Source organism: Bidens hawaiensis, unplaced genomic scaffold, assembly GCF_021521415.1.
Source record: "Bidens hawaiensis isolate Kalapana, Puna unplaced genomic scaffold, B.hawaiensis_p1.1 tig00033272_1, whole genome shotgun sequence".
Lineage (NCBI taxonomy): Eukaryota > Viridiplantae > Streptophyta > Magnoliopsida > Asterales > Asteraceae > Bidens > Bidens hawaiensis.
The window spans coordinates 84226-212843 of record NW_027495707.1 but is presented as its reverse complement, the minus strand read 5'-3'; the positions used below and the strand labels follow the sequence as shown (position 1 = coordinate 212843).

Genomic DNA, 128618 nt, shown 5'->3' with positions numbered 1-128618 from the left:
TATGATTATTTATCACTTTTACCTTCTTCTTCTTCTTATTATTATTATTATTATTATTATTAATAAGAGTCATTAATATTATCTCTATCTCTACTATATATAAAACAAGAGTTACGGACCTCTTAATTTTTAAGAGGTACCAAACTCATTGCTTTATATACAAGTTATAATGCATACGATTTTAAAAATTTAGGGGTACAATTGTCTATTTACTTCACCAATGTGAACGCAAACTTTCGTTCTCACAAAATAGATGCAACATTGGTCCTCCAACTTAACTCATTTTTTGTAAATTTAAAAAAAAGTTGCACATATACTCCTTCATCTTTATCCAATATTTGACAATTTTAATTTAAAATTCTGATTTCTTCCATATCTCTAAATATATTTTGTTTTAAAAAAAACAAGCTTACCATTATGATGTGCTTATTTTTGTCGATGTTACGATATAAAACTTATTCAATTCCGAGATACAGATTGTAATGTACAAGTTCATTAATTATAGTTTTTAAAGTTTACAGTTAACAAGTTGCCGGTTGACAAACCGTTCCCTCTGGTTGTTCAATTTACTATTTCGGAAAACGAATCCCCTGCACTACTACTGCCAATAGCAAGAGAGCGCCTCCTGTCACGCTCCTATCCTCACCACCACCGGAGATCGATTTGCACTGGATTTATCGGCATCTTCTATCTTCCTTAATTCTGGTAAGTGATTAAACCAAATTACTGTAAATGCTTTCATGTAATGTTGCGATGATAATAATCCAATTATTTTGCAGATTATTCGTTCGTTAACGACGTAATTCTTAGGTATTTGACTGAATAAACAATGATATTGTGATTCTCATGAGGAACCGAATATATGTGTGTCAATCATTCAATAGACCAGGTCGATCTGGCAACCCTAATTTTTCAAGGAACTTTTTCGGTAACACCGCCCCTCAGTCCTTTGCGTTTTATTCTGATAAATGGTAAAAGAAATTCAGTGTTTGTGTGAATTAGAGATTGTTTTGATTATTGTTTGATGTAATTTGGGATTGTTTTCTTAGCTACAAGAAAGTGTTAGTTATGTTTGTATTGGACCAGGAGCACAGGCTAGGGTAACTGGTCTGGTTACTAACCCGAACCTGAGTTCGGGCTCTTCAAATAGATATCCGCAAAATAGATCCCATATTCAACCTGCATCAAAAGGTATGGTTAAGGGTAGCGAGTTTGTTATTTTCAGAATTTAAAGTTAATTTTTCAGTCTTGAATTAAGTTTAAAACTTGTTTGATGATGCTTTTGTTTGTGATTAGGTCCAGCTAATGCTTCTAAGGCGTTTCCCTTTCAATTCAGGTCAATTAGTCCTGGAATTATTAGTGGAATGCAAGTCTATATTTGTTACTAAATTGAAACAACATTTATTTGAATCATGATAATAGCTGTGAGCTTCATAAGTATACAGCCAAGATACATTCACTGTCATAGTTTTTAGAATGCTTAATAGTTGTGATTTTCAACTTCTATGTAGTTTATTTAATTTTTACCTTATATTATATGTAGAATAAAACTTATTGGCTCAACTTTGGTCTAGGCACTTCATTATATATATGATCCAATAAGTGCAAGTAATGAAGTAAATGATGGCTGTAAATTTTGACTTCATGGTTGCATATAATTGTACTTTTTTAGGTTGCGACTTGTCTTTGATATAACATGATTTTTCTTGCCAGGTTGTTGTAGGATCGAAGGATTTAGCTACCAACCATGATGCCATGCAGATCACCGAGGTACAATGATACGCTATTTGTTACTATTTCACTTTTATAAGCCCATTCTAGACCTTTGTTGGAGACCATTTTTGAGTTTTAATACATAAAGAATATGATTTCTTGCTCTTAAAAGCAGGTGTTGGAAGATCGAGCATGTGATGAACGTTTAGCTACATTGCTAGAGTAAGTCCATTAGCCAAGAAGGTTTTCTTTCCTACTATCACCTATATTTATGATTTTTTCTATCTTTCTTGATGCTTTCACATGAGAACCTTGAAGTCAATTTGATAATATACTTTTTTCTAATATTTTTGTATAAGTTACTGATTTTGGGGCATGATTCTTTCTGGAACAGAGTTGTGGTATTTTTTTTGTACAAGAAGCTGTTGTTTTCACAACTCTAATCTCTTTGCTTCACAGGCATAAAGTGTATATCATCCATGAAAATATGAGAGGGCTAAAGTTGTTTCAATCTCTCATTGTGTATCAAAAATTGGTTTTCAAAATGCCAAAATCACCTTCTTTTGGTTAATTCTTGTGTCATTATGATGAAATGACTAACTTACCCTTGGTTACCAATGTGAATCAATCCGTTGACTTTTTTGGTCAAAAATCTTAGAAATACAAAACCAATTAACCAATCAATAATGCCAAAATGAAGTTGAAATGGGTTATTGTATACCGGGTCTTTTTAAAAAAGTGTCCATTTTGTTTGAGTCTTTTTAATACTTGATGAAGATGTATTCAATGCTTGGATGGTACTTTTTACAAACAACGGAGCAACCAGTTTTGTTTGAGGGTCAACCCATTTACCCAGAGTTATGCAAGTCTTGTGATGGAAGGTTGAAAACTTCAGCAACTCATATATTAAAACGTCTCTATACTCGGTGAGTTTTTTATAAACATTTTTAAAAGTTTTGACTTTTTGACTATGTAAATTTGACTTTTCTTTTCTACAGATGTTGGGATATAAAATTGCAAAATCTAGAAAGAAAAGCTTTTGCACAACACTTACAAGAAAAACTATGCTGGGAAAATTTTGGAATGCCATTTGAATTTATATTAATTGCGGTTCATGTTGGTTACTTACTTGGCAGGCACGTTGACTGCTTGTAATTATTAAATTATATTACATGCTAAAGTTGACATATATCTTAATAAAGTTATTTTGTCTTAGCTTTGATCTTGATCAACATAGTATTGAGATGAACTACAAAAATGTGTTACAAAAAAAAGGCAATAAAGATATATGGGAAAGGAAGAGAACTGGTAGCAGGTTCAGATTTTGGCCAAAAGAATTATGTTACTAGGATCAATAATAGAGATGATTGATATGTTATGGATCAGTTGTGTTATACATGATCTTAAGGGCGTGAAAGCTATTAACACCGTTTGCCTGCCAGTGCCGAGATCGAGACATGAACACCCCACTATGTTAACTTGGTATTATGATGTATAGGGCTGTTCACGAGCCGAGCCGAACCGAGCGAAGGCTTGCTCGTTCCTTGGCTCGTTTACAACCAAACCGAACGACTGAAAATCGAACCGAGCGAAAAACGAAACGAGCCAAAATCGAACCGAGCATTTTTCGATCGAACACCGAGTGATTTCGATCATTTTTTGTGAATTTACGAAATGTTCTGGTCTTGTGTAAATGTTAGAGAAGTCAACTATCAGTTTTTTGAAAAACAATTAATTTGTTGTAATGTATTGATTTCCCATTATGATTGGTCAAACTTGCAGCTATTGTCTTGTGTGGTTTGATTGTATCGTCATTGTGATGCAATAAATTTTTTGGTCTAATGTTAAGTAATGCTGGCTCAGATTATGCAACACTATAAAACTGATTTGAATAGATATCTTACATGTTAAATTTCTTGTAGCCGTGGATCTATGTAAATTTTGAAAACCAAACATCTCAAAAGCTTATGTTATAAACTATATGTACTTTTTTGAAGCTTCTGTTGAAGTTGTAAGTCAAACTTCTTTGAAATACCTTAAACAGACAAATTATAATTTGTTAGTAAACTCCTATAAAGATTTATTAAATCTAAAAATTTATTATAAATCAATTTTAGAAGAATAAAATAATAAGACAAAAAAATTAGTAATTTGAAGAAACACTAATCGACCCCGGGCAGATTACGGATAACCTGGGGGTTAAATAGATGTTTCCCACGAGGGGTTAGATCCGGCAAAGATGGTTCTTCTGATAACCTGCAAAACAGATACCGTAAGCTCGTCACTGAGAAGGGGGGGTTCCTCCTTGTGACCACCCTCCGGCGTGAGAATCAGACTAGATTGCTCTTGAATATAATTGTATATTAAGAGATTGCTAGAGCAGATATCAGGTATATAATGTAAGATACAAGATAAGATGAGATGATCATACCATTTGGGGTATTTATAGCCGAATGTAGGTTTCCAAGAGGGTATAGCCGGCTGAATAGTATTCCTGTTCTACCAACTGTGTCCTACGCAAGTGCCATGCTGGTAGTTGGTGGGTAGGCAGCGGCTGACAGTGACCAGGCCTGTTGTGTACTATTCCTTTTCTACCAACTGCCGGCTATGCACGTGGTATGACAGGAGTTGGTGAGTAGGCAGCGGCTAATTGTGACATACAGTACAAGAGCATGCTGCTCGCCATACTGTTGTCAATGAGCTGTCGTATCTTTGGTCAGATCTTTTGCCCATACCTCGTCAGGTACAGTACAGAAGATCTTCCCGTATCGTACGGACTGGCTTATTTGGGCGGGAGTATTCCCCCTCCCGCCTTTGTGCGGGATTGTTCCCGGCTTTGCTAATTCCTTCAGGTGACGACTGAATTATTGAGAGCTAAGTGCTTTGTGCGTGTAGCCTTGCTGCGCTGGTGGCCTTCCCTGATGGCTTGTATCCGCAGCTGCGGGAACAGGCGGAGTACTTCACCACTGGGAGGCATTTCCTGCGGGAACAGCTTGCGTACTGCGCGTAAGGACGTCACGTCTCTGAGCATGGTGGGTCCTGCGGATCCAGTTGGTTTCTGCGCAGACGTCTCTCTTCAATGTGAGTCCTGCGGGTCCAACTGGGCTCTGCTGGGACCTACCTTTTCAAGTGCCCACAGTCCAATGTTCTTCTCATGAATGTTTAATAAAGTGAGGTGAACTTTTGGACTTAAGCAAAGGGTTTTGAAAAGGGTTTAGTTTTAAGGTTTTCCATGGGGATTCTTCCCGCGGAAGTCCTTGTCACTTGCAGAAATTCCCGACTTTCATGCTTGATCTTTGGGTATGATGCGGGTAGGTCTGTAACCTCCTCGCAAGTCAGGAGCGTTGAGTCCCACTTGTGTGGATTCTCCATGAGGTTTTGGTAGTTTTGAACATAGTGATCAATTATGTTAAAACCACCAATTCCATCCTGGAGCTTCAAACAATGTAGTTCTCTACGTTCCCGCTATGCGGGGATGTTATTCCCGTTTCCGCAAGCATTGCCCAGAAGATCCTTCTTGGTTTCAATTCCCTGCGGAGCGCTAGGTATGTGAAGGGTTTTGCCTTGACACTGTACCCGCACTCGCCTTACGGTTACTTTACTTCCAAGGTATTCCTGGCGTCAATTCCCTGCGGGTGCTAAGTATGTGAAGGGTTTTGCCTTAACACTGTACCCGCACCCGTCTTATAGTTACTTGGTTGCCAAGGTATTCTTGGCTTCAATTCCCTGCAGGTGCTAAGTATGTGAAGGGTTTTGCCTTAACACTGTACCCGCACCTGTCTTACAGTTACTTGGTTGCCAAGGTAAGGGGTATTTTCCCGCTTACTTTTGAATCTTTTTGATTTTTTTTTTTTTTTTGAAATTCGAAGAGTTGGTGAAAGGAAAAGAACAGTCCAAACTGTTGAAACGTCGTGCGACGGTTTCTTCTGACTGTGTCAGGACGTGCAGGAAGTTATGGTGACGTGACAGTACCTGGTCATTCCAGACGCTTTTTCAGGCGCGTGGGCGCGATTTTTTCGGGCGCGTGGCCGCGAAATTAATGGTACGCGTCCTTTCAACAGCTGTTGCCAGCTTGCATATTGCCACGTGTCATAGTTTCATTGCACCTGCGATTTCTCTCTCTTCCGCATTAAATTCATCGCATTAATTGCGATTAGTATATAAAGGGGGAGAGGGTTCTTTGTAATCCACACTTTCACTTTTCTCTTCATCTTCAAAACGATTTCCGGCGAATACTCATCTTTTCAGTCGAGCATTCTCTTGAAATCGTTCTCTTTTTCATACCTGCAAGACGTCTTCTCACGATCTTGAGGCTACAGCCCAGGAGGCTGGGGTGTACGCCGATGACAAGAGTACTGCTGGCGAGTGCCAGTGTGCTCTGCCTGTCGATCTATATCAGTACATCGTCAGGAAGTTCGTGCTCGAGTCTCTCGAGCCTGAGTTTCCTGAACCTCATCAGACGGTGTATGATGCCCCCAGAGGCAAGATCGGGGTATATGCTGCATTCTTTGTCTATGGGAATCTTAGGTTCCCGTTGACAAAGTTTGTGTACCGTGTCCTAGAGAGGCACGGTGTACACCTGACCGAGGTGCACCCGATGGCGATCGCGAAGATTCGCCACTACGAGTGGGTGTGCCGGATTCTGGGCATTGAGCCCTTCGTCGACCGCCTGATGACCTTCTACTCTTGGAGGTGCATCCAGGGGTGGTATACCCTGATAACCCGGATCAAGGGTTTGAAGATTTGCGCAACCGAGCGCAGTCTTCGTTCATGGAAGCGGGAGTTCTTTTTTATCTCCGCTCGCGCCATCCCCCTTGCCATGAAGTTCAAGAATGGGCAAGCACTTCCCAGCCTTCACGCCTCCAACTACCAGGAGGCGGAATGGTTCTCAAAGATATCCCGAGTCCAATCTCCGGTTTACCGCTTTGCGGAGTCCGGGATGGTGATGCTCGGGATGAGCCGGGTATGGAAGGATGTGGATGCGCAAAAGATCCCGATCGTCCTCGAATACGGTTTGAACTCTGTTCCTTACGGTATGCTCTGTTTACTTTGTTTATATATGTTTGTCTTCTAACTGTTTTGTCTTATTTCAGAGGGGAACGACTTGCAGTCACTCCTGTATCCGCGGGAGGCTGATGGTTCCTCCCGGATGGGTACTCGTGCTCTAGATGAGAACGAGTTGCCCATCCTTGAACAGATGGCGGATCGGTTCGTGGAGGTCTACCCGCCAGGCCACGAGATCCTGAGCGCCAGGCGGCCAGGTAAGGCGTTATTCAACCCTCGACCCCTCAATGCTGAAACCTCTGCTGGAATTCCTCTAATCTTATGTTCTGATGAGGAATCCGCAGATGGTCCTCCGTTGGTGCGGAAGAAGAAGGCCGCCGGCGGGAAGGGGAAGGCGAAGGTGGCCTCCACTGCCGATCCGGTGCCTCGGTCTGACTCAGAGACCGAGAGCGAGGAGGTGGCGGGGAACCCTGGTGGTGATAAGACCACTGCTCCGGAGGCTGCGACTGTCACCTCCGGAGAGCCCGGGATGACGACGGTGAGCGGCGCAAAGAGGCCGGCTCCATCGGGTTCGTCCCCGCCTATCCGCACTTTTAGGCTCAAGAAAACCCGTAAGTACAAACTTCCTTTATTTTTAACTTCATAGCTTTCCATCATTAATACTTATCTTCCTTGTGCAGGCGTGGATACTACCGCATTCCAGGGTGGAGCGGGGAGGAGTACCTCCCCGCCCATGAAGGTAGGCTTGGTCAGCCTACCTGAGGCGACGACCCAGGCGGCTGCGCCTGCGCCTGCTTCCGCTGGTTCAGTTGCTCACTCCGTTGACCCAACTATTCCAGCTGTGATGACATCACCGCCGGCTGTCAGTGCCATATTTACCGCATCTTTCACTGAGCCGGCGGTTACTTTTGCTGCTGACACCGCAGTGGCGACCGCGGCGGCCTTTACCATGTCTCCTCCGTCATCGGCAACGACGGCCGATCCTTCAGGTATGCATGGGGCTTCTCGCCAACCTCTGCCTCCTTCCCATCTGTCTGACCTCTTGGACGGATTTCCCTTGGGTTCAGGTGATGGGTTTGGCGGCTATCGGCCTGTTATTGACCCTACAGGTGCGTAGGGTTCTTTTGGCCTATTTTTTTTTATGTATATCATCTTTTCCTAACTGCTTCTTGTTTTTTGCAGTGTCGGATTCCAATGAAGTGTATGTTCCACGATGGAACATCCGCCGAGGAACAACCCGTCGCACACCTGTGGAATGCGTGGAGTGGGCTCGTCACGCAGCTCCCAGTGGTGCGTTGGGGGAAGCCATGGCTAGCTACCAGGAGGGTAGGCTAACCAATGAGCTTCGGGTTCTCCTGGCCCGGATGCAGCCGCGCGTCGAGCTGCTTTGTCGTGAAAACGACAAGTTAAAAGCAGCTCGCATTCAAGAAGTAGCTCAGGCGCGGGCTGTCCGGGAGGAGAATAGGAGGCTCTCCGCCGCGGCTGCGGAGAAGGAGAAGGCGTTCAAGGCCCTTGAAGTTGAAGTTCAGGCCCGTCTCGAGGCCCGTTCCAAGGCCGCCCAAGCTGTTAACGAACAGCTTCGGCTGGCTAAGGAAACTGCTAGGAACGCAACTGAAAGGGCCACCAAGGCTGAAGCTGTTGCTGAGCCTCTACGCCTCGAGAATGAGGAACTTAAAGCTAAATTAGAGGCGCTCCAACAGGCTCATGATGCCTTGGCGATGGAAGACGCGAAGAAGCTCCAAGAGATCCTGGACCAGAGGGGGGGTGCTTGACCAGACTGAGCGGAAGCTAAAGGGCGTTGAAGAGGCTGCGGCTAAAGAAGTGTTGCTTGCCAACCTCAACCAAAGTGAAGCCGAACGCGCCCGTAACCAAGCTCAAGCTGCCCTCCAAGAAGCTCTGGTTGCCAAGGAATGGCTTCTACGAGAAGCGTTGTCTCAGGTAAGCTTAACTTCAGAAATGTCTTTACGCTTCTTTGTGAATAGAAAAGGTTTTGATACTTGTATTTTTTCTTCTTTGTAGGTTGTGCATCGGGTCTTCACGGAGACGTCTTATGACGATGCTATGAGCGCAGCCCTCAACGCTTCTCATGAGGATGGGGAAAAGGCCGGCTTCCTGCTTGGTCTAGGGTTCGTTGAGAAAGGCATCCCGCCTTCCAACTTCCCTTTATTTGATGTGGATACTGAAGCTGTATACGACCAAGCAGTGAATCAGTATTCCGCCTTCCCGCATCCGGTGGTGGAGAAGGTAAACGAAGTTGCCGCTGCTGATGATGGGCTAGCTATCCTTAAAGCTTTCCTTGATCCGCCACACTCTACGGATGGTGCGGGTCCAAGTGGTAGTGGTCCTGAGGCTTGATCTTGAAGATCCCTTTCCACCATTAGAGTAGATTTTTACTTTTGTACAGCTTCTTTTGTATGCGGGTATGTACCCAGCAATCTTTGTAATAATTGAATTTCGATGGAATAAAGATTATTTGCCAATCCTTTGCCTTGTTTATTTCACGCATATTCTGATTTAACTTAGCAATTTCTTTAGTACTTAGATAATTTAACTTTTCAACGTGGTAGATAATAAGTTAAAGTTTTGCGTCCTCTTTCATGATTGTGCGGATAAGACCGTCACTTGCACTTAGTAGGATGGCTAAACTTTACCTATATCTGACCTGCGTGGAAGTTTTCCTCATCTTTTCCTTTGAAATTTTCTATGTGTTTAGAATAAGTTAACATTTGAACGTGGTAGATAATAGGTTGAAGTTTTGCTTCCTCGTTCGTGTTTGTGCGGGTAAGACCGTCACTTGCACTTAGTAGGATGGCTAAACTTTACCTATATCTGACCTGCGTGGAAGTTTTCCTCATCCTTTTAGAAATTTCTTTTGAATAAGTTAACCGTTCGACGCGCGGTTGTTAATAGGTTCGGTTTCCTCTCATGATTTGTGCGGTTAGGACCGGCACTTTCATTTAGTTGGATGACCAAAGTTTACCTATGACTGACCTGCGTGAAGGTTTATCGTCTTTTGGGTTTATGCGGGTTTTGCCGCCTTCCCCACGCAACGACTTTCTCCGTAAGACGCGCGGTTGTTAATAGGTTAGTGTTCAATTTCCTCTATCATGATTCGTGCAGATATACCGGCACTTTCATTTAGTGGGATGACTGAACTTTACCTTTAACTGACCTGCGTGAAGGTTTGCCGTTTTTTGGGTTTATGCGGGTTTTGCCGCCTTCCCCACGCAACGACTCACACTTATGTATGCGGCGAAGACCGGCATATCCGTGTGGAAAGTTCATAAGTATAAATGTAAAATCATCAGCGTCGATGTTCTAATGAGAATCATTTCCATTAGATGTGGCTCTGGGCCTTTTCTTTACAAATTTGGAATTGATCTACATGCAAACTGTGTAATTGAGCTCCCTTCCATGTTGTTGGGATGGGAGTGCCATCGAGCCGATATGCACCTGGTTCGGGATCTCGTTGTTTACGCAGTATGTAGTCTCCAACATTGAAGCTGCAATTTTATTCATGTTTTCCCCAGCTGGGGTTCTACACGCATCAGCCTGCTCAGCGTTTATTGCGCCACGAGGTGCGCGAGCGTCCCATCTCTGACAAATGCTTCGACCATGTCCTTTACGTCTGTGCATTCTTCAGTGTTGTGGCCTTTTGTCCTGTGAAAGTCGCAGTATTTGCTCCGATCAGCATTGTGACGATGTCGGATTATTGGAGCCTTTGGCCATGGGAGCTCAGTGGCGAATATCTCGGTGACGCTTTTGGTGAGTGGCGTCCATCTGGAGTTCTGGTTCGACTGTACGTTATCCCTTCCGCCTAACCGATGTTGCAAGCCGGATGAGGTGTCAAAGTTTACCCTTGACTGCCAAATGCCTAGCTTCCGCTTCTTGTTTAGTCGGGCGGTAAGGACGTTGTCTTCTCTTGTTTTCTGGGTGTAGAGGTTTGTGTTCTGGGGGAGATCTCTACCCAGTTGCTTCTCCGTTTCCGCAAAGCGTTTAGCTGCTGTCATGATGGCATCCCATGTGGATGGCATGCCATCTTTACCCGTTAATGTGCGGATGAGCTCTGGGTCGTTTGCGCTCTGGATGAAAGCAGCGCGAACAAGATCTTCGCTAATATTACCCAGACTTAGCTTCTTTGAGTTGAAGCGAGTGATGAAGTCTGGCAAAGATTCATCTTCCTCTCGAATGCATTTGAGGATTGTCCATTGCTCTTCGGTATACTTTCTTTGTTGGCTAAAGTGTTGGCTAAATTTTTGCTGGAAGTCTTCCCAATCGTAGATGTGGTGGACCGGTAGACGATCGAACCACGCTCTAGCTGCCCCAACAAGCGTCATTTGGAACATGTAACACCACGTAGGTTCCGTCCAACTACTGACGGTTGCCCCCGCTATGAACCTATTCAAATGATCGTCTGGATCAGATATACCATCGTAAGTGCCGATGTTGGACATCTGTTTGGCACTTTTCGGGACGATTGCTTCCGCAATGTCCCTTGCAAATTTGGACGTTCCCGCCTTTGCAGCAGTTGGTGTAAATGTTTTGGAGAAGTCACGTGGGTTTCCCCCTGCATTTTTTGGTTTGAAGGTTTCTCCAAAACGCCTTCTCGGTTGGTAGTCTGTTTCCTTACGCTTCCTTTTCGCCTTATGGCGAGGGTTTACGTCGGTGTCGGATTCCTCCGAATCATCGTCCAAGTACTCTCCGAATTCCTGAGGCTGTTGGATTGAACGTAAGCGTTCATCCAACTAGGCTTGGAATTCTTTTTGACGTGCTTCCGCCCACGCTTTAACTTCATCGAGTGTTTGGCGGGGGAGCCTCGTTCGTTGTCTCTCTAACTGGGTATCGGTGAATCCCAGTGAGCGATTATTTACTGCACTTGCCCCAGCTTGGGTAACTGGGGTAGTGTTCGTAAAATTTGTGTAGTCGCCGGTATTCCCCTTAGTAGCTGGGGTTGTGGTTACCGGCGTTTCTTTAACCATCTTTCCAGAAGTTTGAAAAAAATGAAAAGAAATGAAGTTCTAGCTTTTATGCACGGATGGCGCCAATGAAGAAACACTAATCGACCCCGGGCAGATTACGGATAATCTGGGGGTTAAATAGATGTTTCCCACGAGGGGTTAGATCCGGCAAAGATGGTTCTTCTGATAACCTGCAAAACAGACACCGTAAGCTCGTCACTGAGAAGGGGGGGGGGGGGGTTCCTCCTTATGACCACCCTCCGGCGTGAGAATCAGACTAGATTGCTCTTGAATATAATTGTATATTAAGAGATTGCTAGAGCAGATATCAGGTATATAATGTAAGATACAAGATAAGATGAGATGATCATACCATTTGGGGTATTTATAGCCGAAGGTAGGTTTCCAAGAGGGTATAGCCGGCTGAATAGTATTCCTGTTCTACCAACTGTGTCCTACGCAAGTGCCATGCTGGTAGTTGGTGGGTAGGCAGCGGCTGACAGTGACCAGGCCTGTTGTGTACTATTCCTTTTCTACCAACTGCCGGCTATGCACGTGGTATGACAGGAGTTGGTGAGTAGGCAGCGGCTAATAGTGACATACAGTACAAGAGCATGCTGCTCGCCATACTGTTGTCAATGAGCTGTCGTATCTTTGGTCAGATCTTTTGCCCATACCTCGTCAGGTACAGTACAGAAGATCTTCCCGTATCGTACGGACTGGCTTATTTGGGCGGGAGTATTCCCCCTCCCGCCTTTGTGCGGGATTGTTCCCGGCTTTGCTAATTCCTTCAGGTGACGACTGAATTATTGAGAGCTAAGTGCTTTGTGCGTGTAGCCTTGCTGCGCTGGTGGCCTTCCCTGATGGCTTGTATCCGCAGCTGCGGGAACAGGCGGAGTACTTCACCACTGGGAGGCATTTCCTGCGGGAACAGCTTGCGTACTGCGCGTAAGGACGTCACGTCTCTGAGCATGGTGGGTCCTGCGGATCCAGTTGGTTTCTGCGCAGACGTCTCTCTTCAAGGTGAGTCCTGCGGGTCCAACTGGGCTCTGCTGGGACCTACCTCTTCATAATTATAATTATAAATGAAAGAAAGAGAAACAAATCATAAGAAAATAATTAGGTAGCGTTTGGTATGCAAGAATGACAGTAGTAATGAAATGATTCATTACGTGGGAATGAAAAAAGTGGTGTTTGGTTGCTTAATGGAATAAAATCATCCATTAAATATGAAATCATATTTCATCAAAACCATTCCTTCACTCCCCCTTTTTTTTTCATTCCATTCATCATTCACCCTACTTTCTCAACAACACTACCACCTAACAACCACCACCTTTCTCAACAACACTACCACCTAACAACCACCAACTCCGCCGACACCACCACCGCCACTGCCACCGCCATTTTCGTCGCCGGAGCTACCACCGTCATCATTGTAGGGTTTTTTTTTTTTGGGGTGGGGGGGTGGGGTTAAAAAGTATTTTGAGATATGAGTGTTTTTATTATTTTTATTTCATTTCTATAATTTTTTTGGATACCAAACAATAAAAATTAATAATTGATTTCATTTCTAAAGGTTAACCAAACAAGACAAAGGAATGGTAATTATCCATTTCATTCCGTTGTCCATTCAATTCCTTCTCCCATTCCATTATCCCTTCATTCCATTACCTTCAACCAAACATACCTTTAGGGCACGTTCGTTTCACAGACTTTTTTAAAAGGATTTGTGTGACATTCGTGACAAAACCGGATACACCTTAGTTCTTACAAACTCGAATAAGCGTTTAACCGTTTATTGCATAACAAGCGAACGATTAACCGAACAGGTCGGGTTATGACCCAGATATTCCGGGGGGCCGTCTATAAGTGATATACGTTTAATACAAGCTAAAATATTAGTAATATGACCTTAGTTCGATAGCAAACAAGTTAAACGAAAACATGCTCGTTTAACTACCCACTATAGATTTAAACGCGAAAGATAGTTACAAACCAAGCATTGTATCATCCGTTAAGCCGAAAAAACTTACCAAACACTTAATTGAAATGTTTTAAGCGATCCATGAAAATATTTTCGATTTTTACAAACATATAGTATGTTTTTATAATTTTACTCAAAACTAGCCGAAAAACATTCGTTTTCGCACTGTTTAACGCACCCGATAAGTTTTTCGCGCCAAAAACCGAACCCGAACTACATTGGATTGGGCTTTTCATTTTTGGACCTTTAGAATCAGAAACTTGGGCCAAAATGGGCCCATGAGACTTCCAATCGGCAGCATACCCCACCCCCATTTTTTTTATAAAACTTAACTCTCAAGCATTTTTATGCATTCCAATTAACAAAAATTTGAAGACCAAGCAGCTGCAATCAAAATCTCCAGATTTCATCCAAAACCCTAAGGTAACAACTTAAATAAGCTACTTTTACACTTGTTTAACATTGATTAATACCAAATAAACATAGTTTGATTGCCAAAAATCATTCTTAACCGTGTAAAAATCCTAAAAATGGTCCATAAACATGTTTTGATCAATTACATGGTAAGGAACCTGGTTTGATAGTTTTTTTGGCCATAAACACGGATTAAAGGGTTGAAACGGCATTTTTACGGTTCAAAAGTTCGTTTTTATACCCTAGCCGAAACCCTAAATTAAAGGGCTGTTATATTGATGAAACTTGCTTGGTTTGTGATATAGGACTTGTATCTAGCCTACCCAGGAGCACAAGAACTTGAAAAGTTGATTAGAAAGGCAGAAACGAACCAAAATCGCTAAGGTAATGCCGAAACACTCGCTTACGGGCTGTTTAGGTTAAGGTTATGATGTGCATATTATTAGGCCTTGAAATTTTTCAGCGACATCAGGGACCATGTCATTGAGTCCCTGTTCAAATTTGGTAATTTTTCGACCATCCGAGAATATTTGGAGAATTTATTACGGAATTGGGACGTTTAATGGGGAAAAATAGTTAAAATGTTTCAAAAATTATGAAATTTTTCTGGGAACTCAGATTTAATGTATTTTGATCACATATGAATTTTGGAATCATTTGGAGAAGTCTAAAGGTGTTTTGTACATATGCGTTCATGTGAATTTTTATAGCCGAATTTGGGCCGAAACGAATATTAAACAAGCTTTTTATATTCTGGAATTGATACGGGTTGTTTTGGAACATGATTTAAGTATTCAGGAATTTTTGGAAATTGTTTGGGATAAACGGACGATTTTCAGGCGAAATATAGCTGATAAAATGAATTTTTATAAATTATTAAATTAGTAAATAATTCCAGAAATATTTTTTATAAAAATCTACATATTTTATTTGATAAGTGGCTAAATTTTCATAATTTAATGATTAATGGTTAATTAATTATGCTAATTTGAAGATTAAGCAAATTCAATTTTAATAAAAACCGGGAAGTTCGCGATTAACGAACATGCGGGAATATCAAAACGCCAAGAGTGATCAAAAATTATATTTTTGGACTAATTAAGTAAAAACGAACTTTTCTATGAGAAACCTGGACAATCCGGATGGATTGTGCGCGTTTCTTCTTAAATCAAACTGAATAAACGAAAACGGGCCCCGTAGCTAATCCGGGACCCCAATATGTGATCTTTCTTTATAACTTAATCATTTTAGTAACCAATACATTTGCTCAAGCTTATTTCCCATAACTGTTTTCTGAACGCGTAAACGAACAACTTGGCACAGCTAGGAAAACGGGAAACTGAGCCAAGTTCGGTTTTAAGTATTAGACATTGAACAACATCACAACTTAAGCCTATTGCCACTTTCTGGGCGTTCCAGCTATACCCAGATTAGTTATACAGTCCAGTTTAGTACTGAGATTATAATAATATTAAAATATTAATATTATTATAATATGGACTATAGGGACTAAGTGATAGCAAGGGAAACGAACCCCGAGCTGATCTCGCACTGAGTGCCTACAAAACCGTGAGTTTCATGACCCCTTTTTTCAAACTGTTTACAAACCTTTGGGGTGAAAAGCGTGTTTATATATATTATCTATCAGAAAACGGTTCAGGATATAGATTATCTGAACATGTATATATGAAAAGTCCCTACAACCATAATGATTAACTACGTGCTGATGAAAGGTGATTATTATCATTGATCGGTATATTAAGTGGAGATAGTACGAATGACAAAACATAATGAAATTACACGTGACAATATGTTTATACAAACACGTCATGTTATGTTAAACATAACTAATTTGGGAATAATATGGTCTGTAATGGCCAGGGGGCTATTGTGGGTGAAAGGGAGGCCAAAATAGTACTAAACTAAAGTTGAGTATGGCCTATGAGCCAAGTTCTGCTGCAACTTATAAACTAAAGTTGAGTATGGCCTATGAGCCAAGTTCTGCTGCAACTTATTAAACGAAATAACTTGATTATGAAATGAGTGTTAAGAAAATATTATGATTATATATGTTGTGGCGGAAAGGGGGCCACAGTGATTAGTAATACGTGATAAATACTATATATGTGTGTGTGTATTGTGTATATATATGTGTGTATAGGCATAGGAAATTCTATGTGTAAAAAAATAATAATTGTTTGTGTGTACAACGTGTAATGTTTGAGTTTACGCGAAACCATTGTGGTCAGAAAAGGGACCATAGTGGTGATTTTGCGTGGAACCGGTGTTGGCGGAAAGGGGGCCAAAGTGGTTGATTTTATTTGGAAAATGAAGGCACGAAGTACGAATGAGTAGTCACGATCTTATCATAGTTTCAAACTCTATCATAAACTTATACACATACATATCAGTATACAAAGACGTAGATATACATATATAAATGTAAATACATTTTCTTATATACGCGTGTACATACAAACTATGACTGTATGGTGCGCAGAACTGATTTCGTTAAAACTTATGAAACTTACCAACAATTCGTAGTTGACTTGTTTTAACATGCTTTTCAGGTAATCAGATATGAGAAGTAATTTCCTGTACGTTACGTGTCTGATTGGTGATTGATGTCGTTGGCATTTGAGTTAGAACTAAAGTAATTGAAGAACCGGTTTGATTGTATCACCTAGTGTGTAAAAGATGTTAGATCAATGTAATATATTAAAAATTAGTTAGTAATGTTTTTTTATGAACAATGTATTTGATACCAGTTGTATATGTTGCATTTCCGTTTTACGCTTCCGCAATTCGCTTAACGGGGTGTGACAATTTGGAATTGGAATTGGAATGGAATGTTCGAGAATCCCTATAAGGTGTTTAGTTGGTTAATATGTATTGGAATTGGAATTGGTTTCGAGCTGACATGAGTTTTCGCACTGGACGGTTTGGGTTTCGGTTTCCTTTGTTTCTTTTTGGTCGGTTTCGGAGCACTAGACGGGTTAGGTTTCGGTTTCTTTTGTTTGTTTTTGGTTGGTTACAGATTCGTTTTTGGCCTTTTGTTTCGTTGTGCTTGGTTTTTTCAGTTTCATTTCTGTTCGGTTTCAGTTTTTTTGTTTCGTTTTGATCGATTTTTTTGGTTTCCATCAATTCGGTGCAGTTTTTTTGTTTCGTTTTGATCGATTTTTTCGGTTTCCATCAATTCGGTTCAGTTTTGGCCTGTGTTTCGTTTTCGTTGACTTTCAGTTTCGGTTCATTTCTCGGGTGTTTTTTTTTTAAGAACAAGGGCAAAGGCGGAAACGTTTTAGTTTTTTTACATTTTTTGTTTTTTATTTGTATTTTAAGTTATGATTTTTTTATTAATTTTTTTGAATTTTTTTTGGATGAGTTTTTATTGTTAATAAGAAAATCCTTAACAATCCTTTAAAATAGGTGAGATTTTAAAATCCCATGAAATGTGAGATTTGATGGGATTTAGTTTCCATTCCCATTCTTTCATTTAATGAAACGAACATATCAATTCATGGGATTTAAAATCTCAATTCTTAGAATTCCTTCCAAATCCTTGAAACGAACAGGACCTTAAAGAAAGGGATGAGAAATGGAATGCGTGAGAATTTAAAAAAAACGAGAGATAAATTTAAGAACTACTTTATTGAAGTTAAATTATAGGAATGGGAATCCTGTTGTTAATGCTCTAATACGTTTGTTAATTTCTTATTTTTAAATTACACTGTTTATAACTGATGTTTTCTTATTCGTGTGTTCGGGTTTTTATATAAAAATTACTTTATTTATGATTAATATTACTTACTCTTTTCACTATTATTTGCTTGAGATACTATAGACCATAACGACGCCACGAATACGAAAACTAACAAACATACTACAGAACATATCACGAAAGAATTGATAACTAATAGAAAACGAGTATCGGGTTATAAATTGTTGTCGCCGGCGCATCGCGCGGGTTTACTACTAGTCATGTAATATATAACCTACCACCTACTCCACTCACCCTTTCATTTCATCCGTACCCCACCCCCACCCCGAAGCTCCTTCTTCCTTTCAACCCTAGCCGCCACCACCATCCTCTTCCTTTTCCGGCCACGCACCGCCACTGCTGCTGCTCCACTCCAGCGACTAAGATGGCGAGGGGTAAAAGGTGTGTCGAGTTGCATGGCTACTGCTCTTCTGCACGAGGGTTCCCAACGCATCACACGAGATTGGTTCAAGTTGCGTAAAGGATTCGCACAGGGTTTTCGCATACAAGTTCGCATCCGTTTTTCGCACAGGTTTTTCGCGTCGCACGAGCTGCGATTTGAGGGTTTTGCATGAGATGCGATTTTCCGGTTTCGCGTGAAGTTCTGACGGATCCTCTTCTGGCCGTTTGGGTGCTTAGCGGTGGTCGGAACGGGTCAGTTTGTTTTCGGTTTCTCATTATGGCTCAGATCTGAGCTCGGGTTGTTTATTTGGGTTCGGGTCTTATACGGGTTTGGATCTGTTCGGCACCTCGAGCTTCGTGTATTCTTTGGATCTCGCTGGACCTTCAACCCGTTGATTCCTCGTGACCGAATATATCTACATACATATACATGTATATGGGAGAGGGTAGGGATATTTTGAGAATAATGTTTGAGTTGTAAGAACTTCAAATAATTCAATTTTTAACCACATATTTTATTAAATGGATTGGATTGTGTGGTTAAGATTAAATCTGACTAAAAAGTCAAAGTAGGACATGTGTAATAAGTCGACTCGGCGCGTAAAAAATTTTGTAATTTTTTTACGTGTATTTAGCTTACATATATTATGCATGTGTAAAAAAAATTGTTACCCTGAGTTTTTTCGAGTTCTTAAAACTCAAAGGGTTCTCATTTGAAATCTCTTCTACGTGTATATATCTATCTATCTATATATATATATTGGTGCACATACAGATATACACCATCTACATAATCACCATTTCCTTATATGTATAATAATTGTATTATTTATAATTTCTCATTTTTAATGTTATTTGTATTAGATTTGGTTATGATGGTTTGACCCGGTTTAGCTGTTAATAATCTTCACGAGAAACGAAGGACAATAAATATAAAGTTTACCTTTTTGGTGATTGGACTAGATTTAGGATAGAAATGGAAAGATGGATTTATATGTGTATGGGTGTGTGACAATGACGGGGAGATGATGATGAAATGATAAGGATTTAGGGTTTAGGGGTTTAAATAGGCAAGCTCAAAGCTTTTAGGTCCAAAACATGTTTAAGTCCATTAACCATACAATCTTATCCTATCACCTTATTTAATTTATTCAAACGACGCCTCACGATTCGATAACTAAAATAAGATTCTTGACCTTTTATTTATTTAATTAATTATTATCGAACTAGGATGTTACATAAATCATCTGGAACTTGAATTGAATAATAATAGGAGTAATAAAAGAGGTTTGCAAAGCATCGTTCTTGACATGACCTAGAAATTAGGGGAGGAGTTGAACACAAGTGATTAGATTTACTCTTAGAAGAACTACCAATGAACTCGTTTTGTTTATATTAAAGTTAATATTTGGATTGGCGGATCTTTTCCAATCGGCTTCATATTCGTCCTCATTTGGTACATGCATCCTTTGTTTGGCACTAGTGAGATCGCTCAGACAGTGTGGATCTTGATTACATAATGGCTTGAATGGCCGCCTATTCAAACCATCTCTATCTCAGGGATACTGATTTGGTTTACCTACTCTGGACAGGAAGAGAAAACTCATTCACGATATTATTCTCACGCTCATAGCGTGGTGGGTGATTTGGGGATTCTAGAATGATGTCTTTTCGCACAAAGGAGAAAAAAATCCTACCTTCGATGCTATCATTAATCACTTCTTTTGGTGGTTAAGTAATAATGTAATACAGATAGTAAATTTGCGGTTAGTTGGCCGGAGTGGAAAAGTGCTCTTCTTATCATGTAATTTGTAACTAACCGGAGTGGAAAAGTGCTCTTCTTATCATGTAATTTGTTTCTTTTCTTGTGTTTTGCTAGCTTTTAATTTATGATGCCGTATAAAATCCGGTATAAATTTAGCCATTTAGGACTTATCTAATGCCAATACAAAAATCAACTTATCTTTAACTAATAATATTTATCGCATGCGCATTATGCAGTTCGTATCTTAAGGCTGTGTTGGACATGAGATCATATATCTCTTGCGTGTGGAGTTGTTGAATAGTTATTTTGTCCATAACATGCCCTTTTCAACTTTTGCAAATATCATATTTTAATTGTTACGTCTTATCTTACACATATATGTATATACTAATATACATTTATATATGTCACAATGCTTCTTTTGTTTGCATTTGGTGGAATCTGGACATTTGGTTGGTGATCTTTTTTTGGTGAGATATTTAAGTTATTATCAATCACAACTCAATTATAACTCGACTTGTTGTCTTATGTGTTTCAATCATGTTGTTATAGCAAGATCACTCTTAGATTGAGTCCATAAAACAAGTTGGATATGTTCACACTCGCACGTGAAGAAACACATATTAGACTAGCAATGAAGACGGCTATTCAATACGGCTATTCGCACGTGAATCTCCTTCGATCCAGATATCGTTTGGTCGTGTTCTATTAAAAGTATAATGTATTGAACATCAACACAAGAAGCAAAACCAAAATTTCCAAACTTCATCAAAGAATTACTATCCAAAAGTCATGGAAATTATGTTTTTAAATTTTCATCACTTTCAGGAGAAAATAGCTCTGAGACGAGCTTCACGACCCCTGACATTGGTGCATCGTCCTGCAGAAAATTATTACTTTTTAAATGAAAATTGTTGCAGTTATTATATAAATGTATGTATGTTTGTATGTATATATCTGCACTCACTGGATACACAATATCATAGCCTTTGCGGTAGATATCAAGAGAGTTTTCAATGTTGTGATTCCTGCAAAAAGGCAATAATATAATTAACACATTTGCATTTTTGGCTGCCAAAAGATTTAATATAATAATGGCTTGAAAGAATAATATCTACTTACAAAAATCCAACAGAAATACGGGTTTCATAATCCAAACCATCAGACATTCTCAAATCTCCCATATGATCACCAAGAAGTAGCACATTAGTTCTTTTTCTCAGAGACGTGCTATAGATCATCTGATCATCGATTTCACCCAACTGCTCATGCAAAGATGCAGCCATATCGAGAGCATGCTCATTTTTATTCAAGCTATGAATCAACTTCCCTGTGCATATTTCAAAACTAAAACAATGGTTAAAATGATTAATAACGTTATTAAAACATGTTCATTTACATGTTCGAGTAGCAGCTAAGTTACCTTTAAAAGATACTAGGTTACCATTGTGGTCAAATTTCATCCGGTTTGATACGATCTTAACATTTTTGAAAGTTCTATGAAGTTTTTGACGAAGAACCTGATGACAATGAGAATAAACACCATTGTTATAACAGGGCCGGCAATTTCTGACACGGCATGAAGTTAAGCGGTGTCATAAACGACTAATTAAGTAATTAGCACGACTAGCTAAATTGGTTCAGTCATGTTATAAACGTGTCGATTCGCTTATGACCCAAACCCTTTTAAGCTCAACCCCCCCAAGTAGAATATTATTGGCATAAAAGAGTGCTGACATGGCAGTGGTTTAACTTACCTCCTCAATAATATCTGCTAGACCTGCAGAAAATATGAGAACCGGAATGTCTCTTTCCTGTACACATAAAAGATATTGTTTTACTGAACGTTTTCATAACCGGATGATGTCATAAATAACATAAAAATAAAAACTACATAACTAATCTAAAACAAAATAGAACCACTTCATATTTTGTGCGGATTTGCAATATTAACAAAATATGAAATCTGGAATAAGCAAAATCTTGGTTCAGTTATGTAGTCGGTACTGAAAAAGATATGAAAAAAGGCTAGAAACTCGCCTCTAAAAACTCAAAAAGCTCTGCAACACCGTCTCTGAAAGCAATCAAAGCACCAGATACAGAGTTTCTTATTGCATCATATGTAAGACCTCCTTCAATAAGGAGATCATGTACCTTACGCCACCTGCAAATTAGAAAAAGGAAGATAATCAAATTCAAGTACTAATGAACGCGTTTAATATTTAAGTGTGTAAATAGTCAACATACCATTCTTCCATGAGCTTTGTTTTTTCATCGATTGGAAGGTGCGGGTCGTATTCTATCGGATGATAATAGTTAAACAGTTCATCTCTCTTAGCATTGTACTCAGGGTTCTCTTGTTGTAGAAGCCCGTGACTCGCTACAAGTGTAATTAAAAAACAGTTTAGTTACTTATAAAACACATAATAACAACAAAACATCAAAGTTTATAAAGAAACCATGAACATACATTGTCCTCTACATCCATCAACCCAAAACCTTGTTAGTGTATTATCGAAATCTGCAATCACCTACAGTTTAATCAACAAAACAGTAGCAAAAAGTTAGATCAAGAACCAAATCACTATTTGCAGACTGATAGACCACATTTTGTTTTAAGATTGCATTGCCAATAGGGGCGTGCACAATTGAGTTTGGGTTGGTTTTAGGCTAAAAGCGAACCAAAAACAGAACCTTCAGTTTTTGAAAACATTCGGTTTCGGTTTTGCCATTAGAGCTAGAATATTTTAGGCCGAATTTTTTTTTTGCCCAAAATTACAAATTTAGGGTGAAATCATTTTGTTAATTAATAAAAAATTGATTATTATACATTTAGAGTAAAATATCTGGATTACATGTTTATCAGATTCTAAATTACTTATAATAAAAGTTAAATCATTTTGTTAATTGATAACTAACTGATAATTATACATTTGGACTAAAATATTTAAATTACATATTTATTAAATTCTTATAAATCACTTATAATAAAAATCTAGAAATTCGGTTCGGTTTTTAATACATGCAAATCCAAAAACAACAGTAAGTTTGATTTTTCCAAAAACAAACCAAACAGTAATTTAGTAACTTTTGTTTGCGTTCGGTTTTTCCGGTTTTATGCACACCCCTAATTGGCAATAAGACTCAAGTTAGTAACTTTTTTTTTTAATATGAACACCAGAACTATGATGATTATTACAATACCAATAAAAACCCCCAAATTGAAACGATAAAGTATTTACAGATAAAAAACCTGCAATTTCGAGGGACGCGCGAGGCGAATAGCTGCTTTTTTTTGGTGAAGAAGCTTGGGATCATCGATAACAACGTTTGAAGAATAAGAGTTGGACCCGTTAGCCATTGTTTTAGCTTGATTCATGATTCTTACGCTACAGTTTTGAACCCTATAAATTAACAAGAAGTGGGAAACAATTAGTTAGATGCTACTTAATGCACACGCATTGTGACATAGATTGCTTTAGACATAAGTTTACAAAACCTGCAAGTGGAGTGACTGTGACAGAAACTGAGACGATGACAAGAATATGATTATTTAATATTATTTTATTAAAAACTACACAAAGATCCTCTTTATTTTAAAGCTTATAAAGAGTTCTTCAAATCTCTTCTATTTTATTGTTTTTCAATTATTCTTGTCTTCCCCGTTCAAGTTTGTACCAAATCTAGTTTTTCCATTCAAGTTTGCATCAAATTCGTCTTTCTCGTTCAAGTTTGTATCAAATCTGTCTTCCTCAACCATCTTCTGAAATATTCTCTATTTAAGTTTTATTTTATAATTATATTGGTATAATTAATTTCATTTATATTTTGTTTTTATTTTTAATTTTTGAAATACAAAGTTTTATAAAGTTTTAAATATATGTTGAAACGTGCTTATTTTTATCTACGTATCGACATAAATTTTGTTCAAAACCAAGTCAGGTCAAGCTTTTATTAGACATTTCGACATAAATTTGACTCGACTCGGTTTTAAATAAAGTTTATGTTGGCACATAGATGAAAATAAGTACGTCTCAATGGTATATTCAAAATTTTATAAAACTTTATATCTCAAAAGTTAAAAAAGAAAACAAATATAAATGAAATTAATTAGACTTATATAATATTAAATTAAAGCTTAAAAACTTAAAATAGAATATTTTAGAAGTTGGACGAGGAAGATGGATTTGGTGCAAAGTTGGATGGGGAAGACGAGCTTGTTATAAACTTGAATGGGTGCATTGGATGGGGAAGACGAGCTTGTTATAAACTTGGATGGGGTGCAAACTTGGATGGGGAAGATGAGAACAATTTAAAAACAAACAGTCGGGTTCGACAAGTTTTGATGTTTCATAAAAAATGGACGCAACCGACGGGTTCTCTTCATATTTGTTCAGACTTGTCAGAATTTCTACATGTGGCACCTTTTTAGTGGACAATGAAACCCGTCGAAAAACTTCCCAGAGTGTTGTCTCAGTTCAAATTCCCCATGATATGCTTTGAATTTTTGAAATTTAAGTGTCATTTTGTGTTTCTCTCTCTAGAAAAGAGCCTTTTGAGAATTTTCTTTTTTTTTAACAAATAATAATTTCCATTCTCTATCTTATTTTTTACGAGACTCGAAACCTGGTCTTTGCTAGATAACACCAATACTTTTATCACCACACCACAAGAGATGAGGCTAGAAGCAAATATTAACAAAAGGCTATAATTTTGTTTTATTAAAAGTGTGACTGATTAAAAAAAACGTTGATTAAAAAAAGATTAAAAAAAATGCAATAGGTCGGATGTATGGGTGGCGTTGTGGAGGGAGGTCCGGCCGAGTATGGTTTGTCGTTGTAGATAGGCGAGAAGCAGACTGGGAAGTGGGGGCCACCTCTCTCTCTCTCTTACACACACATATATATATGTTGTTTTAACATTTTTAATAAGGTATGTGGAGTTTGGTGTTGTGAAAAAAGTTTGGGTTTTTGATAAAAGTTTGATTTATGATGTGACGCTGATGTAACGGTTTGTCTCATGCAGTTAACTCTTCTTATTTCTCTCGAAATTCTTCATTTAAATCCATGATCATCCACTATGATCCAAGTTGCAATCAGTGTTGTAGTAATCGTTAGTCAAATCGACTGGTAGGGTGGGGACTAACGATTAATCAATGCCTAGTCAGAATTTTTACAACCATGGCTACAACGCTCCCTTCCTCTTCTTCTCCCTTTCACACAAACACACCCCACCTTTTCAAACACATACCACCATCTTCATCATCACGAACTCCTCTGCTACACCACCACCCCACACCTTACAACCACTACCTCCACTGTCCCACACTCCTTCGACCCTTTCCCCCCACCGCCACACCACTTACAACTACCATTTGCAACTTCAGCTGCCATCCATTAGCAGCGATAATTGAGGTACTTAACGGCGACATTTGTCACGCTATTACTCCTTTTCTTTAGTGTAATGTAAAAATATCTATCATCCGGCTGGACCTAACCCAGATAGTTATTTGAGTATTTTCCCATTGAAATATCGTCACAAAAATGAAATAACTTTTATATTTTAATTAAAACAAAATTACTCTTTCTTATTTAAATATTAATGCTAATAATTAATGATATATGATTAATTGTTGTTGGGTGACGTGTAAACCCTTGAAGTGGTGCAATATATAAGAAGAAAGATATATACATATGTTGTCAGTCAGTCATCAGGTGTTGCGCCGTTGCTTCAAAGTCAAACCCCTAGAATCTCGAAATTGTCGCCCTCTGGTCGGATTCACCACCTTAATATCTCCTCCGATGAATCCTCCGGTAATATATATCAACCACACTTCATACATACATATATATGCTCACACTAATTTATATACTCATTCACAGTACACATGCACATGCAAAACCCTTAATTCTTGCTGTTAACTATACATATATTAATACTGTACCACACTCACTTAATCGACTTATAGGCTTTAGATCTATTCAATCGATCCATATAATACTAACTCTAGGGCTTATATACTGTTCTAGGGTTTTGGAGAAAATGTTATCAGATCTAATGTTTTTATATATATCTGAATTATATTTCATTGCTGCAGCCTGAAGCAATACGGCTCCCACATGATTCTAATTTGGCGGCCTTGGAATTAGGTATTGCTTGCAGCACCATTTATTCACTAATATTTCTTGCTTGTGTGTGTAATGTAATCAAAGATTTTTTGGTGGATTGATGGGTTTAACCAAATTAAGAGGATTGTTTCTGGTGGTCCAGATCAACCGTCAAGCGTTTTTAGGGATTTGGCTCTCTGAAATAGCAAAATTTGAGACGTGGGCGAGAAAAGTTGGCATGCTAGCTCCACTATCTGAGATAGTGGATCCATGCCACCCAAACTTGCCACGTGTCCTATTCCGCTATTTCAGAGAGCGGAATCCCTAAAAACGCTTCACGGTTTATCTGGACCACCAGAAATTTCTCTTAATCTGGCTAAACCCACCAATCCAACAAAAAACTCTGTAGTTAAATGCGTAAGCTTCTTTTAGTAATTCTGACTAAAACTTATTAGTATGTTAAATCCGCTTCAGTTTTTGAGGATCTTCCAACTACACGGTTCACATGGGATATAGAGGATTTTTCGACGTTAAAGGACAATAACTTGCTCTCTGACCCCTTTGATGCTGGAGGATATAAATGGTATTATTTTTTGTTACACGGTGGATTGATTCGTGTATTAATTTCTCTCTTTGTCTCGTGTTTGTGTAGGCAATTACTCATGTTCCTGGAAGGAAAGAATGAGCAGGACTACCTGCCATTGTATATTCAGGCTGTTGATTCCACAAAACTACCAAATGGTTGTAGCATATATGCTAAGCTCAGCCTGGCTGTAGTGAATCAAGTAAGCTGTTCGTTTAACGTGCAGAAAGGTAAGCCTTTACTTTTGTTGACATGCTATTTTTGTTATCCCGGGCAATTTTCATATCTTCGTATACTGTGTTTATCATCTCATAATTGTTCTCATTTGGAGTGGCTCATCTACATTTGTTTTCATAGTTTCTGGATTTTAGGTTAAGGAAATGTAATGACTTTTTAATTAGAGATATTTGTCGCAAACTTTATTTTACAAAAAGCAGATGCATTAGGTGAAGCTATATTAAACATAATGCAACATTTAAGGTTGCATTTGAAAGAAGTAGTTGTATTATCTAAGAAAAATGTTGCATTAAGTCTAATGCAATTTTACATAATTCAACTGTTTTTTATAAAATAAATGTTCCATGCAATTTTATTTTCTAGTGAATTTTAAGATTTTAGCTTGCTAACCATGGCGACAAGATTGTTATTAGAAGTAAAATTCAAAGATTGAAAAAAATATTGCTATATGTATCATGTCTCTATGCATTGTCCATGTAACTAACAAATTAGATAGCTAGCAGAAGTCTACATGTTGGCTACTAGGGTTTCTTAGGAAGGCTCTAATACCATATAAATTGTCAAATATTTGATATCATGTGTTCATAAAAGTGAGTACTTATACAAGATGGAAAGTAAACTAAATCTCTTAAATATGAGGATGATATACATAATAAATACAATGAAATATACGACAATATACACGTTAATACTTGCTAGCTGCCTTTTCTCTCTTTCCTGATCGGACCACACGTGTTTTGATCATTCTTGCTACTTGCTTTCTTTATCTAGCTTGCCATCATTCTTGAGGTTTCTTGCTTTGTTCTTGCTATCGTGATATCGGTCTTGCTTTGTTTCTGCTGCAGTTACTTGCTATCTTCTCTTGCTTTAACTGGAATTGATTTTCTTGCTAAACTTGCTATTCTCTTGCTTTTACTAATAAAAAAGCAAACGTTCATGTTTTTCTTGGTTCTTGTTTAAACGTTCTTGCTACTGTTTAAACGATTCTTGTGTATGCTTGTTTTCTTCGGTTCTTGCTCAGTTCTTCTTGCTCTTGGTGCGATCTCTTACTTCTGCTTGCTTCCAGGCGTTGCTCATCGGACTCTTGCTCACTTGCTACTAAACGTGCTTTGATCAACCTATTGTGGTTGATCGGGTTTCTTGCTAAACTTTCTTGATTAAACGAAAATCATCACTAATCCTTACAGGACCAGGAGATCACGATTCAACCAAAAATCAAGAACATAACATGAAGAAGAAGAAGGGATGAAAACCCGAAACACAAACTTGTATTATAAAAACAACGTTATTACAGGACATGGCACTGTTGGTTACACCGGCACACATATATAGCCACCGAGATAACAGTTATATAACTACCCCTAGCGGTTATAACTACCACGACGGTTATATAATCACCTGGTGGTTATATAACTAACAAATAACCGCCTAGTAGTTAGATCAAGCCCCCCCAACTTACAAATGTTGCATAAAGTGCCCCAAACTATACTTTATGCTAAATACAAATTTGACCCACAACATTGTATCAAACTTGATAACACAATTAAGACCAACCACCAGACCTTCAAGTAGCCATCAATTGTTTGATCGAATAACAACAGTAATGATAAATCTTATGCTTGCTACTATTTGGTCTTTAGCCCGCTTTCTTCTTTCCTTCTCAGCCCCATTGTTAAAGGGGTTGCTCCTCTTCCTCGAAAAAGGACTCTCTAAAGTATTAACCTCCAAGCTCCTGTACAAATTGTTGCCCCGGCTTATGACTCGTTTTTTTTACATATGCAATATATGTTGTTACATTTAATACAAAACATCGAAAAAAAAATTGTTTTGCTATTTTTTTTACTAACTTTTATATATATTTTCAGGAAAGAGAGAGAAAAAATTAAATTTACTTTTACATTTTTTATTAACTTTAATTGTAGATATATTTTGGTATGCATGGTCAAAATCCTTTGCATATAAGGTAAGGCTCCTTGAGTAGATGTGTTCAGCAGCAGCCCAGAACATTAATCCATACTCTTTAACCATGTTCGGGCATGCTATTTTGTTGTTTCTTCTTTTGTATGTTCCTTAAAATGTTAATCGTTAAAACATATTTGGTCTAGTTCACGTTAAAAGTAATATTCTGCATAATCTTTTTATGATAATTTATAATGCGTGTGACCTTAGTTATTTATTTATCTCACATCGACAAGAACGAAGATACTTATTCCTAGTGTCGTAATCTCCACATTGCAGATACACAGCATCATGAGTTTAGTTATCAAGAAAAGTATTGGGGTCGTAGCTGGTTTATGCCACTTAGTGAGCTGTACGACGATGGCAGAGGTTATATTATCAATGATAAATGTGTAATTGAAGCCGATGTTACAGTAAGGCTGTCACTTCGCTTAAAGTCGAAAACCATTTATGTTGACCTTAAAAGTCTTGACTGTACTTGCTATGTGCATTCTCTCCTACAAACCTTATACCATATACCTTAGTTTAGAAAAGTTTGTGACCGCTTTTTACCCCATCAATTGATGCTCACTAAAAGTATAATATTAGGCACTCATGTCTAACTTTTCAATCAGGCTGTCTTTCATATGCCACCAACTAGGAATTATATGCCATCCGGGAGCATTCCTCTGTCTTTACAGAGATTATTCTATAACCTTCAGTACGGTGATGCTAGTGTCGCCACTGAAGAGCTTACCAAGTTTTTCGGGCTGGAGACACATGAATACTTTAAGAAGAATGATGCTCAAGGATACAGCATGGTTCTCTTTGAAAAACTTGAAGAAAAAATGAAGGTATGCCTATTTCAGTTATCGAACATGAATTTTGTTAATTTTTTATTATCGATCGCCTGATTATGTGGTTATGTATACTTGTGGTTACACTGGCATAGGGCACTGTTGTAGAGTGGGCAATGCAACAATTGTTTGAAGGACATACTATGAGCTACGCCGATTACATAAATGTGGACACCAGATTAACAATGCAGGAAACTTTTTCTTGTAAGTACATAAAATTTGTAATAACGAAATTGTTTTATGTTGATTGTGGTTTTTTTTATTAACACATATATCTTGTGTCAGACCTTCAGCTTGATGTCGAAGGTTGTCGCAGCGTGTATGATTCTGTTAGTCCCATTTTGTATATTTAGTCTTTTGTATTGTTTAAGTTATATGTTTGGGCATACGGGTCATTTTGTATATTGTTGGGCCACGGTCCATTGTAAAGAAGCCCATTGGGCATTTGACATATCATACTTTTCATGCATGCTTCCCTATAAATAGGGAGCATGCCATGAGAAGCAAGGTTGTTGAAGTTTGATATACATAAGAAAACCTTTTGCAAGATCTCTATTACTTTCTTTCTCTCTAACTTCTACTATCCGTGACTGAAAATAAACTCAAGATTCGAGACCTCTTGGTTACTTAGTGTGATTTCCACTAGCACTAAGTTAGGTTGATCCAAAGACGTTGTTTGATTCACCCGTCTTGGGACCTACAATTGGTATCAGAGCTTCGGCTCACTAGTTGAGGGTTTTTAGATCACAACCTTGGATTTTGATCTTGAAAAGAAGAAGATAAGTGTTCAAGTGTTCTTGGCAAAGAAAATTATCAAAAATACAAAAAGAATTGGCAACAACTTCATAAGGTGGTACTTACGGGTTCCAAGTTTGTTGGGTTGATAAGTAAATTTTTCGCTTCCCTCAGCCATTGTACCAAACATCATACTTGAACTGACAAAAGTGAGTGGAACAGATCCCAACGAAGATTTGCTTTCTGGACCATTTCGCTTCGCTTAAGAAATCCTTTCGCTTCACTTGAGATCCTTTCGCTTCGCTTGAGTTTCTTTCGCTTCCTTTCGCTTCGCTTGAGTTTCTTTCGCTTCGCTTGACTTTCTTTCGCTTCGCTTGAGATCCTTTCGCTTCGCTTGAGTTTCTTTCGCTTCGCTTGGATTCCTTTCGCTTGGAACCATTTCGCTTCGCTTGAAGCCTTTTAAGCGAAAAAGTTAACTGTTTGGAAGATTAAGTTCTTTTGAAGATTTACACCATGGCCAGTACTGATTCAGAATTATTGAAGGGTTATTTGCTGTTAGAGAATCAAGTGGGAACCCCTCAGAAACCTCCTAAGTTTATGACCCTAGATGATAACTTCATTGATTTTAAATGGAGGTTCATGAACTTCATCTCTTTAACTGAAACTGATTTAATGAGATGTTTTGAAGTTGGTCCTCATGTTCCAATAACTCGCATTGATGCTGGAGAACAACCTAAGGCACCAGAGAATTATGATCAAGATGATTTGGATAAGTTAGCACAAGATAAGAAAGCATTTTTGTTGTTGACAGTCTGTCTGTCAAATGAAATCACAAAAACACTACGAGAACACAGAAGTGCCAAGGGATTATGGGAAGCTCTTGTTGAAATGGTTGAAGGAAATGCTTAAATAAGAGAAAACAAGAAGGCACTGTTGAAGGAAGAATTCAATATGTTCAACCATCGTCAAGGTGACGCTGTGCTTGACTTAGTGAAAAGGTTTGAGAAGCTCATGGTCAAAGTAAGAGTTGCAGGTGTTAACATTCCCAACACTGAGGTGAATCACAAGTTGATGAACTCTTTGCCTTACAGTTGGAGTGTAAACACAATAACTATCAAGAGAACCACAAATCTAAATGGGATGACAAATGGTGAACTAATATCCACCATCAAATCATTCGAAATGGATGAATAGATGAGGATGAACAATCACATGAATTCTCTGAATCAAGCCGGAGTAAGTTCTACATCCTCAAGTGTGCCAACAGCATTTGTCAGCAAAACCCAACCGAATGTATATCCCGTGACCAATCCCAAGTACTCACCAACTGTCCCTTCACAATCAGCCGCTTTCATCTCCACCAACAACCCATCAACTCCATCCAGTGCAAGTTCATTTCAAAAAGCAGTTGACAGTGCAGTTGCTCAAGCTCTGAAAGCACATGGAATTTCTGCAAAAAAACCTCAAACAAATAAGCCATCCAGCTATTGTGAAGCAATTCCCATGCTAAATGATTCAAATGTGACACTAGTTAAAGCCTTTCTGTCTTGTCATGAAGAGTTGTTGCAAGGGAATTTGTTACCTACTCAGTTTGAAATAGGTGATCTGAAAGACATAAATCAAAAGGATCTTGAGAAAATGGACATCAAGTATCAGATGGCCATGGCTGTGCAAAGGGCCACCAACTTCATCAAAACCTACGGAAAAGACAGCTTCAATGATTCGGATTGAAAGCGAATTGGTTTTGACAAGAGAAAGCTTCGATGCTACAACTGTGTAGAGATGGGTCATTTTGCTAGAGAATGCACAAATCCTCCCAAACCAGCAAACGATATACAGGTGACAAAAGTAACTGAAGAAGAGGACGCAAAAGCCGCTGGAAAGAGGCCTGAGGATCAAAGGGCAAACAACTCATCTCAAAGAATCGGAAATCATTCACACAAGGGCAGCTCAAGCTCAAATTCAAGAGCCCTTGTTTCTCAAACAGGAATTCACACCGATATGAATTGGGACGAACAGTTTCAAGAGTTGCAGAATCCTTTAAATATGGCTAGCATGGCTTTCACTTCAAACGATGAACCATCTTCATCTTCTGCTGTCGATTCTTGTGCATCACACCTTAATGAGGTAAAACGAAATCTTTGCATAGAAGCATGTGTCAACAAAGTTACATACTATAGATACTTGCAAGACGAAATTTTGAAAGAAAACGTAAAACTTCGTCAGCTGAACACTGAATATGTAAAGGCTGATAAGATCTACATTGAAAAGATCAAAACTCATCACGATGATGTCGCTAATCTTAGACTTGAAATTTTTCGAGAAAAACATAATGTCACTTATTATAAGGACATAATCAATGATTTAAAAGAAGAGATTAAGAAATTAAGACTCGAAGTTACTAATAAAAAAGAAATGGAAAAAACAAGTCGAAAGGTTTGAGGTATCATCTGAGAAATTAGATGATCTTATTGGAGCCCAGAGAAGTACTAAAGTTAAAACGGGGTTGGGGTACGACTACACGGCCGTACCACCACCATTCAATGATAACTACACCAGGTTGCCCCACTTTAGCTATAATACTTCTCCTGATGAGGAAATGGCATACGGTGTTGGTAGGATACCAAAACCTGTGACATTTATTCCCACAGCATCTCAGACTGTTGCTCTAATTCAATCATTTGAAAATGCTAACGTCAATGTGTCTTGTGAAGCAGGAAATGTAAACAATGGTGATTGTGGGAAAATTAATCAGGATCTTAAGCAACCTGGAGGATTAGAACCACGTTTTGAGTCATGTGTGGGTCTAACCAAAAGCATTAATAACCCTGTCTGTAACAAAGTTTGTGAATCAATGTTGGATTGTTTAATGTTAGAATCAAAACCTGTATTTTGTGAAACCTCTTGTGAAGAAAATTGTAAAGAAGTATGTAATGAAAGTGAATGCTCTTCATCTGATTCTGAGCATGAAACAATTTTTGATGAAACAAATGTAACTGAGGTTAATGAGCAAACAAGTTCTAGGTGCCTGTCAACTGATCATGATTTTAAGGACTTACGAAAACAAGAAATTGTCTTTGAAAATGAAAAACCAAGCACGTCATGTAAATATATGCCTTCAAAGAAAACTTCATTTTCACAGAATACCACTAATAGAAATAGTTCTCAATCTTATGATTAATTTAATAGTACCTACTACTACACTGGTCATAAACCCAGGCAGTCAAATTACTTTGCATCGAATCATTCAAATGTGTTCATAGATAGAGGTTTTCAATCCATTAACTCTCCCACATCACCTCACCCCACATATTTCAGTGATCAACATGTCTATGATTGTAACAAAAGAAAATGTTGTTTTGTGTGTGGTAATCCGTCTCATCTTGAAAGACACTACAAGAACTGGCATAAGCAACAAAGAGACGCCAAAAGCAGGTTTGGTGAGACATTTACTGAGTTAAACGTTAAACCTAAGAAAATGTCTTATCAAACTTGTACCTCAGCCAGTAAGACGGATTCAACAATTAAAAGAACCGACAAACCCAAGAAACCTTTTTGGCTTACACAAAGAGAAAGGAAGCGGTTAGCCAAAGGGTCAGAAGCTGAAAACTCTAAAAACCCCTCTAAACCATTTTCAAAAGCAAACAAAGAAAATTTGACAATCAAACCCAAGTCAAAACGAAGGCAATCAAGAAAATCTTTTAAGAACCGAGGGAATCCCAACACCAGTTCCTCGAGTGATTGCACTTCAGATTCGGATTCTCCAAAAGATTACATTTTCAAACATCATAAAATAAAATTGGGTGATTTTCTGTTTGCTTTTCCCGAGACAAGTTCGTCTCGGGACCCTTCTACTAACTAGCTGCTCATGTATGTAGGGTCAGCCTGGCTGGCCTGTCAACAGTATTTGGTACTTGGACAACGGCTGTACCCGACATATGACATGAGATGAGTCCCTATTGTTCGATATAAAGCCCTTCGATGGTGGACATGTTTCCTTTGCTGGTGACATAGGAGGAGAAATCACGAAACAAGGAAAGGTCTCCAATGGCACATTGACCTTCGACGAAGTTAATCTTGTGGAACAACTCAATCACAACTTACTCAGTGTCTCTCAGATCTGTGATAAGAAATTTTCAACTCTTTTCACTGAAAATGAATGTCTTATTCTTAAACCAGGTTTTAAAGTCCCGGAAGAGTGGATCATGTTACGTACTCCGAGGCACAATGACGCATACATTCTGGACATGAGAAGCAATTATTCCATGCGTACTGCTTCTTGTTTGATGTCCAAGGCTTCGGAGAACGACTCATCCTTATGGCATCGACGTCTAGGGCATATAAACTTTAAGAACTTGAATAAGTTGGTTAAAGGTGATCATGTGAGGGGCTTGCCTGTAAAATCATTTCATTGTGCTGAAAAATGTTTATCTTGCTCTAAGTGCAAACAGCACAAACTCCCTCACCGCCCTAAGATGGTCAATTCCATGAAATCCACTCTTCAACTATTGCATATGGATCTTTTTGGTCCTGTTCAACCAATGGCAATAGGTCGAAAAGCCTATTGTCTGGTTATTATTGATGATTACTCGCGTTTCAGTTGGACTTTTCTGCTAGGTCACAAGGATGAGACATTTCAGTTTCTTATCAGATTTATTGTGTTGGTTGAGAATCAGATGGACAAACGAGTAAAGTGCATCAGAAGTGACAATGGAACGGAATTCTGCAACAAGGCTGTCAACGAATTCTGTCACAACAAGGGGATTCTTCATCAGTTCAGTGCACCCTACACTCCTGAACAAAATGGGGTGGCTGAACGACGGAATCGTACACTAGTTGAAGCTGCAAGAACCATGCTGTCATACTCCAAACTCCCTTTATTCTTCTGGGGGGAAGCCATTAACACTGCGTGCTACACTCAGAATTGCGTGTTGCTGAATAAAAGACTGAATAAGACACCTTATGAAGTCTTTTATGGAAACAAGCCAAGGGTTAATTTCTTCAAGACATTCGGTTGTCCTTGCACAGTGCTTCAATCTAATGTTGCCACAACTTCAAAATTTGCTGAAAAGGCAGATGAGTGCTACTTTGTAGGTTATTCCGCTAACAAAAGCGCTTATCGTGTGTTCAACAAGAAATCCCGAGTGATTTTGGAGTCCTACAACATCGATTGGCAAGAACTAAACCCTACCGATGCATACAATGGTCCTGATTGGATGTTTGATTATGAAGGCTTGTTCAGGCAGTTTCGAGGAATGTATGTACCATCTTCTGCGCCAGTGATGTCTCCTGATGTTTCTGCACCAACTCCGACAATTGTTGATCAATCAATCTTGATGCATGCTGTTATGAAAGGTCTGACAGACATACAGATTGCTGCACCTGCACCCGAACTTAATGTTCCACATATGGCTAATCAACCTGTCCCGGTAGTCAATGTGCAAACATCTTCAGAATCTACTGAAATACCCGCGGTCGAAGACACAGATGATTCAGACTCCGACTCATTTATGTCAACTGACAATGTTGAAGGCGTTCAGACCAATAAAGCGGCAGATCAACAAACCCACCAAACGAATACTTCCCCAGCTGTTGATCCAAGTATAGTTGAATCAGTTCCTACACCTTCCTCAGGTGAGGACGTTCATGGATCTGCAGAGGAAGCTGTTCAAAAGGATGTGCAGATTGACACCGTTCCCATTGGAAATTCTCGCAGCACCATCTCATCATCAGTTCCTGATTTTGTCGTACCTTTCTACGACAACCTATGGGAAGGCACCATCGCTCACGAACATTTGGTTGATCAAGAAGAAAACGCAAGGGATCCACAACTAAATGATGTTGTCGATGTGACTACGGTCTTTTGTCCCATAGAGAGCCTGACCATTGAACTGGAGGCAACACCAGTCGTGAGTGTCGAACCCACTCCACAATTACCGATCCATCGTCGACATCCGACTGAGAACATCATAGGCGATCCATCCGCTGGCATCCAAACGCGCAGCACTTCTGGTAACATAAACAGATGTCTTTTTGCCTGTTTTATCTCACAGGTAGAGCCCAAGGACTACAGAGTTGCTTCGAAGGAAAACTCTTGGGTTGATGCAATGCAAGAAGAACTGTTGCAGTTCAAGAAGCTAAACATTTGGAAGCTGGTGAAGGAACCAAATCACAAGAAACCAATCGGAACAAAATGGGTGTTTCGTAACAAGAAAGATGACAAGGGGGTGATCATCAGAAATAAAGCCCGATTGGTCGTACAAGGTTTTTGGCAACGAGAAGGACTTGATTACGGTGAAGTTTATGCACCTGTGGCCAGATTGGAAGCAATTCGTATCTTTTTGGCCTATGCGTCGTATATGAATTTCAAAATATATCAGATGGATGTGAAGACTGCTTTCTTGTACGGGAAAGTAAAAGAAGAAATTTATGTGAGCCAACCTCCAGGTTTTGTAGACCCAAATTATCCTGACCACGTTTACCGACTTGACAAAGCACTTTATGGTCTTCACCAGGCTCCTCGTGCTTGGTATGCTACACTGGCTGATCATTTAGTAAAGAATGGATACAAGAGAGGCATTGTTGATCAAACTCTCTTTGTCAAGAAAGTGAAGGATGATTTGATTCTTGTTCAAGTGTATGTTGATGATATTATCTTCGGGTCCACGAATGAGACTCTGTGCAAGGAGTTTTCTGAGATCATGCAAAAGCGATTTGAAATAAGTTCCTTAGGGGAGATGACTTTCTTCCTGGGCTTACAGGTTGAGCAAAAGACGGACGGGACTTTAATTCACCAAGAAAAGTACGATCATGACATTGTTCAGAAATTTGGATTCAAGGACTCAACTGCTTTTATGACACCAATCGCTACTCGTCCTGTTCTCACTCCTGATCCATCAGGAAAGCCAGTCGATCAACATCTTTATAGGTCAATGATTGGTTCCCTGATGTATCTCACTGCAAGCAGACCGGACATCATGTTCCCTGTTTGCCAGTGTGCCAGATATCAATCTGACCCAAAAGAATCCCACATGACTGCTGTCAAACGTATCTTCAGATACTTGGAAGGGAGACCACGTTTGGGTCTTTGGTACCCAAAGAATTCTCCCTTGGAACTTCATGCTTACACCGACAGTGATTATGGAGGATGCCACCTGGACAGAAAATCCACATCTGGTGGATGTCAATTCCTGGGAGATCGGCTGATCTCATGGCAGTGTAAGAAACAACTCACTGTGTCTACATCCATAGCCGAAGCCGAGTACATCGCCGCATCCAGCTGCTGCTCTCAAGTGATTTGGATCCAGCATCAGCTGCTGGATTACGGTTTGAATTTCTACGGATCAACGATCAAATGTGATAATGAGGTGGCCGTTGCTATTGTCAAAAACCCGGTCCAGCACTCAAAGACTAAGCACATAGACATCCGAATACATTTTATTCGTGATTGTTATGATCGTAAGCTTGTCGACATAAAACGAGTCCATACTGATTTTAACTTTGCTGATATCTTTACAAAAGCCTTCTGTCGTGCCCGACTTTTGTTTCTCGTTGAGTCATTGGGCATGATCTCCTTTCAGTAAATTTTTATTGTCTATCTTTTAGTTTAAAACTGTAAATATTTTTCAAATATGTCACACTTTTAGAGGGAGAAAATGAGTTAACTCTAACTCACCAAAAAGACTTTAAATTTACTTTCAGTAAAACAAAACCAAGTCATTTGACTTAACAAAAAGATGTTAATTTTATAATTTAAAGAAAATTCAAAAAGAATTGTCCCGTTTAGAGGGAGCTCCTGCTTAGAGGGAGTCAGAAAATTAAAATTTTCAAATTTTTGAGAATTTGATCCGACTATATGGAAAATGATAGTACATTGGTTTGTAATAACTCTAGCGCGTTAAAAGAATAGAACAAAAGGCTTCAAGGTCATTCATTGATGTGTAGGTAGGCTTGACAAACAAGTAAGTGTCAAGTGATATAAACTTGAATTCTTGCCGGTGCTAGTGGATATACGAGTATGAAGCGGTTGCATGATTCAGTGTAGTCATATTTATGAAGGCAAAAAATGTAAGTACACATGTCATACCCAAGCCTCTCTTTACCTGACCACAGTCGTCTTATGAAAGTCAGTGTCAATTTTCATTGAGTCAAGTAAAGCGTCAAAAAAAAAAAAAATTTCAAGAAAAAGAGTCAGTTCTAGGAATTTTAACTTCTGCTTTATTTCTTCATTTATTTTGATTCAAGCCTTGGATTTTCTCTGCGCGATAATATGGTATTATCCGACCTGATTGTTAAGGCCCTGAATCTTCTGCTTTGTTTTATTTTCTTTCTTTTGTTCAAGCCTTGGACTTTCTCTGCGCGATAATATGGTATTACATGACCTGATTGTTATGGCCTGAACTTCTGCTTTATTTTAATCCCTCTAGATTGAGTCAAGTGTGCAAAGCACAAAGTGTCATATGTATTGTGTACTGTGTACAGTAAGTCAGTCTGTTAATAAGTGTACTGTGATCAACTAAGAAAGGTTTAAGTCAAGTTGAGGTGATATGTTAACACAAAGAAGGCCTGAGATATGACGAAATCAGTAACATGTCCGATTGAGTGGGGACCACATAAGTACCGTGCCAAATTGTACCTAAATTGTATCACTTTTGGCATCAAAACACTTGTCAGGTTGAAAAGAAGGACAATATCTACAGTCAATGATGAACTTGTGTCACAATAACTTCATAATGGAAATGCAATATAGAGCTTTGCAAATTAATATGATTCCATATCGCGATCATTCTTTGAAAATTAATCAAAGAAAGTACTATGCAAATTAATTTAATATTATTATTATTTTTGTTTTTTTTGTTTGTTTAATTTTAAATTTTATTTAAATTTTTTTTCTTTTATTATGTTGTGTTTTGACAAAAGAGATCGATCGTGCAAATGTTAACAGTTATGGACCAACAAAAGAAAATTTTATAAACAATTTAGTGCTTGGATTCGGTGGGTAAATGTTTTTCGGGTTTGAAAATGCAAATATTGTTAAAAACCGAGGACTGAGAGTGCATTTTCGGTGAATACTCACGATGTTTTGACCTTATCGCGAGATAGGCTGACCCTATATATAAGGGAAACCTAAAATCTCTTTTATTATTCACCAAAATATTTTAACTTTTCACTCTCCTCTCTCTCTCTCTCTCTAATCTTCAAACACAAACCCAGATTTTTCTTCAAATCTTCAAAGCATCCGGTCCTCAATATTACAATTATGCCGTTGAATCCAGTGTATCCACCTTCGGTATAACATCAAAACTTCATAAATCATTCATCTTCATATTTTCTGGGTTCTTATGGATTGAGACGACGGTTCAAATGAGACGTCGGATCAATTCATAATTGATCTTCATATGCAATTGGTTCATCTGATAAAGATTAATCTGTTTTGGACTTGTAAAACTTGAGTATCATCATTATTTATTAGTGTTAGGGTTATTTGTACAAAGTTTGTAGATTTAAGTTTTTGTTCATCAGTTCATAGGACAAATTGACCTAGAAATCATAAGGGCTTCAAGTTCAAACCCTCTAGAAACCCATTTTGCTTAAAGGCGATCTTGAGTAAAGTGAGAAGTGGCTAAAAGGGACTAAGTACAGGTTTTTCGATTGAAGGGTTTTTCGCTTCGCTTGACCATGCGAAGCGAAACACTTTCTGTTTCGCTTCGCTTGACCATGCAAAGCGAAAACACTTTCTGTTTCGCTTCGCTTGTCCATGCGAAACGAAACTCTTTCTCATGAGAAAAACTCATACTTAGAAAATTTTTCAGAAATTCAAACACAATGCAACTGATCTGTTATCTCAAGCACACTGTTTGAAATTGTTGACTGATCATAACTTGATCTTTGTATCTTTTGTTCCTATTAACTTGTAATTTGGCTGAAGTTAACTTATTAACTTATTATATCTAGAATGTACATAATGCTAAATCTAACTTATCTAATGTATAAATTATTAATATCCATGTAAATATCTAGTTTGTCTTGGTCTGACTTAATGATGATTCTCATGATCTTTTGTTTTTAAATTTCAGGGTCATAACAACTTTTGTACTCTAGCGTTGCCTAAAGCAAAGGGTGACAAGGTTTTTACTCCTATAGTCAAGGGGCTCAGGCAATTGCCCCTTTCATATGCCATCACCGCAGATCCAGCAATCTACTACAAGTGGATCTTAGATTTCTGGGCATTCGCCAAAATTGCTGACGATTCTATGTCCTTCACCACGACAGTTGCCAGACAAGAATTAACTATCATAGAGGAGGATATTAGAAGGGTGCTAAAGATCGACGACCAGTCTGATTACAAATATGAGAGAGGAAATAAGAAGATGTTGGAAGAATTCGTTACCCAAATAAGGTATGATACGGAATGGAAAAGTTTAGAGAAGAGCCATCTGTCACCGTATTGGAGATTCCTCTTCCACATCATTACACACTGCTTCATAGATATTCGAGGCGTTTTGACAGCATGAGCACAGATTGGGTTCGAGTCATGTACGCACTGACCAACAAAGAGAAGTTTAACTACTCACGACGTATATTCTTGTGCATGCTCGCAAATATCAAGAGTGAGGCCACATGGTTGATGTACCCAAGATTTGTGCAGTTATTATTGGATGATATGATCCCAGACATTCAACGGCTGGGAGACAAGAAGTCAAAAGACAAGAAGTCACACCCCGAGCCATTTCACGTTCACGAGATCAAGATGTCAGTATTTGGCGTGCTGTTGAGCACCAAGGGCAGAGGTCATCAATACACTGGACCACGACCTGGGCCCAAGTTTGGATTGTTTGAAGACACAGAGCCTGCTGGGGATAAGGCATCTGAAGAAGGAAAAGGTGATGCAGAACCGGTAGCTGAAGGAGGTCAAGATTCGTCCGATGAGCCGGCCGAAGATAGAACAAAGGCCAAACATGATTTGAAGAGAAAGATAGCAGAAAAGGGCAAAACAATAGAGCTTGAGGAGGAGGAGGAGGAAGACCAGCCGCCCCTAAAGCGTTTGAGGAGACATGAAGACTCCCAGAAGTTAACCAAATCTCATGTCACGTCTCCCTCACAAGACAAGCCCACATACCAACCAAAAATTACCAAAGAAGCCCTAGATCAAGCCCTCAAATCCTTAGATGTGACCAAAATACAAATCCCTGCCCTCAAACCAACTAAAACCAGAAAGAAATCCAAAGCCAAGAAAACCAAAACCCTACTCCATGACTCACCTGATTCCTCACCTGAACCCTCACCTACAGACCGACCAATTCCAACTTTCCTACCCCAAATACCTTCCTCACCACACTCACCACCTCAACAACAACCTCACCCTGAACTTACCCAAGCCTCAACACCACCTTCACAGCCAACATCATCCATATTCACTTCCTCAGTTTTCAGCTCCCCAATTCAAACTACAAGCATATGGAGCAAAACCGTCCTTACTTCACCTACCCAAACCATCACACCAACTACCACACAACCAACACCACTCACCACTATAGCCTCACAAATCCTCACTCAAGCCATCACCCTACCCCTGCCAACCACTTCACCACCGATAAAAACCACAACCCCACCATCCACCATTATCTCTCCCAAACCGATCTCACGAGGGATGTCTGCGACACCTCCAGTATACGCTATCCTAGATAGGATCGTCGCACTGGAGGAATCAAACGCCAAAAGGGCAGAACGAGAGATTGCCCCTCCTCAAGCTTATCAAGGAGATGAAGCAAAGGGCTCTAGAGGACGAAAAGGAGAAGGCGGCCCTAAAGGAAAGGATACGGGTGTTGGAAGAGCAAAACGTAGCAAGTGATGAAGTTGCTGAAAATCAACGGTTATTGACCAATACCTTCCACACCCGCATCCAAAATCTTCAAACTTTGATGAATCATGAGGCGTCCGAGAATGCTAATCTGAGAGCCGATCACGCTATACTTGGAGATCGATTGGGCACACTTGAAAGAAATTTACCAAGTGTTAGTGGTCTCAGAACAAGGATTAACAAGAAAATTGAAGATGCCACAAGAAGGTGGGATGTTGAGAAGGAAGCTACAAACTCACGAGTTGCTGAATTGAAAAATCAACTCGCTTCCTCCACCTCTCTTGAATTGCTCAGATCAGACATGGAAGCCATCAAAGAAAGATTAAAAGATCAAGAGCGTCTGAATGAGCTATAGCTCAAAACAAATGAAGAGATGGTAAGCAAATACCAAGTAGCCTCAGACCTGATGGGCATTCAGGAAGACGAATTTCATGGTCTGGAGGATAGGCTTGATGCTATTTTTAGAACTTGGAGAAGGTCTGGTGAGACTTCTCAAGTTAGTGGATCGCAACCAGCCGCAGGTCCTTCTGTGGCCATGCGAGGAGTATCGGTTGTTGTGTCAGAAGCAGAGGCGACTGTTGGTCGGTTAGTACAACAAGGCGGCCAATCTAGCGGCGCTGGTGGTGGATATGATGGAGACGAAGAGGATGATGGAGACGAAGAGGATGATGATGATGAAGAAGATGACGACATCGATGACGTACATGACAGTTTTGATGATGATGATGACGATGGTGGCAGCGGTGGTGGAGGAGATGGAGGAGCCGGGACGGCAGGAGGTGGAGGTGGAGCTAACACTCGATCACCTCCACAATCTCAACATGATGCTCAAGACCCTGCTAACCCCGGCTCAGCCAGTAAAGTCAGAGAGGATGATTCGATACTTGACAGGTTATACAAAGATCTCATCTCTCCGACAGACAATACAGGTGTAATCGCTGACTTTATTAATGCAGGTATAAGCTTTGAGGAGTTCATAGAGGGAACTGAAAAGGAAATGGCGGTGAATGAACAAGAAGATGACATCAATTACTCGCCAAATCCAAATACTCCTCCTGCTCAAGCTTCGGAGGCTCCTGCAACAGCTCCTGTCCCTGCACCACCACCAAAGAAGAAGCGTAAGACACATATCATCACGGATTGTGCGTCTGCCCGCGTGCTTAACTATCCATATCACGATGACTCGCTGATCGTATATGCTAGATATGATCAACGAAATAAAGTTTGGGCCATCAGACGCTACAGCGGGGATCTTATTTATCTTACTCATCACAAGCTGAAGACTCTACCTGAGCTTGATCTGAATTACTTTCAGAAAGCTTTAGGTCCTGGTGCTACTGGGAGTACGCTGGAAAGTTGGGTCCCGACTTACCTGCAGCGTCAATCGAAAGTCAACTACAAAGACTTCGAGCCAAATAAGGGTCGCAGATACCGGAACCCAAGAGAAATAGACCCGGCTACCGGAGAGCCTCGCAAGATATGGAGATACAAGGCGCCCAAAGAATGTCACGAGATCTATCATGGCGAGCCTTATCTTCCCAACACTCTCCGAGATTTCATTGTTTGGGAATTTGATAACAAAACCGGCGAGGCCGTTATTCACTGCCGTGGTATGCACGAGATCAGAGTGTTTGACGAGCATGAGCTTATGGGACTGATGTGAAGAAGTTCTACAAGAAGCCGCTGGGAACCGTCGAGGATATAGGCCGTCAGAATACCGACCGGATAGTGGAAGCCTTCAACAAGTTCGTGCGTAGACTTGTTGAACTTCCACTGATCGAGGACGAATGCCTGATTTACGACACCGACGGGTTTCAATACTAAAGACTAGAGGGAGATTGTTAGTCCCATTTTGTATATTTAGTCTTTTGTATTGTTTAAGTTATATGTTTGGGCCTACGGGTCATTTTGTATATTGTTGGGCCACGGTCCATTGTAAAGAAGCCCATTGGGCATTTGACATATCATACTTCTCATGCATGCTTCCCTATAAATAGGGAGCATGCCATGAGAAGCAAGGTTGTTGAAGTTTGATATACATAAGAAAACCTTTTGCAAGATCTCTATTACTTTCTCTCTCTCTAACTTCTACTATCCGTGACTGAAAATAAACTCAAGATCCGAGACCTCTTGGTTGCTTAGTGTGATTTCCGCTAGCACTAAGTTAGGTTGATCCAAAGACGTTGTTTGATCCACCCGACTTGGGACCTACAGATTCTTTTGACAAATATGTAGAAGTAGAGCGACCTGGAGCTGATATTAACGGATATCAGGTTAGAATCATTTCTTGAATTTATTAATTTACATATTTTGTTATTTAAACATTTGGGCTTTTGCAATTCAATCATGTGTTGTCCTTCATAGGATGCAAAGAAGGGTGTTCTGTTCGTCGATTTCCCCCCGGTTCTAGTATTGGAGTTAAAACGTTTCAGATACGATGATTCCATGCAAGATACAATGGTGAAGGTCAGTAACTTTGAGCCTTATGACATGGTTCAGTTTATGTGAAGGCCGTGGTTGATATACTTCCGAGTACGTTTGTTGATTCTTACAACAATAACCTTGTACCTCAACCACTGGAATTAAAGGAAGTACCATATTATTGTTAGAACTAACTTGTGAAAAAACAGGCCCCTTATTTGAACTTTTTGTTGTGAAATTATTCAATTGGACAGATAAACAACCGCTATAGATTCCCCTTACAACTTGATCTTGATAGAGTGGATGGAAAGTATTTATTGCCCCTGGCAGACATACGTGTTCGCAATCTTTACACTCTTCACAGGTATCATAATCTAGTTGAGTATTTTCCATCAAGTTCATTAGAGATGAAGTAACTTTAGTAAATAAGTCGTCGTAAGATAGCATAACATAGTAACTAGTTATATTAGTTCTAGAAACAGTTAGAAAGCAAGCCAAAATGATAATTATTCAAATTATGGAAATATGCAGGAAAAACCATAACTATGCTAACTTTTGTGAATAAGTTGGCTTTTATTTTATTAGAGTCTGAATGTTTCAGTCCTATGTTATTTTTGCAGTGTTTGGGTTCACGGCAAGGGAGCGCGTGATGAAGGACATTATTTTGCCTATATCAGGCCGACGCTCTTTGATCAGTGGTATGAAATATCATGCGTTTTGCAGCTACTACTGATTTCGATCTAAAAATACATTCATTCATACATACATAATAATTACATACATGCATACCATATACATATAAATGTTGGTATTCAGTGAACAACACAATTGATAATGATTGACCAAAGTAACACACACAAACTTTCAATCTTGATTTCACTAATTTCATCCTATTTGTTTACAATATGAACCGATGTTCCAAACCAGCACAACGTTTGGACATGACTGATTACATGTTTACAATATCAACACTTGACATTAAGCTATAAATTTAGTTTAATACTTCCAATAAAACATACAGATATAAATGCACAGGTATATGCACACACACACAATCTATCAAATGCTTATTTAATGCGTTGGCTGAAGTTAATATGTTGCAGGTTTAAATTTGATGATGAACGTGTGACCAAAGCAGATATGATGAGTGCATTGTATGAACAATATGGAGGCAAGGAGGTGATTTGGTGGATGATATTGATTTATTAATTAGCATGCACTTAAACTTATATATGATTCATGAATTTATGTACTATTGTGAAATAGGTAGACCAAACACACCCATTTTATTATACAAAGAATTCAAATGCATACATGCTTGTGTATATACGCGAAAGTGAGAAGGCTAAAATATTTTGTAATGTGGATGAGATGGATATGGCCGAACACCTTTGAGTAAGAGTTTTTATTAATAAATTTGGTATTCTTATTAGTTTTTTGTAATCTTACTAAAGAATAACATTGAACCCTTTTATCTTTCAGGTAAGATTAAAAGATGATGAAGCGCATTTGTGTACAAAAATAAAGGTCTAAATTTCCAGTGTTGCTCTCGTAGAACTACTATTTGAGATTCATGAAATGATCATTACTTACCTTGCAATATGATGAAACTAGGTTATTAGTGATAGGGATATTTATAAACACATTGGGAAACAAATATATTTTGATCTAGTTGATTTTGATAAAGTTCGTTGTTTTCATATCCTAAAACATACCTCTTTTGCTCTTTTCCAGGTACAATATTTGGTTTTTATATATCATACATAGTTCAAATTGTGTTTTGTGTTGTGCTATTTTTTTAAATATGAAGATCTGAAAATTTTGCAGGAGGAATTTGCTAAAGAAACGGGTGTACCAGTGCGACGCCAGCAATTTTGGCTGTGGGAAAAACGCCAGGGTCCAACCTATCGCCCTTATCGTCTATTGACACCTCTGGAAAAAGCTAGGACTGTATGCACTTTTTGAGCTCTGCTTAAATTTGGTTTAATAGGTGTTGATTAGTTAAATAAATAAACTAAGTACGTTAAATATGGCAAAAGAAAAAAAGGTTTCACGAGTTGATTGAACCCTCGTCGAATCAATCATCATTCGTATTGATTTTCAGAATCATATTTTAGTGAATCTATGATATTTTAGTGAATCTATGATAATGAATCATACTAAAGGGTCTAAACCAAATTTATTGCGAATGTACATAAACTGGCCACACAAAATCTGATGTGAAGGCACTATTTATGCTACTAATCAATGAATAATATCATATGGCCCTGGTGTGACATCGTTGATCAATTAATTTCACATGAATCTCTATGGATCAAGATCAACGTCACTAAGATCTTTCAGTCGTAACTAACGGGCAATTAAGTTGCAATTAAACTTTCCGAAGAGCGAAATTTATGCATTTATATAGGAATAAACCAAATCCTTGTCTTAGGGTTTTGTCCTTTCATTATGATTTGGTAATTGTTGTCTAATTCAATGTGATTTAGGTTGAATACATAAGAAAATTCTCAAGCAGGAATAGATTAAACGCCGAGCTTCATTTATATCTTGAAGTAGACATTGGATGGGTAAGATCTCAGTGATAGCTTTTTATTTTTAATAGTTGCTATCCATTTAATTTTCTTTTGTATAGTAACACACAGAGTGCTTTGTTGTAAATTTGGCTGGTTGCCTGATCAATGCAGGACCTGCTGCCATTCCCTCCACCGGAGAAGCCGATTCTTCTTTTCTTTAAACTTTATGATCCTGTAAAAGAAAAGTTTCGGTATCTACCCTCACTCTATATATAATAATATGATACCATATATATACGCATATACAGCATCATGTTATCATATACTATTACATCCTCAAACTCACATACTGCATATATACAATACGGAATCAGCATTAATTATTGTTTTTAACAAGCAGGTTTGTCGTGCACCTCGCCGTGAAGGCTACTGGAAAGCTAGGTGACATAGTGTCAACGCTAGAAGGACTGGCTAGCTTTAGAGAGAGTGTTGAAATAGAACTGTTTGAGGTCAATATATATATATATATATATATACGGGTTGGATTAAACACAAATTAAATTAACGTGCTAACTGTGAGAATCAAGTAATACAATTATGTGCACAACATAGTATAATTATAGTGTAGTGTAATTACACTACGATGTAATTATGTAATTATTACATAATTACACTACTTGATTCTTATAGTTAGCACGTTACTTTAATTTGTACGTTAACTTTCTCCTATATATATATATATATATTTCAAAAAAAATGTTACGTTGAGTTATTTCGAGTTCTTAAAACTCAAAGCGGTTCTCATTTGAAATCTCCCATATATATATATATATATATATATATGGTTAGGTTAAAATAAAAACCCGGCCACTTGAGTTGTGAAAATTCTAAAAACTCATTCTCAACCACATGTTTTTAATTAAAGTTTGAATCTTGTGGTCCACAATTAAAGTTAATAAAAAATGTAAACATATATATATAACATTTTCTCTCTTCTGAAAACATGTATAAAAATTAGTAAAAAAATATTAAAAAATAGAAAAAAAATATTTTTTTTTTATTTTTCGATATTTTGTATTAAATGTAACAACATATATTACATGTTCAAAAAAAAACAAAAAAAAAATGATATTACATAGGGTTTTCACAACTCAAATGAGTTTTCATTTATATATATATATGTGTGTGTGTGGTTTCCACATTTTGTTATATTTTAATTTAATCTTTACCTTCATCAAGTTTCATGCAGGAAATGATTTCTGCACCCTTTGTCTTATGTCTACTCCTTGACAAGAATCATACTTTTGAAGAAAGCCAGGTATTAATGCAACTCTTTGTTTGTGGTTTATAATTGTTTATTCATTTGATCATCATTTTGTAATAATTATCTAATTTGTATGTCTTTCTAGCTTGGAGATGGGGACATTATTTGCTTCCAGAAAGTTGTTCCTGATGAAATTAGAGAAACATTACGTTTTCCTGATGTTCAATCTTTTATGAAACATGCTCGGGTTCGTCAGGTAATTTGCAACAGGTTTATTCTTATTTAGTAGCAATTTTTTTACTTTCTGATATTTAGTTCTATTTGGTTTAATTGTTTATTTTGTCTGGATGGTGAACAGGACATTGGAGACTCTTAATTTTCGGAAGCATGCTGATAAACGGCTATGAAGGAGTCATGTGCATTTGATGTCGAGATATTTTTCTGCTACTATATTTGAATAAAGTTTATCGGCTAGTTTGTATTTGTCCGGGGTTTTTCTGTTTGATTGTTATTCGCTTTTGTTCCTCCTATTTAAGAGCAAGCTAGCTAGTCTTGTTTCTTTTATGCTAAGCAGTCCAATGATAAAAATCGAGCGAACCCTTTGTGTTCAATTGTTTGTGAGATTTGTTCTTATGCCTAACATTGTTGCATTAGAGCACAGTGTGTTATAATTTTTGAATTGCAAGCACATGATCTTCACACAAATCAATATCTGAACCAATTAGCGCATTACCAACACCAGATCCCTGAGTTTAAAGGCATGGGTTATGAGTACTGGAGTATTTGGACAAAGGCTATCCTGCAATCTTGATCTGTAGGAGCTAGTGGATACTGGTATCAGTGAAAATGATCCAAATAAAACTCGTACTTTCAACTAGACGTGCCGGACTGTATAAAGACAAAGTCAAAAGTCTAGAAAGAATAAGCTGTGTTGCAAAGCCAGCCCAAAAGTCTTGAGAACTGAAGATACAAAAATACTGCGTAATTATTGAATTGACGAGCCATAAGTTCACGTCTTTTATGAGTTGAGCCCGAGCTTCCTAAAATAAAAAAAGCCAATTCAATTTAATCTGACTTATTTAACTTCAAGCCCAAATTTGACATCTGAAAATATATATAGGATAGTTGAGTGAATGCACTGACTGATTTATATGTGCTGCAGAGCACACTGCAGTTATTATACATGGAATATGAGGCACACACTTACATACATAAAATTAAGATCCATACATTTAAATATGACTATTTCAAACCAACAAACTTACAAGGTAATACACACAGTAAAAGATGCATACATATGTAATATGACTATTAAATCAACAAAAAAGGAGATACATGGAATAAAATATGGTAACTAAAAGACAACATATTTCTTATTATTGGGAGAAAGAACACAGTTCTTTTGTCCCGTGCTACATACATATATACCATACCATCATCATTTGACTCTTGATTACTTCAATCATCCCTTATTTCAGGCATTAGGTGGTGGCACTGCTATTAAAGTGTTACTAATATAAGAAACGATATATAGATAAATTGCACAATTACATTGTATTTTATATACTACAACAATATAGATATGCACGCATTGGCGAAGCTTAATGGAGCCCCCCCCCCCCCTCTTTTGCTCAGTAATGTAAATTTACCGTTTTCGTCCGAAAATTTTGAGCTCGCCCCTGCTTACAAAAAAAATTTAGACGTATTGACTATTGCCCAAACCCCCCGATACATAATGTGCAAAAGAGTAGTATAATCAGCAATAGTTATCGCATATTATTAATAAACAAATGACCATTTTTCTAAGAGGGTGTTTGGCCTAGCTAATTTAACCAAGCATATAATTTTTTTAGGTTTTTTTTTTACAAAATAAGCTTAATTTGGTGTTTTGTTTAGCTTTTTAAGCTTATGCTTATAAGTTTATATAAGCTAATTTGAAGAAGCTTACTTGAAAATGGTTTTTTAGCTTATTTGAAGAAGTTTATTTGTGTAAGGGTGTAAGTTACTCATTTGCCCTCAAATGGTGGTGGATTAATAATTATTGAAGCTACTTATTTATGTAACAAATTAAAGAATGATGAATTTAACAACTTATTATCAACTTGTAGAATATAAGCTAATCTAAACACTTGAAAAGAGCTTATCAAATAATAGAAAATAAGCTATAAGCTATATTTTTTTTTAAATATAAGCATAAACCAAAAAATAAAAGCTAGGCCAAACACCCCCTAATTGTCACCTCTCGATCCATTCCAACACCTCCAACAGCCGTAGGCAGGTGGTGGTGGAGTCGCCGCAATTCCTACTCTTGCGGCTGGTTGTGGTGGTGGAGTCGCCGCAATTCTTACTCTTGCTTGAGCAACGGTCATCATAGAAGAAATGAGGGCAAAGGAAAGAACAATTGCTAAGAAAGAAGCAACAACATTCTTAAATCTCATCTTCATTTTTTTCAAATGATATGTAGCATTTGTTTCATATATATATATATATAAAGAGAGAGAGAGAGGGGGGGGGGGGAGAGAGAGATTTCTTGTTATAAATTTGGCAAGTAATATTTTTTTTCTTTCTATATTAAAGAAAAGAAAAAGAAGATGACGGAAAAGTCAAAAAGGTGATTGTTTTGTTTTTGTGTTTTTCTTTTCTTTTTTTTTTGAAGAATTCAAAGAAAAAACAAAACAAGTTGGATTTTTTTTTTTCAACAAGTTTGGGTGAACATTGATTATTTTTATTTTGGTTTGAACAAACGGGTTCAATTTAAAGTTCCTGCTATACGAGTTAAACAAACTATATATGCCTTGACCAAGGTTTTGAATTGAACGCATGCTTGTGTTTTGATTTGAGAACAAAAGAAGACAAAGGAAGATTGATGTTCGCTCGATCAGATGACCAGATCACAGCCAAAGGAGCGGTTATGCGGGTTCATACAACGAATGGAATGGTCAGGGACCGGGTCACGTAGGACGTCGAGTTCGAGAGAGCTGGAAGAACACATCAGTGGATAAAAGGAGTTTTGAGAGGTCAAGAACGTGATGATGAGGGTCAAGATGTTTGTGAAAGTCATGATGGTCAAGATCGTTGGTCAAATCATACTCATATTGGTCAAAAAAGACAAGTTGGAAGGAAAAAATCCGCTTATTTAGAGTCGGAAAATCGTAATCAATCAGATAAACCTTTTGTAAGTTCATCATATGTTATCAATATTTTACACAAAAGAATAATTTATCTATTTTTATTCTATTTTGGACACGCTAATTAGTTCAAATTCAAAAGTCTTCGCCGACAATTAATGTTAATGGTTGTGATTTGTGAAGGTAAATTACCAAGAAAATTGAGGCATGGATGAATAATTGAATATGATGGACCATGGTCGACGTAGTCTCACATCATACGCTGCAAAGACTTAATGCATCTGTGCATAAATTATTATACTGAAACATTGCGACTTGCGAGTCATCTTCACAAACAATACAATGAATATTAATAAGAAAAGGTTTAAAAATTTTATAAAAATCGATGATTCTCATAAAGAAAACGTACAAAAAGATGGATTAATACAGACAAGACGATTTTGATCGACAAGTTTATCGAAATAGTCTTTAACTTTTGAGTTAATTACACAGATGATCTCTTAGTCTCTATCTGCTTATTTTGCATTCTTAATCCCCAACTCTAAGGAATTGCAGGAGCAACTGTTTGAAAACCAGTAGCACATAGGATCAAGCTAAAATCATAACAAGAACAAATAATATAAAAAAATCCTACTAAAAGTTGGGCTAATTTAAGGTTGTTATAGACAAATTTATTCGTATTAAATAAAACTTTGTTCAATTACTCTTTAAATATATCTAATATAATATATATAATAAAACATATCTAATTAATATTATCTTATCTTACTCTTCTAATAAAGTAAAATAATGAGGACTAGGTGTTAAACCTACATTCAATTGGGAAAATTCTCAAAATAGCCTATGTACAAAATGAGATTCCAACTTTGTCCCCTAAACTTAATATTTTCAAAAATGGCCCTCTCTAACTCATTTTTTACCATGTATTAGGAAATATAACGCGTCTTTGACGACATGTTAGCATAACATGTCGTCAAAGAAGCGTTGAATTTCCTAACACATGGTTAAAGACACTAACACGTCGTCAAAGACACGTTAGATTTCCTAACACATGGTTAAAGATGAGTTAGGCCTCCAAACACGTAGTCAAAGATATGTTAACATCAAACGCGTAGTCGAAGATATGTTAGCTTTTTTGTTTGGTTTTTTAATATTATATTTTTATAACTAGTTTAACTTATATTTGTTTTTCTTTTATAACTTTTAATATATAAAAGTTTTATATTATTTCGAATATACCGATGAGACATGCTTACTTTTACCTACTGACCGACATAAACTAACTCAAACTCGAGCCGTGCCAAATCAATATCGAAATATTCAATAAAATTTGATCCCGCTCGGTTTTAAATAAAATTTATGTCGGCCCGTAGATAAAAGTAAATATTTCTCGTCGGTATATTCGAAATAATAATATTTTATATATTAAAAGTTATAAAAGAAAAATAAATATAAGTAAAACTAGTTATAAAAATATAATATTAAAAAACAAACAAAAAAGTTAACATATCTTAGACTACGCGTTTGATGCTAACATATCTTTGACTACGTGTTTGGAAGCCTAACTCATCTTTAACCATGTGTTAGGAAATCTAACGCGTCTTTGACGACGTGTTGGCTTCTTTAACCATGTGTTATGAAATCCAACACGTCTTTGACGACGTGTTATGCTAACTGATGTTTGAGTATTTTCTATATATATTAGTGTGTTAATTATGTAGTTTTGTTTAGTATATTATTAGAACTTTGGTACTTCATACGTGCTTTTGTATTTCAGGTCATTGATCGTTAAAGATGCTAAATTGGAGACTTGTACAAGCATGAAATGATATATCGGGAATACCGGAGCATAAATTGAAGTCTTAGGAAGTGTTAGAAGGATTCGGGAGGAGTTTGGATGAGAAACATAAAGCCGATGCTAAAACAGAACAAGATGGGTTCACAAAAAGAGACCAGGAAGTAAAACGAGCATATCCTGAGCTAGAAAATGAGTTACGGAACCCATAATATATGAATTTTGGGTTTCTCGATGAGAGGAATCCAAAAATGAGGTTACCTACAATCGCGTAGCGCGATGGGATGGTCATATGACCATCTCGCTACGCGATGGTCCGCACAGACGGGAAAGTTAGGGTTTTTATGTTATATTCGTTTTGACGACCCCAGAGGCCATTATTCACTATCCAGACGATTTTTAGAGCAGCAAGGAGGAGAACCATTGATCCCAATCATCTCAAGGCCCCGTACATGATTCTATCCATCATAACCGAAGCCCGAGAGATGCCGAGACGCGACTAGATCCTTCGAATCATACCCGGGATGTATAGTTTGTAATCTTTCAGTTATTTTCTCATGTACTAGAACGATTGATTGTAATTATTTTGATGTTAATTTATGAGTATTGATGTCTAGTATTATTGTGCACAATGTCAGTTTAGGTTTATTTTGATTAGAACGATTAGTGTGCCAGTTGCTATGATAATTGCTTATAGGATTGTTTGACCTGTTAATTGTGAGAAAGCATACGTTTGCCCTTAGTTGAGTCACACTGGCATGGACCGTTTGATAACCAGTGCCATGTCTTAGCGAGCGTGGATGCCTAAAGTTTAACTGGTTAGTCTGTCTGTAGTTGACACAGGATAGTTTATCTGTTATGTACATGAGTTTGCTATTAGTTTGTTTATTTGGATTCCCAGGTGTGATTTGCTTTGTCTGATTGATTGAATACTTGATTACTTGTTTGATTATTATAAAACTCAATTTCATTTGCTAGTGTGATCAGCACTTTGATAGAATTCACTTCATAATATTAGGAATAAGTTTTATTGCACACTGACCACATACTCCTCGTGGTTCGACACCCTACTTACTTTGACTAGTTTAAGGTGATTAGAACACTGATTTACTTGGTTTTGACTAGATAGCGACAGTCTAGCATCACTGACATGTCGTCAAATACGCATTAAATTTCCTAATACATTGTCAAAGATGAGTTAGAGATGGCCATTTTTAGAAATATTAAGTTTAGGGGACAAAGTTGGAACCTCATTTTGTAGATGGGCTATTTTGGGGATTTTCTCTCATAGTATTCTAATCTCTTGTGGTATTCATTCTAGCTAGCTAACAATGAGTCATGATTCAAAACCATTTTGGTAAATGGTTTATAAAATAGTCAAGAAATTAAAAGTAAAATGTTGACTGAAAATCAAACAAGTAGAAAACAGACAAGAACAATCTTTTTTTAGGGTTGGTTAATTCTTTCGATATCAATTTTCTTCCCATAGACACTATATGTTGCATCAAAGTAACTAGCAGACGTGGTATAAAATTGTTAATATTGGATGACGATGGTAATACCTGTGATAAAACAACAAATGTTGTATATAAAGAGATTTTTACTAATTTATAATATGAAAGTTTAGACTTCTTATTTTTTTGTACTATGTATTTCATTTCTTTTGTACCTTTAATTTTGTTCGTTTATTAATAGCGATCCTTATTTAATTTTTTTAAGTCGATAAATCCCGTGTAATGCACGTGTTTAAAAGCAACTAATTAAAAAATTAAAATGCATTCAAATTCCGGTTCGGGTTGGTTTCTATGGCCAGTTTTCAGTATAAACCGCAAACCAAACCATTCGCTATGGTTTAAAACTTTTGAAACTGATCGACCAAAAGTAAAAAACCAACCGCAAAGCCAAACCAATAACCAGCTTCAAAGGTTTCAAACCAATAATCGGCTTGAAAGGTTTCAAACCAAACAATGAACACCCATAAATTTATTTGTTACCAAGATTACCAGAGTCTACGTTAAGCATCTCACAGGCAACTCTCAAAGTAATTTATATAATATATGATTGTAACCCATTTACTATTTTACTATAATCTATTTTTTCTTTGATTTCTTTCTTTTGTAAACTAGCTTAAAATAATAAATAAATAGATAGATAAATGCATGGCTATGATGATTTCGGCTTCCTCAATGTTTAAGTTCTTATATAATTTTTATTAAAGCAATCAATCAATCAATCAATCAATCATGCCCAGTAAAATCCCACCGACAGCAAAGTTATAAGTAGGGTCTGGGGAGGGTGGGATGTAGGCACACCGTACCTCTATCCAAAGGAATAAAGAGGTGGCTTCTAGAGAGACCCTCGGCTCTAAGTACATGTGTATGAAGCAAAATAAAGGAAATCAAAGTTTAACAGTTATATAAAAACTACTACTAATTATAATAATATTAATAATAAGATCACAGTTTGACAGCTATATAAAAGCTAATAATAATTATAATAATAATAATAATATATGTAAGGGAAATACCATTATGGTATGTGACCTAAATAAGTTAAGTCTAAGCCCTAAGGTATTAAATTCTCTCTAAAAATCCTTAACTTTAATTATACTTCTCCACGAATTCCTATCCTCAACCATGTCCTCAGAGAGGTTTAGGTCTATCAAATCATGCCTAATCCTCTCATCCCAAGTCAATTTCGGTCGTCCTCTACCCATCCTCCCCTCTATAGTAATGTTTTCTATGGATCTAACAGGATTCGTCGTCTGTCTTCTCTTTACATGTCCAAACCATCTCAATCTCCACTCTCTTATCTTGTCTGCTATGTTCGCCACCCCTAATCTCTCGCGAAACACAACGTTTCTTATTCGGTCTAGCCTTGTGTGCCCACACATCCAACGTAGCATTCTCATTTCTGCTACCTCCATCTTCCGCACTTGTGCCTTCTTGATGGCCCAACAATCTGTTCCATATAGCATTGCAGGTCTAACTGCCACCCTATAGAATTTTCCCTTTAGTTTAGTCGGGAAACTCTTGTCGCACAATATACCTGTGGCTGCTTTCCATCTACACCATCCTACCTGAACTCGGTGGGTCACATCACTGTCTAATTCCCCATCGCTCTGTACAAATGATCCTAAATACTTGGACTTCGTTACCTGCGGTACCACCTGCCCTTCAATTGTGATCTGTGTGTCTTCATTGTCGTTTATCCCACCAAAATCACAGTGGAGGTACTCCGTCTTAGATCGGCTAATCTTTAAACCTTTTGTCTCTAAGGTTGTTCGCCACTCCTCAAGCCTCATGTTTAGATCTTGTTTTCTCTCAGCAAGTAACACAATATCGTCTGCGAACATCATGCACCACGGGAGAGTCCCCTGAATCGACTTTGACAACTCATCCAAGACTACTGCAAAAAGAAACGGGCTCAACGCTGACCCCTGGTGAAGACCTACCTCTACAGGAAAGAAATCAGTATCCCCCACTGGCGCACGGACACTTGTTTCACTCCTGGTATACATATCCATAATTATCTCTATGTATTTCCTGGGCACTCTTCTACCCTCCAAGCACTCCCAGAGCACCTGTCGTGGCACACTGTCGTAGGCCTTTTCTAGGTCAATAAACACCATATGTAGATCACGCTTTTTCTCCCTATACTTTTCCATTAATCTTCTTATAAGGTGTATTGCCTCTGTGGTGGAACGCCCCGGCATGAAGCCAAATTGGTTGACCGTAACCTGAGTTTCTCGTCTAAGTCTAACCTCAATCACTATTTCCCATAGCTTCATAGTATGACTTAGTAGTTTGATTCCTCGGTAGTTACCACAACATTGGGCGTCTCCTTTGTTCTTATAGATAGGAACTACAACGCTGCTCCTCCACTGGTCTGGCATCTTACCTGATTTGAGAATACTATTGAACAGAGTAGTTAACCACATGACTCCTTCCTCCCCCAAACACTTCCACACCTCGATGGGTATGTTGTCTGGGCCAACCGCCTTAGACCTTCCCATCCTCCTAAGTGCGTCCTTCACCTCTTCTCGTGTGATCCGTCGACAGTAGCAGTTATTCGATTGTTGTCGTTGAAAGTTTGTGTTGTCATGTTCTTCATGGTAAGCTCTCCCATTGTTAAAAAGATTGTGGAAGTAGGTTTGTCATCTTAGCTTGATGTCCTGCTCCTTGACCAGTACATGCCCATCTGTATCCTTTATGAACTTCACCGGTCCTAGATCTTGCCTTCTACGCTCCCTGGCTTTGGCAATCTTAAACATAGCATGTTCCCTCTCTTTTGTTTCTAGACTTTCAAACATCCGTTTAAAGGCCGCCTTCTTTGCTTCCGCCACTGCCTTCTTCGCCTCTATCTTGGCCGTTTTGTAGTTGTCCCTCAATTCCACTCGCTCCTCCTCATTCGTGCACCTCATTAGCTCCCTAAAACATCCTTGTTTGTCCCTTATCTTGTCTTGCACTGCGTCATTCCACCACCAAGACTCCTTATGCCCACTTGTCTTTCCTGTTGTGACCCCGAGAGTCTCCTTTGCTACTTGGATGATCTTTGTCTCCATAGCTTCCCATATATGAGTTGAGTCCCCATTTAGTCGAGCCCGCGTATGCAGTATGAGTTTATCCTTAAACAGTAGGAGATTTTCGTCCTTCAACTTTCCCCATCGAATTCTCGGTGTACCTTTCTTCTCTCGAACAGTCAGCTTATTTCTGAAGGCTATATCTGTCACTAGTAGTCGATGTTGAGTCACAACTGCCTCCCCAGGTATGACTTTGCAGTCCTTCCACCAACGTCGGTCTCCTTGCCTCATCAAAAGGTAGTCAATTTGCGTGTCGCGTCCGCCACTGCTAAAAGTGATTAAATGAGAATCTTGTTTCCTAAAATAAGAATTTATAATACCTAGGTCATGTGCCACCGCAAACTCTAGAAGATCTGTTCCGGTCTCATTCCTATCACCAAAACCGAAACCCCCATGTACGGCTTGAAAACCATCGTTAGCCTTACCAATGTGTCTATTAAAATCACCTCCTATGCAAATCCTCTCCCCCCCTAGGAATGCCCCCTACCACTGCGTCTAGGCAATCCCAAAATTCTCTATTTTCCTGGTCCCCTAGGCCTACATGAGGCGCGTAGGCGGAGACTACTGCCACTACTTCCTCTCCTAGTACTAATTTCAACACCATAATCCTGTCATTATGTCTTATCACCTCCACCACACTAGTGTGTATTTCCTTAGCCACTAGAAACCCCACTCCATTCCTAGCTCCATCAGACCCCGAGTACCACAACTTATACCCATTACACTCAGCCCCTCTATGTCCTTTCCACTTAGTCTCCTGGAGGCATGCTATCTGAACCCTACGTCTTTTAAGCACATCTACCAATTCTAGCAACTTACCATTTAATGTTCCTACATTCCAAGAAGCCAAACGCAATATACGCTCCCTATCTTTACTCTTTCCTACACCCCTCGTTTCAGGACATGGTCTCAAGTAATAGTCATGGTTCCTACGCTCTATGGTTGCAACTAATCACACAAACACAAGCAATAGAACACCAAATCAATAATAATAATAATAATAATAATAATAATAGTAACAAAAACTAATAATAATAATAATAATAATAGTGTGTAGCAATAACAATAATAGTCAAGAGATCTTAAAATGAAAATATACTCCAAAGATCCGGATCACGTATGTTCTAATGATAATAATAATAATACCAATAATAATAATAATAATAGTGAGAAAGGAACGAGTATATCGTGAAGATGATGAAGGCAGATACAGCTCAACGGCAGCCAGGTTACAAGAAGCTCACTCTTTTGCTTCAGCGTCGTGGCGGCGGCTTGTGTTAATGCGGAATAAGAAGAGCAGCCAGCAGCTTGCGAAAGGCCGGCAGCGTGAGAACGGTGTGTTGAATAAGCAGAGCAGCCAGCAGCGTCGTGTGGTAAACTGTACGGAAGTCAAAATCGGTTGCAATAGAATAACGGAACAGCGAAAACAGACGAAAACAGAGAGAGAATGAAGCGGAATAAGCAGTTGGAGTAATAGATCTGAATGCTTTAATTGTCGGTGAAGTAAGAAATAAGAAATGAGAAGAAGAATAAAGGTGTGGTTTCTGAAACCCTAGAAACAGGGAAAACGAGTCTCGATTTTAGTTTGCTTCGGAAGAAGATCGAGCTTGAAGCTGACCGACTTTGCAGAGCTGTGTGCCGTCACTTAGTTGCTAACCGGTGGAGGTGGCCGGCGGTGCTGTGTGCGGTGGAGGTGGCCGGCGGTGCTGTGTGCTGTGAGAGAGAGAGAGAGAGAAAACGGTCACATATTTTGGGTTTAAAGCAGAGTTGTACTATAAAAAACAGCATTTTCATTTTCGAGTATCATATGTTATACGTGTGTCAGTACTGAACTGGTATTATGACGAATGAATCCGATACCAACCAAACGACATTGGTACCGGTATCGATATTATTGGAGCCGATACCAATAATTTTTTTATTTTTTAATGATTTTTTATCGGTGTAAAATATAAATTATGATTTTGTTTTAAGACTTTATTTTTAAGTTACATTAGACAACTTTTGTGTAATGAACCTATTATAATTCATTTTTTGGTATCGTAAACTATATCGTAATGAACAAAGTTTCGTTTAGTATAATATAGACTTTTGAGTCGTAAAGTATACCAATAGTTGATACCGTAACAGTTGCGAAACAAACCGAACGCTACCGTCTAAACAACGTCGATACCGATATCCATATTACCAGAACTAGTATTGGGTATTTGTATTTATGGTTTTCAATCAATGTAAAATATTTTGTTTCTTTTCAAATATAATATTTTATAGAATTTTGAATATGTCGTCACAACGTGTTTATTTCTATTTTACGTTCCAACGCAGATTTTTTTCAAAGCTGACAGCTCCGTGCAAGCACTACCTATATGTATATATATATTTTTTTTTAAAATGAGAGAAAACTAAATGGGTAAATGGTTTATAAAAGAGAGAAATGTTTTTTTGTGTTTGTAGGTGATCCGCCATATATGAAATGAATGATCTTAAAAGTTGTTTTGGATCTTGTCTGGTGACATGGAAGTTTTGTCTGAAGCTATAAAAATAATGTGTGATCCGTTATTTGAAATAACAAATTTAAAAAACAAAAAAAAATGCATATCATATCTGAAATGTACTTAATAGCGAGTATACTATTCATGTCATTTTAAGGATCACTTATTATTTCTATAAGTCCTGTCATTTCAAATGACGAATTTCAGACAAAACTTTCATATCATCAGACAAGATCTGATAGCACCACAACACCGGTGAGATCCGTCATTTAAAATGGTGAATCACCTAAAAAAGCATTTACTCACCTAGATTTAAAAATTCCACATGTATTGTTGAATTCCTAGTCCATCGTATTCATGTCGTGTTCACACATTAAAAGTCCTACCCGGAAAATCATAAACAATGCATGGTGTGAAAATAAACATGGAAAACCAAGTCATGGACATGTCAAACATCTCGTTACGTGTATGTACACGTCCTTTTGGAAAAGTATTTCAACATGGTTTTTTTCCCTTTTTTTTTTAAATTCACACTATTTGAAGTTCGAATTTTTAAGACGTGTCACTGAAATTTTAGCTAGTTCACCCTTTAACGCTTTGCAGTTTAACCGAGCATTAATCATTTCCTAATCATTATATTATATTTCTTTTTTTTTTATTAGAACAACACAATATTATAAATAATATATGAAAGGGAAAAAAATGTTATTAGAACACAATATTACAATGGAAAAAAATACAAACCAAATTTAAGGGAAAAACCCCTACTACAATTGAAATTAATTTTAACAAGATTTAGCTCGGATTGATTTTTTACGTTCTTCAAACATAGCACAGTCCGCCAACGATATATGTGAGAGGTCTTTTTCAGGGAATTTAAAATATTTTTTCATTTAGCTTTCCATTTATAATTTTTGTTTCATTGTGCATTTATTTTATTTTCACTTGTGATTGTTTATTAAACGAGAGAAGTTCAAAAGGTTTATCGTTCAAGCTTTCAAAATATGCTTTCACCCCAGGATTCATTGTAGATGTAGTTTTTGACAAGGAGCTTCCTCAGGCTCTCGTCGCCTCCTTGCTTTTAACTCTTTAGAGCAGGTGAGGTAGTTCGCCCAGTTCATCAAATTCTAAGTCGACATCATACTTGTTTAAGTTTAAATGAGAACGAGAATCCAACGCGAGTTCATACAAACTTGGTTCGTTGGTGCTAGACGATTTGAAATCCTTGTGACATCAAGTCACAGCAACAAAGGAAATGATTTTGTATTTTATGGAATATGATACTTATTTAAAAACTTTGTCCATTAAGTTACTTCATTCAATTTGCAGATGATCTAATTTATTTTCTAAATTGAAAATTGAACTTTCAGTAATGTTCGTTATCTTGAGGTGATTAATTGGTCCAGGTCGCGAACTTTAGTTAGTCCAATTAAACAATTAGGTTTATCAAGTACAATCGGAAACTGATTATGGATATTTTGGTAGGCAATTTTGAAGTCGTGGCCTGAGTTGATACATTCTTAAACCGAATAGATTCACGCAAACGGCTAATTAGCTCAAAAATGGAATTGAATGAATTAACGATTTTTCAACTGTGAGTTTTTTGAAATCAAGGTCGTATGTTGTCTTGTACGTAATGTATGATAAACTATTATTATATTTTAGCCTTTATATATATAATATTAATATGGCATATATACGATAAAACTCATTTAAGTTGAGAAAACTCTTACAAACTCACCACAACAATCAATTTTTGTTAACAGAAAATAAACACGTAAAACAAAAATTAACAAAAAAAATTCAATTTACCTATGAGTTTACTATATGCAACGTTTTGATTGTTACACATATATATATAAAAAGTTAACGTACAAATGAAATTAACATACTAAACGTGATAATCAAGTAGAGTAATTATGTAATTACTCTATGATGTAGTTACGTAATTACTCTACTTGTATATATAATTACTCTACTTGATTCTCACGTTTAGCACATTAATTTCATTTGCATTTGATCCAAACCCTATATATATATATATATAGGCAAAGTATAGAATGAAAATCCACTTAAGTTGTGAAAACCCGTAAAAAACCTATATAACATCGTTTTTTTTTGTTACATGTAATATATGTTGTTACATTTAATACAAAGGATCGAAAACATAAAAAAAATGTTTTGCTATTTTTTTATATTTTTTACTAATTTTTATATATGTTTTCAGGAGAGAGTAAATGTAAATTAACTTTTACATTTTTTATTAACTTTAATTATGGACCACAAGATTTAATCTTTAATTAAAAACATGTGGTTGAGAATGAGTTTTTAAAGTTTTCACAACTCAAATGGGTTTTTATTCAACCTAACCCTCTCTCTCTCTATATATATATATATATATGGTTCTAGAGAGAAGTCATTTTACTGTGAGAAGTGTGAGAAATAGATCTAGGCCATTGATTATGTGTAATCAATGGTCTATATTAATAATGGCAATTTTGTAATAATCTGGAACAAAATATGTACTAATATAGAGAAAAAGGGTATGTTGGTATTTATGTGTAGAAGTTAATCATGGCAACAAACATGAACATTTAATATTCATCTTCCATTTTTCCTTTAACATACTCCATAAATTACTTTCCCCATATCTTTCCATTAAAATCCTTCATTCTTTGTGAAACCATAATCCCAATTTATTAATACAGATTACCTACATAAATTGCATTATGAACTTACATAGTCCTACACAGAATACAAATTACCTACACTTTTAAATAAAGCATATATACAAATGACTAAACATATTAACAAATCTTCATATACCTTCACAAATCATGATATATAAAACACACACATATATATATATATAACCTACACAGATGCATATATATAAATGACTAAACAGACTTGTTAACATACCTACAAATAGCATGACTAAACAACCAAATCATGGTATTATTACATAGCCACCAATATAATGTGTAGGTGTAAATGATGCTGTGTAATTTATGTAGTTTACAAGAAATAAATTAGTGATTGGTATCTTTGTATGGTATTTTGTTGTGGTTATGTAGAGAAAGTTCATATTATGTAGGGATGTTGATATGATAACTGTTTGTGTAGGAACAACTACAGTTATATAGGTTTTGTGTGAAAATGTGGGTTGACAATATGTATGTTGTCAGTATATTTTGAAGTGTGTAGCTTTGTGTAGGCTGCTGTTATTGCTATGTGTATGTTTATTTTAAAATGTGCAGGCTTGATGTCGATCTTCTATGATAATATTTTGGCCAATGTTTTATTTATTTATTTTAATGTAGGATGAGGATATAGAGATGACGACGGGCTTGTATGATAACAAAGAATCTTGAAAATTTTTAATTCAATTAAAAGTACAGAACTTAAAAAAAAAATCAAAATGTGATTAAACAATGTTTATACGATTGATATTTAAAGATTGAAAATGCTTTATGTTTTTTCTTTTTAATTTATATAACAAATAAATATATATTAATAAAGGAATAAGATTGAAATATTTAAAACTTTAATAGTTACCAAATTTAAAATTTCTACATCTTTACTATTATACCCGTGTATTTAATTAAAAGAAAAAAACAAAAGAAAAAATCTGATTGGCTAGATTGACTTCTCACACTTCTCACAATAACTTGACTTCTCTCCTGAACTATATATATACACACAAGGTAAGGATACTAAGATAACCATTGACAAATTGAGAACTTTGAGAACCATTTTGGACCACTAAGAAAACCCTCTAAAAAATATTAAAAAAATTATAAAACAAACAAAACCGAAAATTTTAAAAAAGTAAAACAACCAAAATTTTTATATTTCATTCCGGTTTCATTAAAAAAAACCGAATTTTTTTTCTTTTTAATTCGTATTATACCTATACACATATGTATACTCTCATTTAATCTCTAGTTACGTAATATACACATATGTACATTATCATTTACCTTAAATTATGTATAGGAAAAAACATGTGTGTGCATATATGTATATGTATAATTTAGCTAAACCGAGAATTTTTTTTTTTTTTTAGAAACCAGGATGATAAATAAGAACGTTGGTTTTTTTACTTTTTTTATTTTTGTGTTTTTTTTTTGTTTTATGATTTTTTTTTATTTTTGGGTTTTTTTGTGGTCCAAAATGTTTCCCATAGTTCTCAATTCCCAAAAAGTTCTTATATATATATATATATAGGGCAAGGTTAAAATAAAAACACACTTGAGTTGTGAAAACTCTAGAAACCCATTCTGAACCACATGTTTTTAATTAAAGTTTAAATCTTGTGGTCTACAATTAAAGTGAATAAAAAATGTAAACATAAATATAATTTTTTCTCTCTCCTGAAAACATATATAAAAATTAGAAAAAAATATTAAAAAATAGCAAAACAATTTTTTTTTTAGTTTTCGATATTTTGTATTAAATGTTACAACATATATTACGTGTGTAATAAAAAAACAAAAAAAATGATGTTACATAGGGTTTCACGGGTTTTCACAACTCAAGTGGGTTTTCATTATATACTTGCCCTATATATATATATATATATATATATATATATATATATATATATATATATATAACACGCGCAACATCGTTTTGTTAGATGTGGTAAACTCAATGCTCTTTCAAAACATCTTAAAAAAGAGTCAAAACCTTGTTAGAAGTGCTGATAAAGTAAAAGAATAGCATATAATAGCTCGATTTCAATTTTTTAAAAACCAAAGAGGAGAAATTTGCACTCATGTGTTTAAATTTATTTATTATTGTCTTTCTATTTTGTTTCGTTTATATTGTATAAATACAGTAAAAAAATTAACATTATCCCTGAAATTTTAGTCTAGAGAAGCATGTCATCTTGCATGTCACATTGCTCATAGGTAAATTAATTAACTTTTTTTTTATATTTTGTTTTGCATGACAATAACTTATATAATATTGTGTTAAAAAATTAAAGAATTTTTTTATTATTACACTATATTTTCAAACGTTTTTACAACTCAACTATGTTTTAATTACAAACATTTCATATATTAATGATGGTAAGATTATTTTTAGTTAAAATTAAAGCGGAATAATCGAAGATAGACTAAAATTAAATTAATGTATGTATGTGTAGAGTAATAAAATCTCTATGCTTGAAATTGAATATTTACGGTATCACACCATAATCATATCTAGTAAAATTTCATTTATAGCTAAACTATTAATAGGATCAAAGAACAGAAGGGTGAGATTTATATAAACTTTATAGTTTACTTTTAACTAATAAAATATATTACTTAGTTTAAATATGTTGCTTTATAATATCATTATAAACTAGGAATTGAGGTAGGAAAACTCAGTTAGAGATAAGTGGCAGATTTAAAAAAAAAGTTGAAGGATAAAGCGAGCTAAAAGAATTTTGTTTAGTGGTAAATGATACATAAAATAAAGAAGAAAATTATACTAAAAATTTAATTCGCTAAAAAAGTTGAGGGTTAGCGTAGGCTACCCTCAACCTATGCAAGATTCACGCATATTGGAGATGCCCTATTGAATGCCAAGTGTCCCTCCAAAATGTTTGATTTATTATATAGTGGAAGTAGATATATATTAATTTTCAGCTCAATAAGATAGACGAGACAAGACAAGTAGAGTCGAGCCGAATCGAGCTGGCTCGTTTAACATTGTGTTAGATACCAAGCCCAACCTAACTCATTTAACTAGGAGCCCTAGTCAAAGCCCAATCCAACTCGACGGGTCGCTTACTACCCTATCCAAACGTATGAAAGTGTTAAGGCTATGGTTTTTGTAACACGAAAACAATAAGGGGCAGACCTTAACCTTATAATGGGAGATTTTGGGTTTAAGCCCCGTCATGTCTGGAGCAATTTGTTTCGGGTTGAGTCTGGGTTTTCTCAGTTAGGTTTCCTCCCAACTTTGTGTGACGTCTGAAGGCCACAGCCAATCCGCCTCATCGATCATGATATATTTATATATAAGGGCACGCTGGTTTCGTCTTGCCTTGGACAGTAATAATAACGGGTAAGACCTTACGTGAAATCGGACATGGGGAATTCGGAAGAGAGTATTAATATTAATTGATATGTATATGTTTTTCAACCACGAATCCGCCAGAAATTTACGAAGGAGAGAGAAATAAAGAGTCCGACTTCACAGGCATATATGCAGGTAATGGTACGTAATTCAAGAAACTATTCAACAATATTGTTTTTGTTTTGTTGCACAACGATAATATTAACCTGAATCCAACGATTACTTTATATATACGCCCACAGATTTTCACTTCTTGCATTCAAATCCATCATGCTGATGCCATGCAACACGAATGGATCACTGATTATCCTTGAAAATTAACAAGGGTTTCACAATGGTACGTAACGTGTTTTATTTATTAGGCATCCAAAACATCATGAAGCTTTGTTGATTAATACTTGTGTTATGATCTTGTTGATACGCAAGCTAGTTTCATATGGTCGGTTTTGATCGAATTTAAATGCCAACTTTTTTCTGCATGAGATAAAAAATAATGTAATCAGCATGTTGTGATCATTTTTGGGATGTTATTCGTCTAAGAGATTGCGTGTGTGTGTGCAACTAAAGCTAACCGAATGATAGATACATGCATGATTAGTTGATTACTCACATGTCATCTGCTTAATGATTTGTATGTACTATACAGAGCCCGGCAGTTAACATAATAGTAGGCTCGCATGTCTGGGTTGAAGATACAGCCGAAGCTTGGGTTGATGGCCAGGTCACGAAGATTAAAGGGAAAGATGTCGAGGTTCAAACCGAAGATGGGAAGACGGTGAGTCATCAATATAATATTCTGTTTCAAATATACAAGTACTGTAGTGAAATTCATAGCATGGGTTGTTTTCAGGTGGTTGCCAATTTATCAAAAGTATACCCGAAGGATATGGAAGCACCGGCTGGCGGTGTAGATGACATGACAAAGCTATCTTATTTGCACGAGCCCGGAGTCTTGCAGAACTTAAGAACCAGATATGAGCTTAATGAAATTTATGTAGGTTTTATGTTTTCAGTTTGTCATCTTATTATTTTAGTCTAAAGAATCTTGAAGAATATATTCTTAAGTTTACTTAAAATAATAATGACAGACTTACACGGGAAACATTCTAATTGCGATTAACCCGTTCCAAAAGTTACCTCATTTATATGATACTCATATGATGCAACAATACAAGGGAGCACCATTTGGTGAACTGAGTCCCCATGTGTTCGCAATTGCAGATACGTCTTACAGGTTATTATTGTTATCGTGTATATGTAATGGTTATTGTGTTTATTGTTCGATGGTTATCATGTTTTGCATTGTTAATGGAGTCTGCAGGACGATGATTAATGAAGGAAAAAGTAATTCGATTCTGGTGAGTGGTGAAAGTGGAGCAGGTAAAACCGAGACAACCAAAATGCTTATGCGGTTTCTTGCATATTTGGGTGGGAGAAAAGCTACTGAAGGCCGCACAGTTGAACAACAAGTTCTTGAAGTACGATATATGACGTATAGTTCTATGTTTATATAACCCCTTATTGATCTAAATTTATGTCACTTAATGTGTATGCAACTATATAAACTTCTCTCACAATTTTGGCTGCAGTCGAATCCGGTTCTTGAAGCTTTCGGCAATGCTAAAACCGTTAGAAATAACAATTCAAGGTGACTGGCTTCTAGTATCTCATGTATTTGAAAGAATCATGTTCAAATTTTAGTTGCATTATTACTAATTTAATGTGATAATGGCTCAGCCGTTTCGGGAAGTTTGTTGAGATCCAATTTGATAAGCAAGGGAGGATATCGGGGGCAGCTATTCGGACTTACCTTTTAGAAAGATCTCGTGTTTGCCAAGTAAATGATCCTGAAAGGAACTATCACTGTTTTTACCTGCTTTGTGCAGCACCACCAGAGGTACTAGGTTTTTACTATGGGAAAATAGTCAAATACCAAAAATAGTCATCTTGACCCATGAGTTTGACCAAATAGTGTTGACTTTTACTTACAATCAATCCGTGTTTGACGCGTGTCCCTCAGCAACGCTAGATGGGAATTTGTTGTGTCCCAAAAACAGAAAAGGCCATATAATACTTTTGTAAAAGCAAAAAGTCAATGGTCAAAATGGCCTATGAGTTTGACCAAATAGTGTTGACTTTGAACACTTTCCAATCAATCAGGGTTTGACACGTGTCTCTCGGCTACGCCAGATGAAATTTTGCTGCAACAGATAGAAATGTGTTGTGTCAGCGCATTAGGGTGTGCCATGTGGAAGCATCTGGTTGGTTGAAACAATTTCTTATCCAAAAACAGAAAAGTCAAATGATATTTTCGTAAAAGGAAAAAGTCAGCTCAAAATGGCCATTTTGGTGATTTTCCCTTATTACTTTTAAACAATCAACTTCACTGGAAAATTTTTCACTAATTATGCATGCGGTTTCAGGAGATTGAGAAATATAAATTAGGAAGCCCGCAGTCGTTTCACTATCTTAACCAGTCAAAATGCTATGAGCTTGTTGGTGTGGATGAAGGACTTGAATATCTTGCCACAAGGAGAGCTATGGATATTGTTGGAATTAGTAAAAAAGAACAGGTTTTTCTTCAGTGATTTCATTTTCTTTTTTTATACGAAACTTAAGTAAAATCACAAACTCATAGCATGTGTTTTTACTTTCTCATAGGAAGCAATTTTCAGAATTACCGCCGCCATACTTCATCTTGGAAATATTGCATTTTCTAAAGGGAAAGAGGTTGATTCTTCCGTGCTAAAAGACGACAAAGCTAAGTTTCATCTCAAGATGGCGGCAGAACTTCTTATGTATGATTATATTTAAGTGTTAAGCAGTTTGTAGCTTTTTTTTAATTGTTATATGTGTTTATAAATTTATAAATTGACGAGGTCGTATTAGGTGTGATCCTGTTGGCTTGCAAGATGCGTTGTGCAAGCGAGTGATGGTAACTCCCGAAGAAGTTATTAAGAGGAGTCTTGATCCTCTTAGTGCATCATTTAGCAGAGACGGTTTGGCTAAAACAATATATTGCAGATTATTTGATTGGTACAAATTAGTAAATGGAGAAAACTTGTTGAATAAACTTATGTTGTTTAATTATTCTTACTTTTTTGTCTCTGTTTTTCAGGTTAGTGAATAAAATCAATGTATCAATTGGACAAGACGTGAGTTCAAAATCTCTAATTGGTGTGCTTGACATCTATGGTTTTGAGAGCTTTAAGAACAATAGGTAGTAGAAATTAACTGTGTTTACTTTTGAAAAATAATCGGTTTTGACAGTTGTTACATCTGAAAGTCATCATACGTGTGCAGCTTTGAGCAATTTTCCATTAACTTCACAAATGAGAAACTGCAGCAACACTTCAACCAGGTAACTGTCGAGCCTTTTTAAAATCACAGTTAGCATGAGAATGTTTTTTCAAAACCGAAGATAGAAAGCGCTATGTTTGAATTTCAGCACGTCTTTAAAGGGGAACAAGAAGAATATAAAAAAGAGGCTATCAACTGGAACTACATTGAATTTGTTGATAACCAAGATGTTCTAGATCTCCTTGAAAAGGTATAAATAATTACTTCATAGTTTTAATTTTGATGTGTATAGTATTATGATTCTCTTGTCTTGTATTTCTATGTTGCAGAAACCCGGTGGTATCATTGCTCTTCTTGATGAAGCTTGGTATAACATAAAACTTGATTTTTTTCTTTTTATGTTTCTTCTTTTATTTTCTAAAAAAGATTTATTTTTGTTAATATTTTACCATTTGAACTTATGGTTTTTAGCATGTTTCCAAAGTCGACGCACGAGACATTCTCAAACAAGCTTTACCAGACATTCAAAAACCATAAACGCTTTATAAAGCCCAAGTTGTCGCGCACAGATTTCACGATTGCTCATTATGCTGGAGAGGTATGCATGTATGTATGTATGTTAGACAAAAGACTATTTGTCTAAAACTAAAACATTTTGTATTGGTTTTAGGTGCAATATCAATCTGATCAATTTCTCGACAAAAATAAAGATTACGTGGTTCCCGAACACCAAGATTTGTTGAGCGTTTCCAAATGTTCATTTGTAGCAGGTCTTTTCCCTCCTGTAGCCGAAGAGTCATCCAAATCGTCCAAATTTTCTTCAATCGGTTCCCGTTTCAAGGTATCTTTGCTTTACTCAATATCATGCCGAATCTTATAAGCTAGCGTGTAACCATATGCTAATGCAGCTTCAATTGCAACAACTGATGGAAACGCTAAATGCTACGGAGCCTCACTATGTTAGATGTGTAAAGCCTAACAATAAACTGAAACCTGCCATATTTGAAAACCTCAACATCATGCAGCAATTGCGTTGTGGTGTGAGTATATGTAGTAATTGTTATTTTTTATTTTTTTCTATTTGTGACTAATTCTTCTACTCTTAGGGTGTTTTAGAGGCAATCAGAATCAGTTGTGCTGGTTATCCTACCCGTCGCGCTTTCTTTGAATTTATAAACAGATTTGGACTTCTTGCACCAGAAGCCTTGGCTGGAGGGTAGACGTTTTCATATTATTTCTCTCAATATGAATTTTATATATATATATATATATAAAGAACAACAAAATATGTTGAGAACTGCGAGAACCGCATAATGCACTTGTACATTATGCATAACAGATAATTATGCGGTTCTCAAAATATATTATTTGTTCTCATTTGAACATCTCACTATATATAATATGCTGACATTTTTTTATTGTGACTGAAGTACCTTTGATGAAAAGACAGTATGTGCAAAGATATTGGAAAAGATGGGGCTCACAGGCTTTCAGGTGCGCGGTTTTTTGTCGCTTTTATGTTTTGAACTCAGTTTTACTGTGGTTATAATAACAATAATTAACATAATGCATACGTTACGTTATTATTATACAGATAGGTAAAACAAAGGTGTTCTTAAGAGCGGGACAGATGGCAGAATTAGATGCAAGGAGAGCCGAGGTACTCAGCACTGCAGCAGCAAGAATTCAAAGACGAATAAGAACGTATATTGCTCACCGGCAGGCTACCGCATTACGCAAGGCTTCAATTTTCTTACAATCTTTCTGTAGATGTGAGCTTCTAGAATATTTTTAACTTGACCAATTGATAATAGAAAAATACATCATGTTTTATGTTTAAAAATGTTGGAAATTTAGATAGATTGGCGTGTAAGAAGTTTGAAGAACTGAAAAGAATTGCAGCTGCTATAAAAATTGAGAAACATGTGCGTAAATGGCGCGCTTGGGTAGCCTATCATAGACTTTGGGTGTCGGTTCTTGCGGTTCAAACAGGCTTACGTGCAATCGAGGCTCATAAAAGATTCAGACACCGAAAGGAAACTAAAGCCGCAATTAAAATGCAGGTTGAGTAATAAAATAACTGCAACTAATTTTATACTTTGTGTTGTATAAACTGAAGATTCTATGGTTTTTCTTCGGTAGGCCCGTTGGCGTTGTCATAAAAGTTCTGCATATTATAAACAATTAAAGAAAGGAACCATAGTTACACAATGCGGATGGCGGGGAAGAATTGCAAGGAAAGAGCTTAGAACCCTGAAAATGGTCAGATTATAGCTTAATACGATATTACAGTCATTTGCGTGTGCGCTGACCTTAATATATTTAACATGCTTTACCTTTTTCCTGCAGCAAGCACGAGATCACGGTTTACTTAAAGAGGCGAAAGATAAGCTGGAGAAACAATTGGAGGAACTAACATGGCGCTTACAGCTCGAGAAACGTTTAAGGGTAATATAATGTTGCGTATATATATGTGTGTGTGTAAAAGTATTAGAAAAATTATAAGTGATGATATAAAATTGTAAAAATTTGCGTATGTCCAGACTGATTTGGAAGAAGCGAAAGCACAAGATTTGATTAAATTTCAAAGTTCTATGGAAGATATGCAAAAGAAACTTGATGAAGCAAACTTAATTGCAGCTATGGAAAGAGAGGCTGCCCGAAAAGCTATTGATGAAGCACCTGCAGTTGTTGAGGAAAAAGAGATTGTTATTGAAGATACTAAGAAAATTGAATCTTTAAATGAAAAAGTTGAAGATTTGGAGGTATGTTGAATGCTTAATCTTTAATTGTTTGTGAGATTAAATTTTAAGTTGATGGTTCATTGGTTTGTGTTTTCGGCTTTGCAGGCAAAGTGGGAATCAGAAAAGAAACGCGCTGATGATCTCGAAAAATGCAGTGAAGAGAGACGTATTAAGTTGGAAGAAACAGAAAAGAAAGTTGTTCAATTTCAGGAATCCATGACCAGGTTTTTTTTTTCTATATTTAATTATAACTTTCAGTTTCTATCTGCATGTTCAACATGTATTTGTTCTGCTAGGCTGGAAGAGAAGTTATACAACTTAGAATCAGAAAACAAAGTCTTCCGCCAACAATCGGTATCCATGGCACCAAATAAGTTCCTTTCGGGCCGTTCCCGATCTATTATTCAGGTATTTTTTTATAATTATTATTTTAAGTAAAGAACTGCATAAAATATTGTATGCGGTGCTTTATGATGGAATATTTCCGATTCACGTGTATAAGAAATAAGGAATTAACGGAGATTGCATTTAAAGTTAAGAATTTTAGTAAAAGGTTTAGATTAAATACACTAGTTTATCTAGTTGATTTAATTAGATTATTATATAGAGTTAGGATTGGGTTTTTTAACTTTTTAAAGTATAGGTCTAGGGATATGGTTTCTCTGTCAAGTCGTGTTTGTTTATTTAATAAAAAGACTCGAAGCCGTTGCTTGGCACAAATCGGTTTTAGTGTTCTTTTATATAATGAGCCTTTAGGTTATGTAGTCACATAACGGATTGACCACCTTGTGTATCACAGCTAAAGTAATGGTGTGTTGTCGTGTTGGCCCGGAATCAAACACAAAAGAAAAAACACAGGATCCTGAATTTGACCAAACATTGATCGACCCTTTTGTATCAGATCGACCCACTCTTTGTAATACACCTAAACTTGGATAATAAGAACCCCCTATATTGAACCAAATAGGAAACCCAATGAAATCTAATAATAATAGGACTCATGAAATAGAACTATATATAGCCAAGCCTAAAATAAACAAATAGCCCAAAATAAATAAATAAATAAATAAAAATAAACCACCATCATCTTCTTGAAACCAGCGATTACCTCGACCTCTCAAGAACCCCCGGCCCTAACTCGGTCACGTCCTAGCTCTTCACAGTTTGAATTCCCATAGCCCTTTACTTGATGCTAAATGGCGAAGTTTTTTTTTTTTGTTTTTTTTGGTGGGTTTTGTGATTTTTGCATGGCTTTTGGATAGATTTTGAAACATACTTTGAAAACGGGTGATCCACTAGTTTGACTGGCGGATGTGGTTGTGATATGGTGTTGCTTCCAGATGACTATGGTGATGTGCGAAAAGTGAAGGCATCCGCTAGTTGTACTAGAGGAAGTGATGTGGCAGCTTTTGGTGGGATCCGCTAGTGAGACTAGCGGATGTGAACAGTAATCGGGTAACAACTAATTTTAAGGTCATTTCTATTTTTAACTTTATTTTGAGAGTATAGTATTTATTTTTACGCCGAAAAAACGGTTAGTTTACCTCTATTTTGTGCTAAATGAAGTCAAGTGTTTTGTTGTAGTTTTCCAACCTCATGGCTCTACAAGGGCTTCAAAACCGCTCTGATACCAATTGTTGGGCCAGAATCAAGCACAAAAGAAAAACGCAGGAACACAAGTTTGACCAAATACTGATTGACCCTTTTATATTAGATAAACCTAAACTTATAGTACCAATTACATAGACTTTGACCCAAATAGGATGCCAAATATAAACCGGTATCTATATCCTAAAATAATACTCTTAAAATAGAAGTGCATATAATAACAAACCCAAAATAAACTAATAACCGAAAAAACAACTCTAGATATTGTTAACCCAATTCGGGATCTCAAGATTCTGACACTTGCGAACCCCAAACGATACAATTGTTTATGTGATTCTCACAGTTTTCTACTTAAAATTGGTTCTGTATTGAATGAACTTTATGTCATATAAGTATATAACAACTATTTTGATCTTTAATTCTTTGCAGAGGACTCACAGTGGTACTTTAATAGGAGACAGAAAGTCATCTCTGGTATTATAATTTACATCAATGTGGTTTTTGAATTATTGGTTTCATTTCTTTGCTATTAATATTCAATTACATGTTTCTTTTATGTATGTTTTAGGATCCAAATAGTCCTTCGGTGGGCCAACGAGATCTTGGAGAACTCGATGACAAACCACAGAAATCACTCAATGTGAAACAGATTGAAAATCAGGAGTTGCTTCTTAAAAGCATTGCACAACATCTAGGATTTTCAGGGAACAGACCGATAGCAGCTTGTGTTATCTACAAATGCCTTTTGCAATGGAGATCGTTTGAAGTTGAGAAGACAAGTATTTTTGACCATATCATCCAGACCATAGGAAATGCTGTAGAGGTTTAAAATATTCTTGCATTACGCTAATAATACGTCTCTTTTGAAGGTTTTGTAAAAAATGGCGTGTTCTGGAAACGTATTTGAAAAAATGGCGGTATTTCTAGCGTATTTGGGGGGGGGGGGGGGGGTCAGACCATGGATTCTCTCCCCTTAATCTCATAAATCATACTTTTTTTTTATTTTTCCTTTTTCAGTTTAGCATATTATTTGATTTTTTCTAATAATTTGTAACATTTAACAAATGCTAAATGTGCGATGTTAAGTTTCGATATAATTTTATTGGGTTGAGTTGTATACAAAATAAAGTAGTTTAAAATGACTTATATGTGGATACAACTCAGTTTAAAATGTAACATTTATGAATTCTAAAAAGAATTTATTTTATGAGATGGGGAGAGATAATTCGTGATTTGAAACCCCGGGAAAACCGTTTTAAAAAGCACCCGTTTTAATTAATATTGTCAAAAAACTCGGTTTAAAATGTACCGTTATTGAAAGGTAAATTTTGGAAAATACCGGTACCGATACCGAAACTCAAACCTTTGGTACCGTCGGTACCGGTACCAATACCGAATTTGCTCATCCCTAAAAATGCCATTGTTACAAAAGTTCTGTCTTTTATATAAGATTTTTTTACTGATTCTTGTTAATATTTTGTTTATTTAAAGAGAAGGCAGGATAATAATGATGCATTGGCCTACTGGCTGTCCAACGCTTCAACTCTTCTGCTTCTACTCCAATGCACCCTAAAAGCGAGTGGGGCCGCATCTGGAATTGGCCCACAGCGTCGTCGATCATCGGCTGCACTTTTTGGCAGGATGACATCCGTAATTTCATAAATTTTATTTTAATATATAGGATTTAAAATAAAACTACTATCGAGCCGGGGGTCTCACCGGAAGCAGCCTCTCTATCCTTATGGGGTAGAGGTAAGGCTGTCTACATCTTACCCTCCTCAGACCCTACCATAGCTTTGCTATTGGTGGGATATACTGAGTACGATGATGATGATGATGATGATATAGGATTTAATTTCATATTTTTTATAATTTTTGGTTTTATAGAGTCTTCAAGGAACTCCAAATGGTGTTGATCTTTCCTTTGCAAATGGAAGCTTGAGTAATGGAGTTGAAGGTTTTAGCAAAGTGGAAGCCAAGTATCCAGCTTTGCTTTTTAAGCAGCAGCTTACAGCATATGTTGAAAAAATATATGGAATGATTCGCGACAATTTGAAAAAAGAAATATCTCCGTTGTTAGGAATGTGCATTCAGGTGATGTTCCTTTTTTGAAAATCACTCAAGTTTTCCCGTTGGAAACTAGTATTTACTAATTGGTATGTTAAATTAAAGGCACCTAGAATATCCAGAGCAAGCCTGGTGAAGGGATCGTCGCGTTCAGTTTCTAGCACAGCTCAGCAAACCGTAATTGCGCACTGGCAAGAAATTGTTAAGAGTCTTGGAGTTTACTTAAACGTTTTGAAAACAAATCATGTTAGTTGACCTTGTATTAACCTCTATTATTTTCTTTCTTGGATATTTGTTTTGTTACTAACCTCAAATTATTCTTAGGTGCCGCCATTTTTGGTGCGCAAAGTTTTCACACAAATATTCTCATTTGTCAACGTTCAGTTGTTTAACAGGTATACCTTTCTTTTGTATACAGTATACACACACATTTGTTTTTTTAATTATTTATTTTTATATATCTTTTGTAATTCCAAATTTATGATGCAGCTTACTTTTGAGGCGCGAATGCTGTTCGTTTAGTAATGGCGAGTATGTGAAAGCAGGTTTGGGTGAACTAGAACATTGGTGTTACAATGCAACTGATGAGGTATTTTTAATATTTTTTATATTATCTTTTTATATATGTTTATTTGTTAAACAGATGAACTACAGTATGCAGGTTCGGCTTGGGATGAACTGAAGCATATACGACAGGCTATTGCATTTCTGGTAAAGCATTTCTTTCATCGTATTTCATCAAACATTTAAGTTTTGATAAATATTTATTTTTATGAGAATTTGTAATTCCTTTCAGGTTATACATCAAAAGCCGAAGAAAACAATGGATGAAATAAGTCGTGATCTCTGCCCGGTGAGTAATATATGTTTTTGTTAAGTTTTATATATAGTTACGTCATCCGGTTTTTTAAGCCAGTCAGACCCGACCAGTGGACCGGTACCGATGAAAACATTGCTGTTACAGATTTTATTCTTGGTACACAGATACTTAGCATACAACAGTTGTACCGAATCAGTACAATGTACTGGGATGACAAGTATGGCACACAAAGTGTATCCCCAGATGTAAGTTCTATTATTTTTATCTTTTTCTTATGATCGGATCGATTAATTTGAAATAATTATATAAAACTAATATGTGCCTCAAATGTCATCATTATTAAGGTGATATCTAAAATGAGGAAGTCGATGACCGAAGAAAACACTGTTGCAAGCAACTCTTTCCTGTTGGATGACGATTCGAGGTTAGTTATAACTTAGTACTATGACCCGTTGCCTTTAATTATTATGTCAGCTGTGATGTTTTCTCATGATTAATTTATTTATTTTATGCAGCATTCCATTTTCACTTGATGATATATCAAAATCAATGGATCAAATTCAAATCTCAGACATTGAGCCTCCACCTCTAATTCGTGAGAACTCGGGGTTTAGCTTTCTGTTACCACGTGTTGAGACTCACTGACGCGCTTTCTATATAGCTTTTGGGTAGATCAGCTGCATTTGCGGGTGTTTTTTTCAATTTATTGTAGTTTTGTAGCATGTTGTACAATTAGATGTGTTCATGTGTTATGTTGTAGATTGTTGTTTACGGGTGTTAAACATCGTTACTATTTGTTACTTAAACATGATTTTTGTGAGTTCGTGTACTAGTTATGTGTAAACCGGATGCATCTTCGCATCCAAAATTCTTTCCTCTTGTCATTTGTTCTAGTTCGTGTTTTCAGGCTAGTGAACAAAACACATTTGTTGAATGTAAATCGTCTTGTTTTTTTAAAAGAGTGAAAATCGTCATGGGCAACTCAAACGTCCTTTAAGACCCTCGATTTTGTAGACCCTAATTTATATAATATTAAAACTATTATACAGAGAAACCTACTATAAAAATATAAAACATATTCCGACTATGTAGAGGCAATTTTTCTAGTACTGATTGTAGCATGGCGTTAAAGTGAGAACCGTTCCTAATTAGTCATTCTGCCTAATTCCAAATATCTCAACATTTTCTTGCTCTAATGCAGACACAAACACACGACTTCTATCATATAACTTCTGTGCAAATGGTCTAGTGTTTGTGACAGTTGACTCTTAACTAACTTCTTTTCTTCCTATGTGTACAATACTTAACAAATATCAGAATCAGAAACATTTCATTGAAAGCAAAATCTAATCAATAGCCTTTCCCGTCAAAAAAACGATTGGGAACTTTATAGTTTTTACCTCTAAAAGAATGATAAATTTCAACAACAAAATAGTAGTGACCTGAAAAGGCTTCAGCTATCATAGACCACTGCAAACTCAGCACCTACTGGCAAATGATCACTTGGATAGCAGTAATTTGGCAATCCACCTTTTAGATCAGGTGATTCAGCATCTGGAAGCTCAAGGTAACTGACTGGTTCAATGCCCTCGGAAGGAGAGAATAATATGTAATCAAGTGTCCCAGTGAACCCAGGTGTGTAGTTTGTGAACTGCGGTTCACCCCTTGTGTATGCATACACACTGCACAAAGGCATTGGTATGTCATCTGAACATTCTGATGAAGGTTCTGACATGGGCCCACCAGAAACAAGGTACTGGTATACCTGGAAACATAAATCTATTTAACTCCATATTCAATTTATTATTACATCATTTCTTGCATGAGACGTGTAATAAACAACTATGGGTTTCTTGAATCTCGGATGCAAAAAGTCAGCATGGTCAAAAGTTAGACGTGTCAAGTGCCACATCATCAATATTAACTAGTAATCAGATCAGATCATCTTGAATCGAGATTTTTGGAAGGTGGTTGGTTGCCATCAATTAAGATTTTTGAAAGTTTGGTTTTTTTTAGGGGTGGCAATTTCCGGACACGAAAATAGTCAGGTTTTGGGTTGTCATATCTAGGCCGTTTAATCGACAGGTTGTGTTCATTTAGCCCGTTTATTTAAGTGTCTCGACCCACTAACCTGTGTGATTAGACAGGTAGTAGACCCGTGTCTAACCAGTTTAAGTATGGGTCGTGTTCAGTTGACCTGTTTAAGTAAACGGGTCATGTGCAGGATGATCTATTTAACACATTTATTTAAACAAGTCGACCGGCTAACCTGTTGGATCACACACGTCAATCAACCTGTTTAACCCACTTTTTTACAACCCGATTAGCACATTTACAACTTGTTACACGTTTAGATAAATGAGTTAAGTGAGTCGCGCTCAGGTTACATGTACGATTTGAGTGTGTGCAGTTAGCCCTAAAATAAATGCGATAGAGTGTACCTTATCTCCAGGAACCGAATTAAAATCTCCAGCGATAAGTACTGACGGCGTGCACTCAAATTTATCAGATACCATTTTTTTGAATCGAGCTACACGTGACAACAAATATTTTGCCTGTGCAAGCTTGACATCAGTCCATTCTGGGTCCCTGATAAACAAAATTCACATTTTTATCATGAACACTAAACATAAACAAAAATAGATCCACCTAGGAGAAGCTAGACAGCATAAGGGTAGAATTGGAATTACCATTACCAGTAAATATGCGTGTTTGTCACAATGACATAATGTTGATACGGATATTTGAACTTGAATGCAGCCATAATTCCAACACAATCACGTTTCAACCGTACATATGGATCATTAGGATCTCCTATATCATAATTAAATAAAGAAATATCATTATTAGAATCGCTCACCAAAGCGCGTAAAATTACAAAAAAGGACCTGAAAATCTTACTTGATAGGTACCTTTATTATTAGTGTCGGACGCCTTCTCTTTTTGTTCCACACGTGATGAATCGTCTAGAATCAAGTCAGCCAGGTCATTATAGTCAATTTTTTCCTCTATGACCAATTCCAATCTGAAAATTAAATGAACAAAGGAGTAAACAGATTATTTAATTTAGAATAAAGTAAAAATGTTTTTTGCGGTTAAATGAATGAAATGGTTTCGTTTCAAAGAACATACTTATTGTGCTTGTAGAAAATTCCACACCCGTCAAGTTTTTTGCCACTTCTTTTAATGTAGATGCTTGAGTAATCATTCTGCTCTATTTTTTCTTTGTAGAAGTTATCATATTCATCTAATTCCTGTTAACAGTTACATGATATTTCTCAATTCAGGAAAACCAAAAGTTGATAAAGATAAATATTGTAGAAGATAAGGATATGAAAACAACCTGTAAACATAAGATATCAGCATCAAGACTCCTGAGAACATCAAGAATTACTGGTGAACAAGCTTTCCACCTGTGATAATAGTCCATAAAAGAAACATGTGACGATATTTTAATAATTTTTCTAGTTATCCAGTTTTCATATCGTTGTAGCCATAGTTATTAAATGCGATAGGCGCACTCAAGGCGCATAGGCCTCACTTGGGGCCTAGGCGCAAGGCGGGCCTGAGAAAAAAAAGCGTACTTAAATAAAAAATTATAAATATATTATGTATATGAAATTAATATTATTCTTCAAATAAAATAAATAAAAGCTATTATATAACATTTAATATCATCTAATCAGCACCAAAAGTTCTAAAATAGTCAAGATTCAAATGTAATTCCAAACTTGAATAACACAATGTTTAATGTAGTTCCTTTGGCCTCTCCTAGATCTTAGTTTCAATAGCACTCCTTATGTCTTTTTTTTTGTTCGGCTTTTGTCTTCTCATGTTCCTGTCCTAGACAATGCCAAAGCGCTAGCCTAGGAATTAGAAGCGCATTTATTGAGCATCGCCTGAAAAATGGGCCTAGGCGCAAGAAGCGAGGGCTTTTAATAACTATGGTTGTAGCTAAATTTCAAGCATTGACCTTAGAATACTAAGAAAGAAAGAAACTCACTTGAGACACGGTGATGGGGAGTGTGGAAACACAGAACTTTTTACATATGCCTGCAAGTTGAACCAGCAAGTACTTAATAGTTGTTGTGTATTTGCGTGTATAAGAGGGTTAGACGGGAGCTTTGTAATACACAAAAAATATATTTCAAACTATTATAATTACAATTAAGTGCATACCTAATCTAATACCCAGTCACAAATCACAATTAGAGTATTATATTACAACAGTAAGCATGTGAAGAGAAATAATTATTCATAAACAAAAATTGACTAATTTCTTTTATTATATAGATATATGTGCTCGTTAGGTGTACGAGACTATGAGTGCATTAGATAACAACAATGAAAAATTAGCTCAATATTACCTTGGCGCCTCTATGACATTATGATCAATATAATTATACGCTTGAATGTTTAACATGAATGCATTAGATAACAACAATGAAAAATTAGCAGGAAACTTATGAAACTGTGCGCATAGATACCTGAGCAAGAATATTATACGAAACCAGCCGAAACGTGAAGCCTGCAGCATAAAATACAAATTTATATTTAGCTCGTATACTAACTAATAGTAAATTATAAATAATCAAGTAGCTATAATAATAGTATAATACCATCAGAGTTGGTAACAGAAGTAATTTCCTTCTGCTCCACTGGAGAAAACTTAGGGTAAACCGGTGTAGCCTTTGCAGCCGCCTTACCGGTACTCATACTGCACATAATCAACACTTGAATTCGTTTACTAAAAAGCAAGCGTTTATTAAAAGCCCTAACAGAAACTAAACATTGAGATTCGAAATGAATAGAATTAAAAGGCGGAAGCAGTGGGTACCTTCTTCGGGAGGATGATGAACACAGAGGGATTCGAGAGAGCAATTGAACACCGGATTTCAGAAGCATTATTATGTTTCCCCCAAATGGTTATAATAAGAAGACTCTTCTGACGGCTGGCTAACTGATATAACTGATAAAAATATTCATAGTCCCTCAACTATTATTTGATGGATAAGTCTAGTGGTGTAAACGAGCCAAGCTGCTCGTGAGCTGTTCGAGATCGGCTCGTTAAAAAGCTCGATCAAGCTGAGCTTTATCGAGCCCGAGCTCGAACCTAAAAATAAACGAGTCTGAGCCTGAGCTTCACTTATCGAGTTCGAGCGAGCTTGTCGTTTATATAATTTTTTAAAAATATATATTTAACAATTATTAATTAATATATATATATAATGTTATGAGAAAATAAATAAAAGTAACTAAATAATATATGTTATTTTATACATAAAATCATAATAGAAAAAATTATATAAATAATTATAATTATATAAAAAATAATTGATAAATAGTAAATGAGCCGAGCTCGAACTTGAAAATCTATTCACGAGCCGACCTCGAGCTTTGAAAATAGAGCTTGAAACGAGCTGAGCTCGAGCTCAAGCTCTGTGTAAGTTAAGCAAGCCGAGCCCGAGCCTAGTCGAGCTCGGGATCGGCTCGTTTGCACCTCTAGATAAGTCCAAGAAGTGTTGTGTGAGACTTATTGGAACTGGAAGTGAATGCTTAGCTCGAAATTGTACATGGATCGCTCAAAATGGGCAAATGAGCCAAGACAAGCTGGATTGGTTTGTAAACGGTACGTGCCCAAGCCTATATACACTCGCTCGTTTAACGTCTTAGTTAATTAAAACCATTTCTTTCTTTTTGGGAAATTCTTTTGTATCATGTAAGTTTCATGTACTTTTTCAAAGATTTATTGTATGAATATTAATCCCTTGTATTTCAATTCCCTAAAAAAATATTTCACAAATCAAAATGCGTTCGGTTCATAGAATTCAAAGGACTTAGATGCAGTTGGAATTTAAATCCCTTCTCTTGATGTATTTGGTTTGTAGAACCTCGTTGGTATTGGATTTCAATTCCATTTTCAATGTGTTCGGTTGGCAAATAAATTGGAATTTGAATTTTATTCTATCAAATTCCTTCACTTAAGAGATTTCACAAATCATTCCAGCATGTGGCGGATCTACTTAAGGCTTCGGGTGGTCCTCAACTTTATCACCGAAGTGCAAAATTTGTGCAAATTTATCTTCTTCTGCAATTTATATATTGGATACCCTTAAGCAAATATTATAATACACGCAAGTCTAAAAAAATTGTTATTTGACACTGTTGGGGAGCTTTACACATTTTGTTTGATTTTTTTATCTTCTAATGGATAAATTTTTTAGCACCTCAAATGATTTTTTAGCAAAGCGTTTAATTGTTAGCTTTTTAAAAAGAATTTAATTGCACATTGTTTATTTTTTATGAACATTTTAACGTAAATAGTATTGAAAACCAAGTATGTTTTAAAACTCTATTTTAGTTCTCATCTTTGTATTTGTAATTTTGATGCATCCTTTCTACACACTTCGACTACCCAACAACAATGAATACAGTTGAAACATATATAAGTAACGTATTCTAGTCCCTAGTCAAATTGTATAAAAAATACTCAAAATAACAAAATTTTGATTCCATACGATATGTATATGTGTGTGATTAATATTTATAAACACTCAAAATGAAAGGACGTGAAGCGTAATAATCTTATTTAATTAATCACCGGCTTGACAAAACCCAGAACCCTAGTTCTAGTTGTTAACGCCCTGCCAACTTGGTTAATTAGGCTGAAGGGTGTGGAGCGCGAGAAAGGGCGCGTGAGGCCATCCGCTCGCGCCCCGGGGCGCGAGCGCCACACCACCGAGGCGCTAGAGGGGCGCGAGAGGGGCGCGAGCGCGGATTTCCAGGCGGGCGCAAGGGTGATCGCGGGAGAAGAGAGAGGAAAGTCCCTAGTCAAATTGTATAAAAAATACTCAAAATAACAAAATTTTGATTCCATACGATATGTATATGTGTGTGATTAATATTTATAAACACTCAAAATGAAAGGACGTGAAGCGTAATAATCTTATTTAATTAATCACCGGCTTGACAAAACCCAGAACCCTAGTTCTAGTTGTTAACGCCCTGCCAACTTGGTTAATTAGGCTGAGGGGTGTGGAGCGCGAGAAAGGGCGCGTGAGGCCATCCGCTCGCGCCCCGGGGCGCGAGCGCCACACCACCGAGGCGCTAGAGGGGCGCGAGAGGGGCGCGAGCGCGGATTTCCAGGCGGGCGCAAGGGTGATCGCGGGAGAAGAGAGAGGAAAAGCTGGTGGGCCCACCCAAAAGAGCAGTTGAGCTCGGGTTTTTTTTTTAAAAAAACCTTTACAAAATCCTATATAATACCCCTAAATCAACCCATTTTAACCATATCAAGCACAACTTCAATCTCCAAACTCATATATAATATCCCAAACTCCTTTATAAAACCCAAAATTTTTTTCCTATATATAACCCATTTCATATAAATCAAAACTACCAAGAGCCGTGAGATACACGGGGGCAAAGCTATATGCCAAAACTACCAAGGTGACATTCCGCCACAACCGTCCACAATCAGTGATCAACAAAAACTTCATAACATAGCAAATATCAAGAGCCGTGAGATACACGGGGATCTTCGACATGAGTTGGTTGAACATTTGTGGGCGAGGCGACCAGATGATCTTGTATTAGATTAGTTTTATTATTAAATATTATTGTTTATTTAATTTTTAGTATGTTTTTTTTTATTATGAATTTTAAAAAAAATGTGTGTTTTTTAAATAATTTCTTGTTTTTTTAATAATACGTTTTTTTAATACATTTATAAAAAAATAAAAAAATAAACCGCTCGCGCCCCTCCACACCAGGGCCAGGGGCGCGAGCACCACAACCAACACCCATCTTATCAAGTTTCTCTCTCTGCCACACGTAACAATATTATTGGCTGGAGCCCCCACTCGCGCCCCCTCTCGCGCCCCCCACACCCCTCAGCCTTAGTTAACAATTGCCATCTAAAACCACCGGCTAACCCCACCGCCTAACCCGCCGGCGATAACACCTACTGTTGTTTCCTGAAACAAAGCGTCAATCTTTATAACAATTTCGATTTCAACCGGTTCTAGTTTTCAGTTTGGTAAGTCTAAGATTCATTTTTATGGGTTAATTGATTCAGTAAAATGGTTGTTGATATCGTATGAGGATAGTGTGAAATGGGTTTTCAGTTTCTGTAAGGTTTAGGGTTTATAGGTTTTTTTAGGATTTTTGGTGACGACAATCTTCTTCTGACGGGTGTGACGGTTCGGTTTTGAGCTAAAATTCAACCAAAAATCCAAGTTTGGTTTTATTATTTGTTAAAACAGATAGGTTTCGGTTTTGGCTTTTGAGCTTGAAAATTGTGTTTTGGCCCAAAATATTGAATTTAGGCCTAAATCATTTTGTTAATTAGTAACTAGTTGATTATTATTATATAATAATTTGGCTGAAATATTTGAGTTACGTATTTATTAAATTCTTATAAATTACTTGAAATAAAAAATCAAAATTTAGAAATTCGGATCAGATTTTTTTGGCTTTTATTACATGCAAAACCAAACCGGGATAAGTTCGGGTTTTTACAGTCGGTTTTTGTTTCTATCAGGTTCTTTTTTTTGTTTGGTTTTTTGGGTTTCTTGCACACTCGTATCTGTCAGTCCGATTTTGAACTTTTGTGTTTTCAGTTAAAGGTTCGTCAATCATTCTCAGGGTTGATTCGCTGAAGCATCAATGTTGCAGAATTTGAATTTTATTTCTGATCAAGTCAACCTCACTTCACTTATCAGCCATCAGTCCATCATCTCTCCTGTCAAGACTCAGTTACATGAACCATGGACCGGAGTTACCGCCTCACAAAGATTAGGTAACTCGTTGCAGTGCCATGCTGTTCTTGACAGAATCACTGAAACCAGAGTAGATCCATGGAGAAAGAATAGAAATGAAGTTAAGGAAGATGGAGAAGACTCGTATTCTGGTAGGATTTTCGTGAGAAACGATGAGCAGACTAATAACGACCTTTACAGAGTTTTTGCAGACACTGGGAGCTGCTAAAAGCAGCAAGATTGGTAGCTTTAATGTGCCGAAGAAACCAAATTCCCGACTTTGATTGGTGCATGAAGTTGATTAGAGGTTTAGTCAAGATCAATTTTACGGAACGAGCCACTGAGGTCTTGACTTGTATGGTTATGTCTGGTGGGGTCCCTGATATCATCACTTACAATATGCTAATCAGTGGTTTATGTAAAAACAGACGTATAGACGCGGCTCTTGATCTTCTAGAAGGTATGAGTGTATCCGGTTGTCCTCCAGATGATATTACTTATAATGCCATAATTCGTGTTATGTTAGAACACGGTTATCTTAACCAAGCGGTTTCATTTTGGAAGGATCAGTTAGCCAAGGGTTGCACCCCGTATGTTAGCACTAGCTCGGTTCTTGTTGAATTAGTTTGCAAATCACGTGGTGTTTTACGAGCTATGGAAATCTTGAACGATTTATCGGTTCATGGTTGTAATGCTGATTTAGTGACGTACAATTCGATTATTAACATTACTAGTAAACGAGGGAATTTTGGAGATACTATTTTGGTTATAAATGATCTTTTATCTCACGGTATGGAGCCGAATACAGTAATGTACACAACGCTTATCCACTCGTTTTTTAACCATGGTTACTTGGATAAGGTGGATGAGATTCTAGCTTTCATGAATGAAACGTCTAACGCCCCAACCATGGTTACTTACAATATTTTGATAAAGGGGTTTTGCCAATACGGGTTTCTTGATCGTGCTGTCGGTTTCTTTAACGAAATGGTGTTGAACGACTGTTCACCTGATATCATCACCTACAACACGCTTCTGCGCGCGCTTTGTGATGTGGGAATGATGGATCTGTGTTTGCAGATTGTTGAATGTTTAAAAGACAGTAATACCCCTCCAAGTTTGGTAAGTTACAACATTTTGATTGATGGGTTGGCTAAAAGAGGTTATATGGAGAAAGCAGTTGGTTTATATCAGGAAATAATAAAGGGAAAGAAGATTGTTCCTGATGATGTTACTCATAGAAGCTTGATTTGGGGATTTTGTCATGCTGATATGGTTGAAGAGGCTGTGAAGATTTTGAAATTGATGAATAAAAATGGACATAGAGCTACTCATAGTACTTATAAGTACATAATTCGTAAGTTATGTCAAAAACAGAAACCAGACGATGCGATCAAGGTTTTGAAAATGTTAACCTCGAGCCCACAGAGACCGTATGGTGCAAAGTTTTATTCTGATATGATTGGGGGTTTGGCTGCAAGTGGTATGCGAGAAGAAGCTAAGCAACTACATCAGAAACTAACCGAATGGAAGGTGGTTTAAACTTTTTTAAGGTTTCTGTCTTGTAATTTCCAGCTATACATTAACAAATAGAAGTTTTTTATGCGTATTTGTCATTTCGATATGAGAAGCTGCAAAAGGTTGTTAATTTCAGCAGGGTTAATGTCGCCGATATCTACTTGCTTTCTTCAAATTGATACACGAAAACTGGTATTTAACTTATATACATAAACAACTTTTTTATGCGTATTGTCATTTTCGATATGGGAAAATTAAAAGAATGTTAATTTCAGCAGATTAATTTTGATATCTACTTCCTTTCCTCAAATTAATACACAAAAACTGGTAAAGTTTACTGCTTTTTACCTAATTTCTGCTTGTTCTTCAACAAAACCTTCTTAAATGGTTTTTAACTCCATAAACACTTCTTAGTTAGAGTGTTCTTGAGGTTCTTGCAATGGGAAAGTCTTTTTCAACCGTTTGACAGAATCTTCCGAAATAACTCTCATTTTGAACAACAAATTACCCAAATCCAAAGCCTCGGCCCGTTTACCTGAGAACCCGAACCCTTCCACCAGCAAAATATAAGTCGTTTGGTTCGGTTTACACCCCTTTTCCACCATTTCTTCCAAAACAGTAATTGCATCATCAATTCTATGAGCTTTACACAATCCAAGAAGCACAATATTATAAGTTATAACAGTCGGCATAAACCCGTAATTCTCCATACTTTCCAACAACCCAATCGCCTCGTCTACCAACCCATCTCGACATAAACACGAAATAAGTGCGTTATACGTTATCTCATCTGGATCAATCCCTTTATTTATCATTTCTGAAACCAAATGTAAAGCCTTTTCTTTCTCTTTATTGTACTATAAAGCACTTAGCATTGTGTTATAAGTACTCACATCAGGTGGACACCCTGTTTCTCCTAATCTTTCAAATATCTGCATAGCTTCATTTGCATTTCCATTCTTACACAAAGCCGATAAAACCGTGTTGTAATTCACTATATCGGGTAGACACCCACTCAATATCATGTAATCTAAGAAACTTAACGCGACATCGAGCCGACCCTCTCTACAAAAAGCAGAAATCAAAGGATCAAAAGTGAAAGCATCAGGACTAAGCCCACTTTCCACCATGATCTTCAACATGTTTAGAGCTTCATCTACTTTCCCGTCCCGACACAACGAGCTTATCAAAATACTATAAGTAACCGCGTTCGGTTGACACTTTCTCGAAAACATTTCTTCCATTAACCTCTCCCCATCACCCCATCTCCTTTGATTCAACAATGCTCTCAACAATATATTATACGATATCACATCCGGTTTACACCCTTTCGACGGCAAACTTTGAACAAACTCAAAAGCTTCTTCCATCATACCTTCTCTACACAACCCTCTAATTATAGCATTATAAGTATACATATCAGGTTGCAGCCCTCTATCCAACATCTCATCTAAAAGCTTCCTCGCCTCATCAATCCCGCCTTCCAAAATCGTCGCCTCGATCAATATCGTATATGTGATCACCGTCGGATTACAATCATCTTCCAACAACTGATCCAACATCTTCATAGCCAACCCTAACTTCCCCCTATCACACAAACTCCCAATCAAAATATTATAAGTAACAATATCCGGCGAAAACCCATTATTCTTCATCCAATCCAACACTCGATTAGCCGAGTCAATCTGATTCAACTTACAAAACCCACTGATCACTGCATTGTAAGCAAACACATCTGGTTCACCGTACGCTTCGAGTATTTGAAGAACCTTAAGCGCGTTTTCGACCCGCCGCGTGTTGAAGAAACCCTTAATCAGCTTTGTGCATAGGATGACATCAGGCTTGTAGCCTCTGCTAACCATGAATTCAAGAAAATGAAGTGATTCTTCATAATTGCCTGCTTTGCAGGATCTGTTAAGCAGTTTCATGAAATGGGTTTCTTTGTAATTGCGGGTTTGTAACTGGGGAGACTTGAAATTGGTGGAAAGTTTGAAGCTTGATGAGGTTTTGAAATTAGGGTTTGTGTTAGGGTTTGTGCAGGTGATGAGGGAGTAATGGTGATGGGGGGTTGAAGTGGCTTTTGGGTGGGAGTTGAAGGGGAAGAAGGTTGGTGTGAATTCTGTGGAAAGCATTGTTTGATTTTGGGTTTGAGGTTTGAATTCATGGTGTTCTCATCATTGTTGCAGAGTGTGTGTGTGTGCTGTGGTTGTGTGTGGAAGGATATGATGATTTTGGATTTTGGTATAAAGTTTTCTAGTTTGTGGATAAGATGTGATCCATGTGTAATGGAATAATATGCGGGTCGGGTCAACCCGCACTTTGGCTCCATTTTTGCTCACTTTAAATTTGCCATGTGTCCATGTCCCTTGTTAAAAAAAGAGAGAACTTTCCTTTTCGTCTATGTGGTTTAGAGTGGCACAAACTGGGTATTCTTAAGAGTTGGAACCGGTTTTGGGTATAGTCAAGAAAAGTCAAAATCGGTTTCGGGTATAGTCGGGTATTTGACTGGGTTTTGACCAGTTCCATCGGGTTTTTTTCGGGTAGGGTGGGGTTGGGCTTTGACCGGGTATTGGTTGAACCGGTTCCACCGGGTTCGGGTCGGTTGCAGTTCCGGGTACAGTTTCAGGGGGAACCCAAAGCCCGGTCCATACCCGCGGGGTAAGGTATGGTCAGGTCCGGTTCCGAGTAGGAACCGCCGGGTCAGGTCGGGAACCGGTTTTTTTGTGCATCTCTAATGTGGTTTGTTCAAATTTACTATTTCGGTTCAAAAGTTTAAAACTTGCTATTTCTATATCTAGATTTTTTGCAATTATCGTCCATGTTTTTTAAAATCTATTATTTTAGTCCAAAATATGTTAGTGAGGACGAAAATTGCAAGGTAAATGAAACTGTAGGTGCGGAAGTGAAGTAACATATTTTAAACTTTTCGGAAATAGCAAATTTAAACAAATTGCGGGAATGAAAAGTTCAATTTTAATTTATAGAGGGCAATTAATCTGTATAAGTTCGGAATGTCTTTTATGTTGACATATTTTTTACTCATGTGCTAAGGTTTTTATATCATTTTAAAATTGATTTAAATAAATGATCAGAAGCTATTGTGGTTTGTTTAAAAACTCACATCACAAGTAGATAAGCTATTAAGCTCTAAAAAAGCGGGTCAAATGGGTTGAATGGCTAAAAAGAAACACGTCAAATGGGTCGAACGGGTCAAATGGGTCTAATAATAACTTAACGGGTCAAACAAATTTACCTTACATTTAGTCCAAGGTAAATAATAAACAAATTCACATCACAGTTAACAAAAATAAAAGTACAAAAACAAATTTACAGCCTTTAACTTTTCATCCTCACAAGATCCCAAAGAAAAGCCTTATCAGGGCATACCTTCTTCAAAACGTCTTCAATTTCTTCTCCCAACTTTTCTTGAATCTCCGCACTTCTAAGTTCATCCATTTGCTAATAAACAAACAAACGTATAACTTTACAAATGACAACTTTTAAGCCCTTTACTTATAAATGGGTGATCAATACGAATAGGTCAGCCAACCCAAACCGACTTGATTTGACCTGTTTCAACACGACCCATTTTGACTTTTTTTACCCATAATGAAATTAAAGAAAGTTGATGTTACCTTAATCAACCACACTACATAAGTAGCTGCGAACATTGCTTGTGTTTCGTAATCCCAAAAACATTATCCAGAATAACTGTACACAAGCGAAAGAGTAGTAATTCGTTATCCAAAAATGAATCAACATGGGTCCCACCCATGTGAGCTGCAAAATGTTTAATCCAGAAAAGCGAGAGGAAACGACGATAAAGCCACAGTGCCTGAAACACAAGCATATACCACATTTATAATTAAGTCAAATTAGTCAAACTTTGATAAAAAAAATAACAAAAGAATGAAAAACAGATATGCGTACCTCTCTTCCTATGTAACACTTGATTAATGTTTCACTCCAGATTAGCTCTTCCTGTCATTGTACAAATTGTTAATGACATAGATGCACTAGATTCATGGAAATATGAACATGACAGCCTTAAACCTTCCAAAGTTGATGTACTTCTGTATTATGTGACGGGCTTTCTTCTAATTCTTGTTTATACCATGAATCTTCTAATGTCCTGCTCATCAACCGCTGCCCAATCAGTTAAATTTTCAGTCACTCAAAACAAAATTAAATCTAAAATAAATACATCAATAGTCATTGATAGTTGAAACTTAAACTTACCGTTCGATAGTGAAAGCAAGAGTTATCAGCAACATGTAATCCAGCCCAATCTCGATTATTAATTAACTCATCAATTATCTGAAAAAGAACCAAGAAAAACCTATTAACACTCACAAAATCATTATAAACAGAAAACATAAAAAAAAAAAAAAAAGAGAGAGACAGAGATATTAATAGACCAAGAAGTGTAAAGTTCACACCTGACTTTTGGTCATGTAAGATACTAACCAGCAACGATGATTCCATGCACGGTAATTCATCTTCGACTTCTGCAAATTAAAGTCAACATCATCAGGGAGTGATGACCATCTAGTCAACAATAGATAAGATGAGACGAAAGTCCGAAACAAGTTCAACATATAAACAACAGAATTGCCAAAATAATATTTAACCTCCGCTATTCTTTTGGCTAATTCAGAATCACTTTTCAAAACTTCTTCCAGATTTGTAAACTTGTCAGCTATCATCTTAATCACCCATCGCCTGTTAAAAATTCACAAAGTTATATAAAACCCTGAGTGCATTATACTATAACCCCCGAGCAACAACAAATATCAAAACACAATGAACCCTAATACAGACACTACATTCATAATTTCATCAAGCAACAAGTTTCACTGGATAAAGATAACTGTAAGAAAAAAAATATTATTTTGAAACAGAAAATATTTATTCCAATAGAGGAGCTACCTTCCCACCTATGGCTCCACGAGCGCTCGCTTTTTGGCGAATATGAAAGGACCAAAGTAGATAACTTTAGCTCATCAAAAAATAACATAATATTTTGCTTCTTCAAAACAACTTCCTTCCTGCAAAGTATTAGCAGTAGGCCATTAAAAACATAAAAAATTTATAAACCATCTTCATTCAAAAAGTCTTTTAAATATAAAAAAGATGAATACCTGCAATTCCACGCGGTTCCAAAATCACAACTCAACAGCAAAAGCATCCTGCTATGCTTCATCACTTCACTTTCAGCATCCAACACCACTTTCATCGCGTGCAAATCAGTCAGCATTTTATACCGATTTAGTGAAGACATAAACGCGTGCTTAGCAGCATTATACAACGGGCGAATAACGTGCGTCGAGATGCCCAACTTGTGATCTTTACACCAGAAAGCCATCTCAGCATGATTAGCTTCTGATGACTCCGACCTAATGCCATCATCTGACATGTCACTTATAGCAGCAAACTGAGACGGATGAACAAATCCCACTTCATCACTGGTTACAGATGATATTAGATCAAGTTAACCTACTAAAAGTACATATAACTTTACAGTGCATGTAATGAAGTAGGTTTATTATATTAATTAGTCTAGTTCAAAAACTGTACAATAATAATAATAATAATAATAATAATAACTAGTTATTTTGAAGGTGCAATTAGGGTTTGTTTGACTATCAGTTGCTGCATATTGAGTAAGAGTTTGACTAATCACTCAACAAATTGGTGGAATTTGCCCTAAATTGGGGTAAAATGAGTCCTAATTGAGATGTATGAGGACTTACATTAAAGGATCGGAATCGAGAATAGACTCTAACTGATGATGGAGTAGACTACACGACGGATCTGCGTCTGCTGAGCTCATCTTTTCGAGTTCTCACGAGCAGAGCCACGAGGGTTTTTATAAGCTGTCCGTTAAATTATATTGTTAGATCATGCCGTTCGGTTAAATTATATTCATCGGTCCGATTTTGATGGTTTTACGGTTTAGAAGCAAGCCGTGAACACTCCTATCTTAATAGCGTTGTTCATGAGCTGAACCGAACCGAGCGAAGGCTTGCTCGTTTACAACCGAAACGACTAAAATTCGAACCGAGCAAAAATCGGAACGAGCCAAAATCGAATCGAACATTTTTCGATCGAACATCGAGCAATTTTCAAGCGTTGTTTATTTCTTTTTCACATTAAAATTTTCAATAAGAAACAAGTTTGAAGGTTGTAAATAATATATTTTGTATATATTAGTAGTTTTTAGACAAACGTTTAATTGGTTGTAAATTTTTATGAGAAATAAATATGAACTAAAATATAATGAACATGTAAACGAACTTCATGTATTTTGAACACTTAAAGCGAAAGATAAAACTATAAAACTAACGGAATTGAGAAAATTTAAAGGATTTAAAAAATTGTATACCTATATTTATGTGTATTGTCTATTTATTTATATTTTTGTTCATATATAATTACATATAAATAAATTAAAAATATTCGAGACGAATCGAAACGAGCTGACCTTTGCTAGTTGCTTGGCTCGTTTACAAACCGAACTAAGCAAAGCGGCTTGTTTAAAATGAGCGAAAAAACAAACGAGCATTTTTTGAACAATTTCTAAGCAAGTTCAAACAGTTTGGACGGCCTACCTAGCTATAAGTGTGGGTGTGCTTTTTCAACACTTCGCTTCTACCATTGCTTCTATTAGGTATTTTTTTTAATTGATCTTGTTAATGGGGTATTAAAAACATATAATAGATTAATTAATATCTAATAAACAGTAACATCCGACTACTAATATTAACTAATATTGTGTTTTTTTTTATTAATTATAACTTGTTAATTTGTTTTTGTTGTCTAGATAAAATCAAATACAAGATCAGGGATCAAATAAGATTAGTGAGACAAGAAAGTGATTGCCACTAGTGCGAGATGTGATATGGCGAGCGTTACCACACTAATGATATAACGTGACGGTTATCCCTATAGATTTAGTGAGAGACACTAGGTTATTAACCCATAAACGTCATGAAGAGGTATGTACCCGCCTCAACACCAATCAAGGCGGGTCAACCCACAAGATAAAGACATTATCAAGGCACAAAGCCAAAACCTAGGCGCATGGCGCATACAAAACATGCTCAGGCATCATATGCTCGCGCATCACATATGCGCGCGGCGCATCAACGCGCGGCGCATATCACATGCTCTTGCACATCACATATGCTCGCGCGTCGCATATGCGCGCGGCGCACAATCGCGCGGCGCATATCACACGCTCGTGCATATCACACCTGCGCATGAAATATCTGCGCGTGAGAATAAAAAGAAGACTTCGCGCATCCTCAGGATGGGCGCATATCACACGTGCACATAATCAACCTCGTCCTTATTCAAGTCAGGATTAGGGCGACCTTGATTGTGCACGTCAGACAATCTTCTAGAAGGCATCTTTTTAAGGAGTAAGAATATGCTGATATTGACAGCTGCCAAATGAAAGGTCGACAACTCAGCATGACACATGTGCTACCACATAATTACAACCAACGAGAAAGCGCCAGGTGTCCCAGAGGACACATGGCGCAGTGCGGTTGGAGGAGGCCAACGAGGCTGAGCCCAACCAGTGGAAACCCTAGCACTATAAATACAGCATCAACTCCACTTTGATGGGGGATTGATTCACACTCAATCATTGACAGTTACAAGCAGTGATATCACATTCAATCACATTGAATTATATTCACTCACAGTCAGTTACAGAGAAAACACACAGTCACACAAATCAAGAGTATTCAGCGATCAGCAATACTCTTGAGATTCACTTACATACAACATTATTATCTTCTCAAAAAGATACTGATTCTCACGCCGGAGGGTTACCCCAAAGAGGACCCCTCTGTCCCTTTCTGAGGGGTAAGTAACGGCGCTGTTCATTTTGTAGGTGGAAGAACTCGGATCCAGAAGAACCATCGGTGAAATAGTTTAATCACACCCGAGGAAAGTAGATCTGCTACCAGTGAGTAGATCCACGTTTCTTCATTGGCGCCATCCACTGTTACAAACGGCAATCAGATCTCATCCAGATCTAAAAAATTCAATCACCATGGTTTCTGGAGTTCGTAACGTTGATCAAGCTCTGGAGGATATTGAACGTGAGGGTGTTAACGACGGACAGCAGGTTCTGAGGGTTCCGCGTGATTCTACGCGTACCACCAGCAACCGTCCCTTCGTCACAACCCCTCACGGCCAGACTGAAACTCCTCCAGACGATCACACGTTACAAAATATGGCCGGCGCGAAGTTGAAAGGACCAATGGGTCCAGAAGATGAAGCAGACGATCCGAATGAATGGCTCATAAATGAGCAGCGGCGTCTGATGGATAAATACACTGAAATGATCAAACAGAAGAAGCTAGCCGACCAAACACAAAGGCAAGCGATGGAGAAGCAGCCCACAAAAAGGCCGCGCGCGCCGGAAGAAGGGCATTCTGTTCACACTGCACACACAGAGTTCAGTGATGAAGAGGTGCATAGCATGAGAAAGACAAGGGATACTCATGCAGGAGGCTCGCAGCTCCGCGCGCCTGTGAACATGGCGCCAGGAGCCAGAGCAGATCCGGATCTGCACATGCCATACAGCCCACCGGTCAGAGGGCAAGTGGACGTAACCACCCCCTACAGACCAGCCATCCTGGTAAAACACTCAAAGTTTACTGCGCGCATCGCGCAGGCTCCCATCCAGCACAAGACCAAGATGCCAAGTGGTCTGGGGAAATATGATGGCACGACAGATCCAGATGACTTTTTGCAAGGTTTCTATAACACGGGAAACCTAGAGAGCTGGACGATGCCAACATGGTGTCATATGTTTGCCCGCTGCCTCACGGGCGCAGCGCGAGTATGGTTCGAGAGCTTGCCGACAGGGCAAATTGATGGGTTCGAGGAACTGTTAGAAAAGTTCCAGGCCCACTTCGTACAGCAGCGCAGGCACACGCGCGATCCTGATGACATCATGCACTGCATCCGCAGGAATGATGAAACGATTGAAGATTACATCACTCGTTTCAATCAGGAGTCCCTGGCAATCGGGGGCATAACTGAGCAGCTCCTGCGCGTGGCCTTTATACAAGGCGCGCGCAGTGATCAGTTACGACGAGCTCTCGTAAGCAAGGATGGTATGCCCACCACGTGGGCCAAGTTAATGGAGGCATCGCGAGTTTTCGCGAGAAATGAGAAACAGATTGCCCAAGATAGGGCAAGAGAAAGAGCGCATCAGGCTGAATCACCGCGCAGCAAAGAGAAGAGGGCCAAACAGAACTCTGTATGGTCCAGGTTGCAGCCAACAAGTTTTTCTTCCGCGGAAAAACAAGCGCAACCAAGCTCACCCCAGCCCCAAAAGGATGCTCGTAAACACGGGGAGAGTGACAAGAGGGAGGGCGGCAGAGATCCTAGCAGACCTCTGCCAAGAATATGGACTCCCCTCACTAAAACACCTTCACAGGTGTTAAGTACTGAGAATGTCCAATTCAAGCCTCCCAAGCAACTACACTACAAGGGGCCGCAAAACAGTGGCAAATATTGTGAATTTCACAGGTCCCCGGGCCACAACACCGACGCATGCCATCATTTAAAGGATGCGATCGAGAAGGATGTAAAGTCTGGCAGGCTGGCTCACTTGGTAAAAAACCAAAGAATAGAAGATGAGCAACCGGAGGGAGCCTCTGCCAGCAAGAAGTACAAAAGAATCTGTGTGGCTGAGGGGGGACGACAAGGGCAGACGTCAAGAAAGAGAAGCGCGCAAATTCACGGAGATTGGCGCGAGCAGCAAGTCATCTTCCCAAGAATCAGGGGAGGCCCTTCAATAAGCAGTCCTCTCGTTATTACCACACACATTGCTCATTACGAAGTGTCAAAGGTCCTGGTGGACACTGGAAGCGAATCTGACATTATGTATGAGCAGTGTTTCAGAAAGTTAGACCCGGCAGACCAAGCTCGGCTCGAAATTGTGAACGCACCAATCTGTGGTGTCTCAAATGAAATCATACATCCCCTAGGCCAGATTCAGTTTGAATTAACTATGGGGGATGATGAGCACAAGCGAGCCGAAGTGGTCAACTTCTTGGTCTTGCCCACCACGTCATGCCACAATATGATCCTGGGTAGGGGAACGATTGCCCAATTTAATGCTGTACCATCGCCAGCGCACGGCGCATTGGGGATCCCTACACCAACAGGCGTAGCATTTGTTTACCGCGATCATTTGTGCGCAGTGACAACCACGCCGCGGGAAGGGAGAATGAAACTTCCAACGGCGGACAATGCGCCAGAGAAGTGGATTTTAAACCCAAAATTCCCCGACCAAACGGTCACAATTGGCGCTACCATTTCAGACGACACGAGATTGAGAGTGAAAAGGTTGCTCACAAAATACATGTCGGTCTTCGCGTGGCAACACTCCGATATGACTGGGGTCCCGCGAGACTTGGCGCAACACTCTCTTAACACGTTCAAGTCGGTGGAGCCAATTGCTCAGAAGAAGAGAATCATGGGGGATGAAAAGGCGAAGGCCATGAATGAGCAAGTTGAGGACTTGTTGCGCGCAAACATTATCCGCCCGATCCGATACCAGACGTGGGTAGCCAATCCTGTGATGGTAAAGAAAAGCAACGGGTCATGGAGGATGTGTATTGACTTCAAGGACCTCAACAAAGCATGTCCGAAAGACTGTTACCCACTACCAAACATCGACGCAAAGGTGGACTCCGTGGCGCCATTCAAGCTCAAATGTTTCTTGGATGCCTACAAAGGCTATCACCAGATTCAAATGGCACCACAGGATGAAGACAAGACGGCCTTCAGAACCGACAAGGGTGTTTTTTGTTACACAAAAATGCCCTTTGGTTTAAAGAACGCGGGCGCCACCTATCAGAGACTTATGGATTCTGTTTTCAATGAACAAATCGGAAGGAATCTAGAAGTCTACGTTGATGATTTAGTGATCAAGAGCAGGGAGGAGAGACAAATGCTCAACGACATCGAGGAAACTCTTCAGCGCCTAACGGAAGTTAACATGAAGCTCAACCCGAGCAAATGTACTTTCGGCGCGGAAGAGGGGAAATTTCTTGGTGTAATGGTCACTAAGGATGGTTTCAAGGTGAATCCTGAGAAGGTGGAAGCCATCCTTGACATGCCTTCACCAGCCACCATGAAAGAGGTTCAGAAGCTGAATGGTAGATTGGTGTCAATCAACAGGTTCCTAGCTAACCACGCCAGCAAATCTACTCCATTCGTTAACACCTTGAGGAACTGTTTGAAGAAGAGCCAATTCAAGTGGACGCCTGAGGCTGAGCAAGCTTTCAATGAGATAAAAGAATGTCTCATAAAGCTGCCCGCGCTCACAGCTCCACTTCCTGGCGAAACCCTTACATTGTACTTGTCAGCTGGAGATCGCGCCATTGGCGCAGTATTATTGGTGGATCGCAAGGGGATCCAAACGCCAATATACTATGTGAGTCGAGTGCTCACAGACCCTGAGACGCGCTATTCCATCATGGAAAAGTTAGTTTTGTCGCTAACACACGCGTCGCGCAAACTCCATAGATACTTCAATGGTCATCCTATTGAAGTACTGACTGGTTACAACATCCAGCAAGTCTTGCGACGTCCCGCGCTCTCCGGAAGGCTGACAAAGTGGGCGCTGGAATTAGGTGAACACACGATCACTTATAAGCCCCGTCCAGCAATAAAGGGTCAAGTTTTGGCGGATTTCATCACGGAAATCCCAGAGGGAAAGATTGAAGAAGCTCAGCGCGAGGTAGACCCTCCGCGAGCAAATGATGAAGAAGATGTTTGGAGGCTATTCACTGATGGAGCCTCCAACAGCGAAGGGTCTGGCGCAGGTCTCAAACTGGTAGACCCTGATAATCATGAATATACTTATGCTATCAGGTTGGACTTCAAGAGTACCAACAATGAGGCTGAGTATGAAGCCCTGCTGGCTGGTCTGCGCATCGCGCGCAAGTTTGGGGTTAAAAGACTAGAGGCGCATGTTGATTCTTACTTGGTAGCTGCTCAGGTCAACGGCCTATATGACGCCAAGGAGAACACAATGCCTATGTATCTAGAGCAGGCAAAAAAGCTCGTTGAGCAGTTTGACTTCTTCAGAATCATACACATCTCGCGAAGCGAAAACAAGTCCGCAGACGCGTTGAGTAAAATGGCATCAACTAATTTTGATCACTTTGGCAAAGATGTCAGGGTGGAAATAATGAGCAGCCCGTCAGTGCAAACGCAATCGGTCCTGGTAATTCATACAACTCCTTCATCCTGGATAACTCCAATAATGGAATTCCTGAAAGAGGGGAAGTTACCGGATGATCGCGCACAGGCGAGAAAGATAAGACACAAGGCGCAGAACTATGAACTACTTGATGGTACAGTGTATCGGCGCTCTTATCTTGGACCGCTCATGAAATGCCTGGATGCGGAAGAAGCAAGCTATGTGATTAGGGAGATTCATGAAGGAATCTGTGGAATTCACGCTGGTCCGCGCATGGTGGTTGCCAAGGCGATGAGCTCAGGCTACTATTGGCCAGGCATGTACTTGGATGCGCTAAAAGAAATCCAAAAATGCAAGGCATGTCAGAGCTACGCGCCAAACACCATGCGTCCAAAAAACAACTTGATTCCAGTCACCTCAGCATGGCCTTTCCACAAATGGGCCATTGATATTGTGGGGCCCCTGCCGCAAGCGCAAGGGCGTGTGAAATTTTTGGTAGTGGCGATAGACTATTTCACAAAATGGGTTGAAGCCAAGCCACTAGCAAAAATCACAGCTGAGGCGATGAAGCAATTTATCTGGAGCCACATCATTTGCCGTTTTGGCCTTCCTATGGAAATTGTGAGCGACAATGGCAAACAATTCACTGACAGGAAGATGTCAAGCTGGCTCAAAGAATTGCACATCAACCAAATCTTTACGTCCGTTTACCATCCTCAAGGGAATGGCCAAGTGGAGCGCGCGAATCAAAGTTTACTAAATGGGCTGAAGAAAAGATTGGAGGGAGAATCCCATTCTTGGGTCGAAGAGTTACCTAATGTCTTGTGGGCGCACAGGACATTAAGCAAAACTAGCAATGGCGAATCCCCGTTCAGCCTAACTTATGGGACAGAGGCTATGATCCCAGCGGAAATTGGATGCCCATCCCATAGGGTACTCATGATGAGCAAAACTGATAACGACCACGAAAGAAGGTTGGACCTTAACTTGCTTGAAGGGCGCAGAGAAGCGGCTATCATTAATGAAGCCAGATACAAGAAAAAGCTGGAAAAATATTATAATCAGCGCGTTAAAGAGTGCCACTTCAAGAAAAATGATTTTGTCCTTCGAAACAATGAAGCTAGTCGCGCAATACCCCCAGGAAAAATGTCCCCCAATTGGGAGGGACCTTATCAAATTTCAGAAGACCTGGGGAAAGGCGCGTATGCTTTAAAAGATTTGAACGGAAAAAAGATACCGCGCGCGTGGAACGCGGCACAGCTTAGAAAATGCTTCATGTAAAAAGTTCAAATTTGTAATCAAGGCTTTTAAGCCATCATTAATGATGATTCGCGCTATCTTTCAATATTTGTCGCGCTATCTTTCAATATTGGTTCTATTACCTTTGCATACATGTTTCACACTTCCTTTATTAAATTGGAACAATATGACAACATTATATTGACTTCAAAACAAAATAAAGCGAAGTAAAACATACATGCGCGAGCCTTAGCTCAAACGCGTTAACGAGTCTTAACTCTAAAACGTCAGGGCCTTAGCCCAAAATTACGAGCCTTAGCTCAAACACGTTAATGAGTCTTAACTCTAAAATCGTCAGGGCCTTAGCCCAAAACAAAGAGCCTTAGCTCAAAACACTCACATACATCCATCTTACACCCCGCGCAGCCTGATCATAAAAATCCTTAAACAAAACTAAGGCAAACTACATGCCATATCATGTTAAGGTCTCAGGTCGAGGCCGCGCGCGGAACCATAGTGGATATCTGAGTAACACAAGCTGACATGTAATGGCTAAACTCATACTTCCATACCGCGTGACACCAACGCGCGAAAAGGAATTAACGAAAAATTAGCGCGCATGTCAGCATGAGCAAGATACTGTGAGAGCCACAAACAAAATAGAACAGAGGTTAAGTGAATAATTTCCTTACAACCTTGTTCTTATTTTAACGTTCAAGCATATCTTATATCTATACAACCAAACATGAAGAGATGAATGGAAATGCGCAACATACGAAAAGGAGAGAACAAGTTTCATTTCATTGGATCGAAATTTACAAGTATCATGAGTTACAAACTACAAGTATAAAAGATAAATATACAAAATTTGATGATGGGCTTCTCAAGTCTCCACGTCGACGTCAGCCGCTTCATCATCCTCATCATCTCGCGCAGCATCTGGCGCGGTCTGCTCTTCATCTCCGAACTGACCATAGTCAAGTTCTTCCTCCTCGTTGGAGTCTTCGATCACAACGGTGTCACGAGCAGATTCTTTCGCCGCGCCAGAGCCGCTGGCAGGGGCAACATCCCCCGCGCCACCATCATCGCCACCAGCCCTCTCGCAATCATCAAGCAACTTCTTTAGTGCGCCGAGGTCGGGCTGGTCAGCAAGCGCAGCTATCTGTAAATCATTAGAAAAGTAATGAGTACAAACACTTAGAAAAGTTAGTAAAGTAAAACTCATTAAGATCAAGGTACCTGCATAAGGATGGGGATGGGAGTATTCATATACTTTTCCCCCACCGCGGCCATGTCCGCGCAGGCCGCATCGAACTTGTAAGGGTACTCGGATGGGTTCTTCCTCAACATGCCATACTCATACCCATCCGTAAACCCTTCAGCTCGGCCCACCAAACGCGCGGCGGCATTGCAGTCCATCACAAGGGCTTGAAACTCGGCGGAATATTTCATCGCCAAAGCGCAGCGAGCCATGCCCTGTGACACCAGCCATTGGCGATCCTGCGCGAGGCCAGCAACAGACGTCTCGAGGGCAGGAACCTGAGAGTTTAATAACTCAACAGTTTCCTTAACCTTTTTTAGTTCCTCCTTGTCAGACGCTGCTGCCGCCAAAATTTTTTCTTTCTCCGCCTGCGCAGCACCAAGTGCTTCCTGGCTGGACGCCGCCGTGGCCAAGGCCTCATCTCTATCGGCCTGCGCGGCCGCCAAATCCCTTTTCAGGCGCGCGACCTCGCTCTCCAACGATGATTTCTCAGTAATACTCTTGATGATAGCTTGGTCACGCGCCTCGGCCTGCTGTTCCAAGACACGCACTCTGCGCGCGTACTTGGCAACTTCGGCCTCCGCCAACTGCTGCTTCTCCCGCGCAGCCTGGAGCTCATGCCCGCGCTTGATGTATGCGGTGTTGGCACTTGCTCGGTTTTCACTGAGCTCCGCCTGGAGTTTCTCAGCTCGCGCGCGAGCATCAGACAGGTTCCAGGCGGCCACCTTAGCCTCTCGCTGGGCTTCCACAAGAGCGTCGCGTACTTTAATATAATCACGACGCAGCTCTTGGGAAGCAGCGAAAAAAGCCGACCCAGCGAAAACATGTTCGTTCAGCAAGTCCGCGCGAGTGCGCTCCTCTTGATACCTCCTTTCAGTAGGAGGCACGGCATGAGCCCAGAAGTCCTCGCATACGCCCAAGGATTGAAAGGAACTTTCTTCATTAATATTCCATCTCGGGCGGTAAACGTGGTCACCTTCCTGCAAAAATGTAAGAAAAATCCTAAGTCATAAAACATACTTATAGGGAGATACGCGCAGCGGACCAACAAATCAATACATACCTGCGGGGATGAAGCAGGAATGTCTGCGCCAGCCCCACCAGAGGTCTGCGCTGCAAACACTTGCGGCATCGCAGGGCTGGCGCGATCTCCTAAGGAGTCTTCACCTTGAACCCCCTCGTCCTCCTCGTCTTCTTCAACAGGCCTCTTCTGCTGCGACCTGGAAGGCTCCAAACCAGCCTCGCGGGGAGGGCTACGTGCAGGAGGAGGCGAAGGAGGTCTAGACGCCGCCAGTTCGGCGCGCAACACCGTCTCCTGCTCCTTGGTAATCCCAATAAGGGGAGACTCAGCACTAGCAGGAGCAGGACCAGAACCAGCGGCGCCGGCAGCTGCGCCAGGAGTATCATCAGCAACTGTTGTACCAGCTACAACTCCTATGAACAAATAAACAAGGAATGGTTTATGACTAACTCCAAAAGGGAAAATTCAGAAGACAAATGTGCAACACTTACCTTGGCGCAACTCTGTTCGCGCGTCGAACATCGCCATAAAGTTCATTCTACCCTTTTCAGAGGGTAGAACAGGGGACTTCGATGGAGTCCCCGGCGCAGCCGTAGCACCTTGTGGCGCCTGCGGCTGATCTGTTACCGACGCCGGCTCTGCAAACATTCAAATAACCAACGGTTTAATAATAACTCAATCAGATGAAGATAGGCAAAGTATACCTGTTGCAGGCGCGGCGCGGCTTATCTCTTCAGCAGCGCGAACGGAGGAGGCGACGGCACCATACCTCAAGTGGACAGGAGGTCTGCCCACTCTCACAGGCAGAGAACTTAAAGAAACCTTTGTGGTTTCCTTAGGTCTCTTCGTTTGAGCATGGGGATGAGCGACAGGGGTGTCCTCTTTCTTCTGTTTCTTACTGGCCCCTGCGCCAGATTTCCCCTTAGCTTTGCGCTTTAGTAGAGGCGCCTCCTCTTCCTCCTCCTCCTCCTCTTCCGCGAGCTCTAGCTCGTAGTTTTCAAGCGCATCTACAAAAACAAGCGACAGAAGTGTCAATAAGCTTGGGTCTTCTAAAGGAATGAGCAAGAGTGCGAAGGCTTACCAGGCGCGTCACCGTCAAAGTCAAAATCCAGATCCACTGGGATGAACATGTCATCGAAGCGATCCGGGAAACCAACCTCCCCAATGCCAAGTTCGACGGAGCCGCCCTCCACATGTTCATCATAAGCGGCAAGGATGTAATCCTTGGTGACTGCGCAAAGACGAGTTAAATGATATCAGCAAAAGAAGGATGTTAGCGCAAAAAAAAAAAAAAAAAAAAAAAAAAAAAAAAAAAAAAAAAAAAAAAAAAAACTTACACAACCCGTCGACTTGGATAACGGGCTCAAGCGCGCTGTCGGCCCAGAGCCTGCTCATGCCGACCCCAACCAGCGCCTCCTCGCAAATCTTCTTCGCGGGGGATGGTTCGGCGGTCAGTTTCTTAACCCATGCGCCAGTTGGGTTCTTGAGGACATCCTCATCCGCAGGCGCAGAAGTGATAGAGCGCATGGTCATACGGATGGGGATCACACCGGCCTTAATGTAAAAAAACCTCTCTGACCAGTCATGAAGGCTCTTGAATGAAACAGTGGAGCACTTCACCTTCTGACTGCGAGGAATAAAAGATATCCAATTGTCTTGGATCTTGGCCTTATAAAAATATTGAAAGCGCCGAGGAGTGGGTTCCTCGCGCTGGGATTTGCACATGAACTCAAAGTGAGTCACGCGCACGAGTCCAAACGGATGGACTTGGGATATGTGAATCCCATAGAACTTCAACAGTGCACCCACAAACCTTGTCATCGGGAGACGAAGGTTGCAGTGGCTGAAAAAGTGGCTATATAGGGATATATAGCCGGCAGGCGGGTTCGCCGCCGTTTGCCCGGACCTAGGCAACATGCAGCCAAACAGGGTGGGAAACCCCTGAGAGGTGATGAGGTTGTCGAGATCCGCCTGCTTCAATTTGCAGGGGATTTCATTCCACCTTTTGGTCGCCTTGGTCCTCCCTACTTCCTCCGATGTGGTTTCAACAACCTTCTTCCCCTTTCCTTTTTGCTTCAATGTCGACATCACCACAGACTTCACACGGCGTCTTCGAGAGGCAACGGAGGTGATTGAAGGGCTAGACGAGTATGAACTATCAGACATACAACTGTAGTAGCCGATAATCGAGGATTCGAATCGATGTAAACACTCAAATCAGAATGTGAAAGCAGGAATTCGAATTTGAATAACAATAAAGATGAGGATAAAAATTACCTAAGGGCCTGCTTTTATAGGACCAGGAGAGAGAAAAGTGGCAGCTGATCGGATTCCACGCGCCCCCACTCGCAGGGGCAACCCAACGAAGGCGCGACACGTGTCCCTAACAGCTGTGTGAGGTGACAAACCGACCTGCCACGGAACAGACACGCGCCCCCACTCGCAGGTACTAACCAATGCGAGCGCGACACGTGTTCAAGACAGCTGTGAGAGGACGTGAAAGGCAACTGTAGCACCTCGAGCACACGAAACGTCTGACACGTTTACGGCGCACGTCACCACCAACCAACCACGTGTTTGGACCTTTGGTTTTCAACAAAGTGGATAGAACTTCGCGCGATGATGGAAACAACCAGGAAAACGACAAAACCCCCTATAATAGGACAATTCAGTGAGTCTAATATCTATCTTACCACGCTCGCGCGAGATAAGACACACATTAGACTGGGGGGGCTTGAAGAGGTATGTACCCGCCTCAACACCAATCAAGGCGGGTCAACCCACAAGATAAAGACATTATCAAGGCACAAAGCCAAAACCTAGGCGCATGGCGCATACAAAACATGCTCAGGCATCATATGCTCGCGCATCACATATGCGCGCGGCGCATCAACGCGCGGCGCATATCACATGCTCTTGCACATCACATATGCTCGCGCGTCGCATATGCGCGCGGCGCACAATCGCGCGGCGCATATCACACGCTCGTGCATATCACACCTGCGCATGAAATATCTGCGCGTGAGAATAAAAAGAAGACTTCGCGCATCCTCAGGATGGGCGCATATCACACGTGCACATAATCAACCTCGTCCTTATTCAAGTCAGGATTAGGGCGACCTTGATTGTGCACGTCAGACAATCTTCTAGAAGGCATCTTTTTAAGGAGTAAGAATATGCTGATATTGACAGCTGCCAAATGAAAGGTCGACAACTCAGCATGACACATGTGCTACCACATAATTACAACCAACGAGAAAGCGCCAGGTGTCCCAGAGGACACATGGCGCAGTGCGGTTGGAGGAGGCCAACGAGGCTGAGCCCAACCAGTGGAAACCCTAGCACTATAAATACAGCATCAACTCCACTTTGATGGGGGATTGATTCACACTCAATCATTGACAGTTACAAGCAGTGATATCACATTCAATCACATTGAATTATATTCACTCACAGTCAGTTACAGAGAAAACACACAGTCACACAAATCAAGAGTATTCAGCGATCAGCAATACTCTTGAGATTCACTTACATACAACATTATTATCTTCTCAAAAAGATACTGATTCTCACGCCGGAGGGTTACCCCAAAGAGGACCCCTCTGTCCCTTTCTGAGGGGTAAGTAACGGCGCTGTTCATTTTGTAGGTGGAAGAACTCGGATCCAGAAGAACCATCGGTGAAATAGTTTAATCACACCCGAGGAAAGTAGATCTGCTACCAGTGAGTAGATCCACGTTTCTTCACGTCACATGGTGGAAATATAGACAACATAAATTGAAAATACACACACAATTGTAAACCATGAAACAATAAACGTAAACAAAGATACATATAATTATCGTTATCATTTGGATGTAACATTTGTATTATATTATTTAGGTTAGAAATATTAGTAGGTATATGATGTATATATCCATGTAACATAAACCGGCAGTCAAACATGACGGTTATAAACGGTTAAGAGTACCAACAGTCACAAGGTTGCTCACCATATCAAACATGTTTGTATTCGATATATGTTGACCAAGATATTTGAATAAAATATTCATTCGTTCATTCAATAATTCGATTGCATGTTTTGTTTGTTTACACACATCCAACATGAACAACACGAATTCAATAATGATGTTAACGATGATAACGGCTTCCGCTAATTAATTGAACTCCCAAAAATACTATATATCTCATGTTATATTTCTTCCTTTGAGCATACTGGGTGTGTCTAAACACATAAACATTGAATTAGACATAAGTATTAGCTCTCTAGGTATGCCTAAAACGCGCAATCATTAAATTAGACATGGGTATTTGGTCTTACGATACGAGAAAAGTTAGATAGATTCATGAAATTTGATAGAAGTACAGAACACATCATAACAAAAAAAATTTCATCTTCTCTAGACGTTAACCATAAAGCATTTTAATTTTTTAAAAAAACCATTCACCTTCTATAACCAAGTTATGCATGCAAAAAAAATTAAAGCTTTTGAGAAAAACTGTTGGGTCCCACATCAAAACCAAACTCCTCAATCGCCCATAGCCACGACTCAAAGCAAAATCAATTCTGTTACCAGGGCCACCCAATTGGTAATTATCAATAACACAAGTTTGGGCTAAGTTTATATAAATTTATATAAAAAGTGTGTATTTAAAATTTAAATTTTTGCCTCACATGCTCAACATAAAAGATGAGCATATGAAAATGTGACAGGCCGGCCCTTATACTACATTTAGACCTTATAAGTCACAAGATCCTCCATTATTCATGGGCATCTTAAGTATGCTACATGTTACTTCACAGATTAAAGCTAAATGCTTCACATGCACCACAAGCATAAAGCTGTACATACTACTTACACACATGCATAACTTGGAGTAACACTTTTTATTTGATTCGATCTCGTGGTCATTTAAGAAGTATCAGTCCGAACAACATGTGTGTGAGCGAAAGCTTTCAAGCTAGGCAACTTCCTAGCGATGGTAACAGGCCAAGTATTGAGGAGTTTGATGATTCAAGTTTCCAGTATCCGGACTCGCACCAGTTGAATACCTATTAATCATTGCCATTGGTTACACAACTTTACTTGTTTATGGTCTTATGTGACTAAAATTATCCATTAGGACTCCCACTCCTAAAACTCGATCTTAAGCTCATATCAACCACGCTTCTAACAATTCTACAATTTTAACAAGTTCAATCTTTTAACAACTTCAACATGCTATTTATTCTATTTTTTATTAAATAATACAACATATCGGTATATGCAGTTTTGATCCATACGAATAAGTTCCAGTAATCAGCAAACATCACCAGATTCTACACTTGTCCCACAGACGTAATTCTTTTAAACCCAATTCTATACATAAATACCCGTCTCAAGATTTTCAAATTTCATATTTACCTTCGAGTTCAATTTCGGTTTCTTTTGCCATTCATACTACTTCCATTTACGTTCGAGTCCAAAACTCATTTTTATTGCTTTTTTTTGGTCTTGCCTGAATTCACTAATCTTTTTTTGGTACTTACATAATCTTAAATAACACATAAAGGTGTTATCTTAATCTATTAACCAATATCCTAAACTAAAGATAAACCTAACTTACAAGCAACCTATAAATATAGTCAATCATTTTCACTTTCTAAATATTAATACCATGAAAATGTTGGATAAGACTTAAAACTAAAAGTACCCAAAAAATAAACATGGGTCATATCATTATCAATCAATATATCAGGCTGAGGGGTGTGGGGGGCGCGAGAGGGGGCGTGAGTGGGGGCGCCATCCAATAATATTGTGACGTGTGGCAGAGAGAGAAACTTGATAAGATGGGTATTGGTAGTGGTGATAGCGCCCCGGGGCATGGTGTGGAGGGGCGCGAGAGGGGGCGCGAGCGGTTTATTTTTTTATTTTTTTATAAATGTATTAAAAAAACGTATTATTAAAAAAACAAGTAATTATTTAAACAAACACACATTAATTAAAAAAACACATTAATATATAAAAAAAATTAAAGTACTAAAAAATTAAAAAAACACATTAATTAAAAAAAATTAAAAAAACACATTAACATTATTCTTATTCTTCGGCTTCGTCTTCTTCGATCAACCTCTTCCGGATACGTTCCTTTTGTTTTTCCATCAGCATTTGGTCGACCGGATTTAGGTGGCTGAAGTCTCTTGCAAGGAAGTCCAAATCTCTCATTCTTTTTTTTTCCTTTTTGTCAACAGAGACCACCTCCAGGGTTTTGTTGAATTTATTGAGGGATTCAACAAGATCGTTGATGTTTACGGCTTCCCCCTCAGCCGGTTTTTTCCCCCTGGCGTCCCTTCCCAATGGCCGCCTCCTCGGCGGTGAAGACGTTTCCTCCCCCGCAACGTTTAGGTCGAATCCAACCCGGCAATCCGACCCGTCCGTTGTGCTGTACGCTCCAGACGAACTAGTTTTAGTCCGTTTCGGCCCTACTTCCGCATCAAGGTCCGGCGCCACCAGCTCAACCCACTTGGCACACCTTCTCAACCTCTCCCACAACTTTACACCGTCCCACGTCTTCACCGCCCCATACCTCCGCAGGCACTCCTGCTTCCACTCTTCGACAGTGAAATTATAGACCGCCAAATCGTCACTGCCACTTGGTCTCATACGACCGGCGTTCCTGTTGAACAGATTAGTAAACAAGCCGACAAATTTTCTAATTTCGGTCCACCGACCCGAAATCATATCGGGATTCCGCTCTGTACTCCCAACGAGCGAATAGAACGTCTCCCTAACCTTTGTCCAAAAGACCTTGCTCTTTTGGTAGTCGGCTGCAAAATTATGTAAATAAATTTGTAAGCCATTTAACTTTTTTATTTAACTTTTTATTTACAATCATTTTTAAAAACGTTAAAACAATTACCGCAACGCCGATCCTCAGAAATGGCTATCCAAGCCCGACACAGGGCTTCCTTCTCATCCGATGACCACGGAGTGATTTTCCGTTTCGCCCTTCCGGTCGAAGCCGAACCCGACCCGTCCGTTGCAAGTTGTTTTTTCCGGTGGACGCGTCTTCTTTGTCCCGCAGCTTCACCTTCTGGTTCCGGTTCTTGTGTCTCCGGAACTACAAAGTTAGGAGACGGTTGCATGTTGGATGGTTGAAAGCCGGATGATTGTTGCGACCCCGAATAAAACATCGGTTGTTCCGGTGCCGACCATAAATCGTCGTAAGGGTAATCTGAATCTAGGTTTGGGTACCAATTTCCAGACATGTTTTTAAAAAAAGGTTTCGAAGATAGGGTGATTTTGGGTTTTGGGTGTGGTGTGTGATATTCGTTTTGGTTGTAGTATGTGAGAATGGTTGTGTTTGATATGTATTGTGATATATGTATTGTGATATATATAGATGATTTTGTTAAAAAAAAAAAAATATTTTTATTCATTATTAAAGCCTTCCAACGGCTCTTTCCCATTTCCCACAGCCACTCACGCGCGCGAGCCTCCTGGCGCCTGCCTCGTTTTCCGCTCTCGCGCCCCTCTCGCGCCCCTCTCGCGCCCCGGTGGTGTGGCTCTCGCGCCCCGGGGCGCTATCGAAGTCCCTCACGCGCCCTGACTAGCGCTCCGCACCCCTCAGCCTCATAGAGAGATGATGCTTTAAATATAAAGTCTTGATTTTTATGAATCTTGGTTTCTTTCTTTTCTTCTTCTTCATCACCCACTTCAGGTGCTTATCATTCATACCCATTTTATATACAATCTTGCATACCCACCGATCTTTATAGCCCAATTCAATCAAAACCCAATTCAAGATTTGCAAAAAGATCCAAACTTTATGTCTTTCTTGATTCGAAACATGGACCCAATGCGATTGATTTGATTTTGAGCACACCAACGTGCACGGAATTGATTGAATTGAAGAGGGTTTGTTTTGATTTTGGTTTGATTGATTACTAGGGTTTCAATTTGAGATCTGGATGATTGGTTGAGGGTTGATTTGGGTAAAGATGGATGTGGATTATAATGGGGATTCGGGTTTTCTTGACCGGATTTGTTGCAGCTGAATGAAGTGTCTCCGATGGCGATTAAGTCGAATCCTGTTGTTGCAGAGAAGCTGTTTGAGCAATGGCTTTCGCTGCCCGAAACCACTCTTTTGGTAATTATTGTGTTATTAATGTTATTATGATTTGTTAGTTTTTGTTGTTATGCTGGTTTGTGTGATATTTGTAGCTATAATAAGATGGTAAAGTTTGAATTTTTTTTTTTTTTTTTTTTTTTTTTTTAAAATAATTATATAATTTACTATAAAACGATTACAATAAAGTGGCAGGCAAACGGGCAACAAGCTGCGCCGCAACCCCGGAGTACAATCCACCTTTATGTCACATGAATTAGCCTTTTGGTTAATTGAAGACACAATTACATTGTGAAATAAGATGTTAAACAGAAAACAATAAGGTTATTAACAAGCAGACAAACAAGCAATATGTGTAATAGTTGCTACGTATTAATATAGATATTAATATCGCGATCGGATTATTTATGGTATTTTTCGTGTGGAAATAGGTGAAATCTTTGTTTAACAATGTTAAAGCGGGCATTCCATTAAACGTATCTGGATCGGTTTCCAGCCCAAAAGCTTCTTGCGGGAGTCCAATACCTTCTATATTTCCAGCTGGCAGTGCGCCTCCACTTTCGCCAAGAAGTTCATCATCCGGTTCTCCTCGTATCACAAAACAGAGGGCGGGCCCGTCTGTACTAGGTTCTCCATTAAAAGTAATAAGTGAACCAGTCAAAGAGTTAATACCTCAGGTCAGTTCTCAAATTAGTAACTTTGTTTTACTATGTCAAGAATTGAATTATTTTTTTTACTATGAGTATTAGGTGTGTAAACGAGCGAAGCCGAGCCTGAGCTCGACTAGGCTCGAGCTCAGCTCGCTTAACTTATGAGAGCTTGAGCTTGAGCTCGGCTCATTTCGAGCTCTATTTCAAAATCTTGAGCTATATTTCTATTTCTAAAGCTTGAGCTTGGCTTGTTTATTATTTATCAATTAAGTTATATACATTGTTTATAGAAATTTCAGTTATAAAGTTTATATATAACATAATACACATTTCCTATTTTGTTATTTTTATCGAAGCATGTTAATTTATTGCAGTTTTACTTTCAAAATGGTATTCCACCCCCTAATGAATTAAAAGACCGATGCTTGTTTAGAACTAACCAGTTCTTCTATGGTCATGCGGATGGACTACAATTGCACGGTGAGATATGCATTTCATCATTTTTGTGGAATACAAATGGTCAACGTGTAGTATGACTTTGACTGGGCTAATTTTGACCTAATTTGTAGAATTCAAACCGCTTACAAAGGAAATTTGCAAACTGCCATCTTTCTTCTCCACTGCCCTTTTTAAAAAGATTGACGCTGCCGACACCGGCGTTGTGACCAGGTATTTTTATATATTTGTATGTTTTTATTGATAAAAAGCTTTTCTTTTTTACAAGTGAGGTTTTTTATTTGCAGGGATGCGTTTGTTGATTATTGGGTCAATGGTAACATGTTGATAAAAGATGTTGCAACTCAGATATTTACAATATTGAAGCAGCCTGATTTGAAATATTTAACTCAGGTATTTGACTATTCTGATTTGTAAGTTTCTTTTTTGACCACAAAAGTCAAACGTAAGATTTACCATCAAATGTTATCTGCAATAGGAGGATTTTAAACCGTACTCCGGGAGCTATTGATAACTCATCCAGGTTTGGAGTTTTTACAGGGGACACCAGAATTTCAGGAGAGATATGGTATGTTTGGTTTATTTTTATTATTATTATATTATTATTATTATTGTAGTAATTATTGATGGCTTTAGTTTTATTTAATTTACATTTGCTGTGATGGCAGCTGAAACGGTGATATACAGAATATTTTACTACATGAATAGAGCGGGTGATGCTTGTCTTACCCTACGGGAACTAAAACGTGGAAATTTAATTGCTGCAATGCTGCATGCTGATGAAGAGGACATAAACAAAGTTCTAAAGTAATAATTTTAACAATTCATTTACATTTGTAAGGGACTAAGGGTGTAAACGAGTCGATTGGTGCTTTGTTTCTAAAGCTCGAGTTTGGCTCGTGAGTAGTTTTTCAAACACGAGCAAACACGAGCCCGGCTTGTTTCTTACTTATTTATTAATTTATATACATTTAAAGTATATATTTTAGTTATAAGTTTTTATATATAACATATATATATTATTTGGTTATTTTTATCATAATTTATGCATACTTTGTAACAATTGTTATATAAATATTTATTTAATTTGTTAAATTAAATTTAGATAAAAATACGGTGCGTTTAGGCTCGTGAGCCAACTCTAGCGCAATAAGTGAAGCTTGTCTCCGGCTCGTTTATTTAACAAGCTTATTTTTAGGTTGCCTTGACTTGAGCTTTTAGTGCTGAGCTCAAGTAGCTAATGAGCGGCTTGGCTTGTTTACACCCTATACACTTGTTTTTTAAAGTTTTTTTTAATAATTTTATACTTTTTATTTCTTTACAGATATTTCTCGTATGAGCACTTTTACGTAATTTATTGCAAGTTTTGGGAGCTGGACACGGATCATGATTTCTTGATTGATAAAGAGAACCTTATACGATATGGTAACCATGCATTGACATACAGAATTGTTGACCGGATTTTTTCACAGGTTTGTAATGTAATATCACTGGATTTTGATTTAAAAAGTGTGTTTTTCACTTTTTTGTTTGTTTAATATTTAAATTCTTGAATTTTGTTTTATGTGGATCAGGTAACGAGAAAATTCACCAGTAAGGTTGATGGGAAAATGGGATATGAAGATTTTGTTTATTTTATTTTGTCAGAAGAAGATAAATCATCAGAGCCTAGTTTGGAGTACTGGTATGTTTGATTTGCTACATAGTTTAATATAAGTCTGGCAACACGGCCAGTCGGGTAGGGTCACGGGTCAAAATGGGCATTGGTTGAAAACTGAAATGGGTCGATTTAAGTTAGCAGGTTTAATAGGAGTGACCTGTTTTGACCCGTTGTATAATTTGAGTAGCCCAAATGAACCTATGAGCAAAATTTTTAAAAAAAAATTACAATGTATTTTCAGGTTCAAATGTGTAGATTTGGATGGAAACGGTGTAATTACAAGAAATGAAATGCAATTCTTTTACGAAGAACAATTACATAGGATGGAATGTATGGCCCAAGAGCCCGTCCTTTTCGAGGACATATTATGTCAGATTGTTGACATGATTGGCCCAAAGGTAATAATTTCATTTTCATTTTTTATTTTCCGTTTTTTAGATCATAGATTATATATTAATATACTTTTCACATTTTTGAATGTAGGATGAGGGATATTTTACCCTGCATGACTTGAAAGGAAGTAAACTTGCTGGCAGTGTTTTCAATATTCTTTTTAACCTTAACAAATTCATGGCCTTTGAAACTCGCGATCCGTTTCTCATACGTCAGGTACATGAGCGATCACTTATTGTCGGTTTATTTATATTTGAACTAATTCATGTTGAGAAGTTATATTAATAATTTTTTAAAACAGGAGCGTGAGAATCCAACATTAACAGAGTGGGACCGGTTTGCACATCGGGAGTATATTAGGCTATCAATGGAGGAAGATGCTGAAGATGCATCTAATGGTAGTGCAGATGTGTGGGATGAATCACTCGAGGCCCCGTTTTGAGGTACTTTAAAAAAACATATATTTTAAGTTATATGAAGAGATAAACATAAACCCTAGCCGACTAATTCATGTCTGGTTTTTTATGGCAGGTGAAACTGAAGAATTCTTGAATTTAAGTCACGAAGAATGTGAAGCTTTTTGTGGCTTTAGCAACCAAGTATGCTGAACCCGAGGGTAAAAGTAGATAGTAAGTTTGATTTTGGAAACGGACTACGAAGTTGCAGTTGCATATCAGGTACTTTAAGTTGAAGCAATAGTGTTTTTGGCAACTTTAACTTATTATTAGCATTTTTCATTTGAATAGTTGTTATGCTTCATTCAATATATGTTGTCTTTAAGAAAAAAAATTTTAATTTGCAATCTGTGCATCAAACTTTAATGGGAATAGTGTGGCATTGGTGAGGTTTTAGTTCAACTTTCAGTTTTTAATTTCTACTCTCTTTGAAATAGCTGTTTTCTGGTGCTTTGGTCTAATATTTGTATTTATTTAATTTTTGGTATATCAATTGACATGATTGGGAAACATCAAAAGATTGAGTCGCATGTGGAAATTTAGGGAAAAAAGAAGTTGAATTTATTAACCCGAGCATGACCAATATAGTGATTTGTGTCAAATCTAATCCAGACACACAAGGGCGTTAGATATAATAACCCAAAACCTGATTAGCTGAATCACCTTTATGAAAACTTTAAAACTTTTAAATAATCATAACCTACCTATTTAATAAACTCGTTTTTTAGATTAACCCGTTTTAAGTTAAAAAAAATCATAAAATGTACTCTAGCCAAACATATAAACAAGTTTGTTAATTGTCAATAAAAGATGAACAAAACAGTTAACAGAACACTAGTTACAAAATATCACTTGAGCCTGAGTCACTAGTTTTAACTGTTACCAAGCCACATATTACTCGTATTTGCAAACGAACATTAAAAATAGCGACCTAAAACACGACAAGTCATCCAAATACTTGTTATGTCGATGATCAAACGCAACTTTTCAAACTCAAATGTCATAACTCATAACAGAAACCAAAGGTACAATCTTGAATCAAAACTACAAAAGGACCACCTCACTAACTCAAACATACATAAAACATTTTGACCCATTTCAAAAACCCTTCATTAAAAAATTTAAAAAAAATAATTAAAAAATCATAACTCGAAATAAAAAAGTAAAAAAACTAGAAAGTTTCCTACATTTTTCTCATTCCATAAAAAAAAATAAAAAATAAAATAAAAAACTCAAGAATTGTCAACCTGTTTTGACCCATTTCAATCCTTTTATTTTTTTAGTTTGACCCATTATATATATTTTAATACAACTCATTCAACCCATGGGTCACATTTGCCACTCCTAGGCCAAACAATACATTTTTAACAAAAGTATCTACTTATCAAAAACTAAAATAAAAAAAACTTTTATTTTTTTTTACTTGTTTGCTTTTATACAAAACTCGTTTTCAAACTCAATCCCAAACATGCGTGCCTTCGGTAGTTAATAGCTCTTTCCACTAGAACGCGTTAAATACATTAGGCTCCTTTTATCCCTACAAATTACAAGCCTATTATTACGCTTGTCATGCTCCATTTACAATTATGTTATGTAAAATCACAAAAAACGCACATTACGTTTCGAATTTATTTAATTTCATCAACCAAAGTTGTGCTCTAGGAAACCAAATGCCTAATCACGTACCGTTAGCATCCTAATGTTCCTGGTTTATTCCAACTCTACTTGTTAATGGAAAGATTATTTGACATGACCACGACTATTATGCACCCATGAAAATCTCTTCTTTCTTGAAAAAATCTCTTCTTTCTGTATATGTATGTATATACACAAAACTCACATCGCTGCTATCTATCGCTGATAAATTATTAACATTATCAAAGCATTTAAACAATCAATCCACTAACCTAATAATAATTCCAAGCAATCATGAATGTATAGACCACATTCAATTCATATGTACATTTTAATGCCCTATTAAAATATGTGATTGTTAATCTCGGTGGAAGATTTGGTTATTGAAAACGTAACACCAATCGGTATGGTTAACTTTCAGTTTGGTTATCAGTTAGTTATACAGAACAGTGTTACTATGGTTCAGCTAGCCAAGCACCAGGTCTTCAGTTTTGTCTTTGCTTAACTCAGACAAGCTTTATACAAATTTAGGATTGACAAATGTGAGAGTTAAATATAATAAACTCAAGATTTTCTCCTTAATGGTACATACAGTCTTTCAAAAAGTATGTATGTATGTATGTATGTTACCTTTACAGATTAATCCTAGCCTAGGGGCTAACTAACATTTGGCTTGACTGCTTGGTGGAGCTTCCAGCCACCATCTCCAGCCAAAAGAAATGCCTACAATATAATGATACCAGTAGTTGAGTAACACATACAGCCATTGCACAATCATATATAATAAAGGTGAAACTGCTAACCTCTTCCCATGATTTGCCAGCAGCTTCAAGCAAGGCAGCATTGCAAGTCTTCAGTTCTACAGAGACACCAAAAAAGGTCGAGGCTGCCTCTTCCCAGCCTCGATTATGTCCCATACACCTGGGAAAGAAAGAAACAAGCCGCAATATAACTGACATCTGGAGACGGTAAATTCTCTCAAGGAATAGTCCATCATTCAATAAGTTGATTGCATGCATGCAAATGTGTGTGTTTCTTTGTGTTTAATTAAAATATTTTACGAGTTAGTTGACATGGAAATGAAGCCTAGATTCCAGCTAAACAAGCCTGATTTGTTCTATCCTCCCAACTTATCAGCCACTACAAACAAGCTTCTTAGAAAAGGTTTTTTCTTAAGAAGTTCCTAGTAAATACATTAAGGGAATTAATTCCTAGTTTGTAAGGTAGTTTTGATGACTGAGAGGCCATATCTTCTTAAAATCTTCATTTTCTTTGATGTAGGTGGTGTGAAATGTTCCTTTCCCTTCCCTTTGATCTTGGTGGCCTAATTTCCTTAAGAGATGAGAGTAGTGGCTTCTTAACCTTTCTATCTACTTTGACACATTAGCAGCTGCTACATTACAATATTTGTTCTTAAGTTTGGTTTGAAGGTTTTTGTCCAATTCATTTACATCCACCCTTTAATTTCACATCCATAATACACAAGCTCCATTGCATAACACATCCGACCCTAGCAGGGTACATGGATTTCTTGGCTAGGTAACCCTAATTCCTGGTGGTTGGTATTATATATAGATGTCTAGGCACTTGTAATTCATCATCACCTAATAAATAAATACCCTCTAGCTGCAGCTCGTATATGTAGGTCAGGTTAGACTGAACAACGTTAAATTATCATGTCTCTTTATTTTGCTATTGTGTGTGTTTGTGTTGCCACCAACTGCATTCCTAGAAGCCACCAAATTTAATTCCAAAGATGAAAAAAGGTGCGTCTGTTAAATGAATTGAACTCCATTTAATCTCGTTTGATGCTAACATTAAATTTGATGATGAGATTCAAGCATTGCGAATGTCATCATCCTCTTTGTCTGAGAGTTGGTCAGGATCAGTCATAGTTGTATCTGGAACTGGTAAGCTTACCTTTGAAGGTATTTTTGAGTTAATCATCCAAGGAGAAGATATAAAAAGAAGAAGTTAAAGTGAATCTTCTAGTTCCTTGCTATGTACTTAAGGCAGTATGAGAGAGGGAATAACAAACAGGCAAGTCAAGAAAAAGAGGTAACTTGAATATGTTCGTTCAGCCGCTGCTGGCCATACAATCATTTGTAGCAAAGATTGTCTGTCACTGGGTACAATATCTATAGGCAGGCAGGGTTGATTCATTTTAGAGACCAAGTTAAGTTAGATCCATAGAAAGAATAGCAGCAAATAAGTGACTCACATAACTGTAAGCATGTCGTCTGTAGCATATTTACAGATAGCTCGTTGGAGGTGATGAGCAGTCTGGCCATCCATTGCCGCAACAGAGTAAAAGCTTGAGAGAAAGTGTACCTCAGCTTCCAAGAAGGCGCGCAGCTGCTGCTGCTGCATGATTTGAAGAGTCTGCCTTGTTCGTGTGGCGTCACTCGATAATATAAGTTGCGGAATCCAACCGAGGTGTTGGAGGTTGTAAGTAAGTTGTATCACATCAGCTTGTCCATCTTTACTCAAAGGACGATCATGGTCTATATATGCCAAGTAAGTAAAAGTAGAGTAGATCTAAGGCTAGGGCTATATAATTAATTAATTAATTAATTAATACCTTTGAGGGATCGATAATCCTCCCAACAAGTCTTAGCGTGACGAAGTAAAATCAAGCGTCGAGGTGGAAGTGAAGCACTACTACTACTACTACTACTACTACTACTACTACTACTACTACTACTACTACTACTACTACTCTTCACCGGTTGTGGTCTGCGCTTCTTAAACCAAGACAGCCGGCAGCTGCTGCTGCTACACACCACCGTTGGCGTTGCAGTTACCATTGTAAAGGAAGGGGATTAGGTTTTATTTCTTCCTTCCTGGTCTTGGGGTGTTTGTGTGTGCTTTCTTTTTATTTCAATTCAATTTACCACAACACAGTCTGCTTGTGAACCCAATGTGGCGGATCCACAATTTTTTTTCCCATGGATACACCTTTTTTGGTATTCAAATTTCACACAACCAAGCGTTAAATTTTTTAAGCCGGTCGGGTCTTGTCGGAAAATATTATATAATACGATACCATAATTATACAATATGTTAATTTAAACAAAAAGGAAATGAAAAATAAGAGCCATCTTTCACATGCATTTTGCTTCAAGTACAGCAAGTTAAAAAAAAAAAAAAAGCTCTCATTACTACCCCTGTGTTGATCACAGAAAGACTGGCGCCATCACCAACGTTATCGTTGCAAGCATCTTGATAAGAACATGCAGGGAAGGCCCAGCTGTGTCTTTGAAGGGGTCACCTACACTGTTGTAATAATAACAAGGGTTAGAAATGGAAAAAAGATAAAGATATTTTATGGATGGAGACTTACGTATCACCAGTAACTGCTGCTTTGTGGCTGTCACTTCCTTTGCCTCCAAGAGCCCCCGTCTCGATATATTTCTTAGCATTATCCCAGGCACCACCAGCAGTGTTGAGGAAAAGAGCCATCAGAATACCAGAAACCGTAGCAAACATCAACATGGCGGCCACCACTTTAGCCCCAAGTAAAGGATGCCCTGTGTAGTAACCCAGAATCCGAAACAGAATGCCTGTTTGGAAAACAAACAACAAAAAATGTTCAACATGAACAACACTATATACATATATATATATATATATATATATATATATATATATCGTCATTTAAATAGTGTGATTTGCTATACCAACAAATATAGGTGATACAATGGCCAAGGCTCCAGGCTTTATCATCTCCCTCAGAGAAGCAGAGGCGACAATTGCGACACATCTCCCATAATCTGGTTTGTCTTTGAAGTCCTATAAACATAAACATAGGAGAATCTCATAAAAGAATAAAGTAATATCTGGCTGCGTTAAAAAAAAAAAAAAAATCTGTTTGACGTACCATGATGCCTGGCCTCTCAATAAACTGTCTTCTTACTTCGTTAACAACCTCTTGGGCGGTGCGGCCAACTGCAGCACAGGCCCACGCACTGAAAAGAAATATAAGCATGGACCCCAACAATCCACCAACAAATACTTCTGGAATGGCAATGTCAACCTGCAAATGATGATTAAGCACTTGATCCACACCACAAGAAGCCAATCAGAAATTACCTACCTGTGTAAATGAGGTGTGAGCAAATGATGCTACTTCATCCATATACGCACTGAATAAAAGAAAAGATGCAAGTGCAGCAGATCCAATGGCAAACCCTTTTGTGGTTGCTTTCGTTGTGTTACCAGCTGCATCCAAAACATCAGTGATCTCCCGAACGCTTTCAGGCTGCTGACTCATCTCAACAATTCCACCAGCATTATCAGCTATTGGGCCAAACATATCCATAGTGAGAACATAGGCCGCAGTACTAAGCATGCCCATTGTTGCAACTGCCGTCCCAAACAGCCCACCTGTCGGATTCCCGGCATCATCAACTAACCCCGAGGTTTGCCCCAACCAGAAAGCCAAAACAATAGACACGCTTATCACAAGGACAGGAAGAGCGGTAGACTCTAGACCCAAGCTAATGCCCGCAATTATGTTAGTCCCATGGCCTGTTGAGCTTGAAAGAGCTAACTTGCGTACAGGCTCGTGTTTATAGTCAGTATAATACTGAGTAATCCATACGAAAATGTAAGCTGTCATGATTCCTACCAAACCACACAGGGCAAAATTCAACCAAGCAGAAGGAGCTTGTTCTGTGTACAGCATCCACCGTGTAGACTACATGTATACGCAACAAACAATTTTATAAGCTGTAGCAAACAACAGAAAACAGCAGCATGCTTCAAGTCACTTACCAAACCAAAAGTAACAACCGCTAAAATTATTGTAACAGAATATCCTTTCTGAAGTATCGTCATAGGATCCTCCATAACACCAATCACTCCAGGATCACGTGTGCCACGTATTGAAAATATTCCCACTGACGATATTATGAGATCAAATGAATGGATGACTAGAGGAAACAAGATGAAACCGGATGGATCTGCATGTTCATAGACAGATGATTGACTGATCACATAACATAATGTAAGAAAAACATGCATATGTTGCAATATAGAACCACAATACTAAAGTTATTCATTATCTAACTACAAATTAAGCAACTAACTTTAGCTCCCTGTCATGAGCTATAACATTGAAAAGTTATCAGCAGTAGCAGATCAGAAAAGTTAGCGTGTCTCAACTCTCAATTTGCCTCATATGAAAATGTTTTCCAATATCATAGAGATAGAGGTAGAACACTAATCTAGTTAACTAACAAACAACTGCACAGAGTTGAAGAAACATATGCTGCTGACAAAGAGCAAGTCTAGAAGATACCATGAACAACACTCTTTAACTGATTATAAACGCATAATTTCAGAGACTTAGGAATCAACTACAATTGTAGAGAACCAGATGATTTACCTTCAATTTTGCAGCGCTGAGCCATGGTTCCACCAAGTATCATAGCACTGATTATCTCTGCAGCTATGCTCTCAAATAGATCAGCTCCTCTAGCTGCACAATCACCAACATTATCTCCAACCTTGTATGACAAAAGAAACATAAATCAATTAGATCAAAATAATCATCATGATAAGAAAAATAATATGCATTTTCACAAGCTAGACTAATAAGTCAGACACAAATAATGATAATCAAATATATGAGAAACCGAAAGTGGGTACGCATTGCTGCAGTTAAGATCCAAGCAATGGAATTCAGAAAATACTTGCATAAAAGACACCGTTCGCAGATTTGTTGATTCAAGACAAACCGTGAGGTCAACTTAGATTCATACCAGGATGCGCTTGGAGCTCCCTAAAGAAACTGCCAAACCTCCCCTTACTATCAAAAGAAGTGGTAATAAATAAAACAAAGAACACCACAATAAAGGAAAATCTAAGCTGGCAAACTAGCAGATACACTGTAAACTAGAAGTCTCCTTCCTCAATAACTTTCTAGGGCAACTTAAGCAATACTTTACTAGTCACAAATCATTGAAAAAACCTTACAGTCACTGTGGAAATATAAACATGCAGAGAAAGGGAGTGGGAGGCAGTCAAGTGGTTTGTGTTGGTGGCCTCTTTCTTTTTGTTTATTTTAACACTCCATCTTATTTTTGTGATTCCATATTATAATTTGCACCAGAACCGATATGGCAAACTGAAGCTCAAGCTGTTTGGTATTTCATTCACATGTATTTCTATTCAATAAGCAAAAAACTAAGTAAGAAATGTATACCAGATCAGCAATGACAGCAGGGTTTCGAGGATCATCTTCGGGTATTCCCTGCTCTACTTTTCCAACAAGATCAGCACCAACATCAGCAGCTTTCGTGTATATTCCACCACCCAACTGAGCAAAAAGGGCTACGAATGAAGCTCCAAAACCATATCCCACAAGAAGAAGAGGCACTGAGGACACATTGTTACAAATGTTAATGTATTTTTGTTTTAGATCAGATGACAAGAATAACAGATTTCCTAGTAAGAACTGATAATTATACAAAAAAACCAGTGACTGCAGCAAAGTTTAACATGGCTACTTTTTGACAGCAAGATTCTGCCAAATCCACCTCACCAAAATATACATATGCACACACACACGCACACACATATTATATATATATATATATATATATCACCTTGCAAAACTTGACACCAGACACAGCAAAGCCAAAATCGTTAGTATTTATAGTTATTTTTATAGAATCACAAATGGTGCCTGTGGTTTGGCCCTTGTCACACCTTTGGGGTATAGGTTTAAAAAAGTTGCATATTTGAGTTATGTGATTACACAAGTAGTCTCTCAAAAGAATATTACTGTCATTTTTCCCAAACTTAACACAAACTTTAATGGAAGTTAGGGCTGGAACCCAAACTTGCACAAAATAAAAACCAAATAACTCAAACATGCAACTCTTTGAAGAACTTAGGCCCGTGACTAGGCCCAAACCACATTGACTTTTTGTGTAAATAACTCTTTTTTTTTTTATTTGAGAGCCTTGGGGTGCAAAAGCTGACCCTAAGCCAAGGAAAATGTCCTTTCTAAAACTTAACACTTCACACACCTATTTTAGAAACAGACCTATTTGTGCAACATTAGCAATGGGATGCCATGTCATCTACATGAGGAGTTAAAATTTCCAAACAGTCAATGAATACTTTGAGACACGGACTCCATAATAAATGCACAGGTGCATCAACTAATGTTATAATCCATTAGAAGAAGTTGACACTCACAGTCAGTAACCTTCATTGAGCCTGGCGAGTCCACTCCCAACCAAACATAGAATGTCGCATAAAGGATGGCAACACCAATTACAGCCATGCCAACAACCACCAAGGCTGAGAAACCACCAGCACGAACAGCTATCTGAGCAAAAAAAGTGTCAGTGGAATACCTACCTGAAAAAGATTATGCAGAAATGGAACAAGAGAACCTGCAGAGCCTCTCTTGCAGACCGTCTTGCTGCACTTGAAACACGGACATTAGCACGCACAGAGACCCACATGCCAACATAGCCAGCCATACCAGAACATACAGCTCCTAAAAGAAAAGAGAAGACAGTGATAGATGCAGAAGTTAACCTGCATCAGCATTGCCCTGGTCAACAACTTCAACACGAAAGATACAAAACACGCATGATAAAGGAGAATCAGCATTGACATTCTCATCACCTCCCTAAGCCTGATGATTCTTGTTGAGGAGTTGTACTACGAAACATATATATGCCAAAGATCACCAATGCTAGCAAAAATGCCATCTTAGAGATAGATCCATACTGGGTCTTAAAGAAACCCTCAGCTCCATCGCGTATTGCATCTGATATCTAACATACAAAAGTGAATATCAGCAAAAGGCTTTGAGTTTTAAGTTAGTAGACTAAACAAACATCCATCCATGTTAAATATATTAATTGAGCATATAGAGTGTTGAGTACCTGAAGCATCTCAGGAGGTCCTTCATCCTTGGCAAGTACCCAATTAGCGAGATATATAGATAGGAGGAAGCTGATGATGCAAATTGAGAAGACACAGACAACGATGGGTGAGGTGCTAGCACCAACATAAAAAATAGCTCCAAAGCCCAAAAAGAGAAGCACAAAAAGAAGGCGCACATTCATTTTCATGAGAAATCGGAACATCTGCAGCAGCAGCAGGTTTATGAATTATGATTATTATTATTATTTATAGTATAATATAATACAGATGATGATGATTATGCATGTATGAATAATACCAGAGGCATGGTAGGTTTGGTGCGCATGTCAGGGAAGGTGGTCCTGGGTCGGTCTTGGTAAAGAGGCAAACTGCCAGTTTCCATGGCATCATCCATTGCAACAACTTCCCTCCTTCTCTAAACTAACACCCTGTTCCCGAGTTTCATTTAAAGATAAGTGTTATTATTTCGTGTTCCCTAGTTTAATGAAAAGGAAAGGAAAGTAAACATTTTATGCGTTCCCTAGTTGGATGGAAAAGAAAAGAAAGTTATAATTTTACCATTATACCCTTAGGTAAAATTAAAATAAAAATACATTAATTTCCATTCTCCATTACCAGTTTCTCTAATTGTGGTTACACTCTCCAACCTTTGTAGTCTCAAACTAGTCTCCATGTTCTAACATGCTAAAACCTTAAATTTAATTGAACATAACAATTAAATGTCTTGCAAATTAATCAAAGCAAGCTGATGTCCATATTTATCTTTGGAACCCATATGCAACTTTTTAAACGTGAGCAGTCAATTAACAGAGCATGTATATCTTTTTGAATGGGCAATTTATTAATTCAAAACCAAACAAAACAGATACCAATTTATTAATACCAAACCAAACAAAACACTGAAACAGAGCCCAAAAACCAACTGCATTGACCCGTTTGTAGTTTTGTCAACTCATGTATGTTTTAACAAATATACAATAATATAGTGTACTCTAAGATGAAGCATCACCTAAATTGACCTGCTCGTAGAGATGCAGATGAAAAATGGTTATCAATCGAACCAAAATAGAACTGATTTGGTACCGAACCGAAATAGCCTCGGCGCAGCCAGTGGCAAAGCTTGGGCTTCGCCATGGCGGTGACCGAAGTCACGGACCCAAAAATTTTAGGGTCCGCGATTCGGTTCGTGTCGGTGGTTCGGGCCGTGTCGGTGGTTCGGTTTGGGTCGGATCAAACAATATGGCATTTATATATCTAATTTTTTTTCATTCATTCAAAACGATTGTTCTTGCCATTAAAAAAAACTAGACCTAAAATATCCATAATGATTTACCTAATTAAGAATATTCAATAGGGCAAGTGAGAGTAAAATTTCACCATACAATACCAATTACAAGCTTAATCGACTAATTTCCTCAAATCCCCAATTCACAATTACAAACCCTAATTTTATAATCTTTCATCCTTGAACTATGTTTAACAACACAAAGGTAGAGCAAATAAACAATTACCTTGCGGTGGACCGTGGACGAGCCACGAGCGGCGCGCGGACGGCGGTGGCGAACTCAGAAGGCAGAAGGCAGGCAGAAGGGAAGCAGCAGACCTGACCTGACCTAGCCTAACCTTGCGTTGCGGCGTATACATGAAAGAGTCAGTCAGTCAGTCAGTCAAGTCGCTAGATCGGGGAAAACGTATACAATAATGACAATGCTTCAGTTGATCAACAAATCAATATACACAGACAGAGAGATCGATAGGATTAGATTACCTGATGATGATCGGCAATCGGAAGCAGTCGTCGTCAAGTATAATTTGATCAACAAATAGGGCTCAGAACAACAACAACAACCAGGATCAGGAGCTACTATTATTTTTATTATTATTATTATTCGCTTTGCTTTTTAAATCATATCAGAAATTAATAAATTATATTCATCCACCTTTATTTTTTAATTTTGGGGCGGAGTTTTAGACTTACATATTTTATAGTTTATTAATCCGTAGATTACAAGGTCTAAGTTAATGTATTACAATGAATATTTTAATATAAATAAAATAAATGATAATTAATACAAAAAATATATTACAAATATAGTCGCTTTATATCATCAAATGTATTTGAATTTTAAATTGAGAATGGGTTGTTCTAACATCAGTATACAATATTGAAGCAATACCACTGGAAGCAATATTTAAAACAATGAGGTTTTTAGATCTGAATGATGTAGTTAAAGCCTTTCTCAAAAATGATTTTTACCCCATATCCTAAACCCTAAATCATAAACCAAAAAATACACCAGATTTTCCTTTTTTAACAGCTTTTATGATGTCCTTATAAACACACTGTTGTTCAACTGTCACAGTATTCTTATTCTAAATATAAAAAATGACAAATTTGTCTATGATTTTTAAGACTAATTAAACATTGGATATTTGTAAAAAGTAAACAAAATTATTATAGTTTTCTTCAATATGAAGATGTCACAAAAATTAAATGTTTGTGTACTCTTTAAACACAAATTTTTTTTATATACATTTTAATTTAAAGAAAATATCTTTATGACATGCAATTATTATATATATTAATATTTTTTTATATTAAGTATGTTAACAATATAATTTATAGCATTAATATTTTAATTAATGGAGATTGACCAATTAATACGGTATGTTGAATTTATAATCAATACTATATTTAGAACCAAGATATTTTTTCTTTTCCATCAATAGAAGAGAAGTAATTTAGGCGGGAATTTGATAGTGAGGATTAACCTCAAAATGCCATGTGTCTAAATTATTTTCTTTTATTAGTATAGGTAGATAGATACTTAATACTTAATAGTCATTTGTTATTGTGTGAAGGGGTAAGTGTAATTTCTATATCAGTAAGGATCAATAGTCATTGAGAAAAGGGGAAGAGATAATAGAAATTTTGTTAGGCTCGTTGCATTAGCATGAGAGGGGCATAGCCCGGGACCACTTCGGTGGTTAGTTATCCATTGTAGATCCTATCTTCTTCAATACAATATAGCTTACACGTTGTTTTCATCATTCTTATACTTCCTAATTCAATTTCATATTCAGTTTCTATTAGAATTGTTGTATGGACTTGAGAATGATTACGGGTCTAAAGTTCATGAGCCTAAAGTATTTAAACCCATAAACCTTCTTAAAACCCTAAACATTCTCATTTCACCATCTTCAACATTAGACATACATACACACCTCCTGTACACGCACAAACCTCTCTTCTTCTTCTTTCATATTTCATTCAAGATCCAAGATTAGTTCAGGATATTACAAGAATAAAAAAGAAGAGTTAAGTGTCATTTTGGTACCTGTGGTTTGTTCAACTACGCAACTTGTAAGGCCCCCCGACCCGGTGTTGGAATTACGTATGCCCGAGACACATACTTATACTAATGTGGCTAACTGTGTTTGATCCAAGTCGGGTCATACCCAATAACAAGCTAGACAACACCAAATGTATTCTTTTAATGATTTGATCATTTAAACGAATACCGAACACTACATGTTTAGAAAAATTGGTTTTCTAAACAAACACACTTGAGGATTTAAATAAATTATCTGGATAATTTGTTTATATATAAATTAATTATTTAATTGGTTAAATAATTATATAAATGTATGTACATTTTATAAAAATGAGTTTTATAAAATAAATGGAGATGTTTTAAATGGTTAAATCAAAACACAAAAAAAAAAAAAAAAAAAAAAAATAATAAATAAATAATAAAACCGGCCACCCCATGTGGGTGGAGGTTTTGGTCCAATCAAAAGCTTTGTTGACCACTTTATCATCCTCCATTCACAAGACATGCATTTGTGTATCTTCCATTTTGAATTTCAAGTGTTGAAACAAGCAAAAAAACTCTCTCTTCCTCTCCAAAACTCACGGCCACTTTGGCCAAAGAAAAGGGGTGTTTTGTGAGCTTGATTCAAGTGTTCTAATCCTAGCAACAAGTTGGTGTTGTTGTTTAAAAGCTTGGGGTATCAAAAGCTTGAGGGTTTCTCCTTTGCAACCTTGCCATTTGAAGACATCATCTTCTTCATCCACCTACATCTTCTCATAAGGTATAAGAAGGTACAATTTACATTTTGTGAGCATCTTGTTCTTGTAATTTTGATCCTTGGCTTCGGGTTTTAGTTTTAACATAATGGTAT

General features: G+C 37.9%; 5 protein-coding genes and 5 pseudogenes across 8 annotated transcripts; 4 read left to right on the top strand and 6 right to left on the bottom strand.

Moving 5' to 3' along the window:
- Positions 1-20793: 20793 nt before the first annotated feature.
- LOC143584752 (uncharacterized) lies at positions 20794-23379 on the bottom strand. The gene is made up of 9 exons (XM_077066727.1): positions 23254-23379; positions 22471-22531; positions 22248-22380; positions 22041-22164; positions 21758-21814; positions 21424-21520; positions 21123-21330; positions 20968-21028; positions 20794-20880 (listed from the first exon to the last, which is right to left on the bottom strand). The coding sequence occupies exons 1-9, from the start codon at positions 23377-23379 to the stop codon at positions 20800-20802; spliced, it is 948 nt and encodes a 315-aa protein (XP_076922842.1). The 3' UTR covers positions 20794-20799.
- A 3154-nt stretch (positions 23380-26533) lies between these two features.
- Positions 26534-48894, top strand: LOC143584742 (ubiquitin C-terminal hydrolase 13-like; annotated as a pseudogene).
- A 13448-nt stretch (positions 48895-62342) lies between these two features.
- Positions 62343-77788, top strand: LOC143584751 (myosin-11-like). Of its 2 annotated transcripts, XM_077066725.1 has the most exons (39): positions 62343-62371; positions 64357-64379; positions 67259-67365; positions 67441-67584; positions 67679-67824; positions 67912-68068; positions 68180-68238; positions 68328-68487; positions 69014-69163; positions 69252-69388; positions 69480-69626; positions 69709-69810; positions 69894-69951; positions 70039-70140; positions 70220-70257; positions 70362-70488; positions 70561-70731; positions 70799-70930; positions 70997-71106; positions 71321-71384; positions 71485-71662; positions 71748-71953; positions 72033-72152; positions 72240-72338; positions 72434-72655; positions 72740-72858; positions 72931-73042; positions 74672-74716; positions 74811-75065; positions 75734-75892; positions 76130-76336; positions 76415-76555; positions 76634-76704; positions 76799-76898; positions 76964-77020; positions 77106-77162; positions 77294-77374; positions 77474-77553; positions 77645-77788. In XM_077066725.1, exons 1-39 carry the CDS (start codon positions 62343-62345, stop codon positions 77772-77774), a joined length of 4602 nt encoding a protein of 1533 aa, XP_076922840.1. In that variant the 3' UTR covers positions 77775-77788. The 2 variants fall into 2 exon arrangements, with proteins under 2 accessions (XP_076922840.1, XP_076922841.1); XM_077066726.1 differs by lacking the exons at positions 62343-62371; positions 64357-64379; positions 67259-67365 and having other exon boundaries at positions 67462-67584; positions 72931-73047; positions 74662-74716.
- Positions 77789-78487: 699 nt separating this feature from the next.
- LOC143584741 (carbon catabolite repressor protein 4 homolog 4-like) lies at positions 78488-81845 on the bottom strand. Its single transcript, XM_077066719.1, has 9 exons — positions 81749-81845; positions 81617-81657; positions 81133-81182; positions 80473-80542; positions 80262-80383; positions 80042-80154; positions 79826-79943; positions 79571-79718; positions 78488-78894 (listed from the first exon to the last, which is right to left on the bottom strand). Exons 1-9 carry the CDS (start codon positions 81843-81845, stop codon positions 78583-78585), a joined length of 1071 nt encoding a protein of 356 aa, XP_076922834.1. The 3' UTR covers positions 78488-78582.
- Positions 81846-85767: 3922 nt separating this feature from the next.
- On the top strand, positions 85768-87427 carry LOC143584750 (uncharacterized; annotated as a pseudogene).
- A 228-nt stretch (positions 87428-87655) lies between these two features.
- Positions 87656-89590, bottom strand: LOC143584749 (uncharacterized; annotated as a pseudogene).
- Positions 89591-90739: 1149 nt separating this feature from the next.
- Positions 90740-93244, bottom strand: LOC143584740 (uncharacterized; annotated as a pseudogene). The gene is made up of 10 exons (XR_013144418.1): positions 93157-93244; positions 92545-92868; positions 92341-92451; positions 92035-92125; positions 91843-91911; positions 91643-91720; positions 91457-91549; positions 91334-91384; positions 91039-91238; positions 90740-90862 (listed from the first exon to the last, which is right to left on the bottom strand). The product of XR_013144418.1 is annotated as an uncharacterized LOC143584740 (transcript).
- Positions 93245-110942: 17698 nt separating this feature from the next.
- Positions 110943-115217, top strand: LOC143584748 (serine/threonine protein phosphatase 2A regulatory subunit B''beta-like; annotated as a pseudogene). The gene is made up of 13 exons (XR_013144419.1): positions 110943-111294; positions 111705-111950; positions 112298-112403; positions 112493-112592; positions 112667-112772; positions 112858-112947; positions 113048-113186; positions 113704-113851; positions 113954-114063; positions 114281-114437; positions 114523-114648; positions 114734-114875; positions 114964-115217. The product of XR_013144419.1 is annotated as a serine/threonine protein phosphatase 2A regulatory subunit B''beta-like (transcript).
- Positions 115218-117102: 1885 nt separating this feature from the next.
- Positions 117103-119329, bottom strand: LOC143584739 (uncharacterized protein At3g52155, chloroplastic-like). The gene is made up of 4 exons (XM_077066718.1): positions 119104-119329; positions 118744-119026; positions 117326-117443; positions 117103-117245 (listed from the first exon to the last, which is right to left on the bottom strand). Exons 1-4 carry the CDS (start codon positions 119327-119329, stop codon positions 117180-117182), a joined length of 693 nt encoding a protein of 230 aa, XP_076922833.1. The 3' UTR covers positions 117103-117179.
- Positions 119330-119667: 338 nt separating this feature from the next.
- LOC143584735 (pyrophosphate-energized membrane proton pump 3) lies at positions 119668-124638 on the bottom strand. The gene is made up of 12 exons (XM_077066714.1): positions 124433-124638; positions 124170-124321; positions 123932-124079; positions 123732-123864; positions 122731-122903; positions 121912-122032; positions 121299-121486; positions 120619-121221; positions 120403-120558; positions 120203-120314; positions 119866-120085; positions 119668-119798 (listed from the first exon to the last, which is right to left on the bottom strand). Exons 1-12 carry the CDS (start codon positions 124634-124636, stop codon positions 119699-119701), a joined length of 2310 nt encoding a protein of 769 aa, XP_076922829.1. The 5' UTR covers positions 124637-124638; the 3' UTR covers positions 119668-119698.
- Between the last annotated feature and the right edge of the window lie 3980 nt (positions 124639-128618).

Excerpts from the sequence above, each read along its gene's own strand:
- LOC143584735 (XM_077066714.1), bottom strand. The coding sequence starts at position 124,636 with ATGTTCCGATTTCTCATGAAAATGAATGTGCGCCTTCTTTTTGTGCTT. Across the intron at positions 122,904-123,731 it reads CTCAATGAAGGTTACTGACT|TGCCTCTTCTTCTTGTGGGA; the intron begins GTGAGTGTCAAC and ends ATGTGTCCTCAG. Across the intron at positions 120,315-120,402 it reads TTGAGAGGCCAGGCATCATG|GACTTCAAAGACAAACCAGA; the intron begins GTACGTCAAACA and ends TTATGTTTATAG.
- LOC143584751 (XM_077066725.1), top strand. The coding sequence starts at position 62,343 with ATGCAACGTTTTGATTGTTACACATATAT. Across the intron at positions 71,385-71,484 it reads TGGGGCTCACAGGCTTTCAG|ATAGGTAAAACAAAGGTGTT; the intron begins GTGCGCGGTTTT and ends ATTATTATACAG. Across the intron at positions 77,021-77,105 it reads GACAGGCTATTGCATTTCTG|GTTATACATCAAAAGCCGAA; the intron begins GTAAAGCATTTC and ends AATTCCTTTCAG.
- LOC143584741 (XM_077066719.1), bottom strand. The coding sequence starts at position 81,845 with ATGAGTACCGGTAAGGCGGCTGCAAAGGCTACACCGGTTTACCCTAAG. Across the intron at positions 79,719-79,825 it reads ACAAACACGCATATTTACTG|GGACCCAGAATGGACTGATG; the intron begins GTAATGGTAATT and ends TTTGTTTATCAG. Across the intron at positions 78,895-79,570 it reads ATTCGGTTCCTGGAGATAAG|GTATACCAGTACCTTGTTTC; the intron begins GTACACTCTATC and ends TTATGTTTCCAG.
- LOC143584752 (XM_077066727.1), bottom strand. The coding sequence starts at position 23,379 with ATGAATCAAGCTAAAACAATGGCTAACGGGTCCAACTCTTATTCTTCA. Across the intron at positions 21,521-21,757 it reads TAGCAGATATTATTGAGGAG|GTTCTTCGTCAAAAACTTCA; the intron begins GTAAGTTAAACC and ends CATTGTCATCAG. Across the intron at positions 21,331-21,423 it reads TAACCTAGTATCTTTTAAAG|GGAAGTTGATTCATAGCTTG; the intron begins GTAACTTAGCTG and ends AAATATGCACAG.
- LOC143584739 (XM_077066718.1), bottom strand. The coding sequence starts at position 119,329 with ATGGTAACTGCAACGCCAACGGTGGTGTGTAGCAGCAGCAGCTGCCGG. Across the intron at positions 117,444-118,743 it reads GACGACATGCTTACAGTTAT|GTGTATGGGACATAATCGAG; the intron begins GTGAGTCACTTA and ends TTTCTTTCCCAG. Across the intron at positions 117,246-117,325 it reads CTGGCAAATCATGGGAAGAG|GCATTTCTTTTGGCTGGAGA; the intron begins GTTAGCAGTTTC and ends ATTATATTGTAG.